The sequence below is a fragment of the Stenella coeruleoalba genome (genome assembly GCF_951394435.1).
Source record: "Stenella coeruleoalba genome assembly, chromosome: 3".
Lineage (NCBI taxonomy): Eukaryota > Metazoa > Chordata > Mammalia > Artiodactyla > Delphinidae > Stenella > Stenella coeruleoalba.
In genome coordinates this window covers 23939261-24083439 of record NC_137148.1, presented here as the reverse complement: position 1 = coordinate 24083439, position 144179 = coordinate 23939261, and the positions used below count along the sequence as shown (strand labels likewise).

At 34.2% G+C, this 144179-nt stretch overlaps 1 protein-coding gene across 1 annotated transcript; it reads left to right on the top strand.

The window, feature by feature from the left end:
* Positions 1-34381: 34381 nt before the first annotated feature.
* On the top strand, positions 34382-124758 carry LOC307184117 (CUGBP Elav-like family member 4; the record flags this gene model as incomplete). The annotated part of the gene is made up of 2 exons (XM_079917379.1): positions 34382-34488; positions 121310-124758. The coding sequence occupies 2 exons, from the start codon at positions 34382-34384 to the stop codon at positions 122058-122060; spliced, it is 858 nt and encodes a 285-aa protein (XP_079773505.1). The 3' UTR covers positions 122061-124758.
* Positions 124759-144179: the final 19421 nt, after the last annotated feature.

Below are 144179 nucleotides of genomic sequence, written 5' to 3'. Positions count from 1 at the left end.
CAACATAGTATTGGAAGTCCTAAGCACAGCAAACAGACAAGAAATAAACTGTATTCAAATTGGCAGGGAAGAGGTAAACTTGTCATTATATGCAGATGACCTGATACTTTATATAGAAAACCCTAAAGACTCAACACAAACTACTAGAATTGATAAATGAATTCAGCAAGGTAGCAGGATACAAGATTAACATACAGAAATAAGTTGCATTTCTTTACACTAACAATGAAATATCAGAAAGGGAACGTAAAATCACATAAAAAAAGAATATTTAGGAGTAAATCTCACCAAGGAGGTGAAAGACTTATATGCTGAGAACTACAAAACATTAATAAAGGAAACTGAAGATGGCACAAAGAAATGGAAAGATATCCCATGCTCTTGAATTGGAAGAATTAATATTGTTAAAATGGCCATACTACCCAAAGAAATCTACAGATTTAATGCAATACCTATCAAAATACTCATGACATTTTTCACAGAACTAGAACAAATAATCTTAATATTTATATGGAACCATAAAAGACCCAGAATTGTCAAAGCAATCCTGAGGAAAAAGAAAGCAGAAGGCATAACCTTCCCAGACTTCAGACAATACTACAAAACTATAGTAATCAAAACAACATGGTCCTGGCACAAAAACAGACATATGCATCAATGCAATAGAATAGAGTCCAGAGATAAACCCATACACCTATGGACAATTAATCTTCAACAAAGAAGGCAAGAATATACAAAGGAGAAAAGACAGTCTGTTCAGCAAGTGGTGTGGGGAATGTCAGACAGCTGCATGTACATCAATGAAGCTAGAACACACCCTCACACCATACACAAAGATAAACTCAACATGGCTTAAGGACTTAAATATAAGACACAACACCATAAATCTCCTAGAAGACATCACAGGCAAAACATTCTCTGAAATAAATCATACCAATGTTTTCTTAGGTCAGTCTCCCAAGGCAATAGAAATAAAATCATACATAAAGAAATGGGACCTAATCAAACTTACAAGCTTTTGCACAGCAAAGAAAACCATAAACAAAATGAAAATACAACCTATGGACTGGGAGAAAATATTTGCAAATGATGTGACCAACAAGGCTTTAATTTCCAAAATGTTCAAACAGCTCCTACAATTCAGTAACAAAAAAACCCAAACAACCCAGTCGAAAAATGGGCAGAAGACCTAAATAGACATTTCTCCAAAGAAGGCATACAGATGGCTTATAGGCACATGAAAAGATGTTCATCACTGCTAATTATTATAGAAATGCAAATCAAAACTACAATGAGGTACCACTTCACAACAATCAGAATGGCCATTACTAAAAAGTCTACAAATAATAAATGCTGGAGAGGGTGTGGAGAAAAGGTAAACCTCCTAGAGTGTTGGTAGGATGGTAAATTGGTGCATCCTCTATGGAGAACAGTATGGAGGTTCCTCAAAAAAGTAAAAATAGAGTTGCCACATGATCCAGAAATTCCACTCCTGGGCATATACCCAGACAAAAGTATAGTTTGAAAAGATACATGCACCCTTATGTTCATTGCAGCACTATTTACGATAGCCAAGACATGGAAACAAGCTAAATATCCATCAACAGATGAATGGATAAAGATGATGTGTTATATACTTACAAAGGAATATTACTCAGCCATTATAAAGAATGAAATAATGCCATTTGCAGCAACATGGATGGACCTAGAGATTATCATACTAAGCAAAGTCAGTCAGAAGAAGACAAATGCCATATCATATCACTTATATGTGGAATCTAAAATATGACACAAATGAACATATCTACGAAACAAAAACAGACTCATAGATATAGACAACAGACTTGTGATTGCCAAGATGGGGGTAGGGGAGGGAAGGATTGGGAGTTTGGAATTAGCAGATGCAAATTATTATATATAGGATGGAGAAACAACAAGGTCCTATTGTATAGCACAGGAAACTATATTCAATATCCTGTGATAAAACATAATGGAAAAGAATATAAAACAGAATATATATATATATGTATAACTGAGTCACTTTGTTCTACAGCAGAAATTAAACACAACATTGTAAATCAACTATACTTCAATAAAATTTTTTTAAAAAGTAGTTGTTCTATTCATAATTGACTGATTTTTAAAACTCATGAATATGTTTTCAGAAACTCATGAATAGGTTTTTAGTATTGCAAATGCTTTCTTTGCACCTATTGAGATGGCTTTGTGAGTTACTTTTCCTTTATTCTGTTAATGTGGTGAATCATGCTGCTTCTCAAATATTGAAGAAATATTGCATTCCTGGGTATACATTTAACTGAACAATGATTCATTGCCATATATGATGCTGTTTTGTGGTGGATCTTTGTATTTGTCTTCAAATGCGATATTGGTCTGTAATTTTCTTGCAACATCTATGTCAGACTTGGGTGTCAGAGATATGCTGTCCTCAAAAATGAGTTAAGTATTCTCTCATTTAGAATTAAATCTGTAAAGTCATTTTAATATACTCTTTATAGGAAGGTTTATGGATAAAAATTAAATGTCTAATAGGTATAAGTTTAATCAGAAATTCTAGTTTTTTGAATCAGTTTTGGGATATTGTTTTTCTAAAGTTTTTGAAATTATTTCTCAAATTTTATAAATTTATCCATTAAATATGTTATCTATTTTATTGATTTAATGTTGTTCAGAAATCCCCATTATTCTCCTTTTAATGTCTGAAGGATCTGTTTTAATGTCTGAACATCTGTCTAGTGATGTTCTCTCATTTATTCCTGCTATTGATAACTTGTGTGTGTCATCACTTGTTTACCCAGTAGTCTTGTAAAGAATTTACCAACTTTATTTCCCTTTCCAAATAACAACCATTTGCCTTTGTTTTCACTTAAAAATTTTTTTCCTTCTATTCTCTTTATGACTGCTTTTATCATTATTATTTCTTTCCTTGCATTTACTATGGGGTAAATTGCTCTTTTAAAAACTTTCTTAATGTAGAAACATCTATCATTGCTTTTAAACATTTTCTTTTTCCAATATGAGGATTTTGTAGTAAAAATTTTCATCTAAGCAATGCTTAATCTGGTCTCACAAATTCAGATAGGCTGTATTTTCATTATTCAACTTGAAATGTTTTAAAATTTCTCTGGTTTTATTTATTTATATTTTTTTCGGCACGCAGGCCTCTCACTGTTGTGGCCAATCCCATTGCGGAGCACAGGCTCTGGACACGCAGGCTCAGCGGCCATGGCTCATGGGCCCAGCCGCTCCATGGCATGTGGGATCTTCCCGGACCGGGGCATGAACCCGTGTACCTTGCATCGGCAGGCGGACTCTCAACCACTGCGCCACCAGGGAAGCCCTCTGATGTTTTATTTTTTGATTCACTGTTCGTATATGTGTGTTGATTAATTGAAAAATTCAATGATATACTAATATATTATCATTATTGATATGCGATTTAACTAAATAGTAATCAGAGCACGGACTGTTATATTTCAATCATTTAAAGTTTAATGGAGTTATTGATTTGTTATTTGATTGATTTATTATTTGGCCCAGCAGCTAGTCTATCTTGGTGAATATCAGTCTGTAGAAACAAAAAATGTACTCTTTAACAGTTGCTTATAGTGTTCCATGAATGTCAATTTGGCCAGTTTGGTTGACAGTTCTGCTCACATTGTCTATATTGTTACTGATATTCATTTATCAGTTTTATCAGTTACTGTAAGAATTACTTTTAAAACTTTCAACCATCGTCTTGATCTGCTTTACCTCTTAATTCTGCCAATTTTGCTTTCAAAAATGTTGAAACACTTTTATTTGTCACATAAATATTTAGGGATTTTCATGTTAAAATTGAGAAAAAAGATGCATACATTGTTCTATAAAATGTTGCTTTATAATGTGTGTAAAACACTTCAGATTTGTTGAATCTATTTGGCCTATGTCAGATTTCTAAACTAATAAAATTTGTAGATGTACATATTTTGAAAATTCTATAGTTAAAAACATGTTCATATTCAACTTTTTTCTTGCTTAATTAAGATTTTCTTGATAGTAGTAAACTGTTACTTACAATATTTTAATCAAGAAAAATGGTCTAGCCTTCATGGGTACTCTAAATTGATAGCAACAATCCTGCCTTGGAAAGTAATTTGCTGGGAGTAATCAGTTCCAACTCTTACCACTTTCTATGTGTATGACCGCATTTATTTGTACTTAGATCCCTGATCTATAAATTTGGCTTGTTGAGGTAATTGAATGAGTTCGTCCATGTAAATATATATCTTTTTAAATGGCAGCTACACATTAAGATCCCAAGTGTTGCCTAATGGAATGATCAGTAGCTTTATAAATGTAATGATTAATATCGCATAAGTTTAATTCAAATCATACAGATAAAGTTAGATAGAGGCAAGTATTTTTTAAAGATGGTATTAAGAAAAAACTTTCTATACCAAATATGAAAATAGAGCTGATACATATTTTAAGAAGGTGGATATTCTTTGATAATATTAAGCCTAATATTTTCCATGACAAACAGTGGTATTCAATTAGATCTACATGCTATCAATAGAAAACACATCTAGTAATACTACCCACTTAAAGCAGCAGCAGGTGGAAGCTTTGAAAATACACCTTTATATTTTAGCAACAAGTTTCTCTTCTGGACACCATGGATATATAAGTATTTATAGACTCTTAATTATTGATAATAGGTTTACAAATAGTACCTATATAATTTTATCTCCCTATTTACCCACCAATGTCAGTACCTATCTATATCTACCTACATATATAAAAACAGAGATCAATATATCCATACATAAATGTATATATATAGAGATCAAGATATAGAGATTATCTATGTAGATGTATAGAGAGATATCTGTATATCTGTATCTCTGGAGAGAGATAGCTATCTATCAATTTGGGGTGGGAGAGACAGAGAGAAAATGTATTATCAGTTACCAAACTTTATTTTCTCAATATCTTGATTAGATGGGGAAAATAAAATTATTATATCTACTCTGTAGAATAAACACTATTCATCGGGTTGCGGTGACCCAATTTACAATCCAAAGGTCATGACAAATATAGTCTCTGTTGAACTTTGTGGAAAATCTCATCCTTGTGAGTGAGAGCAAGGAAAAGAAAATATAGCCTTTACTATATTCTTTGAAAGCATTATTTAATTCTGTTACTGGCCAATCTTTATTTCCAGTAATAATTATAAATAAGTCAAAATAAATAAAATTAGCTATCTTAAAGTTTTGAGAGTCATTTCCCTCTTTACCCAATTTTTTTGTGATCATGTTACTAACCAAAAATAGAAAAAAGGAAAATGTAAACTAGAAAAAAGTTGAATTTGGAAGAGATTACAAAAACCTTTAAATCAAAAGAAGAAAATTAATGTTACCTTTATTTAAGCATGCCCCATAAAGAAACTATGGAAAGAGCTTTAAGAAAACAATTTTGACACCTTAACTGTGTAGAAGATCATGTAGACTGAATTCAAGCTTCATGTAAGTAATATGACCATAATAAGGAAAATATGTCCTATTGCAATTTGGTCTATAAATATTCTGCCCATGTCATTGTAAGATTATTGACAAAATTCTTCTGGGAAACATGGTTTACTGAGTTATAACAAGGTTAATACCACCTGTGTCCCTAATTAGAACGTTTCAATTTAGTTAATCCTTAAGTATCAGAGTCATGCTCATTACTTGTTACCAGGGCTAAGTTAATCACATAATAATGAGTAATATCAAGATGTCAAAATCACTAGGACTTCTGAGGCTAACTGCATATAAAAAGGATCAAATATACTTATCATGGTCCGCTAAAGCACAATTAAGTACATATTTCTATTTTTCCCCATAGTATATTGCCAGTTCCAGGCCCAATGCCTAGAACCCCCTGGGCACATAGCAGGCATTTAAAAATTAATGTATAAATAAATGACTGAATGTAGTATGAGGTTTCACCTATACAAGAAGCAATAAAGTCAGAGGATCAGTGAAGTGGACAGATGAAATTACAGAATATACTGATGAGATGATTCATATTTCAAAAACAAGAAGTGATTTTTTTTTTTTTACCCCTGCTCCTAGCTTTTCTGTAATTTGGTTGGAAAAAGCAAATCCAGTGAATCTAGTATACAGACTGAAAGCAATGAGTGACCCCTATGGAGCTGAGTAACGCCTAGGTCTATTTCAGTTTAGTTATACTAGTATTTTCCAACCCTGCACATATGAGAATCACCTAGAGAAAAGTAGAAATGAAAACACTAATACCAGTGCTTCATCCCTAAACAATTTGGTTATTTATTTTGGGGTGTGTCCCATGCATGGGTATTTTTAGAAGCACCTCACCTCAGATCATTTGGAAGTATAGCTTGGGTGAGAAATAAAATTTAGTCAGTTGAAGGAAATAAGAATTTCTAACCAGATGTGGGGAATAGTGTGAAGAAAAAAATACAAACATGAAACTTTACAATATAAGTATTGCAGCACCATGGTGGTGGAGGAAAGTGGAGAGTTCCTAGAGATGAAGCTGAGAATGAAGAGCACAGAGGAATTTGTTTTAAATATTTAGAGGCTAGGCTTTTACTGTAGACACCAGAAAGGAATATAAGGATTTCCATTAAAAGAATGGCAGAGTTATTAGGCTGAACTTTCTCGTAGATGTTGTGGCTGCATTTGGAAAGTTAGTACCCCACTTGGAGTTTTTATAATACTATAAATAAGAGACAATATGACCTGAATTCAGAATAAGGATAAAGACAGTGAGAAATGAATAAAACTATATATGTATGTGTACATATTTTTATCAAGTTAAATTGGTAAATTCAACTTAATTTATTTGGAAAGACTAGTTTCTAATTTGAATGAATGAGCATATAATATTATAATTAACTGAGTATTCCTACTAACATTAATGGTAATTTACTGATGTCAAGTTTCAGAGGTTATAAATGTTCGAGCTTCAGTCTTTATAAATCTGAAATGCAGGTTGTTAACCATTATCTTATTTACTTTTAAAAATTATCTCCTTTTGTCAGAGAAAGGGGGAATAATATATTGATAAAAGGACATGGAGATGCCAAGTATATTAGTTTTCTATCGCTGCACAGCAAATTAACTTAAACAGTGGCTTAAACAAATCTATTACCTCACAGCTAACCCATGAACAACAGGGGTTTGAACGGAGCTGGTCCACTTATATACTGATGTTTTTTGATAGTAAATACTGCAGTACTACACAATCCCTGGCTGATTAAATCTACTAATACAGAACTGTAGCTAGGGAGGAATCACATATATGGAGGGTCCACACTAAGTTAAACGTGGATTTAATTTAGAGTGGACCCTCTTTGCACCTCACTAACTCCTGCATTGTTCAAGTGCGTTGTTAAGTGGTTTAGAAGTCTAGGTCCAAGTGGCTGGATTGGGTCTTATATGTCCCCAAATTAAGGTGTACCCAGCTGGGCTCTTACCTGAAGGATCTGAGGAAGAATCAGATTACAAGCTCATTCCTCCTGCTGATTTAATTCTGTTTCTTGTGTCTGTAGTTCTTAGGTACCTGTCTCACTGCTATCGAGTGGGAGCTTCTCTATGCTCAGATGCTGCCTGTACTCCTTTTCATGTGTCATCCTCATATTCAAAGGCAGCAATATGTACCAAGTCCATCTCATGTTTCCAATCTCTTTAAGTTCTGCGGTTGCTACTGCATCTGATTTCCTTTTCTTCTACAAGCCAGAGAAAAGTCTCTGCTTTTATGGGCTCATGTTATTAGACCAGACCAACCCAGTTAATCTGTATTTTAAGATTGACTTTGGAATTTAATTATATCTGTAAAATCCCTTCACAGCGTACCTATATTAGTGTTTAACTGAATAACCAAGGGATAGGAATCTTGGAAGTGGTGGGGGCCATTTATTAAATTATGACTATAAGATACAATTATACACACAAGTATACACAGAGTTAAGATTCATCAGCTTTTAGTCAGTGATATAAATTTTTGGAGTAAATAAATTTGTACAAGATGACTATTCAGATGGTCAAAAGAGAGAGAATTGTGCCAGCCCAAGGAACACTAATTGCAGGTATAGCAACAGAGTTAGGAAAGAGTCTAAATAAAGATAGTTGATCAGGGAGGGCATGTTTATTTTCACCCTGGAAGCTAAGGTGGAGAACATTTTTTAAAGGTTAGATCAATTTCCTATGTCAAATGCTGAAAAAAGATTAAATAAGAATTCACAAGCAAATGCTGGATTTGGTAATTATTCCAGTGATAGCTGAGTAATAGACATAATGAAATTCAGAGGCTGAACATCAGGAGGTCAAGAATATAGATTTGATAGGATTTGAAGTGGACTAATTTTTGAGAAACTTATATAAGATGGGGAAGTCTTAAAGCAGTATTTAGATTCAATCCTGAATCTAATTCCAAGTGAGGGCCCGATAATATACCTGACATGTCTCCCTTTTGAAATAAAAGGTTTCTTAAGAAGTCAAAAGAATCTGCCCATCTACCCACTCACCTATCCACTCATCCACTCCCTATCTACCCTTTAACCATGCATGCATCAAGCTCTAAGTAATAGAGATAGATTCTTTTATTTCATTAAATATTTTAAAAATACAGTGACTGGTACTGAATTATGAGAATTCTTCAAAATTTATAATGGTAAATGATGGATCTAATCTAAATAAGATTTTAGTTAAACAATTTTTTTATACAGATAGACTTTGTAAAATTAAAATGATACTTTCTAGAAGCACTAGGAGGGGAGCTGAAGGTGACTATTTCTCACCAATAGTGTAAAGGGTACAGGAGAAAAGTTATCTTTCATACTGTGCTTCCATGTCACTCTTTTATAAAAATGTTTACATGCATTATTTCTATAAGTTGGAAAATAATCCACAAAGGGTAAAGTTGGGGAGAAAAGCATTAAATTATATACATTCCATTGAGTTGACTTAATTTTGTTTGAAAGAGTATTTTACTATTTTCTTACATTATAATTAACATAATCATTATCTCTGTGGTAAATTTGAGATATCTTGTTATTGTCAGCTCATGGTTGCAACTGTCCTTTTATGTTATCACTGGGCATGAAGCACCATGAGACACCCTGGTAAAAAGCTTTGAATTTTCATATAATTCTCCCTTTCTAGTGCAAATTAGTAGCGGCAAATATATTTTTTCATGATAATAAGAGTGTATTTTCTCATAAGGACAACAGCTCATCTACTGGTATGAGTACTTAAAATATGACCAGAAAGTAGGGGTAGCTAGAAGGTTAGAAGTAAATATTTCCTATTAGAAACATCTACTCTTGGGAATCAGAATCTCTAGTCCACCAGCACAGTAACAAGGATGGAAGTACAAATTTCCCATGTTACTCAATGGCGTGATGGTGGGATCAGCTACTCCTACTGTAGCCTTTAGTTCTTAAACTGTTTTTTTTTTTAAAAAGGTATTGTGGTCACAGAACCATGTAATGGCCAACAGTTAAAAGTTTATTCTTCATCTTGAGAACAGCAGTCAAACCTTTCAGGGTGTCTTCATAATACCTTGGTTGTGTCTTAGGGTAATTCCAGTGTTATATTAATTCCAGTGTCAGCTTCTAGGCAACAAAGTATACAATAGGACCAGAGTAACCCATGGACATGTGTCATTGTCATATCTCATGCACCCTTAGTCTGAGGTAATATTATGCAGGATGTCATGATGTTAGTTGGATGCTTTCTGAGTCCTAAGTTGGAAGTACTGGCTAAGGCTCTCTCTGATGCTATGAGGTCCAATATACTGCAGTAGTGATATAGACAGTCTATATGCTTGTTTTCTTCAATAGCCCATCTGACTCTAGTTAATGCTCTTTGGAACAACTTACTGATATCCCCTGGACCTTTTTCATGCCTATCCCAAATGTACCATTTCCATTTTATAATGGATTGGTACTATTTTTAATCAATCTCATGACTTGGGTCTGAATACACAGTTCATAATGGAACCTCTGGTCGTATAATAATTTTCAGTCATATTATCAAGTCTTTAGATTTTACTCAGGCCTTGTGGCAGGCTTAAAGCTGCTTTACAGAGAGTAATTATCAATTGCAGATGGCATGATCTCATTCCAGAACCCTAGGTAGCTTTTTTAAGGCTATGAGAGACTCTACACTACATTTTTATCTATCTTAGATACTTCCAGCACCATGGACTGTAGTGACTTAAGTAATCAAACGGTGAGGGTCATGTATACTGAGGCATTAACATGCTGCATACCCCTCTGTTGTTCTGGTTCCATTTAAAACTGAGAAGTAACCAAAGCACTTGCTGAATGGATCCAATCTATATTCCAAAATTTGCTATGAGCTCTCTCCAAAACTTAGTAGGCTTAAGTGTTGTTCTTTGTTTGTAGAGGGTACAAAGCACAATATGTTTACCTTGGATGTTTCAGCATGCCCTAAATAAACCCCTCCCCCAAATTACCCAAAATGATAGCCCTCTGAATCTTTGTAAGATTTATTTCCCATCTTCTCATGTACACGTATTGTATGAGGACATCCAGACAATTTGTCACTTCTTGCTTACCAGGTCCAATTCATATCATATCATCAATAGAGTGGATTAATGTGTTCATCTGTGGGATGTCTACAATGAAGGTCCATTTGTACTATACAGAGAAAATATGTCCATGGGGGCACTAACATAAACCTAAACTACCGATCATGGCAGATGAATGCAAAATACTCCTGCTTCTCCCTCTCAATAGGGATTGGAAGGAATGTATTTGCAAATCAATAGCAACATGCCATGTGCTAGAAGTTGCACTGAATTTTTCTAGTTAATCACACTACCTGCAGCAGAAAGCAAATCTTGTGATTAAGGTTTGATTACTCTTATGGTAGCCAGACAACTCCATGATCCATCTAAGAGCATTCCTTACATCTCTTAAGTGCTTACATTATTTATGAAGCTAGTTGATATCTTTCCACCAATATCATAAATCACACTGTTTATAAAGTCTTAGAAAGTGGAGTACTTCAGCAAGCCAGGGATTTTCAATACCTCATTTTACTATCAATAATGCAGTGTTTGCTTTCATCTGGCCAGCAAGTGATATGATTTCCCCCAACCCCATCCTCAGAGTTGACTTCCTAAGACCTCTTCTGTTTCCAACTCACTTGATTTGGGTTCTCCTGCAAGCAGACCCGAGACAACAAGGATCTGAGTATTGTTTCTTTAGAAAATGATACAATAAAATATCGGTAGGGTAGCAGGAAATAACAATGGGAAGGGAAAAAAATGGAGAAATAAAGTATGCATTATCGAACCAGTTACCACTGTGTGCACTGAAAGGTCAGCTTCTCTGTGGTAGTCTAGGGACAATCAAATATATGCCTCAGTTTTCCCAACTAAGGAGCAAGAATTATGTGGTATTTATCCACCAAATTACTAATGTCGTTGGATGAGGGTCTCTTCTGGGGGACTTATGCTCTATCACTCTGGTTTGCCTTGAATTTGGACCAGTGTACTTCTCAGCCCGTGTGTGTGGGGGGAAACACCTTTAGAAAAGGATTACAGGTATTTTTCAATAGGCTGTCTTCCTCCTATAAAGCATGGACCCAATACCGACAGTTTGTACTACTACCAGAGAATCTAGAAATTTGTACCAGGATAGCACACAGACTGATCAGGTTTAGGGTTTGCTAGCAATAAAATAATTGACTAATTTGTATCATAAAAGGAAATGAAGGCCAGAAAGAATTAGAAAATCAGGGGAAGAAGAGATCATGTGACTAGATGCTATGATGTGAATAAAAGGACAGGAGTAATGGGAGGAATACTACAAAAAGAAGGTTATTATCACCCTCCAAATCACACAGAAAAATAGATACTTTGGGACTTCAAGTATATGTGACATCAGTATTACATAGCTCTACAAATAACATTACAGAATTGATAGAAATACAGGCTTTGCCTCCACAACCCCAGTTACTTTTAATGTAACAATGTCAGCTATGAAACTCTATAAGACTGCTGGGGAAGCAGTATCCATCAGAGAGCACCAGGTTTATGCTTAGCAATCAGAGGCAGTTTTGTCAGGCAGAATTAATGAAGAGCAGATTTTGGAGAAAGAACACTTTTATGTGATTACTTGTCTAGATTTATTTTTTACATATTTTTTATTTGGTTTATTTTAAATCAACATTCCAGAAAGCACGATTAAATCCAGGAGGGAAGTGGTCAGATACTGGATTAATAGCTGGTAACTCTGTCAGAGAATACGTGAAATCACCTAAGAGAGGGCTGAATGAATCAAAAGGCACATGGTTATTCTTTTAATCTAAATCCCTAGGCAAGAGGCAATGTTGTAATTCCTCCTACAGCTGTTCCATCAAATATCTGTTCTACTCCTACATATTTCCAGTGAAAGGGAACAAATGACCTACCCATCACTGTAAGCATTTGATGTGTAGGTCCATAACAAAAACGATATAAAAATAGACTACATGAAATTGAAGAAATTGAATGTTAGGGTGACTTTTAAAAGTTCACAGACAAGCCATTGCATATGATATGGTTGTAGCATAGTAAATAGCATTTACTTTTACAGATTTAGTGAAGGCACTGCATGCCATTAGGAAGGAAAATAGAAATAGAACCATAGACCCAGAAAAGCATAGATTGGGCTAAAAGAATAGCTATTTGTTCAGTGCTATTGAGGAAGAAAGCTCCTAAGAGGGAATCAACTATATAGGCAGCCTGGGGTCAGAATGCAAATGGTTTTGAAAATCTAAGTGGTTTAGAATTCACTCTGTAGGAAATGAGGAGTCACTGATGGCTTTTAAATAGAGGGGTGAAAAAAAAAAGAAAAAAAAATAGAGGGGTGGCATGGTTAGAAGTAAGAGTGATGTTTAGGCTTAAGAGAAAGGAGAGAGAAGATGCAATGAGAGCATGTAATCACAAAATTATTTAGCGGTAGAATAAAGAGAGGAGGGCAGTCTGAATGAGACAAGGCAGAATCTTTTGGAATAATTGTTTTGAACTTGTTATTTTCATTATGATTTTTTAAATTATGAAATAAAGTCCACAAGGGACATTATGAATGTTATCCCATCATAGTCTACATACCATCTCTGACCTATGAAGATGGAATGATGGATGGTGGGGGGTTGGTACAGTGTAACTGAAAATTTCTTTCCCTGAAATCCATCACTGTATTCTACCTCTAAGGCATATTTTTAAACATTCATAAAGGGAATATATTAAATATATTTTATTTCCCATGAATATGTTCTTCAGTCCAAAGCCTATTTCAATGCAGTTACCTCAAAAAGAGGGATAAGAAGACAATAACACAAAGAGTAAGTGACTATCTGGAGTTAAACTACTAAAGGCAAAAATTTTTTGATTTAGAAAATGCTGTGTATAAGACTGTTTAATAAATGCTTTTCAAGGGTGACATCAGCATCAAGACAATGTGAGATGTTCCCTTTGTCTTTTCCCTTCTATTTACAAGTAGCCATAACTCAAATGTGTCTTTGTCCAACATGCATGGGCAGTAGAGAATTCCACATATCTGTACATCTAAAATGTGGGTGGACTAGAAGAGAGGAGGCAAAACCATGGAAACAACAGATGCAGTGCCTGTAATCTTGGACCCCCATTTGCAGCAGCTGAACCTACAGCTCCAGATAACCAGGAAGCATCAGGGGAGGGAGCATACACAACACTGGCCTCCTGGCTGCAGAGGTATTTGTGGTCACAGGGAACCAGATGGCAGTGGGACCTGCAATCTCATCCCTCCGGCCATGGAGGCACCTGTAAATCCAACCTCCCCCATTTGCAGTGTTGGTGCCCACAAACCTGACAACCCTGGTCAAAGCAGAGACACCCCTACCCTGGCTTTCCCTCCACATTCTCCCTTTTCTTGCAGTGTTGGAGCCTGTTACCCAGGAGACCCCAGATGGAGTGAAGGTGTCCACCATCCTGGTGCCCGAGGTGGCAACACCAGTAACACTAGCAGCAGCAAGACAATATGATTTCAGAAGTATAAGCAGTGACAAGGGTTCCAGACAACACCTCTGACAAAGATGGTAGAAAGTACCCATTCTGAAATATGGCCAGAGGCAACTCAGGTAAGACAAACTTAATTTGTGCTATACCGCCGCCTACTGAAAAACAAAAGAAAGACCTCTAATTACTAGCATGATAAATTCTTAGAATTAAAAAAAAAAAAAAAGGGCTTCCCTGGTGGCACAGTGGTTGAGAGTCCGCCTGCCGATGCAGGGGACACGGGTTTGTGCCCCGGTCCGGGAAGATCCCACATACCACGGAGCGGCTAGGACCGTGAGCCATGGCTGCTGAGCCTGCGCGTCCGGAGCCTGTGCTCTGCAACGGGAGAGGCCACAACAGTGAGGGGCCCGCGTACCGCAAAAAAAAAAAAAAAAAGTTTACCCTAAGAAGAAAGGTGATTGCTACTTCAAATGTGCCAGCAGAGGTACAACTCATCAAGCATGAAGAGCCACAATAAAATGGTATCACAAAAGGAAAATGACAATTCTCCAGAAACCAAACAAAGTCATGGAATATGATGATCTAACTAACCAAGAATTCAAAATAGCTCTCATATGGAAACTCAAAGAGCTACAAGAAAACTCAGAAAGGCACTTCAATGAGCTCAGGAATAAAATTAATGAACAGAAGAAATACTTTACTAAAGATATTGAAACTCTAAAAATGACCAAATAAATTCTGGAGCTGGAGAACTCAATGAGATGGAAGAATGCATTAAAAAGCACTGGAAATAAAGCAGACCATATAGAAGAGAAAATTCATGAGCTCTATGAAAACTATCCCACTCTGTTAGGAAGAGCAATATTAGAATAATGGATAACCAGAAGGAAAAGAGAGGGAGAAAGTAACAGTATATTTAAAGAAATAGTTTGATAATTTGATAAAACTATAAAGGAAGAGGAAAAACATGGGACTTGTTATGGCAAATGAAGATAAAATTGTCATTTTCTGCTGATACCATCTTGTCTATGAGAGGTTTTATACAAGTCTCATGGTAACCACAAAACATAAATCTAGAGAAGAGACATGAAACATAAGGAGAAACTGAGAAAAATCATATAAAACCATCAAACTAAATGGCAGACAAACACAAGGAAAAATGGACAATGCAGATATAGAGCAACCAGAAGATAAAATGAAGTACTACGACCTCACCTATCAATAATCACCTGAAATGTAAATGGATTGAATTAGCCAATCAAAAGACACAGAGCGACTGAATGGATTAAAAAAACAAGACCCAACTATATGTTGCTTCCAGGAGACTCATATCACCTCTAAAGAAAAACATAGGCTCACATTTAATGGATGAAAGATAGCACTCCAAGCAAATGGCAGTCAAAATAAAGTGAGTGTAGCCATACTCATTAGACTTTAAGCCAAAATAGACTTCAAGCCAAACAAAGTAACGAGACAAAGATGAACATTATATAACAATAAAGGAGACAATTCATCAAGAAGATATAACAGTTAATATATATACACCAAACATAAAAGCACTAAAATATATAAAGCAATTATTAACAGAAATAAAGGGAGAAATTGTCAGTGACACAATAATTGTAGGGGACTTTTTGCAACCCACTTACATCAATGGATGGAACATCCAGATGGAAAGTCCACAGAAAACAGTGGCCTTAAATGAAAGATTAGATCAGATAGTTTTAAGAGATTTATACAGAAAATTTCATCCAAATGCAATAGAATACATATTCTTCTCAAGTGCACATGGAACATTATCAAGGATAGATCATATGCTGGAACACAAAACAAAGACAAATTATATAAAGCATGTTTTCAGATCATAATGAAATGAAACTAAAAATCACCTACAGGAAGAAAACTGGAAAAGTCACAAATGGGTGGAGACTGAACAACTATTGGGTTAAGAAAAAAATCAAAGGAGAAATAAAAAAATACCTAAAGAGAAATGAAAATATGACATCAAAATCTATAGGATGCATCAAAAGCAGTACTAAGATGGAAGTTTATTGTAATACAGACCAACCTCAAGAAATAAGAAAAATCTCAGACAATCTTACCTTACACCTAAAGAAACTAGAGAGAAGAACAAATGAAGCCCAAAGTCAGTAGAAGGAAGGAAATAATAAAGATCAGAGTGCAATTAGAGACAACACACACACACACACACACACACACACAAATTGCAGGCCAATATCTTGTATGACATAGGTATAAACATCCTCAATAAAGTACATGAAAACAGAATTCAGCAATACATTAAAAGAATCATACACCACGATCAAATGGGATTTATCCCAGGGATGCATGGATAGTTCAACATCTGCAAAGTCAATCAACATGATACACCACATTAAGGAAATTAAGGATAAAGACAGTATCACTTCAACCGATGCAGAAAAAGCATTTGACCAGATTCAAATGCCCATTTATGATACTCAATAAAATGGGTATAAAAGGAACTTAACATAATAAAGGTCATATATGAAAAACACACAGGCAACATCACACTTAGTGCAAAACTGAAAGCTATCCATCCAAGATCAGGAAAAAGACAAGAATGCCCACTCTTGCCACTTTCATTAAACATAGTATTGGAAGTCCTAACCAAAGCAATTAGGCAAGAAAAATAAAGGGCATTTAAATCAGAAAGTTGAACTGTCACTATTGCAAGTGACATGATTTTATATATAGAAAACTTTAAAGACTCCACCAAAAATACTATCAGAAATAATAAACAAATACAGTAAAGTTTCAGGGTAAAGAAATCAATATACTAATACCTGTTTCATTTCTATACACTAATAAACCAGCAGAAAGAAGTTAACAATCCCATTTACAATTGCAACAAAAAGAATACCTTGGAGTAAATATAACCAAGGAGGTAAAAGATCTGTACACAGAAAACTATAAGACATTGCTGAAAGAAACTGAAGATGACACAGAGAAATGTAAAGATATATCATGCTCATGGATTAGAAGAATATTGTTAAAATGTTCATATTACCTAAAGCAATATATAGATTCAATGCAATCCCTATCAACTTTCAAAGACAATCTTCACAGAACCAGAACAAAAAAACTTAAAGTTTATATGGAACCACAAGAGAACCCAAATAGTCAAAGCAATCCTGAGGGAAAAAAAGCCAGAGGTATAACACACACTGATTTCAAATTATATTACAGAGTTATACTAATCAAAAGAGCATGGTATTGGCAGACACATAGATCAGTGAAACAGAATTGAGGGCCCAGAAATAAACCTAGATATATATATATGAACAATTTATAACAAAGGAGCAAAGTACACAAAAGGAGAAATGATAGTCTCTTTAATAAATGATTGGGAAAGCTGGACAGCCATGTTCAAAAGAATGGAACTGGACCACTATCCCATACTACGCAAAAAATTTAACTCAAAGTGAATTAGAGACTTGAATGTAAGACCTGTAACCATAAAGCTCCTAGAAGAAAACATAGGCAGTACACTCTGACATTGATCTAGCAATATCATTCTGGGTATGTCTTCTCTGGCAAGGAAAACAAAAGCAAAAATAAATAAATGGGACTACAAACTGAAAAGCTTGTGCACAGCAAAGAAAACCATCAACAAAATGAATCGACAACCTAATTAAAAGACATTTGGGAAAAGATATTTGCAAATCATATCTGAAAGGGACTTGATAGCCTAAATATATAAATAACACATACCAAAAACTTTTTTAATGGGTAGAGAAACCGAATAGATATTTTTCCGAAGAAGACATACAGGTGGCCAACCCTACAGATGGCTGGACATCACAAATTTTTAGGGAAACTCAAATCAAAACCACAATGAAATATCCCCTTACCCCCTTTAGAATGACTATTATCAAAAAGGCCAGAAATAACAAGTGTTGGAGAAGATGTGGAGAAAAGTTAATCCTCATACACTGCTGGTGGGAATGTAAATTGGTGCAGCCACTATAGAAAACACTGTGGAGTTTCCTCACAAAATTAAGAATAGAGCCACCATGTTACCCAGCTCTTTCACTTCTGGATATTTATCCAAAGAATACAAGAACACAAATTCAAAAAAAATATGCACTCTTACGTTCATTGCAGCACTATTTACAATAGCTAAGATGTGAAAACAACCTAAGTGGGTGACAGATGAATGGATAAAATAGATGTGGTATATATACACAATGTAACACTACTCAGCCATAAGAAAGATGAAATCTTGCCATTTGTGACAACATGGATGGGCCTCAGGCTAAATGAAGTAAGTCAGATGAAGAAAGATAAATACCACATGATATCACTCATGGGTGAAATTTGTTCTTAAAAAAAAGATGAACAAACCAAAATGAAAACAAATACCGAGAACAAAGTAGTGGTTACCAGAGGAAAAAGTGGTAGGGGGAAGGTGAAACGGGTAAAGGGGGTCAACTGTATGGGAAAGGATGGAGACTAAATCAGTGGTGAGCACACTGTAATTTATACAGAGGTCAAAATGTAATATTGTACACATGAAACTTATATAATGTTATAAACCAAAAAAATCTGAAAACAAAAATAAACTAATGCTTTTGACCATGTCAGATTGTGGTCATTGTGATTTTGCGTGTTTAGGCACATGGTTATTTAAGTCAATTAGTCAGTCAACTCATGGACTATGCCATGAGTATGCAGTAAGCTATTTTATCTGAGAATGATTTTTCATGTATTTATCATAACAGTAATTGCACATGCTATTTCAATATCTTAATGATTCTAATTTATGTATCCTGTAATATACTATATTACATATATATACTATATACTATATTATATAGTATACTATTATACCACTATATATACTATACTAATTGTTTTGATTTGTGATTAGATACTATGATAATCCTGTTTTTTGAAAATTGGGTCTGTTGGCATAGTATAATGTAAAAAAATTTTTATTCATGTTTTTCCCCAGAAACTAAAGAGTTTATGACCAAGAACAAAAAACTGCAAATAAAATACATGTTTTCAATAAATATAACTTGTACTTTATAATATAACCATAGAAGTTATATCAATTCAGCAGCCTATGTGTCTAATAAAGTAACTGTTTATCATTATCACTGTCTTAAAACATCGTATGTATGCCAGTAAACATTGTCAACTCTTTCATCAATGCAAAATGTTATATAACTGTAGCTTTAAACAGAATTTATGCAAGGAAACTACGAAAATCCTCTGATCCGACTCCTGGTTGATTTGTTCTCGGTACAAGATGCAGTCCCAATATCCTGGTTTTATTCCCACATTTTCTTTTAGTTCCTCTCCCCCTCTTCCCATCCATAATCTCTCTCAAGATAAAGATATTGCAAACATGGAAGAGTGAACACTAGTTATTAAATTTTCATCTACTAAGCAGGATAAGGTTATACAGAAGGGTATATTTTTAGGTGAGGTGATAAAGGGAAGATCTCTCTGAAGAGGTGAGGTTAAGAGACATGTAACTAAGGAGGAATACTATGGGAGTGTCCTAGAGTAGACTATTTTCAGCAGTCTGAAGAACAAATGCAAAGACTCTAATGACAGGGCATGCCTTGTCTGTTTACGGAGCTGCAAGATGGTTGGTGAGTCTGGAGAAAAGTAACCCAGTGGGAGAGTTAAAGGATGAGAAGCTAGATTATGTAGGGTGCAGTAGTCAATAGGAAGGACTTTTTATTCCCAGAGTGCTGGAAGTTTGGGAGGCAGGACTAAGGAGGAGAATAACATGATCTAATTGGCATTTGAAAAGATGCATTCTGGTTGTTGTGTGAAAAATTGACTGATTATAAAGAACTGAAGTGAGAGCATGGAGATCAATTAAAAGGTTATTGCTCAAGCCTGCATGAGATGCTTTGGGTGGCTAGGTTGGTAGGATATGACATGTGGAGAAAGAATTAGATTTAAGATTTATTGTAAAATTTAATGAAACAAGATTTGCTAATAGGTTATGCTAAGACATGAGAAAAAGATGACAAGAATAACTCCAAGTTTTGAGGTGTGAGTGGCTTGAAAAATGACAGTGCCATTTACTGAGTTAGGAAACACTGGGAAAGTACATACAGGTTAAGTTCATGATGTCTCTTCAACATCCAAGACAGTTAGATGTATGATTCTGGAGTGCAGGGAGGAGACTTCCACAATAGATGTTTGAGGGATAGCAACATATCTGGGGTAGACTGAGGAGATATTGCAACAAGGGCCTTAAATGGAGAAAGGAGAGAAGAGAAAGGAGGTGAGGACTGAATTTTGGGAGATGCTGAACTTAACAGGTGGGGGGTGTCTTAAAGATGGGAAGGGCTTATCAGGGAAGGATGAGAATAAAATCTCAGTGAGATATGAGAAAAATCAAGAGCATTTTGTATCCCAGTGTTTCAATATTCATTTCACCCTTACAGCCACTCTGGATGAGAGAATAGATAGCTATTTTATTTTTACCTATTGGGTAAATACTTGAGATTCACAAAGGTTAGACATATCCATTATTATAAAGTTAGTAAGTAGTAAAAACATGCCTAGAACAACGTCTTCTGAGGTCTAGACCAAAAACCTCAACTGAAAAGAAAAATGTCTTAAAATAAAATTTAAAATCTTATGAGTAGTTTTTTTTTTAAACAGAGAAAATTATTTTATCAGCAGACCTCAGTAAAAGCTTAAATTTATAGCCTTTGAAGAAAGTACTTAAATTTTATCGATGACAGATGCCTTTCCCAGAAGGGAGAAGGAAGCCTATAGCTCATCTTTTTATTCCAGGGCCAATGTGTCTGAAACATTCCAGTATAAAAAGTGGCTGTCCTATAATATAAACTAGCATAATTAATAGAGTAGACAAAAGCAGGATTACTTCTTTCATAGAGGAAATTCCACAGGGGCCTAGTAGAATAGTAATGTTAAATATTTCTTAAAATATGTGTAGGTCAATAGATTCCCCAACATATATATCCAGATTTGATAAAGATCAAAAGGAGAATTTAACTACCAAACAAAATCAACTAAAAAAAGAGTAAAATTAAGTAACATTTTTTTCTTGCCATTATTAGTCTCTTCTAAAATATCAAAATATGAAAAATAGAGTTCTCTTTTATTATGGTTTTGAATTATATTTAAAATTTAATCAGATACTTAATTCTTTAATATGAAAAATGGGACAATTAGAAATATAATAATTCACTACCACTTATCTCATCTGCAAATCTGTTAGTGTTGTTTCGTATTTTGTATTATTATGCCTATAATGTTTATATTTTTAAAATATAACTTTGATTTTTCTATAATTAAATGAATATGGTATTTACACCACTGTTTCAAAGTTTATGCATTCCTGACTTTATCTTAGATTGTCTGCATTTTGCTAAGGAGAACAAAAAATGCTGCTGTACTTAGTTTCTGCAGTTTTAGAATATCTAAACGTTGTGTCAGTATTTGAGCAAAAATGATTTGTTTTTCGTAGGCAACATATTTATTCTTTCAACAGCTGTAAAACTGGGTTCATTTTCTCTGTGCTTTGAATGGTATATATGAGAAGCCCAAATCTAGTGTTTGAGATTTTTTTTTCCTCCAGCTGGGATGTCTCTACAATTTCTTTTTCTTTAAAGGTCAAAAAATTAGCTCTATATGTCAGAGTTTTTAGACCTCAATTAATTTTTTTTGTTATAGAAAGTGCTATTTCCCACTGTAAATGAAAATGTTTCCTCATTAGAGGCAAATACTTCTAGCAGGTTAGGGTTTAATCCTTCTTGATTCCTAATATATTATTTCTACAATTTGTCAGTACCCCAAATCCTTATATTGTATTGGTATTTTCTGTCTTTGCTAGCTATCTTATTTAAGTTGTTATTTTATTCTGAATTCTTTGTAATTTTTATTAAGATGTCCTGGGTACCACTTCTGGAAATGTGTTGCAAGTACATAGTTCAGAGTGAATTAGGTTACTGCATACCCTTCTAAAATTAGATATTAAAAAGTCAGTAGGGTCATCATTGGACAAAGTGTGCACCAGTGGTCAATCAATAAATATCATGTTAAGCTTCAAAGTTAGTGAGCAAAGAAAAAAACAGGGTTTTCGTTCCTGGTTATTGTTGTATTATTTCCAAGAATAACTAATTTACATATCTAACATGCACATGGAAAACAATTGTGAATTTCTACAACATTCCCAATTTTGGAAAGGAAAGTAAATAATTATAATTCTCTTTTGCTGTCTTACAACAGTATGAGTTTAAGTTATGTATGTGTGCTAGCATGTGTGTGTGAACACTTACCTATGCATACTCAGTGAAAATGGGATATGGACAGTGGAACCTTGGGGAAAAAACTAAATTAAATTACTTCCAGAACCATCGGCTCCAGATCCCTAAACTGAATGAGTAAGCAGAGCAAGTTCATAACACAGGTGAAATTCTCACAGATACAGCTTCTACTGAAGTGTAAAAAAACTAGAATATAATATATAATCATAGTTTTTTATTACCTTTTCTCTATAAATTAATTGGTTCCTTTGGGATCATTTTGTGTATGTTTGTATTGTCTTCATTCTTCCTTTGTTCTTTTGTCCTTTGTTTAGGTAACCCTAAATATTTCTTCATCAGATTAGTCAATTATAATCGATGGCATCTCTTCTTTTTTTTGACTATAACTGAACTCTACCCTGGATGAGTGGGAAGGAGTATAAGCTTGAAGGCTTCCTCATAATGTTCAGACAGGCTGCCCACACATCAGATTCCAGACGAAGAAAAATCCTATAACCCTCGCTCACAGAACCTCAAGCTCCTAATGTTTAGGTTGATCATGTTCATGAGAAGGTATTTTTACAGATTCAACCATTATTGCTAGTATAGGTACCAGACACTATTGCTTTATGTAAAGGAGTTATGGAATTGATGAGACTGAACCTTACAACATATCTATAGGAAGTTCATTTATTCTCTTAATGCTATGGTGAATGAAACTGTTTTAATTTTCTTTTCAGGTTGCTTATTGCTAGCATGTAGAAACAATTTTGTATTGATTTTCACCATGAAACATTTCTCAAATTGTTTCAGTTCTTAGTTTTGTTGTGAATTCCTTTGGATTTCCTACATCAAGAATCATGCAGTTTGAAAATAAAGACAGGATTACTTATTTTCTAAAGCAGGTAACATTAATTTCTTTCTTAATTTCTCTTTTGATTTCCTTATTTCATTTGATCAAATTTCTAGGACACTGTAGAGTAGAAGTAGTGAAAAGTCTTCAAGAAAAAAGCATTCAAGTTTTCACCATTAAGTTTCATGTAAACTGTATGTTTATGGTAGGTTTTTTTCTTTATTGGGTTTAGGGAGTTGATTTCTAGCCTTCATTTGGTGAGAATGTTTATCATTAATGGATGTGGATTCTGTCAATTTCTTTTGTTGCATCTATTGAAATGATCGTGTGGTTTTTATGTTTATCCTATTAATGTGAAGTGTTGCATTAAGTTTCAGATGTTAATTTGCATTCCTGGACTAAACTGTTTGATCATGCTGTTTAACCTTTTATATATTGCTGAATTATTTGTTCTTACTTTGAGAATACTTGTGTCCATGCTCATGAGATACTGATCAATAATTTGTGTAATATCTTTGTCTAGTTTTTGGTATCAGATTAATACTGGCTTTGAGGAATGAATTGGAAAACATTTTCCTCCTCTATTTTCTAAAGAATATGTGAAGGATTCTGTTTGTGTTTTTGGTAGAACTCAACAGAAAGACCATCTGCTTTCAGCCCTTTGTAAAAAAACAAAACAAAAACAAAAAATTGATTCTTTTTACTTTTAATAGGTCTATTTAAGTTCTTTCATCAGTTTTATAATTTACATTGTTTTATATTTCTTTCATCTAATTTTTTGGCAAAATGTTATTGACAAAAATCCTCCAATTTATGTAACATTAGTACTGATGCCCCCCACCCCTCAATTCCTGATTTTGGCATTTGTTTCATTTGCCTTATTTACTTGGTAAGCAGATAATTTGTTGAATCTCTCACTACTTCATTATATAAATCAGCTTAACTATGTAACATTTTAAAAGTTTTATGATAGTGGTATAAGATTCAGTGAAAGAATGTAGGGCAGATGGCCATCTCAATGCTGGTAGTACATAGAGTAGGGGTAAATCTTAACCAGATGGGTATGTAGTATGAGGAGAAGTAAAGACCAGAGAAGAGGTCTCTAAAGTAGATTGAGAAAATACATATAACTTTAGCTAACATATTTATTTAAAACTAAGCAATTTTTTCCCAAAGTTCATTCCCACTGCTGGTGGGGGGAAATAGACTTAAAGTTAATTCACTATCATCCAACTAGAATAACACGGTATATTTATAAATAAATACCACTTTAATCAATTTAAAATCTAATCTGTCTCTATAAAAAGACTGTTCATCTGTTTCCTATGGTGTTCAGGCCATTTTTTATGCCGAGGATACAAGGATAAAATTACATATTCTCATTGCACTGGTCCTGGGTTCCTCTTGCATATATTGCCTCTTTATGCTATCTTTTAATTGAAAAATCTTTTGAGATATTAACTTTAGACATCAGCCCCTGTATCCAATACACCGATTTCTGAAGTATCCAGAGTTGGTGCACCTCATGAAAAGGTATCTTAGTCATTAAAAAAGAAACCACTAGGATCTGAACTTTATCTGACCTTAGATCCCATTAGCACTACTAATAATTTGAGTCTCTATTCTGGCCCTTGGCTTAGGCTTTCACTTGCCATTTATACTACTAGAGTATGTTACTCTTTCTCACATTTGTGCAACCAGGTTAGCTGACCTCCAGTCCAGATACCTGCTACAACATACACTGGGTTTATGCAAGTTTACTGAATTCTTTCTAAACCATATAACAAAGAGTGAGTTTCATCACTTCTATTCAACATAGTATTAAGAAGTGTTAGGCAGTGCAACTAGGCAAGTAAAAGGCATCCAAATTGGAAAGGAAGAAGTAAAACTCACTATTTGCAGATGATATTATATATAGAAAACTCTAAAGACTCCATCAAAAGACTCATAACTAATAAAATAATTCAGTAAAGACAGGTGGTAGCCAAAATGGTGGAGAAAGACCCTGAACTCATCTCCTCCCACAGACACATCAAAATTACAACTACTTACAAAGCAATTATCTATGATGATAACCTGAAGACTAACAGAAAAGACTTTCCACAATTAGACATGAAGAAGGAACCACAGTGATATGGGTAAGGGGCAGAGACACAATATAGTCAGGTCCTACAACCCCAGGGTAAGCAATCCACAGAGAGGAGGAATATCACAATTGTAGAGGTCCTCCTCAAAGAGTGAGGTGTCTGAGTTCCACATCAGGCTCACCCTGTTCTGGGAAGATGTGCTCTCAGAAAGTCTGGCTTTGAAAACCAGTGGAGCTTATGTTTGGGAGAGCAGGCAGGCAATAGGAAACAGAGACTCTGCTTTTAAAAGATATGCACAAAATGTCATACACTCTGTGTCCTGGCAGAGATGGAGTAGTTTAAAATGAGCCTAGGTTAGATTCAGTTGATCTTGGATAGCCTCCTGGAGAGGCAGGAGGCAACTGGGAATCCCTCTGGGAACAGAGATACTAGTGGCAGCCATTTTGAGAAACTCATTCTACTGCTATAACAGTGGTTCTGGTAAGTGTCATTCTGGAATCCTCCTTCTACTTTCTTAGCTCTGGAGGCTCACTCATCACTAGTGTTGGTATCAGCCCTAAAACTCCTGAGCCATGCAGAGAGCCACACAGGGACCTGACATCAGCAGGCTGGCACCAGCCTTGAGCCACCTGGGCTGTGTAGCCAGCTAAACAGGGATCTGGCTCTGCCCTCCAGTGGGCCAGCAGCCACCCCAGGACTCTCTGTAATGTACAGCCAGCCATGTGAGAAGCCTACCCTGCACCCCCAGAGGGCTCTCTGCCACCACACAAGGCACAGACTTACAGCCATCTGGGCTTGGAACCAGTTCTGCCTACCAGTTCACCCACAGTAGTCAGTCCACCACAACTGAGGGGTGCACAAGCCCACATATGGGGCATCCCTAGAGCAAACGGCTCTGGTGACCAGAGGGGAGTGTGCTGCTGGGCCCTTTGGACATCTCCTACATAAGGCCAATTCTCCAAGATTGGGAAATGTAACCAATGTAACCAATCTACTTAACATATACAAATAAATACAGAGAACTAGGCAAAATGAGGAAACAATGTTCCAAATTAAGGAAAAGATAAAACCTCAGGTAAAGAATTAAGTGGAGGAAAGCAATCTATCCAATAAAGAGTTCAAGGTAATCATCACAAAGATGCTCACTGAACTCAGGAGAAGAATGGATGAAAACAGTGAGAATTTTTAACAGAGTTAGAAAATATAAAGAACTGCCAAACAGAGCTGAAGAACTGAAATAAAAAATACACTAAGAGGAATCAGTAGTAGATTAGATGATACAGAGAAACTGGTTAGTGATCTGGAAGACACAAGCTGTTCACTCAAGCAGAACAGAAAAGAATTTTTAAAAATGAGGATGGTTTAAGAGACATCTGGGACAACATCAAGCCTAATAGCATTTGTATTATAGGAGGAAAGAGAAGAGAGAGAAAGGGTCAGAGAACTTATCTGAAGAAATAATAGCTGAAAAATTCCCAAACCTGAAGAAAAAGACATCCAAGCCCAAGAAGCAGAGAGTCCCAAACAACATGAACCCAAATTAGGCCACACCAAGACACATTGCAATTAAAATACCAAAAATTAGAATCTTAAAAGCAAGAGTAAAATAATGAGTTACATATAAGGGAACTCCCATAAGGCTACTAGCTGACTTTTCAGCAGAAAATTTGCAGGTCAGAAAGGGGTGGCACAATATGTTCAAAGTGATGAAAGGGAAAATCCTACAACCAAGAATATTCTACCCACCAAGGTTATCATTAAGATTTGAAGTAGAAATAAACAGTTTTATGGATAAGCAAAAGCTAAAAGTTTAGCACTACTAAAATGGCCTTACAAGAAATGATAAAAGGATTTCTCTAAGTGGAAGAAATTTACATCTAGAAATATGAAAGTTATAAAAAACAATCTCACTGGTAAAGAAAAACATGCAGGAAAGGTGGAAGACCAACTAATTATAAAACTAATAGGAAGGTTAAAGGACAAAAGTATTACAAATATCTATATTTCCAATGAGTACATAAGGAATGCACATACAGAAAAAGATGTAAAATATGACATCAAAAAACAGATTTGGGAGGAGTAAAAATGTAAGGTGGTTAGAATGTGTTCAAACTTGAAATCATTAACTTAAAATAATCATATCTATTTTTTTGTACACATACCTCACAGTAACCACCATCCAAAACCTATAATAGATACATACACGCAACAAGAGAAAGGAATCCAAATGTAACACTAAAGGTAGCCATTAAATCACAAGAACAAAAGAAGGAACAAAATAACCTACAAAAAGCCCTCAAAAAATAATGAACAAAATGGCAATAAGTATATACTCTCAATAAATAAACATAAATGGATTAAGTCTAATCAAAAGATAGTGACTGACTGAAAAAAACCCATATATATGCTGCCTTAAGAGAATCACTTCAGATCTAAAGACACGCAGACTGAAAGAGAGTGGATAAAAAGAGGTATTACATGTCAAAGGAAATGAAAACTGGGTAGCAAAACTTCTATAAAAATATTCTTTAAAACAAAGGCTAGGGCTTCCCTGGTGGCGCAGTGGTTGAGAGTCCACCTGCCAATGCAGGGGACATGGGTTCGTGCCCCGGTCTGGGAAGATCGCACATGCCGTGGAGCAGCTGGGCCTGTGAACCATGGCCGTTGAGCCTGTGCGTCCGGAGCCTGTGCTCCGCAACGGAAGAGGCCACAACAGTGAGAGGCCCACATACTGCAAAAAAAAACAAAAAAACAAAAAAAAAAAAAACAAAGAAAATAAAGGACAAAGGATATTACATAATGATAAAGGATCAATACAACAAGAAGATATGACAATTATAAATATGTAATGCGACCACATAGGAACATCTACATACATAAAGCAAATATGCACATAAAGGGAGAAATTGACAATATAGTGATAGTAAGGGACTTTAACATCTTACTTACATCAATGGACAGATCATGCAGACAAAAAAAATCAGTGAGGAAACATTGGCCTTAAATGATGTAGTAGGTCAGATATAAATATACAATTAATAGGTAAAATTAATAGATATATTTCACCAAAGACAGGAGAATACACATTATGTTCAAGTGCACATGGAACATTATTCAGGATAGATGTTAGGCTACAAAATATGTCTCAATAAATTTAATAAGATTGAAATGTCAAGCATATCTTCTAACCACAACAGTATTAGACTACATATTAACTACGTGGAAAAAAACTGCAAAAAACACAAACATATGGTATCTAAACAACATGCTACTAAACAACCAATGGGTCGCTGAAGAAACAAAAGTTAATAAATACCTGGAGACAAATGAAAAAAAAAACCACAACAATCCAAAACCTATGGGACACAGCAAAAGCAGTTCTAAGAGGGAAGTTTATAGTGATACAAGCATACCTCAGGAAACAAAAATCTCAAACTATTTTACCTCTAAAGAAACTAGAAAAAGGACAAATAAAACACAGTGTTAGAAGAAGGAAAGAAATAAAGATCAGAGGGGAAATAAGAGACTTAATAAAATAGAGAAAAAATTAAAACTGAGAACTGTTACTTTGGAAAAATTAATAAAGCTTTATCAAAACCCATTAAGAAAAAGGAGGTTCAACTAAAATCAGAAATAAGTTACAACAAACACTACAGAAAAACAAATGATAAGAGATTACTAAGAACAATTATATGCTAATTAAATGAACAACCTAGAAGAAATAGATACATTCCTAGAAACATAAAATCTCCCAAAAGTGAATCAGGAAGAAATAGTAAATATAAACAAATTTACCAGTAATGAAATTGAACCAGTTAAAACAAACAAAAAACCTCCCAAACCAAAGTCCAGGACCAGATGACTTCACAGGTGAATTCTACAAAACATCTAAAGAAAAGTTAATACCTGTCTCTCTCAAACTATTCCAAAATAATCTAAGAAGGAATCCTTCCAAACTCATTCTACTAGGCCAGCATAATGCTCATCCCAAACCCAGACACCACCCACCCACACAAATTACAGGCCAATATCCCTGATGAACAGAGATGCAAAAATCTTCAACAAAATATTAGTAAACTGAATTCAACAATACATTAAAAGGATCACCCACACCATGTTCAAGTAGAATTTATCCCAGAGAGACAAGGAATGTTCAATATGTGCAAATCAACCTGATATAGCACATTCACAAACTGAATAAAATGTATATGATCATCTCAATAGATGCAGAAAATGTTTGAAAAAATACTTCATTTATGGTAAAAACTCTCAACAATGTGGGTGTAGAGAAAACACACCTCAGCGTAACAAAAGCCACATACGTCATTCTCACAGCTCACATCACATTTGACAGTGAAAACCTGAAAGCATTTTCTCTAAGGTCAGGAACAAGACAAGGATGGCCATTCTTGCCACTTTTATTCAACATAGTATTGGAAGTCTTAGCCAGAGCAACTCAGCAAGGAAAAGACATAAAATGCATCCTAGGAAAAAGAAATAAAAATTGGAAAAGGGAAGTAAAACCGTAATCTGTGAACAACATGATTTTATATATATATAGAAAACCCTAAAGTCTCCATCCCAAAACTGCTAGAACTCAAATTCAGTAAAGTTGCAGAGTACAAAGTTAGTATATAAAATGCAACAGATTTTTCCATTATTAACAACAAACTATCAGAGAAATTGAGAAAACAATCCCATTTACAATTGCATCAAGAATAAAATACCTAGGAATAAATCTAACCAAAGAGGTAAAATATTTGTACTTGGAAAACTGATACTGATGAAAGAAATTAGAGATGACACAAACAAATGTAAAGATATACTGTACTCATGGATTAAAAGAATAGGGGTAAGATGAGCATACTCCTCAAGGCAATCTACAAATTCAATGCAATCCCTATCAAAATACCAAAGGCATTTCTCACAGAACTGGAATAATTCTAAGATTTATATGCAAACACAGAAGACCCCAAAAAGCGAAAGCAATCTTGAGAAGGAAGAAAAAATCTGCTCCCCAATTTCAAACACTGGAGATTTCAAGAATCTCCAGTAATCAAAACAGTAGGGTACTGACAAAAAAAGGAACAGAATAGACGGTTTAGAAATAAACCCATACTTTTATGGTCAATTAATTTACAACAAAGGAGGCAAGATTATACAATGGGGAAAAGACAGACATTTCAATTAATGGTGCTGGGAAAATGAACAGCTACATGCAAAATAATCAAACTAGTTTCTCACAGCGTTTACAAAAATAAACCCAAAATAGATTAAAAACATAAATGTAAGACCTGAAACCATAAAACTCCTACTAGAAAACCTAGGCAGTATGCTCTTTGCCATTGATCTTAGCAATAATTTTTTTGGATTTGTCTCCTCTGTCAAGGGACAAAAGCAAAAATAAAGACATGGGCCATGTCAAACTAGGAAGCTTTTGCACAGTAAAGGAAACTGAACAAAATTAAAAGGCCCCCTACTGAATAGGAGAAGATATTTGCGAAAGATATATTCTGTAAGGGGTTAATACCCGAAATATACAAAGAACTTGTACAAATAAAAGTAAGGATTAAAAAAACAGGCAGGAGACCTGAATAGACATTTTTCTAAAGATAACATACAGATGTCCAACAGCAACATGAAGAACATGCTCAACATCACTAATCATCAAGGAAATGTAAATCAAGGCGACAATGAGAGGGCTTCCCTGGTGGCGCAGTGGTTGAGAGTCCGCCTGCCAATGCAGGGGACACAGGTTCATGCCCTGGTCCGGGAAGATCCCACATGCCGCCACGGAGCAGCTGGGCCCGTGAGCAGTGGCCACTGAGCCTGCGCGTCCAACAAGTGCTGGCAAGGAGGTATAGAAAAAGGAACCATCACATACTGTTTGTGGTATTGTAAATTGGTGCAGCCACTATAAAAAACAGTAAGGTGTTCCTCAAAAAAACTAAAAATAGACCTAACATATAATCTAGTAATTTCACTTATGGGTATTTACCCCAAGAAAACAAAAACATGAATTCAAAAAGACATGCACATGCAAATGTTTATTGTGGCTTTATTTACAATAGCCAAGATATGGAAGCAACCTGTGTTCATCTACAGATGAATGGATAAAGAGGTAGTATATATATGCAATGGAATACATTCAGTCATAAAAAAAGAATGAAATCTTTCTATTTGTGATAACATGGATGGACCGCAAAGGTATTATGCTATGTAAAATAAGTCAGAAAGACAAATACCAAATGATCTCAGTTATATGTAGAATATAAACGAAAAACAAAACAACCAAGCTCATAGATACTGAGAACAGATTGGTGATTGGAAAAGGTAGAAGAAATGGGTGAAGGGGGTCAAAAGGTACAAACTTCCAGTCATAAAATGTCATGGGAATATAATGTACAATATGGTGACTACAGTTAATAATACCATAGTGCATATTTGAAAGTTGCTAAGAAAGTTGATCTTAAAGTTCTCATCACAAGAAAAAAAGTATAACTATGTAAGGTGATGTTAACTGGACTTAGTGATCACATCAAAGTGTATACAAATATTGAATCATGTTGTACACATAAAATGTAATGTTATGTCATTTATAACTCAATTAGAAATTAAAAAATTAAAATATAAAAAAAATAGGGTGAGTTTGGGGAGGGTAGAAGGTTCTTATTTCTGATTGCTTATCTTCCTAAACATACTAGGTCACTTTCTAAACATGACATACAGCCAGTTCAAGTGATTTACTTCTACACATGCTTTGCCATCATTTTTAGTTTTTATTATCAACATAACATACATATATTAGTTCATCATTTCCCTGAAGAGTTTTAAAGGTCTAGTAGGGGAAGCATTCACTCTTTTGAAATTTTACCTTAGTCTACATCATGTACTATGATCCCTCAATATCCAGGAGGGATTTGTTCTAGGACCCCCCCACCCAGATACCAAAATCCACAGATGCTCTAGTCCCTTGTATAAAATGGTTTCTCTAGGTTATTTATAATACCTAATACAATGTAAATGCTATGTAAATGGTCCAGTGTGCAGCAAATTCAAATTTTGCTTTTTGGAAATTTCTAGAATTTTAAAAAATATTTTCAATCAGTGGTTGCTTGAATTCATGGATACAGAGCCCACAGATACGAAGGGTTGACTGTATCTGTATTTGAACACTTCCTTCTCCCTGGGACTTATCCTTAGTAGGTGGGCATTAGTTTCCTCAAGGGAAATAAGATTTACCTTCTCCTCGGTTCTAAATTTCATTCCCTACTTTTAAAAAAAGGTTAATTTTCTTCCTTTTATTTGAGGTGCAACTGGCATAATTTTCCCTGGAACATTAAGATCAAAGTTCTAAATGAGGGCAAAGCTTTCAGAGAAATAAAAACAAAATATTCCCAGAGAAAAATATCAGTTTAGAGGTATTTCAAAATATTCTTATTTAAAAACAACCTAACCATTGTATGAAATAAAAAAATCACCATTTTTTGAGAGCTTATTCTTAGCCACACTCTAATAGAGGGATTTACATAAACTTTAATTTCCATTCTCGGGTAAAACATTAACTCTTAAACATTCTTAGTAAATTTGTAGCTATGCTATTATGGGATATACAATCAAAGTTTATGCACCTATTCACTATTAAAGATGAAAGCTACCGTGGTACACAACATACACGCACCCACCCCATGAGCAAGAACTGTTTTCCAGAAGTTAATGGTCAGATGTTTTAACAATAAAGTAGAATTCACAAGGGAGATTATATTATTTCACAAAGTGTTCTAAATATTTGGCAAAGGGTAATGCATTTTTTCCCTTAAGTCATTGCTTTTCTACTGTACTTTTGCAAGTAACTTCATCTTCATATATAATCTAGAGCTGATTGGAGCTGTTATAACCTTCTCTCATGTATTTTGAATCTACTGAGATTTGAGTTAGAAACAAAAAGATTGAATTGTATTTAATACATGGGACTTTATATGTAACCTAAATCCTAAAGATCAGTGCTCATTGACTGAGAAAATCATAGGGCATGGTTGCCTTAGTAAGAGTGACTTCCAGGGAGTGCTGGAGAAAAAAAGAGGTCCAATGAATTAGGCATTGAAGGTGTTCAGAGAATCAACAAGTCTGATGGTGGTTTGAAGGGAAGCAGGGAGATCGGGAAGTAACTAAAGAGCCATTTCTTTTCCTTTGAGGTAAATGAACGGTTTGCTTATGACATATTTGTATAGTGAAGAAATGGAACCATATATACAATGAAGATCAAATAAAGAAATGTGAAAAGTAAACTGGTAGAAAATATCCTGTGTGTTTCTATGGCAATTTTCACAAATGTAGTCAAAAGATTTTATTTTGATGTTGGTTTCCCCTACTAGAATATAGACTGCATTATATCTATCTTGTAAAGTTTTATATACTTGTTGTCTAACATGGTAGTGGCAACAAATACTTGAAGAAATTTATGTAAGCTTTGTAAAGAAATATAAACAAAGGGCTAAGGACCATAAAATAAATGGATATTAATACACTTCTTTCACTAAAAGTCAAGACCAGGATGGGGAGAGTTCAAATAATTAGGGATTGTGATTGGTCTTCTTATATGTTAGACATTTCAAAGCTGACTGCACTGTTTTCACTGTAACTTAGAATACATAAACCTGTTGAGGAAGGTTGAGAAGTTGCAAAGGTAATGTAATTTAATTTTTAAAGCAGATATAAGCAATGCAAAGTCGAGTCCAACAAGAATACATGTCTTTGAAATCAGATTAACTAATACTGTGCCAATATTAAGGGATTAGAGCACTGTTCTCTGCTTTTATAATTCACATTCATTTACTAAATCTGTTACACTGAATAATAACAATCTACTCATGTAACTCTCTTCCAGAATGGATTGGATTTCCCTCCAAAGCAGAGACCATTTTCTAGTCTTCTTTATAGAACGAAAACCAAGCATAGTAATAAACACTCTTAGGAAATGCTCACATAATAAACATTTTATGTTACTAAACCAATTTGATAGGTACTAGGTAGTATTCAAATTACCTTAAACTTTTTTTTTTTTTTGAGAAATGTGAAGACTTTATTCAGAGCTTGCTATAGCCAGGGTGTCAGCCATGATCACTTGTGTTTTGGCAGAGACTCAAGGACAGGTAGAGGAGTGGCAAAAGGAGAAGGTGTCAGGTATGCCGTGTTTATTAGAGGCTGTTGACAAACATTTAAGGTAAGATACGAGTATGCCATTTTCAGTTTTCTAATTAGTTATTCCCTTCAGCTTGAATAGTGGAATGCATTAAGTTCTTTAGGTAGTTAATATTTCCTAGTGACATCCTTGAGGCATAGGCAAGAATCTTAATATTAAATTTGTGAGGTATGCTGACTTCCCCCCACCCCCCAAGTAAAAAAATCACAGGTTATCCTTGTAGAAACTTAGATTCAAGTGTGACTTTGCAGTTGGCTTTTATCACAAACAAATGGAGAAAATTAAGTAAAAATATTTATAGAAGTGCATGTTTGAATCAGGTGGTAATAATTACAACTAGCACTTACTGAGTCTTTAAAGTCACTATGCTAATCCCATAGAGTCTTACTGCATATACCTCTCTTAAGACCCTGTGAATTGGGTCCAGGTATGCTCCCTGTGTCTCCTCATTCCCCTGGGAGCAGCATCTACCCAAGACATTGTCTTAGCATCATAGATAACAGAAGCACAAGAGAATAAGTAAACACACTAGAATGTTTAAAAGCTCTGGTTTTATCACAGCTGCTGATCCTTCTTGGCTTTATCTTGCTATGTGATTAAACCCAGATAGAGAGCTATACACTATGCATGGAGGTATACATTGTCCAAAGAGGTATTATTGCTGTGGGGAAGAAGAGTGACTATTTACTGAGTAATAATCCATTACACATTGGAATGCATGAAAGTATACAGTGATGGATAATACTGGACTAGAATATGGAATAGCTTTAAATGTTTTTCTGAAGGAAAGTCAAAGTGATTCCACAATTATTTTTAATTACAGTGTGGGTATCAGGTAGGGTTCCTACAGGAAACAGATGGCATGGGGAAATTTTGTAATTTAGAAGAGTTTAATAAAGGAAAAATTTACAAGATAAAGGCAGGGTGTAGAAAACCCACAGAAATAGTGCGGTAGTATGGAGCTGGCAAAAGCAGGGTTCTGTTAACACCCTTGGTTCTCAAGAGACAAGTAGGGGGGCCATGACTGGAACACAGTCACGAACTGTATCGAAACAACTGACTGACAGAAGCCGTGCTCTTGGATCCAGGCAGTAATCAGCCTGTGGTAAACCCATAGGTAGTAAGTCAAGTAGATAAATAACCAGACTTACCATTCTTGTTCCCTCCTATAGGCATCTGCTGCTTCCCATTGGTCAAACCTAGAAAAACTGCCATAGGATAACAGAGCCAGTCTCACTGATGAATTCCATATAGGGTGGGGAATTGTTTTTAGGGGCACTAAATATATCCTGTACAGTATGGCAAATAATTTATATTTCAATATAACTTTCAGGTGATGTATAGTTATCTCTATAATACTGCCTCCCTCATGTACTTCTAGTATACTACTATTACACTTTATATATACTACTTTATATATACTACTTCTTATTGAAGGAAACACAGAGTTACAACTAGTAAACTCATAATTACATTAGGACAGTTTTAGAGGCTGTTTTGTCACAGCCAGTAATGAGCTGATATAGTATTAAGAATGGTCAAGATTAAAAAATTTTGTACTACTGATCTACCTGCCTGAAATTTTGGGTGTTTTTCAAAATAAGTATATATATGTATATAATATATGTGTGTGTTATACTTGTGAACATTAAAACATCATAAGTTTAAGGATCTCTGACATAAGAAAACATAGATCACCTGGCTGTGAATCTTATGACATTTAACTACATATTTGACCTTGAGAAAGACATTCAAATTCTCCATGTGTCATTTTCCTCATTTGTGAGGATCTATATAAAATGGTAAGAATTAAACAAGGTAATACAGGGAAAATCTTCAGAGTGATGCTTTTTACATAATAAGCATTCAATAAAATTTGCTGTTATTATTGAGAATAAGTTATGTAAGACCACAACATTTAATGAAATTTCTAACATAATTTTTAGAATAAAAATGAGGGAAAGACAATGACAAAGGCATTATAAATATTAGATGTTTAAGAGTTCAGTACGTTAAGCAAAAATTTAAGTGTGGAGGTAATGAAAATGAGGTTTATATATTTACTTTAAATGTTACATGATTTCATTAGGCTTTCACTGATATCACGGTAATTTTCCCTCAATATCCTTTGTATTTTTTTTTTTTTTATCGTTTCATGGATTTCACTAGGTAATGCTCAATTTAAGGTAACATGCCTTTATTATAGAAAATGGTATGCTTATAACTTGGATTGTGTCTGCAATGCTATTTTATGCTTTGAAAGTCCAGGAAAAAATATGATTAACTTCCTGAGGCCTTAGGAGTGGTACAACTTTGCAAGCTTCTTGTTTTGCTTATTTCCTAGTTTTCAATACATCTCTATATGTCTATCTCCATCTTTTTACCTCCACAGTGGAACTAGCCTCCAAGAAATAAAACCACCCATTTCAAGAGATTATCTCATTGTTTCCAAGTTAGGGACCACCAACTCAAGTTCATTTTCTGAGCTGAGAGATATGGACCACCCCTTGGGTTTGACCCATGGAATGATCAACTTCAGAGGATTTTTTTATCTTCTACATATGCTCCAAAATAAGTCCACAAATATATGTGCCACAATTATAACAGCCATTAAACTAGAATTATGCACAGACATATGACATAAGTTATTACTCATACCTTCTGCTTCTATATATGGTAAAGCTGCCAGTTTCTAAATTATCTACCAAGCAATGCAGAAGACCATTTATAGGAAGAGGTGACAGTGTTTCGGCTTTAGTGTTTAACATATTTTAAGTACTTAATATTATACATGTGTTGGATGGAAACGATTATTCAGAAGTTACACTATTCAGTCCCAAAGACCATCATTCTTTAGAAAATCTCCTAATTTCCTACTGCATGAAATAGACATTTTTCAAATTTCCCAGCTAGCTTTAGCAATATTTGACATGAACAAGTTCATGATGTGTTTTGCATAAATAAACTTCTCCCAAAGTTGATCCATTTTCTTACCATTTAAAAATAGAATACTCCTTTTTCATTTTTTTTAAAGGACTATGGATTTTCTTTTGTCCAAAATTCCCTAATAATAATCCCATGGGATATGATTACATACAAATTACATACCTTCTACACATAACTTCTGAATTGGAATTTCTAAGGGGCAAAACCTGACCTTTTTAAAAATAATTTAGTTGATTTTTTTACAATTATACAAATATATGAAATACAATTTATGTTTGTTTTGCTTATATTTGTTCATCTTGAAAAGTTTGGCTAAGTTTATTGTAGAAGGATATTTTTATATTACTTTAATAAAACCCAACATTTTATGTTTTTCATAAATTGTTTTTATACAGTTTTTTGTCGTCTAAGTTATAATGGGTAAAACTTTACTCACCTGCCCTTATCTTACAGTTATTACTCCTTTCATAAAATTCCACTTATATACATTATAAGGCATCAAAAATAGCTTTCAGTTTTACAGAGGAATTTATACTCTATTATAAAACTTCTTCAGTTTGACCTATTAATATTTCAAGAATCAAAAATATTTTAGAAATATTTGTCTTCCTTTTCAGTTATTAGTGAGTTACACATCCATGTGTTTTGAGCTGAACTGTGTTCCCCCCAAATATGTTGAAGTTCTAACTTTAGTAACTCAGAATGTGAGGGTATTTGGAAAGAGGATCTTTATGTGGGGACTAAATTTAAAATGTTGTCTCTAGGGTGGGCTTTCACTTAAGAGGGACATAACAGTTCTGCTTAGCTTGACTAAACTTCAGACAGGTTTCTTCCTGACACTTGGCCCCTGACCTCTCTCTTTTTAGACATTAAAAAAGCTTGCAATTGTAAGTTCTTTCTCTGCTTCATTAAGATGTAAATCCTCTCTCAGCCACTTGCCAGGCTTTTTAACCTTGATATAACCTTGCTTTATAACCAAGAATGTCTTTCTCAAAGACCTGGGAGCCATCCCCTTGAAATGTAATCATTAAGAAAGACAGAGACCCTATCTCCTTAGTCTCTGTTGGGAGGGTAGGAACCTGACTTCAATAAGCCTCAATTAGCAAACACAGATGGCCTAATCACCGTAGCCAGTCTACTCCATTAACATCCCCTTCAGTACTTTTCCACTAGCTCACCCTAGAGCTTAAAAATTCTCTTGTCATTTGTCTCAGCAGAGTTGAGTTCAATCTCTTTATTATAATAGCCTAGACACCTCTTGCAATATCCTTGAATAAAATTTTCTTTGGCTGTTCATCTTGTCTGGTGCAGTTTTAATTTAACAGCTCTAATCCAATTTAATTAGAATCTTTAAAAAGGGGGAAAGTTGGGCACGGAGGCAGACATGCTCACCAAGAGATTGCCCCATGAAGATGAAGGTAGAGATCTGAATGATTCAGCAGAAGCCAAGGAATGTGAAGAATTCCCAGCATACTTCTCATACTAAGTTATGAGAGAGGCATGGAATAGGTTTCCCCTCACAGCCTTCAGAAGGAACCAACACTGTTTATAGCTTGATCTTGGACTTCTAGCCTCCAGAACTGTGAAAGAAAACATTTCTTTTGCTTAAGCCACACAGTTGGTAGTATATTGTTTCGGCAGCCCTAGGAAACTAATACATCATATCATGCAGTGACAAGATTACCGATTTGTAGCTGAGAAAGCTAGTCTTGGAGACCAACTCTGCTGCTTCCTAGGTTTGGGGGCTGGGGTAAGTCAATAAAGTTTCTAAGTTTCCATATCTTCACAGGCAACTGAATGACCTAACATTTTGAGAGGGGTTGGCTCATATTAGGGATAAATAAAATAAAATAAAAAACATTATTTCTCAAAAGAATTTCTAAAGTTAAGATAGCAATAGCAAAAAGTTTCTTAAAAACAAACAAAAAAATGCAACCAGAACTAAGCACTCAGCAGCAGTTTATCTTAAGAGAGAAAAATCTGGAATTTCAAACCCTTTACTTCTGAATTTACTACTTATTAGCATTTTCCATGGAAATCATATTGTGTTAAGTTTTACCCAAAGTACAGAACCTTAAAAGTGCCTCTGTATTTTCACTCCAAACTAGCTTATTTCACTGATATGTAACACCATCCCAACCTCAGCATAGATGTAGATGTCTTGTCATCTTCACAACCACCTCACAGAGAATGGAATCTCCAAATTCCCTAAGTAGAAACACTTTTCTCTTTCCCCTTTTTTAAAGGGAGCATATGCAGAGTGGCTTAGAAAACTTACATTTCCATTATAAACCTCAGCTTTTTTGTCATCAGCATGTGCCTTTTTAATACTACTTTATATTAATGTTGGTGCTTAGTAAAGTAATATGAAAGATAGTATAATACTTCTTGGGACAGTATAATTTATAAAAGGAGAGGTTTTATAACAACAAGTCAACAATTTTATAACACCATTGTGCTTTTCTAGCCCTCACAAAGAGCTGAGGGAAAATAAACAAGGATCCACTTAATGTCTGGGTGAGTGCCAGTTTGACCAAGTTCCATGCAAATGAAAAAAATAAAATAAAATTAAACTTAGACAAGAAAAAATAATGGCCTGTTGGAATAATCAGGTGTGGAACAATGTTTAAGGACAGAAACAAATGGTGAACTGCTTTGTTGTACTTTTCCTACTTTTTTACCCCAGGGAACACTCTTTTAAAGGTGAGTTAACGTCAGTTTAAGAATTTTGATAACGTTCTGATTAGTAGATCATATCAATATCTGTATTCACAGATTGGATGAACGTATTGCTTTCAATAAAAATACTAAAAATTATCTATTGGACTAAAGATATAGGGAAGTCGTTGGACAGTAGGTGTATTTTTTATGTACTAATTTCAATCTCCTTTGCCCTAGGTTAATTAACAACAGCCTCTTAAAGTAATTATCAGTCTTTTAATACATAGATCAAATTTGAATTTGTCAAAATGGCTTGGATGTAGTAACCAAGCAGGTGATGGTGATTAAAGCAATTTCAGCTGCAGGAGGAAAAGATTCCTTTCCTTTTCCTCCTCTGTCAGTGGAATACCAGCAAAGACCATATAATCTCTCTGATCCATTACTATTGCATAGGCTGGCTTCAACTATTTTGACCTTTATTTATTTACACATATTATTTGACACATGAAGTTTTCCAAGCTCTTTATTAGACATTACAGTAAGAACATGACTAGAACATGAGAAGATCACGACTATGTGACTTGTAGAGGAGGGGTGGCTGTGGCTTAGGGTCAATAGGGAGCAGAAATAAAGTGATGACTGCCAACAAATTAATAACAAAAACAGGATTTTGTAAGGGGAGCTTCACAAGAGCATGAAGATGTCTGGATGGGAAATAGAATGGTAACAGAGAGAGCAACTATAATGTTATTGCAATAGTCCAGGTGAGAAATGATGAGAATAAGATTGTGGCAAAGGTGAAGGAAAGAATAAAGCCAGATTCAAGAGACTTGTAGACCAGATGGACATGAAAGAAGAAAGTTATTAGTAAAGGATAACCTCAAGGTTTTAAATTCAACGGCTGTGTAAATAACAAAGACATTATTAACAAGGATTGGTGCCAAAACAGGTTGGAAGGGAATGCAATTTGCTCAGTATCAGAGATAATTAGTTTCAGAAACCAGTTGGATATCCCAGATCAGTAAGAAATTGCTTTTCACATTTAAAATTAAAAAAAAAAAAGCCTGGAGATAAAAGATAACAGGAGTAGAACTTATAGAGTGGGTAGATTTTGAAGGGAACAAGTGAAATATATCATTTTTTTAAAGTTATAAGAAAAAACTCAAATTACATTAGGCAGTTGAAAAGATTTATCAGGAAACATAAATTTGGTCATCTCTCCATCTTTGAGAACTGTTTGGCAGAGCTGCAAGTATACTCACACATTTCTTTCTAGTACTCTATAATTGAGTTGACTTCCCCCCCATAAACACCCCCTCATTGAATACAGAGAAAAAGAAGCAAAGAAATAAAAGCATAAAGCAAAAATTTGGTTTAATCTCACTGTTATAGTTTTCTAGGGCTGTTGTAACAAATTACCACATATTTAGTGGATTAAAAGAACACAAACTTTCTTACCTTTCTGTAGCTTGGACTTTTCCTGGGCTAAATCCAAGGTACTAGCGGGGCTGTGTTCCTTTCTGGAGATTCTAGGGGAGCGACCTTTTAGGGTTGGTGGAGATCTCACCTCACATCACTCTGATCTTTCTTCTGCCGCCCACATCGACTTTTAAAACACTTGTAATTACATTAGGCACACCTGGCTCATTCAAGCCATTCTCCCTAATTCCAGCTACAAATTAAATTCCTCTTTACCATGTAATGTAACATTTCCACCTGTACTGGGAATTGAGACATGGATATCCTTGGGGGGGGGGCTATTAGTTTGCTTTTGACATTGATAAATCTAGCTCAATGAAATTATTTTGTCTTTCTGATTAGATAAATATCATCTCTAACAATGTTCCAAATATAAGTGGGATTGCGGCTCTGTGGCTTACATAAATTTACATTTTGTGGGTGGAGGGCAGGACGCCTCAGATCCCAGCTGTACCCGCTAAATTCTCTCTGCTTTCTGACGCAAATCTGTGCTTTGTCTTCCCTTGATTGGAGAGCTTTCTGGTATGATTAATCCCATCTGTTTTAAACTGTGCCGTGCTATCACCAAAACCGCTTTAATCTAGCTCACTGTGTTAGATTAAAGACTTCATTGCTAGTGACAGTTTTGTCCTGATATTTTAGCCTTTGCCTTTCAATGGTGCACTGGGACTTTGTCCACAAACAGGAATTAAAGAAAATGCTAGATCCACTAAATAATGTACAGATCACATGATGTAATAGTGCTGTTTCAAGGTCAACTGGCTATTCATTCCCTTTGCCTTTCAATGGTGCACTGGTACCTTGTCCACAAACAGGAATTAAAGAAAATGCTAGATCCACTAAATAATGTACAGATCACATGGATGTAATAGTGCTGTTTCAAGGTCAACTGGCTATTCTTTCCCTTTGCCAAACCTAACATCTCTCTGCACCGAATCTATCCTCCTGGACACTGTTTTTCAGGCTCTTGATTGTGTAGCTTCAGGTTTCTCCATTTGTTTGAGGCCTCTCCTAGAAATCCAAACCCCACCTTATGGTTTCATTGTGAGGAAGCAGAAATAGGAGTAATGGGCTCTCTTTACTCTCTTTCTCCTTCAATTTCTCACTTTTCTCCTTGCTATATCCTCCATCTTAAGGTGGCAAACATATTAAAGAGTTATTGGAAACATTACGTAAGGGGTATTGAAAAATTCTGCCTTATGTACAAAACTCTATAATCTCGGTTTCTCCATGGTATAATTTTTACTGGGGGTCAATGTACATTTTTTAAATAAGGATTGCAGATGATAAAATATTTATTTAATACATTAAAATATTCACCCTATTGCATATGAATGTCAAGTAAATAGCTCTCTCTACCATTTCAAAGCAATTCAATCTTTACTCTCTCATCACTATTCTACTAATATTTTTTAAAATTTCAAGACATTCATACTTTCCTGAAGAAGCAAATGATTTCCTGAATTCATTAATACACCACAGCATATTACTTATTATCATTCAGTAACTACTTCCTGCAAGTATACTTATAAAATCCTAATTCAGAGAAATGGAAATGATATGCCTCTTCTTCAAAAGGGATTCAAAATTTTACTGCAACGTGCATAATATAAAAACACTGTTAAAAAAAGGTTATATGTACTGGTATAATATTTATTACTATTAAATTTGGGATGAAATGACTTGCTTTATAATAAGCATAACATTTTCCATTAGTAAACATTACACTTTCCACCACCATGATGAGTTTCTACTGCTTCAAGGAATGCTGATTAATAAATATCTCCCTTTTATCATAATATCTTAGAAAAATAAGGGTAGGCTTTGAGATGGAGGTACCACTCTAAAACAAAACCGTGTAAAAATATTTTCACCTACCATAGCAAAAGACTGTTCACTGTCTTAAACGAAATCTTTAATTTTTACTATCTATTTATATCTCAATTTTTAGAAGGATGAACTTTTTGTTTATGAAATTACATCATTCATAACAGGAGACATAGTTTATAATTACTTAATATTTTTGGTTTATTTTGTTTAAATGTGAAACTGTGATCATTAAAATATTTATTTTCCAGCCTTTTTTCTTTTTATATCTATTGGTTTGAGTAATTTTAAATACCTGCAGCTTTTTCATTATTTTAAAATGATATATTGACTTAGGAGTGCTTGTGTTATGTTTGAGATAAATAGACAAACTTTGGCAAGATAAATAAAGATAAAGAGAATATACAAATGAACTGTAACAGGAATAAAGATGTAAATAAAAGTACAAAAGTAGGATATTAAAACTTAAATATTAGGTGCTAAAATTGAATATTTGTATGCTAGTAGTTTTGAAAACTAATTAAGTGGATAAATTCCCTGAATAATTTAATTTGACTAAGATGTAAAGAACTAGAAAATTTAAATGGAAATTTAACTGCAGAGAATCTGAACCAGTAATAAATTCTGAATTTTCCACACAATAGTCAAATAGCTTTAGAATAGATTTTTTTTTTTGCGATACGCGGGCCTCTCACCGCTGTGGCCTCTCCCACTGCGGAGCACAGGCTCCGGACGCGCAGGCTCAGCGGCCATGGGTCATGGGCCTAGCCGCTCCGCGGCATGTGGGATCTTCCCGGACCGGGGCACGAACCCGCGTCCCCTGCATCGGCAGGCGGACTCTGAACCACTGCGCCACCAGGGAAGCCCCTAGAATAGATTTTTTTCCTAAACATTCATCTAGAGATAAGTCGTATCTCACACATATACCTGCAGAGTTGAAGAAACAAAAAAAAATGTTAAGCTCCTAAAAATGAAAGTAGTAAAAGCAAAAATATAAAGACAATAAAAGAATATATATTAAAAGATAATATATAATGAACCATTTGTTTGTTTCCCAGAAATTCTAGATTAATTTTTTTAAATTAATTAATTTATTTTTTATTTTTGGCTGTGTTGAGTCTTCGTTGCTGCGCACGGGCGTTCTCTAGTTACAGTGAGCAGGGGCTACTCCCCATTGCAGTGCCTGGGCTTCCAACTGGGTGGCCTCTTGTTCCAGAGCATGGGCTCTAGGCACATGGGCTTCAGTAGTTGTGGCTGGCGGGCTTCAGCAGTTGTGGCTCCCGGGCTCCAGAGCACAGACTCAGCAGTTGTGGTGCACGGGCTTAGCTGCTCTGTGGCATGTGGGATCTTCCCTGAGCAGGGCCCGAACCTGTATCCCCTGCATTGGCAGGTGGATTCTCAACCTCTGCGCCACCAGGGTAGCCCCTAGATTAATTTAACAATAGCAAACTGATCAATATGTTTTTAAACATTAACAAATTAAAGAAAGGAAGCTATATGGTTGTGAAAATACCTGCAGAAAAAGGGGCAATACAATTATATATCATCTTATGATTAGAAAGTCTTAGCAAATTAGGAAAATAAACTGTTAGCTTAATATTGAGACTGTGCAAAAAAATTTAATGACATATACCAGAAGTAATATATAAAGTACATTTTATCAAATGTAACAAAATGGTCTTTACTGGAAAAATAAAACCTTAAAACCTTAGAGAAGACCTATAAAATTGATAGAAATATTATTTTTATAGACTGACTAAAGGTTGCAAATTTCTGGGGAAAAAAACAAATGGTTCATCATATATTATCTTTTAATATATATTCTTGCATTGTCTTTGTTTTTTTTTTTTTTTTTTCGGTACGCGGGCCTCTCACCGCTGCGGCCTCTCCCGTTGCGGAGCACAGGCTCCGGACGCGCAGGCCCAGCGGCTATGGCCCACGGGCCCAGCCGCTCTGCGGCACGCGGGATCTTCCCGGACCGGGGCACAAACCCGCGTCCCCCGCATCTACAGGCGGACCCCCAACCACTGTGCCACCAGGGAAGCCCTGTCTTTGTAGTTTTGCTTTACTATTTTTCATTTTTAGGAGCTTAACATTTTTTGTGTGTTTCTTCAGTTATACTTTCCAAACTGATCTATATATTTATATAATTGAAATCTCAACCCAAATAGAAATATAGTCATGTATATGGGGTAATCAAATTTATCACAGAGCTTATACATTCTTGGGGGATAAGGTGGACTAATAAATGGGTATACAAAAATAGTTATCATTATGTAAAAAGGAGATGAATGCTTATCTCACAACACAAACAACAGTTGATTCCAGATATATCATTGGCTTAAATGCATAAGTGAAATTTATATATAGTTTTTGAAGATGATATAAGAGAATAACTTTATGGCTTTGGGTAGGGAATACTTTCTTAAGATTCACAAATTATAAAAAAGAAGAACGTTATAAATTTAAGAACTTCTGTTGGTCTAGAGAAAAGAAATGATAAGCCAAAGTGGAAAATACTTTCCACAAATATAACTCACAAAGAATTAGTGTTCTAAGAGAATATTTATGATATATAAGTGAGTGAGTAAATTGTGTGTGTGTGTGTGTGTGTGTGTAAGAGAAAGACCACTAACAAAATTTTAAAATGGTAAAAATATATGAACAAAGATTTCACAGATAAAACATGAATAATAAAGGGACATTAGAGAGCAGAGAAATGTGAATCAAAACCACAGTGACCAATTTGGTAAACATTCCAAAGTTGGACAAAACCAATTACTGGCAAAGATATGAGCAAGGGGCACATTCATTAACTACCTAGCAACTGCTCGTCTTACAGCAAATTGCTGCAGCCACTTTGGAAAATAATTTGGCGTTATTTAATACAGTTGACAAGTGCATGTTTTATGATCCAGCAATCCCACTACTCGGTATACATCCTAGAGACAATCCTACACATATGCTTCTGCAGACATGAAACCAGAATTTTCCTTGCAGCCCTGTTCATAAGAGTAAAACACTGAAAACTACCCAGATGTCCATCAACCATGGAATAGACTGCAGCTGCATGAATCAAATTGGGTGAATCTCAAAAGCATAACATTAACTGAGAATAGCAAGCTGCAAAAGAATATATACTAATTTCATTTATATAAATTGACAAATGCACTAGAAGTGAATGAACGAACTAACTAAATATATATACATACGTATTACATATCTTACATGGATAGTAAAACTCTAAAGAAAAGAGAGAGATTTAATAACACATAACTTGGAATAAGTGGTTATTACTCCCGAGGGAATGAAGTTGACAGGGAAAAAACAGGGGCTTTTAAGGTATTACCCTGACTTCTGAATATACTGTTTGGTTTATCATGATGATTTAATTGTACATCTAAGTTATATGCAGCAGTTGTATGTATATTTAATGACTTAAAAACATTTTTTAAATGCAATGCTAATAATACATTATGTGCACAAACACTAGAGATGCAGCCCATTCAAAGGGCAGAGAGTTTGGAATCAGAGAAAATCAAGGTTGAATAGCTATTGCACCACTTACTACATTTGTGACCTGGACATTTTTTTAAAAGGGAGGCAATAATATCCATTCCATAGGGCTGCCATGAGAACTAAATGAAATAATGAATGCAAACTGCAGGCGGAATGCCTGGCACATAGATGCTCAAATTGAGAATCAGCAAGAAGGAAATTAACTCTCCTTTACTGACAGCAGTTACAAGAGAAAAGATGTGTTCGCTGCAGCAACTACATTGTAGGAGGAAGTGTCAAATTGTGAGTGAAAAATGCAATGGAGTAACAGCTTCCAATAAATAACACTGTAAGAAAGCAGAGTTTCGTCCTACTCAGGCATGCATATACATAGGCAGAGGGGAGGTGTGATAGAAATGGCTCTCTTCTCACTGAGACTCTTTCACCCTCAGATGATCTGTCATTGTATGCAGAACACAGTGGCAGATTTATCCCCACATTTCAGGTTGCTCAGTAATGGTTCAGGTGAAAGCATTCAGGAGTGACAAAGTGGGAACTCATAAATGACAGAGTCTATTACTGGGTGACAAGCTCCAGCCTAGTGACTTTGTGACTTTGTATAGACTCTGCAGAAATGCTTTCTTTGTCATGAGATTTAGGAGGAAAGGAAAATTCAATGATAACACTGGTCAGCACATTTAATGGCCTGATACTATTAGAAAAACAAAACCCTCCTATGGACAGAAGGCTAAACAGTTTAAAGTAATTGCTGTAATACAGAGCAATTACATTTACTGATGCAAATTGTAATTGTGGTGAAACCTAGGTGTACTTTATATTTTCCTTAATATTTCAAGGAATATTGCTGTTTCCATATTCTGAATAAAGATATTAGATTTTCATTCTGCTTTTATTTTATATTATAATCAGAATGATGATTAATGGTGTCCTTCTCTACAATTAAATGATCGGTCAAAAGAAAAATATGTATCAATAGCTTATACGTGTAACTAGTATTCCCTGTAAAAATTGCTTTGAGGGAAGCAGTGGGAGTAAGCTGGCACTTGGGCTCATGTAATTGTGCCTCATGCAATCTACCCTTCAGTGGTCAGTCATAATGGGACCTGGTTACTTCATAAGTTACTGTATTTAAATTTTGAGTCATTTAAAAAATTTTAATGTTGGGGAAGTAATAATGCTGATGTCTATCCAATTATTAGTTTTACAGGGAACATTAGAATCTTTAAAAATTACCTATACATACTTTAATTCTGTTCCTGTTAATATTTCATAGGATTCCTCTTTGATGTTAACCTAAAATGTACAGATGACATCCTTCATCTCATGTTTTCTGTGATATGCAAGCAAACAGCTGCATTATCACTTCAACTAATTGAAAAATTAATTTTAAAAATTATTTCATATTTTTGCAATAAATATATCATTATTTTACTTTTTTTCTGTCAAAGTGTTAATCAGTTTAGGTAAAAGCAGGAGTCAAAACCATAGGTCCAAGTACCTATAAATTACTAGCAATTTGCCTTGATAACCTAGAAATAATGATCACCATTTATACAGGCATTTTTACACACATTAAATCATATTTAAATGATGAGGCATAAATACAACAACACAGAAAAAAACTAATTGTGGAGAATTTTAAAGGAATTGGATAAAAAAGGATTTCTTAGGATTAACCCTGGATATAGCTCTACTTTATTGCTCTTTCAATTTTGTCACATTCAGATCTAAACAAGATAAGCAGCTTTTGAGTAGGGTATCTCAGTAAATTGAAAAGCCTTAAAAAAAAAGCAACATACAACTCATTAAAAGTGATTAAAAAAAAAGAACAGAGGTTTTATATAGTCCTATAACCAATGAATAAATTGAATATCTGATTAAATTTCCACAGGAAGACCAATGAATTTCTCTGATGAATTCTTTGACACTTACAGTGAAAAACAGAACATAAATCTTACACAAACTCTGCCAAGATCAGAAAAAGAAGAAATACTTGCTAAAGTCAGGTCAATCTCTCACTTAAATGAGTATGCCTAAATCCTAAATAAAATATTTTGAACAATATATATGAACAACAATTCATCATGAACACATTGAGTTTTGTCCAAGAATGAGGAGTCCTTTGCAATTCAAAACTCTGTCAGTATAATTCCATTATGACTGAATCAGGAGAAAACATATGTGATTGTAACATTAAATAACAATGAAAGCATCAGGTAAAATTAGTTACCAATCTTAATAAACTAGTAATAGAAAAGAATTTCTATAACCTAATAAAGTATATTTACGAACTCCAGCAAAAAAATTACAATAAAATTGAAAAAAAGTTTTTAAAGTTTTCTCTCTGAACAAAGGAAGAAGGCAAGGAAGCCTGTTGTTATCTCTAGTAGACTTATTTTTTAGAACTCTTGGAATAAGGCAAACATTAGAAGAAAGCATAAAGCTATTATTATTGAGAAATATAATATTGATGAATAATTCAGTAAGTTGCTGATATACCATTATATTTATAAAATAAACTTATCAAGTTTTCTGAATATAAGACAAATGTGCAACAATTGATTGAATATCTATATACCAGATATAAGCCATATGGAAAGAAAATGGTAGCATCGACAGTGAAATCAAAAAGCATGAAATATATCCATATTAAATGTACAAGTCCTTTGCATTAAAGACTTTAAAACTTATTGATGTACATTTGAAAAGAACTAAATAAATGCAGGATGATATCCTATTCCTGCAATCAATGATTCAGTATTGTTAAATGTTAATCTGCTCAGATCATTCTAAACATGCAACACAATCACAAACAAAATTACAATTGGGTTCTTTTTGTGGATATTGTAAAATATATATTAAAATATGAAGTATAAGTAATGCAAAAGCAATTTAATTAAAAAGAATTAAAGAGTTGGTGATTATTCTAATGACGATCACATTTATTGGAAAATAAATTAGGAAGCTATGTTTTGGATTAAGGATAAGCAAAAAAATCAATGGTACAGATTTGGGAGTCCAGAAACACACTCACACATATATGGACACTTGATATATGACAACAGGGAAAGGATGGTCTGTTCAATAAATAGTGTTTTGTCAATTTGTTAAACATACACACAGACACATATATAATAATGTACTAGTTAATATAATACTATATATATTAAATATTCAAGTCACAAGCTGAGAAACAATATTTGCAAAACATATAACTGACAAAAACTCATTTCTAGAAAAATATATAAAGTCCCACAAATCAATAAGAAAATACAGAGAATCTCATAAGCAATTGGCAGGATGGTTGATGAGGCACTTAAATAAAAAGGACATCCGAATGGCCAATTACTATATGAAAATGTTCCCATTAATCACAAGGGCAATACAAGACATAGTTACCATGAGGAAAAATAAATAAACAAGATAACACTACACACCCACCAGGTCGCTACAATTAACAGGATTGACAATAAAATATATCACTGATGGAGCTACAATGTGGCAGGTAAAAATGGAAAACTGGCACTATCTATTGTTGACACCCATGCACCAACAATTTTATCCAATTATATGTACCAAATAGAAATGCAAAATATCAATATGTTCATCAAGAGACAAAACAAAAATACATGTGGGAGCTTTATCTGTACTTGCTCTAAACTGGAAGCAAATCAAATATCCATATACAAACAGCTCATGGAGCTCAATATCATAAAAACAATCAATCCAGTTAAAAAATGGCCAGAAGACCTAAATAGACATTCCTTCCTTTTCTTAAAAGCAGGAGATGAAATTCCCACGTAAAACATGTCCTCCCTCATACCAGAAGAAAAATAACATTCTTAACATCATGGATAAAAAGTTGAAACCCAGAGAATGTTACACAAAGAATTCTATACAAACAGACCTTTTAAAAATCGCTTTTCTTCCTTCTTCCTTCTGATTATTCAGACTGGTATGTGCATGAGAGCTCTCTCTTCCGAACTTCCTGATAATGTTTTAAATGAAGTTGTCTTTTATTTATTTTCACACCTTATAAAATTTAGTATAGTATAGAGTAGATTAAAATATTAGAATAAGGGAATGTAAAATAAATAATTCCTTTCCCTGTTTTTTTCACAATGTCTATTTTAGACTGTTTCTAGTCTAGTCTTGCTTTTATTCAAGACAGAGTCAGCTTTAGATAATTCCACTGACATACCACATATTTGTTTTCTTCTTGAAAGTAGAAGAAAGCATATTTTACTTAAACCTCCCACTTATAAAATTAAAAGGGATTTTCAACTGAGTCTAAGATATTTTGCTTTAACTTTGTTTTTATTTAAATAAAAACCTGTTATAATTCTGAGAGAACTGTAAAAGTCTGCTCAGAAACATTCTAATGTAAAATGGACAGAGAAGGACAATGAGATATTTAATTTACCATGGTAAAGCCACTGCTGTGAAGAATGGATAGTATATATCAATAGCAATATATGGAGAAATAACACAGGTGAATGGCACAGACAATAAATCTGTTTTTACCACAGGACTTGTCTAAGGCATTCCTTTTAGTAATAAATAAAATAATTTTAGGCCACATGGAGCTAGCTTGAAAAATCCCTTGTTTATGGCAATATACATCAGTTATGATTCAAACAGTATAGTCCATTGTTCCAAAAACCTGCAACAAAGGAATAAATCCTCAGGTGAATATTTAGATCATTATTCATTACAAAGGGTCATTTTTGTCTTTACTGATTCTCATTATTGGAAATCATGTATTTGATCTCATCTTCCACTCTAAAGATAGTATTGAGATTAGTAGAGATTAGAAAGTGTCTCTCTACCCCTATAGACCTGCTAATTTATTTCTCCAGCTTGAAGTTTTCCATGTGTTGTAAAATAAGAAAACAAACAAAAATGACACATAATCTATTTTTTGGTCTGATTTCATTCTTCAGTAACAGAAATAGAGCAGAAGTGAGGAGTCGGAAATAGGAACTTTTTCTGAGCTGTTCTGTTTCTCTCTCTCTCTCTCTCTCTCTCTGTCTCTCACACACACACACACACACACACACACACACACACACACACACACCCCAATCTCTCTCTCCCTCTTTCCCCTATCTCTCTCTTCTTCCCAGTACTAAATGATAAACTGCTCAGGACATTCTGAACAAGGAAAGGCACTTTGTAGCTGCTGCATACTTAACTTGAGGTACACATTACTACAAAATGTAGAGGGAGAAATTTGAACTTATGTTCCTGGGTGATTCTATACCAAAGTGATTTTCCTTAGTATTTTTATTTGCATCTTCTTTAGTTACATTTCTGACATTCGTTAAGACGGCCTTGTGATTTTCTGTCATTTGTTAAGTTCTTCTTGCCCAAAACTAAGATATGCAATATTATTTTAACTGCAACAATACTTACATGTACAACAATGCTATTATGTTTGGTCACTTTCCAAGTCAAGCTCCAATATAGGTAAACAAACCTACTAACATGAGTAAGAAATAACTCTGTTCTGATGAATCGTACAATCTACTAGGGAGAAAAAGAAAAAGAATTTTTAAAACAAAATTCCAATTTCATGTGGCAAAAGTACAATTCAGAAGAATAAAGTATATTGGAGGTCATTTCCATTTTTTGACAGTTAATCACTGATGTATATATACATATTAGTACTACTGTATGAATTAGTACTAATATCTATCTTAGTGAGCTTAAAGAATTAGTGGATGTATGCACAATTGGCTCTCCATATGTAACTAATACTCTCAGAGTATCTTCACAAAAAGTGAATTTTTATATGCAAATAAAACATCTTAGTGAACTATGGTTATTCTTTGTATATTCATATTCCTACAACACATACAGATTCCTGATTTAATTAAATTTTGACTTGAAAACTTGGAATGTATTACGGAGGGAGTAGGATTTTCCTGTTGTTATGTATAAATCCACTCTATAGCTGACATAGATTTTCTACCTTCTACCATGGGCAATGGTAATTTGCTTTAGTAAAAAAAAAAAAAAAATCAGAACTGATTAATCCTGAAGCTTTTAAAATATTTTTTTCTGAATACAACAGCTGTATATGGCTTAAAATGAATATATGCATGTATATATAATATATATACATATATTTCCATTTGTTAATGAGTTTCCTACATATTTCATATTGGCATTCTATTTCAATGAAATTCCACAAAGTCTTTTCTTAGATGAGTTATACACTGAATTTCAATCTTATCTGCAATCATTATAGTTTATTTTCCCTTTTTGAAGATTTCATTGCAATTTTATTAGGCATTTATGATTCTGTGTTTTTATTTTAAAATAGATATTTCACTCTCTCTTAAAATTTTAAGGCATATTTTTAACAGAGTATCTTTCAATGAATTAAGGCAACAGCTTTCCATATGAACTCTTGCTTGAATTGTGAACTCACTAAGATGGCTGCTCATATTCAGCAACGAAATGAAAAACAAATGAAAATTATATATACACAAAAAGTGAGCAAAAGAGGCATTATGTCACCAACATATATAATTCCATGCCTTCCTCAAATAAAGAGTAGTAAACAGAACAGGAATACGGGGGATATAGAAATCTCAGTCACTCAACTGACTTTATTTTTTAGTGATACGAAATTTGAATTATTCAAGCTGAAGCTATTAAATATTCATAGTGCTTCATCTTATAAAGTTATTGATTAATGTCTTTGGTCAAGAACACTATTATCTTTGATTACATCAAGGTCATTCCAAGGAACAGGACCAAGGCACAAAGTTTTATATATGGAAATATGAGAAGCTAATACATAATTCATATTTAACAGATAACATAAAGGTTAACCCCTTGGAGAATCTGAAAATAATACTCATGTTCTTCTGATAATTCTTTATACTGGCAATTTGGAAAATGCCACTGTTTTATTACTACCTATTCTTGTACAATGACATGAATTAATGCATACCTGCCTCACTATTCCTATGGGCAAAAAAAGGAATTTGAATTATGTACAAGAGAGAGATTTTACAAAATTAAATGAGCCAAACTACTTTTCCTCCGTATACTCATTGCAAATACTCCGAGAGCAGTGCCTTTCACTTTTAGGGAAATTTGGTACTTCATTGTAACATTATACCAGATATCTGATAAACTTTCTAGCCCCGCTGAAAGAATGAAGATATTTGGGATCAATTCACATTTTGGAATTATATACATGCTAAGCATCTGTGAAATATTTCAACTTAACTTGATGTAGGCCTGTACTCTCAATTTAAAAAAATCAGAGACTGTAATTTCAGTAAGTTTAAATGGCTTGTCCAAGGTTTCTACACTGTGCATGTTGGCTGTCTCATGAAAAATGTTACTTAACCTCTCGGTGTCATGTATTTTCCCATATATACAAATGAAAACAATGTCTACTCTGTAAGGTTTGCTGAGAGAATGAGATGATGCAAGTAAGAGCATTTGGCACATTTTATCACTTTATAAATATTAGCTATCCTTTTTAGGGGGGAATAAGTCTAAGGTCTTGGCTTCCAGAATTTCTTTCTCTTTCACTTTCCACTTCACTGCCCTGTCACATTTAAATTAATGAATCTGTCAATGAGACTGAATTGTGGATAACTGTCTCCCAAACCTATATGTTTTTTTCTCTGTCCATGGTACCATCTCAAAGCAATGGAAGAGAGATCTGGTTACAGAATGAGAGTTATTTTTTTCCCTTGAGCCATATTTTTATTGACATTCATATAAAATTTAAAATTATGACTTAATTTTAAATATCAAATCAGTAAGATTGCTTAATCCCAAAGTCATGGAATCCTTTTTCTCTCACATCTTAGAACCTATCCATCAACACCTAACATTGACTGTAACTTCAAACTACAGCTAGATCCTGACCACTTTTTGCTTCTTCCACTACTAGCATCCTGCCATTGTTTATCGTTTGGATTATTACAGTGGCCTGCAAACAGATGTCTTTGATACTGAATCAGGGACCCTTCAGCATACTCTCAATACGGCACTTTAAAACATAAATCAGTTTATGACCCACTTTTATGTAAAACTCTCCAATTTATTCTCATCTCACTCACTGTAAAAGCCAGATTTTGTACTAATGTTTTATAGATCCTACATTGTATGAACTCTCCAATTTCTCTATGAACTTCTTTCCTTCTTCTGGTCATTTTTGCGTTCAGTTTCAGGTGCAGTAGCCTCTTGGTTATTACTGAACATGGTAACAGATATGGTTTGCTCTGTATCTTTTTGATGTCTTTGGTCAGATACCATCTTCTCTGTGAGGCTTTCCATGGACATTTTATTAAAATATTCAAATCCTCTGTGCTCTGTAGATACTTAGCATGTTTGGCTTTTACCATAACATTACTATCATTTTACACACTATAAATTTTACATTTTTGCTTATTATACTGTTTCCTTACTAGAATGTTAGTTCAATGAGGACAGAGATTTCTATTGACTTTTTTTGGTGCTGTATTTCAAAAGCCTAGAACATTACTCAATAAATAGTTGATTAAGAAGTGAACTAGGAGTGGGTGGACTTAGATCAGAGAGGCAGCATAGTATAGTGGTTTTAAAAAAAGCATGAATTTTAGAATCACAGATATCAGAATTGGCATCCTGTCTTCAACATTTACAATTATGCTACTCTAAACAAATAGTTTACACTTTCCATTCCCCAGTTTCCCCATGACTCATGTATTGGAAATATTGTCTACTTCAGAATACTGTCAAGAGCAATGCCGAGATAAAATATAAACAATGTTAACACATTGTCAAACAGTCAATAAATTATTTCCATTAAGTGTAAAAAATTTCACAGATTTTTCGCTAGAACTAGAAGATGGAATAGGAATGAAGATCATAAAACATACTGGAAATAAATGAAGGGAAATCTAGATGATATCCTTAAAACACTCTTTAACCCAAGGAGTAAAACCTTTTCTTAACCCGAGGACTTGAATTTATTACAAAATTATTCTCCAAGTTTGTGTTTCTGCTATGACCATGTGTTTTCATCTACCACTAACTTTGCAATATATTATGGACTGAAGCCAGAATAACTTGTGAAAAACAAACGAACAAAACCAAATATGGTCTCATTCTAGCCCAAAGGTATTCATCTTCTAAATGCAATCAAAATTAAATGCACAATTATAAGGTTTATTCTAAAACCTATGTGATTTTGATCCCCGCTTATCTGTCTACTTTATCCCAAGCTGTGTCACCCATGGTTCACTTTCGTCTAGCAACACAGGTTGAATTCAAAACTGGCTAAGGCCTACCCTGCCTACAGTCTTTACAGATGTTGATTCCTCAGCCTGAAACTTTTTTTTTAACATGTTTATTGGAGTATAATTGCTTTACAATGGTGTGTTAGTTTCTGCTGTATAACAAAGTGAATCAGTTATACATATACATATGTCCCCATATCTCTTCCCTCTTGCATCTCCCTCCCACCCTCCCTATCCCACGCCTCTAGGTGGTCACAAAGCACAGAGCTGATCGGCCTTTTCAAAATGGTTGACTCCTTCTCATTCTTTCAGTTTCTGCTTAAGTGTTGCCTCTCAGAGAAACCCTTATTTGAATTAGTTCTTCTTGCCTTTAACCCATTATTCCCTAATATAATTTCCTCTTTGTGTGTTTACAGTCCTTATCAAAATTTGAATGCTTATTTACCTTCTTGGGTTATTTCAATTGCCTCCTCTCCACTAGATTTTATAAAAACATGGCCCATGCCTACTCTCTTTATTGTTCCTCTAAGGCCTTGCTGATGGGAATATTCTTAGTAAACATGTGAATAAATGAGTTAGTCACATACCCTATCTCAGTGTCTGTTTTAGGTAACCTCACAGTGTGATGCATAATGACCTACTTAGGGTCTTCCAGTGAGGGGTGATTTTATTTATTTATACCGTGTATAAGGAGAGACCCAACAACTTTTATATATTGTCCCATTTCCAGGAGATGATTTACTTGAAATAAACTACGAGGTATACTTATCTAAGAGATCAAAATCCTTTTGTTGATTCTGCCATATATTTGTACTCTATCATTTCTATTTTGTCTAAAAATCTCCCCTTAAAAAAAAGTTTGAAATGCATATTTACTTTTTAAGCACCAAGACAAAAGAGTCTAGGAATTATTGGAAGGTATTAGAGAGATGCTCCAAATTTCAGAGCTAAGGGCTGACATCCCAAGAACTTTTATTACTGTAGTTCTGCATATCAAAGAAACATAAGTTCCAGATACAAGGCTAGTTATTTATTTTGTCAGTTTCAATACATATGAAAATCATAAAGCAAAACAAAAAACCTTTATGTATCAACGACTCAGCTAGGTATAAAATAGTATCAATTCAGTTGGAGGCCCCTGGGAACTTTTATCAAATTCCCTTCTCTATTCATAGAAGAAACAATGACTTTAGATTTGGTAATGAACATATTTCTGTAATTGTTTATAATTATGTTCCAGTATATATACATACGATTGAATGATGATCATGTATTTTTAAAAGTTAAAAACGTATATGTTGGGGCTTTCCTGGTGGCGCAGTGGTTGAGAGTCCGCCTGCCGATGCAGGGGACATGGGTTCGTGCCCCGGTCTGGGAAGATCCCACATGTCGCGGAGCGGCTGGGCCCGTGAGCCATGGCCGCTGAGCCAGTGCATCCGGAGCCTGTGCTCCTCAACGGGAGAGGCCACAACAGTGAGAGGCCCATGTACCTCAAACAAAACAAAACAAAACAAAAAACGTATATGTTTACCTTCACCTTGCTTTGTTTTGTTCCATGTTACATTAGTGAGATCCATCTGTTTTAACATGCCTTATCCAGTATTTTAAATGTTTAGGATTACATTATATGAATATATCACAATAAAGTTATCCATTGTTCAATATATTGTCATTCAGCTTTCCTTAGCGTTTTGCTATTTTTAAAAAATAGGTTCTATGAACATGTATTGTTATATAAATGGGTCAGAATTTCTCTAGGATATTGTCATAGTCAGTTCAGGCTGCTATAACAAACTACCATAGACTGAGTGGCTTATAAACAACAGAAATTTATTTCTCACTGTTCTAGAGGCTAGAAATATGAGATCAGGGTGCCAGTATGGTTGACTTCTTGTGACAGCTGTCTTCCAGGTTGCAAACTTCCAACTTCTTGTATCTTCATGTGACTGGGAGCAGAGGTTCTCTCCGGCATCCCTTTTATAGGGTACTAATTCCATTCCTAATCAATCGCCTCCCAAAGGCCCCACCTCCTATACCATCATCTTGGGAGTTAAGATTTCAATATATGAGTTTGGGGATGACATAAACATTCAGTGCATTAAAGATATACACAGAGGAATGTAATTTCAATATCATAGGATGATTTGGATACCTATTACACCACTGCAAATCCTCTCAGTCTCAACTCTTGTTCGTCCATGGCCTTATCTACCAGTGTAGACTTTGTTCAGCTTCATAACAATGCAACTGATAGTACCAGTCTTCAGGCCCTGGAAAGACTTCACTTTCTGCCTTGGAACTTCTTGAACAATGTTGTGTGGACTGCTGGAGGAGATTGGTTTGATGCACATGTACGCTCCATCTAGACATATCATGAGTTAACACCCACGTGGTAATCCTTGAATAATGGAACCCCTAGAGCTAAGGGATAAATATTTCCCCTTTGTTTTACTTCCGTGAATGGTCCTAGAGAATCCAGTTCCCAAACTTGATAATGTATTCTAGATTTGACTCTCTTTTTCCGTGGTTCATTCATCTGTTCCTCATTCCTCCTCCACAATCACCTTCCCAAATAAATTTCTCACGCTGTCTGCGCTCTGGGTGGAATGGAGGAGGTGATCCCAGGGTGACAGAGTACACATATATGTTTTTTATCCTCTAAATTGATTGTGCTGATTTAAACTCTTCCCAGAAGTTCGTAAAATCCTCCCTTGCAGCTAATATGTGGGCACATGACTCCCAGTTTATATCTCTAACTGATACCTCCTCTCTGAACACTCAACTTTACAACTGCCTTGAATGTCAAATAGGCATCTCCAATTTAACGAGTGAAACAGAATTCTTAATCTGCATCCTCCCGATTCTGGGAGGATTTTTACTTTGTAATTTGTGCCATCATTACCCCATTACACTGTCATATACACCACTCCAATCAGAAGATGTGTTTTATGTCACCTTTAGATTGATTGCAAATCTGATTATTCTCTCTTATGTGAACTACTAAAATAACTTTTTTATACATCTGTCTGCCGCCATTATCCATTCTTCCTTCAGTCTCTTCTCCAGAAAGCAACCAAAGTTATTTTTTGTAGTATAACTCAGATCATGACATTGTAGTCTCACTTCTCCAAAGTATTCCTGTCACACTTTTACAAAAGCCAAAGATCTTATCTGGCCCCTAGCTGCTTCACTGTCCTTGTCTCTTACCAACTTGATTACTCTGCCTTATGTCACCATCTTGCTTTCACCGATTCAGGACCTGTATACTTAGTGCTCCATTTTTGGGAAACACACTTCTATAAGATAATTCTTCTTTAGAGTGACTTGCTAATCAACCAGTCACCATTTCATTGTCATTTCAACCTGATTAGACTACGTAACAATTGCCACTAACCTGCTATCATATACTACACTTTTAACTTATTTTTCTAATTGTTTATTTTCTAACTACAAACTTTCAGAGAGAATAAAGGTTCTTTGTCTATTCTGGTTAAGAGCGTAGGCCCAGAATTAGCAAAAGGTCAGGGACATGCATGGTACCTAATTAATAGTTGTTTGAGGACTGAGTGAAAAGAAGTCTGTAACTTTGGGATCCATTCTCGTTATGACAATGATGATGCTAGGAATGCCAGGCCAACAGCTCCCACTGGGTCAGCCAAGTTATCCAGTTTGGCTGGGGACAGGGCACAGTTACTTAAATGTGTGTATTGGGGAGAGTTGCTGTCTCACTTAGAAATGAATAAAAATGCAAGGTGTTAATAAAAATATTTTCTGTAGTTTTATCATCAGAATAAAACTTCCACTTGGTTTCTGATTAACCATCAGAAATTAGGCAGAAACCAAGTGGCAGTTTTGCTATTTGAACAGCTCCAGTGACTTCTCCAGCTCCTTCAGTTCCAAAAAGCCCATCCAAGTCAGAGTCAGAGTGTGAGTGAGTCTGGGTCTGCAGGTAATGGGACAATGCACCAAAGGAAGAGGAAGACGTACAGAGTGATGGGAACTAGAGATACTATCTCCCAGGATGACTGTGTAAGGCAAGAGCACAGCTCCTGCAGGTCATGAAGCACAGTTGTTATCTGTGTAGAAGGACTTGCCTGCAGAGAGGGGAAAGAGTAGGGCAATCTGTCAGATCCTGCAGACAAAAGAAGGGCTGGAGAAAGCCATAGAATGAGGATGCTTTTGGAATATGAGTCCATTCACTTAGCATTTACTATAGTAGCTTTTTTCTCTGCTACAGATGCAAATTAATGTGGCTTGTTTTATGCATAAAGGCAAGAATCTATGGGGATGGTGCCAAGGAAACCCTTTATATGTTTTAATATAAATTAAATTCATTTCAAAATCATCAGGCACATACACATAACCTCATACCTACAGACACATGACTGTGGTAATTAGTGAGGTATTTATATTTATTGAGAAATAATAAGATCTGTTGTATAACACATGCATTGCATCATTTATAAGTGGTGACAATGGACACATTTTTTGTTTTCTAAATGCCTCAACTTGTTTCTATTTTTCTACTACTGCAAACTCAATTTTCAGAATAGAGAAATAGAGAATCATCAGTGAGTGGCACCCAAATCTTCAACACAGGTGTGACCACTGTAAGCAAATCTTAATTACCAAAAATCTATATGAATTATCAATGAAGTTACATTTGGTAAGGAATTTGCATTAAAAATTAATTTAAAAGTGATAAGTAGTACAAGTCCTTGTTGAACTTAAAATTTAAATATTTGGACGGCATATTTTAAAATATTCACCTACTATATGTAATAAAGTGCATACTATAGAAAATATTTCTATATATATACATATATATATAATTTAGGTGAGTGCTGCAGCATTTTGCTATTAATAAAAATGGATATTTATTGATTTAATTACTTCTTAATTGCCTTTTTCTCATTTCACATTTATGAATCTTTTGATATCTTTTTTTATAAGCAGAAGAGTTTTCCTTACTTATTTAATTTATATTTGAATCATATCTGATTCAGACCAAATGGTGAGGATATATATCTCACAGTATGTACAGCCAATAAATACTCAATATATTCTTTTTCAAGAATACATAGACTATTTATAAAAGCAGAACTGTGTTGGGCCAAAAAAGCAAGTATCATCATATTTTATTAGTTTGACAAACACTAAAATATCTGACAGTACCAGATACTGATGAGGATGTGGAATGTCATCCCTGTGAATCAATACAACCACTTTATTTAATAGGCATAAAGCTAAAAATATACCTACTCTCCAAGAGAGTAATTTCATCCCTTAGCTATACATCTGCCTGAATACATGTATAATAATATGCATCACAGACTACTAATAATAACAAAATTTGGGAATAAATATAGCTATAACAATAAAATCGTTAACTGAAGACAGTTCACACAACTGGATAATATACAACAAGAGAAAATGTAAACAAATGTAAAGTCCAATACCAAACAAAACTAAATCATATTCTGTATGGAAACTATAAATAATCGCAAGAAAAAAATTATCACAAACGTTGGGGTAAAAGTTACATAAATGAGGAGTACAAAGGATTTGTGGCAGGGAAGGACACAACTAGAGTTTGTTAGGTTACTGAAAACGTTCTACTTGTCATCATGCACAGTAACTACATGAATTTTTCCTGCATCACTTATTTCAACTTAAACATATTGAAAAACTCCGATGATATCTTCAAGAGATATTTAGTGTAATCAATAATCACATATTCTCATCCTGAAGAAGACAAAATAATTTTAAATAGCTGTTGAAATCCAATCCAGGTCTCAAGGCCCGGTTGATACATTACTTAATGAATACCACTCCATCTTTCATCTCATAAAAAATTGTGCTCTCCTCAGCAAACTCCTCATACTAAGTGTAATTTGCCCAATTACACTCTTCACACATATTTTTGAATTGTGTTGTATTTATTACAGTTCTGGTAAGAGATAGAAGACACAATCACCTTGGATCATCAGGAAATTTGAAGGAACAGAATTTTACCAAGGCATGGGTAGGAGTTAGGGGACACACAAAGGATGATGAAGCACCCAATAAGGAGCAGTGAAAGGAAGACTCCATAGATATGACAGGGCAAGGAAAGGAAAGGGTGTTAGGAAAATCCAGTGAAAGTTGAAAGGCATTGAGGACAACAGCAGGAAGGAAAGGATAATTGTGGAAGAATGCAACAAATAGCAGATCTTTGTCTTTGAAGTGGGGAAAAATGGGGAAGGAATATTTCAATCTCTCTCTCTTTCCCCCACTAGCAAAACCCAATGAGAAGGCTGATGGCAGGAGAAACTGGATGATGAGTCCACTAAGACAGAATAGATCAGATGCGCACAAAGCTCATGGGTCTTCACCTTTTATAGAATATATAATATATTCAATCTTAAGGCTTAATATGGTGCCTCACAAAGAGTAGGTGTTGAATAATATTTATTGAATATTACTAAAATTCTACATATTTTATTCACTGTAGCTTTTTTCCCCTGAGCTGTTTATGGTATAAATGTTTTAGAAGATTTTGAGACCTTTCCTTATACGTCTGAGATTATTAATACTTGCTTTTCCTGGGGGCATTGTTTAGCCATTTATTTTTCCTAATTTTTATTTTTCATATCCAGTGCTCACCTGTCCATCAATATGATGAACTGTTCGTTGCCACATAGTTTTAAGGATGATGAGCCATTCTTGGGAATAATTATTTCTAAGAAACTAATTCTCCTCAGGTAACTGGTATTGAAAAACATCATCGGAGAATGATAAATTGACAAGAACAACTCACTACTTCCTTAAAATTTTATGGAAATAGTCTATGACTTAATTGAGTTTGAGAACTGTTCAGCATCTCCAAAAAAATGCATCACTTAATGCAGGGTTCATATTTATTTATTACAGGCCTGCATAAGGTTTTTAGGTTATTTTCTAGTAAAGGAGTATACCCTGTTTTACCAGCTCCTCCAGATTATTTTTGGAGACATTGGGAGCAAATGTGTGCTCTGACCTTATTCACCTTATACCTACTCCTTATTCAGTCTTAAAGAGATGAACTGATGCTAGAGATAAAGATCAAAACAATATGTACAAGGAATGAAGAATCCTGTACATTTGCTTATTGAGATTATTCTTTTGTTATCAAAGATATTAAACCATTTTGCCAGCTTTTCTTTTTTTCTTTATGAAATGTGGACGCACAGGTAACTCTTGGATTTTACTCAACCTTTTTTATTTTTATTTTTTCAATATTCAAGGTTTGGATTTTGAGAAATATAAATTCAGTGTTTTTTCTTCGTGAATACTGTTTCACCACATACAGTTGAAGTGATCCATTTAACATACTCTTTCCTATCTTCTCTCATTCAGGCTAATATCAGTTCCTTGAATCAACGGACCAACCTGCAGACCTTCAGAGTGCACTGGAGATCTTTGACACATGGATTATGAATTAAGAAATGTTAAGTAATTTGTTGAAAATATTGTGCTGTATGTCTTTAAGTCTTTTTCGAATTATGATTTCATTGAACTAAAAGAGGAAACTGAGCCGTAATATTTAGGAAATTTCCCTATCCTACTAACTACAATCATTAAATATAACGGCAGTGAAAGTGATAGGTTTTTTTTGTTGTGGTTGTTTTGTTTTTTTGTGATACACGGGCCTCTCACTGTTGTGGCCTCTCCCGTTGCGGAGCACAGGCTCGGGACGCGCAGGCTCAGCGTCCATGGCTCACGGGCGCAGCCGCTCCGCGGCATGTGGGATCTTCCCAGACCGGGGCACGAACCCGTGTCCCCTGCATTGGCAGGCGGACTCTCAACCACTGCACCACCAGGGAAGCCCGATAGTTCTTACATTGTTATTTTAGCTAGAATTTTAGAAAATATCAATAAATAGTCATAACTACTTTTGAGTACTTCATGGTTAAAATAAAATTTAAACAATTGCTTATCTTGAGATTCTATAAATAAAATGTGATTTTATAAATAATAACTAATTTGGCTAGTAACTTTCCACTTTGTCTGAAATATTAAGCTTATTGTTTTCTAGAAGGAATAAAGTATTTAAGGAAAAGAGATTTCTTTGGTGCAAAAGTAAAATCTGAATATCATAAATTCAGACAGAAACTTAAACTTTACCACAATTCACCTTGCTATGATTCTTACTCTGCACTCTTGGAGAATGCCAACTTTGATATTTAGAGTTCTTCTACAGACATTCTGCACATTGTGCTGTACAGTTGGTCTGATTTCTCTCATACCAGTCTCTATTCTCCTTACTTGAACCCTTATTTATTCTATGTCTAAAGTTTTTTTCAGCTTTTTTTTCACTATATACTGTCCTAGATTTTACAGCTTCTCCCGTATTTTTATCCCCCTCCCATTTTAAAAGATTGTCTAGATTCCAGTTTCAAGCTTGAATCTAATTTCAATCCTAAATTCCACATATATATTCCACATATATATAAATTATATATAATTTAATTTAATTTAATTTAATATGAAAATGCAACCTAGAAGAATTTTAGAAATTCCATAGATCAACAGCTTCAATTTACAAATGACAAAACTGAAAAAGAAGTTATAGTGTCAGACTATGAGTTAGTGTACGCCAACTCTATTAGAGAGGACTTGTGTAATGTTACAGTGCATTACATTTTGTTCCAAACTTTTTTAGCATTTTTAATTTTTAAAAAATGGACATCAAAACTTCTACCACTTGTGTAATTTCATATTAAAGAATTTTGTGTGAAAAATAGGCTTAATATAGAGTTTATTTTTAAGAATATAATAATAAAAACTAATATTAAAAACTTTCAAAATGTACTAATTTCCCTTACATACTTTTGATTATAATACTCACTCTTTAAAGGAAAAAGGCCCAACATTTCTACTATAATAATTAGGAATTAGAAGGAAACTAAAACAATGAATGGCTAAGTAACTTATGAGAATTGTAAATATATTTGTAAGTAATTTTGTAAGAATTAGAATCAAATTCCATTTCCAAACTTCAAGTCAAAGTTAATGATGAATCTATTATAATATGCTGCCTAACTTTATATGTTTGAAGAATGTGTGTGAGTGTGTGTGTTTGCACATTTTTAATTTTGAGTTTTCTCATTCTGGGTTATTATGCAGCAAAACTGTACTATAATTATGCTTAAAACCTTACTGGTATTTTAAAATAAATTACAGGATTAGTCATGATAACAGGAAAATAATACTTAGTTGCTGAATATAAACAAAGTGTAGAGTAGCATAAATCTTGTAAGCACAAAAGTGGTAAAAACAGCAAGATTTAGAGGCTCTAATACAAAAGAGATATATAGTACCAACTGCAGTAATCTCAAAAATTTACATCCCCAAATGTACAGACTTGATCTTATTTTCAGTCAGTGTGTTCTGTATGGAAGATGAACATGCTCATGACAATGGAGTATGATTCAGAAAACTAGATCCTGCACAGAGAAATATAAAATGTGATTATATACCGTACTGATGTGTAAAATTTTAAACAGAATTTAATCAATCATCTTGAAACCTAGATATATTTGTGGAACAATGACATCACTTTTAAATTACGCGTAGTTTGTAAATGCACAAAATTAATAATGTCTTTTGTGTACGTGTATTACTTTGAGAAGAAACTGCTAGGAACTATATTATCAGATCAGGCAGCCTTTGAAAATCTGTGTGCTACAGGGCAATTTGTCACTTCATTTTAATGGAATGTTCCATACTGAAAATGTCTAGCTGCTCAGAAGAGGAATAGAAGTGTAAATTTATTATCTGAGAAAAGAAAATTAATTGACATGGGCCAAAAATGTAATGGAATTAGACCCATGTGGAATAACTGAGAACTTCAGGAACTCAATCTAGACTCTATGGGATGATAAAATTACATGCAGAAAAACTGAAATATAGCATTTTTGAACAAAGCTCAGGATTTCTCAAAGGAATGTCATATGAAATAAGGCTTCTTTATCTCCAACAAAGTCTAGTCTTAGAATAGAAAATGTCACTTGAGATACAAAACGAATTTTGTTATTCTGTTGGATTTGTTATTGTTGTTGTTTTAAGTAAATATTTACCATTCCAGAGAGAATTGATAAAGTGAAAAAAAAATATTTAGAGATCAGGGAAAGATGTAGAAATGTAATTCAGTCTAAAATGATTTACTGAATAACTACTATTTGGTAGGTTATGTTCATAGAACTGAGGATACAGACATCTAAATGAAATGGAAAATTTGATGAGACTGATATCAGGGTAGTAATTTGATACAAAGATAAATCATTTTCAATAGCTGCATGTGCTATGGATATGGTAAGAAGAAAACAGCAATAGCAAAACCATGGTGTGGTAGTGAGTTTGCCAGGTTTCAGTAAGCAGAATATAGTCCAATGTGACTGAAGTTCAATGAGAGTCAGAGGAAATGTGCTGTGGATTATGGTTTAGAGAAATATTCAGTGGTTTTCAATCACAGTATTGCTTACACACAAGTAGACTGAATTTTAGCCCTAAAATATTACCTATGTTGTGACAAATTAGATTACTGGTTTTGAAAGAAATACCTCAACTTATCTGTGATTTTTATAGCCTTTAATTTAATGATGATGATTTGTAAATTTGTGACTTTAATTTGACCATTTCGGAAAGTATGTCTGAATATTGAGAAAGGTTTTCCTCACTGAGCCAAAATTACTGCCTCCAGATGAACGTAAAGTGTTATGACATGGCATTATTTTGTTTTCTAGGATATATAGTAAATGCTGTTTAGAACATTAAATAGGAACTTTGTTAGTATAAATGATAATTTATTTAGGTTTCTTAAACAAGATCAAAGTCTAAATTTGTGAAATAAAGCCATCTTGATTTAAATATAGTTATTTGTCCACTCTGTTCAATTTTTAGTTCACTCCAAAACATGAAAACAATGAAAATAAAGCAGAAATATCTCAAAACCTATTAAATTATAGTTCCTTAAAAGGCTTTATTTTTCCAAAATTAGTTTTATAAATATCTAGTTTATAGGTAAAAGAAACAGCTGGTAGTGAAATTTCTCACTTAAAGGTTTAGCCAGTTCAGTCAGATCCAAACCAGCTATCATTAAATAAAGAAGAGGTTGATTTGTCTGTAGCACAATACGTGTTTCTCCCAGAGACTGGAAATTTAAATGATGTAAAAACTGTTACTTTTTCACTGTGGAGTTAGCCACACAGTTTTAGTCACCACTGTGGAGAGGTAGCATTCTGGTATATCCAGAGAATTATGAAATGAAATGAAGGAGACATAGGTCCTAAAACATGGTGAAGCAACTGCATAGCACAGGGAGGTCAGCTCGGTGCTTTGTGACCACCTAGAGGGGTGGGATAGGGAGGGTGGGAGGGAGGGAGACGTGAGGGGGAAGGGATATGGGAACATATGTGTGTGTGTGACTGATTCACTTTGTTATGAAGCAGAAACTAGCACAACACTGTAAAGCAATTATACTCCAATAAAGATGTTAAAAAACAAAACAAAACATGGTGAGTCTGTATCAATAATGGGCCAATTGGAGAACTCGTTTGTGAATGCTGGGTTCATATTTACAAGAATTCTGAGCAATACAGGAATAAAGTTCAATCCTATCAACACTTCAATGGGTAACAGTAATGAGAACCTGAGGGCAAAACTTAACCCATCAGATTAGATATTACTAATATGCAAAACAGATTGAATTGTAGGTTAAAGATGGATCCAGAAGTGGCTCAACTAGTGAGGAGCAATTATTACTCCCATCTAATACAGGATAATATGAGCTCATGTAATTTATGTTACTTACAGTCATAAATTGAGAGTGCTAAAATTGGGCTGGGAAACCTGGTCTTTGATTCCAAAAACTCTCTTTTCCCACTACATTATATGTTGTCTCCAAATAATAATGAAAAATAAAGCACTGCTACTTTTTACAAAGGACTTGAAGTAATTAATCACTGTGTTGAGCACTTTAAATAAATACTCATATAAATACTATACGTATAATACATATAGTGAATCCATTTGCAACTGGTGCTTTAAGTTTCAAATTCTTTAATATAGGGAGGCCTATTCAGATTATCTATATCTCCTGTGTGAGTTTTGTTCTACTGGAGTTTTCAAGGAATTGCTCCATTTTATCTAGGTTTTCAAATTTGGAGCCACAGCATTGCTCAAAATATTCCTTTATTATCTTTTCAATATCCATGATATCAGTAGTTCTGGCTCCTCTTTCATTTCCAGTATTATTTGTATCTTTTTTCTTCTTTACTTAATTTACCTGGCTGGAGGTTTCTCAGTTTTCATCTTGTCAAAGAATGTTCTTTTGGTTTTGTTGATTTTCTCTGGTGACATCCTGTTTAAATTTCATTGATAATTTTTAAAATTATTTCTTTACTTCTTCTTATGTTGGTTTTAATTTGCTTTTCTTTTTCTAGTTTTCTAAGGTAGAAGGTTGGGTTTTTAATTTTAGGTCTATCTTCTTTCTAACACATTTTTTATGATTTCTACTCTTTTAAATTTGTAAAGGTTGTGTTTTATGGCCAAGAACATGATCTATCTTGGTGGGTGTTCCATGTGAGCTTGAAAACAATGTATTCTGTGTTGTTGGATGAAGAATTCTATAAGTATCAACTAGATCCAATTGATTAATGGTACTCTTCAGTTCAATTACATCTTTACTGATTTTCTGTCTGCCGGATCTTTTAATTACTGGCAAAGTATGTTTGAAATCTCTAAAAATAATAGTGGGTTCATCTATTTCTCCTTTCAGTTCTATTAGTTTTTGTCTTACATATTTTGACACTCTGTTGTTAGGCACATACATATTAAGGGTGCTTCTTTTTTTTTTTTTAGAATTATCCTTTCATTATTATGTAATGCTTCCCTTTGCCACTGATAATTTTCCTTGCTCTTAAGTCAGCTTTATGCATAATTCATATAATTACTCCTACTTTCTTTTTTTAAATTAATTAATGAATTTATTTATTTATTTATTTTTGGCTGCATTGTGTCTTCGTTGCTGCACGCGGGCTTTCTCTAGTTGTGGCGAGTGGGGGCTACTTTTCATTGCAGTGTGCGGTTTTCTCATTGTGATGGCTTGTCTTGTGGAGCATCAGCTGTAGGTTCAGGGACCTAAGTAGTTGTGGCACGTGGGCTCTAGAGCATAGGCTCAGTAGGTGTAGCGCACAGGCTTAGTTGATCCGCGGCATGTGGGATCCTCCTGGACCAGGGCTCAAACCCGTGTCCCCTGCATTGACAGGCAGCTTCTTAACCACTGCACCACCAGGGAAGCCCCCTCCTACTTTCTTTTGATTAGTTTTGACTTGGCATACCTATCTTCATCCTTTTACTTTTTAAAAAAAATTTTAAAAAAATGATTACTTTCTACAAATGAATGAAGCATCCTATGTTAGACAACTGTAAAGCAATTTATAAGATTTATATTGCTTTTACTGTCATTTTACACGGGCACATGTTTAAAATGTTATAAGGTATGTAAGGTATGGATGACAGGAGAATATAATGTATAGAGATATTGTACACAGTTAAGGAACTTGCTATATTCATCATATGGAGTGAAATACTTTTAATTTATGTGTGCTTTTATGTTTAAAGTGGGTCTTTTGCAGACAACATACACTTGGATCTTGCTTCTTATCTACTCTACAGTTTCTGTCTTTTAATTGATGCATTTAGATCACTGATGTTTGTTATTATTGATCTAGTTGTAATAATATCTACTATGTTTCTTACTGTTGACCTTGTTTTTATTTTTTTCCCCACTTTTTTTTGCCTTCCCTCATTTTAATTGAGCATTTTATATAATTCTATTTTTTCTCCTCTATTACCATATCAATTATACTTCTTTTTACTTTTTAATATTTTTAACCTTTTCTTTTAGTGGTTGTCCTTGAGTTTGCAATATACATTTTCAACTAATCCAGATACACTTGCAAATAACTTTCTACCACTTCACGAGTAGCACAAGTTCCTTGTAACAAAGTATTAAGCAATCCCTCCCTCCCATGAATTATAACAGTGATGCCATTCTTCATTCATTTACCCATAAGCTATAATCACTGAATACATAGCTGCTGTGATTATTTTGGACAAACTGTTATCTGTTAGATCAATTAAGAATAAAAATATAAGAAATTTTAGGTAATCTTTATTTATTCACTAAGTAATCCTCTTTTTTTTAATGTAGCTCTAAACTCTGACCTATATCATTTTTCTTCTTTCTGAAGAACGTTTCTTCAATATTTCTTACAAGGCAGATCTACTGGTGAAAGTTTCCTTCAATTTTTCTTTGAGAAATTTTTTATTTGTCGTTCACTTTTGAAGGATAATTCACTTGATACAGAATTCTAGCTTAGTGTGTATGTGTTTTTTTCCTCTTAACATTTTAAATATATTATTCTACTCTATTTTTTTGGTTTCCGAGAAGTAGTCCAACTAATTCTGATCCTTGCTACAGTGCAGGTAATTTATCCCCTCCTTCCCTAGCTTCTTTCAAAATTTCCTCTTTGTCTTTGATTTTTTTGCAGTTTAGGTATGATATGCATATATATATATATATATATATATATCTCCCACTTGGTATTCGCTAACATTCCTGGATTTATGGTTTGGTGTCTATCATGAATTGTGAAAAATTCCCATTCATTATTCCTTCAAATATTTCTTCTGTTTTTTCTTTCTAATACTTCCGTTACACATATGTTACATGTTTTATAATTGTCCTACATTTCTACAGTATTCCATTCTGTCTTTTTTGTTCTTTTTCCTCTTTGAATTTCAGTTTTGGAAATTTCTATTGACATTTCTATATGCTCACTTATTCTTTCCTTGGTCATATCTTGGCCAATATTTGAGCCCATCAAAGGCTTTCTTCATTTGTGTTACAGTGGTTTTGATTTCTAGAATTTTTCTTTATTGTTTCTTAGAGTTTCTCTTTGTTTACATTACCTCTCTGTTCTTGCATATTTTATACTTTTTCCATCAGAAGCCCTTAGTATATTGATCATTTTTTTAACTGCCACTCTGATAATTCCAACCTCTCTGTCATATTTGAATCTGGTTGTGAGGCTTGCTCTCTCTTCAAATTGTTCTTTTTGTCTTCTAGAATGCCTTGCAATTTTTTTTTGAACAAAGAACTGAGGTAAATAGGCTTTTAGTGTGAGGATTTATCTGTCTAGGAGTTAGGCTGGGTTTATTTTTGGTTATACCTGAAGGTGTCAGAGGTTAACTTTTCCTCCTGTGTTCTTGTTTTAATTTCCCCTATTGTCTTGTCTTTGGTTTGCCTAGAGGCTCCTTCTTAAATAAGGTCTAAAATGAGTAGTTCCTTCAGGCATATTCTTTTGTTATCATACAGTTGCCCTACTGATGTGGTGGTAAGCTCTGGGGGAAGGGGAGCATACTCTAGTTCTATTATTAGGTTTCAGTCTTTTATTGATCCTGTGCTCCTGGGCTGTGACCTGCAAAATTGCTTCTCAGTTTGCCCTTCCCTTTCTTAGGTGAGAAAGGAAGTCTAGAGGGGCTGGAGTTAGATATTTCTTTTCTCCCATGTGGAAAGGTACAGTGGGCTGCAGTTGGGTATTTTGCCTTCCCCAGGTTGCTAAGACTGTGGTAAAATAGTTTCCTTTTAGGACAAGCCCTGTTAAGAAGAATAGAATGTTAGCAGCATTTTGAAACACTATTTCAGAATGGCTGCTTTGCGTATGCCCCTGCTGGAACCATGTGTGTGGAGGGGGATGGGTTCTCCAATCTCCACTGGATGAACCTGGTAGAACTCATAGAGGTAAAACTAACAAAAGTTTGAGTATACCACTAAAGCAGGCGCCTTCTGGAGTTTTTAACTCTCCAGCTAGTTCATATTGAAACTCGAGCAATTTGTCAACTGCAGCTTAAATTTTCCAATCCCATTACTGGTTCCAGCTGAGATTTCAGCTTCTGGGCTACTGTGTATTTCTGTATCTACATGTCTGTCTCCAGTTTTGGGTGCAGCAGTTTGTGACTTCAATTTTCTGATGGATGTTAAGAAGAATGACTGATTTTCAGTTCATTTAGTCTTTTTCATTGTTAAGATGGGAGTGGCAACTTTGCTCGTTACATGTTGGACCAGTAACTGGATATTTTATAGTCCATAATGCTAGGCTTAAACCCCTGAATACTTTGTTCATTATGTCTAGGATAAGGACCATAAATTTGTATTTTAACAAGTTTCCAATGAAATGTTGATGATACTAGTCAGAGTACCACATTTTTAGAACCACTGGATTGGAACATCTTTTTTACTGAAGTACATTCTCCAGTAAAAATAAATAATAGTAAGCAAATTTCTTCAGTTAGTCTTTTCATAAATCATTCTTCATTTTGCTACGTATAGATATCTAAGTATATATTTCTCTGCTCTGTATTTTAGCAAGTCTTACTGTATTATGGTCTTTCTTCAAAGTGTGCTGAATTTTCAGAAGATACATTCACATTTTCAATATGGAAACTTGAGTCCTTAATTTCTGAAGAATTTACTTAATTTGTTTTTTATTTCCCCTCATCCATATTCTTGGTTGCCTCTTCCTGGCCTTTTTCTTTGTTGGTATCTGCCCTTCCCCTGTTGATTACTGTAATTTATTTTTTAGTTTTCCTCTTTCACATCTCTTTACCTTTGAGGTCTATTTTTTCTAAGATTTTCTTGACTTTACCTTAAATATTTTATGTATGTATGTATGTATGTATATATGTATGTATGTATTTAGGTTTGGCTATCATGTTTCTTCTCGCTGTCTCTCTCTGAACTCTGTCACACTCTCCAGTTATTACATGGCTTTGATATCTTACATTTTCCCAAGAATGCAGCAACAGAAATTAAAATTATCATAGGACTTATCTGAATTGGAATAGACTTGTTGAAGAGGAGAAGAAAAGACTATTATCAGACTGCTTTCTATAGGGTGTTAGATCCCATACATGTGTAGAAAGACTGAAATTGTGAAGAACTAAGGAAGGAAAGATGGTTAAATAACATATCATTGCTTCTTATTCCTACTGAGGAATAATTAACCAGAATGTGTACTATGGTTTCAAAAAGATAAATCAATATTTTAAGCTTTTTTAAGGAATCAAATCTTTTCCATTTTTTAAAAATGATGAAGAAAAATAATGCACTTGTCAAAAGAGAAGATGGGGCAAGATAAAACTTGAGAAAGAGGTAAAACATAGATAACTTTCTGATTTTCTTTTCTCTTAAGTTTGACTTTCCATAGTTTATATGGTCAACCTGATTCTTATTGGTCCACTAACTGGCATAGGTATGTGAGGAAATGTATCTGAGTTCACCTTATTAAGTGGGGGCATTCATTTGGAGATTTACAGCAGGCAAGAACTGGATTTCTCTAAGTTGAATATCATGAATTAAGTGTAAGTCCAGGTTGGAAATACAGATATTTAAGACATAAGCTTTTGGGAGTCAATCTACATATATAGAATCTGTTCCTCTGAAGGAATATATATAACGAGAGAAGAGATGAAAGAACAGAAATATGAAAACATTTTTCATATAAAAACTTTTGAACTTTTTTTCATAGATCCTTTTTTGAGGAACTAAGGAATCTGATAGGAAATATTCCATAACAGGAGTAAACTTTAGTTTAAAGAATATAATAGCATCACAGGGAAGAGATAATTTTATATTCAATATGAATTCTGTAATTCATATTGTCCCTATGTGCTCATGCTTAGGACCTAGGTTTATAGATACCATGGGAAATATGGGATTATCTTTTCAATAATGAATTATCTGTTCAACAGTGAATATGTGATTATCTGTTCAACAAGTGAGTCAGTTCAACTGACATGCTTGATCCAACTTAGCCATAATTCACTAAAGCAGAACTGGGAAGTTGGTTCAAATGTGCCATTTAGTACCTCTTCTAACATTTTAATTTGGAAAACAATTAACATGGAAAAAGCTTGAGAATCTCCATACAGTGGCTAGAGCTTGAACACACACATTTCAAGAAGTATCTGCAGGGATATTCCACTACATGAAGAAAATATGACTGTCATGGAAAATGAGGAGGCCATAACCTATGGAAAATGTAAAACCTGAGACAAAGCCTAATGACTTTTGGATTTCTGTTTCTTATTGTACTTGCTAGCACCTGCATCCTTGCCCTTCCCACAGCTTTACTACTCAACCTATCCTCCATGTGCATGATAAATGAATTTCTTTTGCTTAGGCATGTGAGTTGTATTCTCTCTCTTGCATTTAAATGATTTCTAACTAAAATGGGATTGCAGCAAAATAAGCATGCTAAGAAACAAAACCAGATTATGGCAATGGTAATAAAAGCATCAATTGCATTGCTTGCAAAAACATTGATATTGACGACAATTTGTAGTCTCTCCCCTTCCCTAAATCATCTACTTCCTTGCAATTTACATTAGCAAGAAATATCGACAGTGGCAATACTACCTTTCGGGAGGTAACTATACTGGTAAAAATATCTTTATTAGGGCTTCCCTGGTGGCACAGTGGTTGGAAGTCCGCCCGCCGATGCAGGGGACATGGGTTCGTGCCCCGGTCCAGGAAGATCCCACATGCCGCAGAGCGGCTGGGCCCGTGAGCCATGGCCGCCGGGCCTGCGCGTCTGGAGCCTATGCTCCGCAATGGGAGAGGCCACAACAGTGAGAGGCCCGCGTACCGCAAAAAAAAAAAATCTTTATTAGATAAATACACTGGGGGTAGATTCTCTCAGGAGAAACACTAATATTGCAGAGATCAGGAATTCACATTGTAGAAAGCCTTGGGTGTTGGTTAATATTCACTAGTTCATTTGGGAATAGTAGCAGCAACCACATCAGCAATAACACCTTTAGCAATATTGGTGGTGGAGCATCAGCGATTAGGGCTTTGCAATTAGGAGAGGAACTTTTAAAAAGATATTATGTCAACTCCCTTAGCAGAAGAAGAAAACAAAATTTCGAATTTCAAGTCTTTATCAGGAGGATTATTTGAAGATTCTTATCATTACCCAATTACCCCCAGGATATTGTGACACAATAAATATGCCTTACAATGAGGTGGTTAAAAATATTTTAGGTAACAAATGTAAATTAATGATTCATCATCTTAACCAATGTAAATGGATACTTGAAAGTGTATAAGCATCATATAGATTGAGATTCAAGTTTGCCAAAATAAAATAGAATGCATTTTATTTAGGATGGCTAAGGACATATTTTCCTAAACTGAATTTTTAGAGTACAAAATATTTTCAGGTGAATAATTCCTAGTAGTTCAAATCAAACTTGCTAAATAATATTTTCCAAAAGAAATATCACAACATATTTTCAAAACTTATCCTTAATTATGCAGATCTCTAAACATGCTAATTTCTGAGTTTAGTAAATAAATGTAAAGTTTTAATAATTTTTGGTTTTTTTTAATATATAGAGAAAGAAAGAAAGAGTTGAATTTTTGGCAGTTATCAAAGTTTCTCCTTGACCAAAGTTACAAACTAGCTGCTTGATTTATTGCACTTCTGTTAAAAATTCTCTGGCATTAAATCTTGATATTACCGACAGCCTGGAAGCAGTATCTTGTTTGTCTGGAAGGTGGAGATTTTTTTCTTTAAATATATATTTGCTTCATAATTTTTATTGTTTATTTTTCAAGGTTATGAAGAATGCCCTTAAAAGGAAATGGCATATTGACTTTCATCTGCATTAGGTATATCTACTGTGACATGAATAAACCAAACTTAATTTCATGCCTTATTGTTACACACTATTACCATACATTGTTGTATGCATTATATTTATATCCAATGGAATACATACTCCTTTTGAAAAGGCTGATATAGTTATGTATATGTCAATATAGAATCATCATTAAGTTATATTAAGTGAAAAAACCCTCAAAATGCAAGATACTATTGTGCTGTTGTAAAAATATAAAAATATGCATGTAGGCATATGTGGAGAATATCTGAAGGAGAATTCAGAGTCTCTTGACAGTGATTACCTTGGAGTAGAGAAAAAGTTTATTTTTATCCTTTATGTTTGAGATGTTACGTACATACAAAGATCAAACAAATACTGTATAGCATGACAACATATTACAAGCTATTATCTGTATAATCAGTATTCAAGTCAGAAAATAGAACTTGCTAGTACGCAGGCCTCAGGTGAGTTTTCCTGCTCATTCATCACCTCTTGCCTTCACTCCAAAGTTAACTACTGCCCTGAATTTTACAGTACTCTGCTTCTTGAATTTTATAACTACACATGTATTTCTATACATGATGCTTCATTTCATCTGATTTTTTTAACTTTCCATAAATAAAATCATATTGAACATATGGTTAATTTTATTGGTTAATAACAAATAATTTGCTAATGAGATTCCCACCAACACCAGAATGTTTTTGGCAATATTTGACATGAGAAGCATAGTTCATTTTAGACATTTTGGTGTTTTTTGGTAATATCACATTGTGCTTATTTTTGTATTTTATTTGATAATAGCTATTTTGATTTTTATTGGACAATTAGATTTCCCCTCTGTGAAGTCTCTTCTAGTCCTTTTTGCTACTGTGTTTTTTAATTCCCTATTCATTTAAAAATATATTTTGGATAAAATCCTTTATACTTATACATGTTGAGAATAGCTCCTCTATTAATTTCCATTTTGCTCACTTTATGGTGTTTTAATAAATATTAATGACTAATTTTAATGTAGTTTAAATCAATGGTTCTCAACTGGGGATGGTTCTGTCACCTAGCGGATATTTGACAATGACTGGAGTCATTTATGGTAATTGTAAATGGTGCAATGTTAGTGGCATCAAGTGGGTAGAGACCATGGATGCTGCTAAACATGCTATAATACTTGGGTAGCCCAACCACAACAAAGACTTAGTCCAAAATGTGAAGTACTTAGTCCAAAATGTGAAGTGTGCATTGTTTAGTACATACCTCTACTCACATTTCTTGAAAATATCCTCCAATATGAATTTATAGAAGATTTTATGATTTATCTTATTCATATCTACAGCCTACTGGCACTGATTTCTATACAAGGACTTGATATCACTATGTGGATATCAAAATAGGACATGATCGTTTATGGGAAATGCTATCATTTCAGTTGCGCTGTGCAGCATTTGTTGTGTATCAAGCATCCTTATATGCATGATTCTGTTTTATTACAAGTTGTGTACAAACTAGAAATTATTTGGATTGTTCTGGAGGCAGGTGTTATTAAATAAATGTAGATATGTTTGCTGCAATAAGAATATATCCTTTTCTGTGGCAATTCTGCACTGTTAAACATCTTATATTCTATAATATTTTAAGATACATAGGCTCCTTATGCCCAAACCTCTGGTGTCTGGTGTCACATCATCAACTTACATACCTCTTCTCTTGGATCCTAGCAAGTGCTAACTTTCTTGATAACTATGAATTCCTATTTTTCATTTTCCTTCCAAATACACTGTTAAAAAATCTATATCTCTGTCTTAGTCTGTTGGGGTTGCTATATCAAAATACCATTGTCTGGATGAGTTTATTTCTCACAGATACTTATTTCTCGTGCTTCTGGAGGTTGGGGGATCTGATATCAGGATGTCTATGTGGTCGGGTTCTTGGCATGCGCCCCTTTCTTGGCTTGCAGATGTCTGCCTTCTCACTATGTCCTCACACGACAGAGAAAGAGCTCTGGTTTCTTCTTATAAGAACACTAATCCCTTCATTGGGGTCCCAAACTTATGACTTCATATAAACCTAATTATTGGGTTGGCCAAAAGTTTCATTCAGTTTTTTTCATAAGATGGCTCCAGTAGCTCTTAGCTGTCTTTAATTTCATTCAAAACAATTTTGTTGGATTGTATGTGACAGCTGTCATATCACCGTGCATTTAAAGAAAGACATCAAAATTGGTGAATTTTGGGGTAGCCATTTTAATATTGAGGATGGAAGAATAAAAGCAACATTTTCGGCACTTTATTATTTCAAGAAAGGTAAAAACGCAACTGAAATGCAAAAAAAGATTTGTGCAGTGTATGGAGAAGGTGCTGTGACTGATCAAACATGTCAAAAGTGGTTTGCAAAGTTTTGTGCTAGAGATTTCTCACTGGATGATGCGCCACAGTTGGGTAGACCACTTGAAGTTGATAGCGATCAAATCGAGACATCAGTTGAGAACAATCAATGTTATACCACTTGGGAGATAGCCGTCATACTCAAAATATCCAAATCAAGTGTTGAAAATCATTTGCACCAGCTTGCTTATGTTAATTGCTTTGATGTTTGAGTTCCACATAACTTAAGTGAAAAAAACCTTCTTGATCGTATTTCTGCATGCAATTCTCTACTTAAAAGTAATGAAAATGTTCTGTTTTTAAAACAAATTGTGATGGGTGATGAAAAGTGGATACTGTACAATAATGTGTAATGGAAGAGATCGTGGGGCAAGTGAAATGAAACTCCACCAACCTCACCAAAGGCTGGTCTTCATCCAAAGAAGGTGATGTTGTGTATATGGTGGGATTAGAAGGGAGTCCTCTATTATGAGCTCCTTCTGGACAACCAAACGATTAATGCCAACAAATCTGCTCCCAATTAGACCAACTGAAAGCAGCACTCGACGAAAAGCATCCAGAATTAGTCAACAGAAAACGCATAATCTTCCATCAGGATAATGCAAGACAACATGTTTCTTTGATGACCAGGCAAAAACTATTACAGCTTGGCTTGGAGGTTCTGATTCATCCACCGTATTCACCAGACATTGCAACTTTGGATTTCCATTTATTTAGGTCTTTGCAAAATTCTCTTAACAGAAAAAATTTCAGTTCCCTGAAGACTGTTAAAGGCACCTGGAACAGTTCTTTGCTCAAAAAGATAAAAGGTTTTGGGAAGATGGAATTATGAAGTTGCCTGAAAATGGCAGAAGGTGGTGGAACAAATGGGTGAAAATGTTGTTCAATAATGTTCTTGGTGAAAATGAAAAATGTGCCTTTTATTTTTACTTAAAAACTGAAGGCACTTTTTGGCCAACTCAATACATCCTAAAAGCCCCACCTCCCAATATTATCACATTGGGGTTAGGACTTCAACAAAATCTGTGGGAGACACAAACGTTTAGATCATAATAGTCTCTGTCCTTTGTTCTGCTAATATATCCCAAAATTGGAATTGGCAAATACCCTAGGTGATAAAAGTGATTGCCAATGAAAAGTTAGAAAGAAAGCTAGTTTCTTTCTCTGCTCTCTTGCCACCTGACACAAAAAATCTTGGTTGTCTTTGTTATTCTCCCATAGCCTCATCTATTGTTTTGTGTTTGAAGGTTTGTTTCTTTTGATGTGAAACTGAGCTTTCCTAATTATTTTCAGTGGGACAGTTAATTTAATACAAGCTATTCTATCAAAGCAAGAAGTGGAAATCTTATTACGGTGTGAATTTGCCTTTCTTTTGTTAATAATAAAGTTTAAATCTTTTTATGTACTTATTGGCCATATGGATTCCTTCTTTTATACAATTGGATGTTCAATTATCTTGCTTATTTTTCTATTGGATTGTTTATCTTTTTCCTTAATAATCTGTAGGAAGTTTTGTCCCCCCTCTCTCTCTCGTGTTATTTTTTCTTGTTTACAAGACTCATCAGTGGCTTTTTTAAAATCCATATTTTGCTCTCTTTCCTCTTTTTTGATAAACAGTCATTTGTACTTATTGCAGTACTTATTATTAATAAATATTTTGCTACTCAAACACCAATGAGATATTTTCTTATACTTTCATTCAATTTTTTGTTTCTCTCTCTCTCTCTGTATATATATATGTGTATATATATATATATACATATATATATGTACATATATATTTATAAAGGAAACTAGAAAGGAAATACTACATACATAAAATGATATACTGATATATAATACATTGTTTTCCACATGTGTGCCCACTTGTCTGAACACATTTATTTTGAAAATAGAATTCTTTTCCTATTGTTCTGCAGTATTCTCTTTATTATAAACCACACTTTCATACATGTATAGGTCTATTTTAGTGATAATTATTTCAGTTCATTGGTCTGTCTATCCTTTATTTAGTATCATACATTTTGTTTTGTAAATGTATAAATCTTATTATTTGTTAAGTTATCCCATGCTGTTTTTTTAAATAGAGCATATTGGCTATTGATTGATTTTTCATAAATATTTGAGAATTCATTTCATATAATTATGAAAACTATATCTAATGAGATTTTTAACTGTTAGCATGATTGACATCTTTAGAATATTGAGTTTTCCAAAATGTGAACATCACATATACCTCCATTTATTATCTATTTTTAAAAATCAATAATATTTTACTGCAGAAGTCTTTGCAGAAGTCTTACACATCATTACTTAATGTTTATTTGTAGGCCCTTAACATTTCTTGATATTGGTAAAGGTAATTAAAAAACTATTTTCTACACACTTATTGTTGCTATTTAGAAACATGATTTTTAAAAAGTTTTAGTCAAATTTACTCAGGTATTATTTACATACAGTATATTTTATCTTTTAAAGTGTATAGTTCTACTATAGAACTATAGTACATACATAAAACTGCCACTACAATCAAGATAAGAATCTTTCCATCACCTCTAAAACAATTCCTTCATGCCAACTGTAGTCAGTTTCCTCTCCCACTCCACAGTCTGTGACAATCGCTGTTCTTATTTCTGTTTCTATAATTTTGTTTTTTTCCAGAATGTCATATAAATGAAATTATAAAGTATGTGACTTTTTGAATCTGGCTTCTTTTACTTAGGAAACACTTTTGGGTCTTCTCCCTGTTACATATATTGATTGACATCTTTAATAATAATCTGTACCTTTTTTACTGGTGATTAGTATTCCACTGTGTGGGTATATCACAAAATATTTATACATGTAATGGGGCACTTATTTCTATTTTTGTACTATCAAAAAGTTCTTAAGGGGCTTCCCTGGTGGCACAATGGTTGAGAGTCCGCCTGCTGATGCAGGGGACACGGGTTCGTGCCCCGGTCCAGGAAGATCCCACGTGCCGCGGAGCGGCTGGGTCCGTGAGCCATGGCCGCTGAGCCTGCACGTCCGGAGCCTGTGCTCCGCAACGGGAGAGGCCACAACAGTGAGAAGCCCGCATGCCGCAGGAAAAAAAAAAAAAAGTTCTTAAAACTGGAACTGAAACATCAAAGTTTGGGGAAGGTGTATTCAGTTACAGAGGGACAAATAAGGAGCACAATAAACTAGAACTATGGTTATTGAAATGAGGAGATGCACAACAGTTCAAGAAACTGAAGCCAGTATTTATCTTAGGTATACATTTTAAACAAATTTATTTTGGTATACTTCTATATCAAAAAACTTACCAAAAGTGACTGAACAATGCTATGAATTCAGTAATTTACTATATTCCAACCATCACCATAATTATGACTTTGGACATGAAAATTTTCTTAGCTATGACACCAAAACTACAGTTCATAAAATAAAGAGAAAAATAATGATTTGGACTTCATCAAAATTAAAAACTGTTATGCTTCAAAAGACACCATTAACAAAATGAAAAAATAAGCCATAGACTGGAAGGAAATATTTACAAACCATATGTCTCATAAAGAACTAGTGTCCAGAATATGTAGAGAACTCTTAGAAGCCACTAATAAAATGACAAATAAGACTATTAAAATTTTGGCAAAAGATTTGAATAGAGCAAATTGAATTCCACCCAAAAGATGTAAGAATAATTAATAAGAACATTAAGAATTGCTCAAGATCATTAGTCATTAGGAAATACAAATTAAGACCACAATGACATACCATTTCATACCCAGTAGAATATTTATATTAAAAAAACATACGATACCAACAACACCAAGCATCAGCTGGGATATGGAGAAAATAAAATGTGAGTCAGAAATTAAAGTGATAGAGCCACTATTAGTCTGGCTGTTATTTTAAATAAATAAATCATAAGTTTATCAAATGTTCAAGTGATTTTATAATTAAAACCACAGTAAAATAACATTATATACCAATTAAATAGCTAAATTTAAAATAACTATCCATACCAATGTTGCTGAAAATGTTAAGAAACTGCAACTCTTGAACACTGTTGGCCTGAATGTAAAATGGTATAAATAAGAAAACAGTTTCTTATACACAGTAAAACAGTTGAGAATTTCCTTAAAAATTAAACAAAATTATACCAATATATGTAGATAAATGGTTTCCAATGTCAGAGATGGCTATGTGTGTCTATTAAAGGACAAAATAAAGTATACTTGTAGTGATTGAAATGTTTTGTATCTTGACTGTATCAGTGTCAATATCCTGGTTCTGATACTGTAATAGTTTTGCAAGAAACTAAGTAATGGATATGCAGGACCTCCTGGCATTATTGCTTTCAACTACATGGGAAACTACAATTAACTCAAAATTGAAAGTTTGTTTAAAAAAAGAGATAAACATGCACTTATGCATTTACAATATGATTCGTCCATTCCACATCTGGTTATTTATCAATACATAAGAGAAAATAATACCTATGTTACATGATAAATTGTACATAAATACTTTTATTATAATATCTCAAAACTTCAAGTTACTGAAATGTCCATAAATAGGTGAATATATAAATAAGCTGTTGTACATACAAAAATTGGAATGCTATTAAGCAATAAAAATGAATAAACTATTAATACACACAATGACACTGATGAGTTTCAAAATAATTACATTGGGTTAAAAACAGACAAAAACAGTACATACTGTATGATTCTGTTTATATTAAATTCTAGAAAAGCAAAAATAATCTATAGTGATAGCAGACCTATGATTGCCTTAGTTGATGGAAGAAGGGTGTTGGGGAAGTGTACGAAGGAGGGTTTCAAAGGGGCATAAGGAAACTCTGGGTTGTGGGGTAGATATGTTTACCTTCTTGATTATGGTTATAATTTCACAGGTGTAAGCATATGACAAATATTTGAAATGGAACGTTGAAATTGTAATATTCATACAATTGAATATTATTTAGCACTAAAAGGAATGAAGCACTGATACATGGTGCAATATTGATGTACCTGGAAAACATGCTAAGTGATAGAAGCAAGACAAAATATGCCACATACTGTATGATTCCACTTATATAAAAGCTCAGAATAGGCAAATCTATAAAGACAGAAAGTATATTAGTAGTTCTCAGAAGATGGGTGACAGGGGGAATGAAGAATGAATGCTGTTTCTTTATGTAGTGATAAAAGTTTTCTAAAATTAGATACTTGTGATAGTTGCACAACTCTGCACATATTCTCCAAACCACTGTACTGCATAAGAGTGAAGCTTATGATATATGAATTATATCTCAAAAAATCTGTTATTTAAAAAATACAGGAATAGATTGTTGGAACAATTTGTAAATGCAGAAAAATAATGTGTGAGCCAGCTGCTGGAATGAAAATTACCTTCATTTAGGACGGTAAATAAATAAATAAACCTGTTATTAATGTGCAAACACTAATGTTTTATTGGAACAGAGAAGGATTATCTCAAAGGCTGAAATTTAATAGATGGGAAAGCTACTTATTAAAGATCATGAAAAATTAAGAAGAGTCAATAACAGTGATCTACTTTTTGATAAATTACATCTATATCGAATATCAAACAAAGATTAAACAAAAAATCTGAGATACCAGATTCAAGCTGAAATTCTATCCTGACTTTAAATTTTTTAACAACAAACAGAATATAATATTATTTGTATGTACGTGCAAGCATTTGCCTACGTACACATATATGGAGAAACTATACCAACAAACTTTTCATAAACAGGGTAACTACTTTTATAAGAGAATCAGAAATCACTATATTACTTCCACTCTAATTACAGAAAAGTATTGGGGGGATGCCTTGTCATGGCCAGAATGTAATCTCACCTAAGGCACAGAATTGTCATTGTTTCACATCTTTCTTGGGTCATCATGTGATCCTCTGTGGATTACTGAATATTTGTGTAGATAGGCATCTGGGTACAACTTAAACCAAGATGATAATTAGAAGGGAGACTGACACTGCTCACTTGAATAATGCAAAGTACTATTGACATTGTGGGTAGAGTTAGGCCAGGATTTTTAGTGTGTGATCCAGATTACTTGCATCACAACTACTTAGAGGGCTTACTTAAAAAACAAAATATTGGATCTTGATACAGAAAAAGTAAGAGTATCTGAAAGCAGGATTTGAGCATCTACTTTTAAAGCATCCACAAATAATATTATGCACATTAATAATACTTATCTAAACACTGTCTATAATTCACTATTTGTCTGTGGGACTTGTGCATTTAGAAATGTGTGCTTCTAGGTTTGGTTCAATATTTTCTCACTAAAATGTCATAAAATTTACTTGTTTCTATTTTTACGGTAACATTTATTAAGAATCTCAAAAGGGACTATGTATTAGTGTTCCTGAAAGCAAGTATATTCATGCATTCATGCACACACACACACATGCTTTAAATTAGTTTTTGAATATAATTTGTGATAGAAGAGTTTATACTCTCCCTAATTGTATGTCCTTTTTCTGTCTTTCTGTTAGTAGAAAAGAAAGGGAGGAAGTCCTGAACGTAGTATTCTAAATCTGTGTACTTCCTTTGAAGTTGACAACTTTGCTAAGTTTCCTAACTCAATGCCAAGATTTTATTATTGGTGTTTTTATTCTCACACTCTTATGTATAACCCTGGCTTTAATGAATTAGGCTAAGTCACATGTAAGCATTAATGTCCTTTTATCCAAAAGATGCAAAATTATGTAGACTAGAGAAAAGCAGGTAAAGTGGCTTTCTTGCCCCCTGCTCTAGGTCAGACTTCTGATTTTGCTTTTCTGTATCTTCTTACTAGAACAATAAAAGCATTAAAGAACAGATCGAAAGAACACAGCTAAGGAAAGAATGTGTTTTTCGGAGATTTTCCCAAGCTACCCTCCAAGACTTTTTCTGGGTGGAGTCATTTCCAAATAATAGCAATCTCAGAATCATTTTATAGCACCAACTACAAGAGGGACATGAATTCACAAACACACACACACACTCATACACACAAACACTACAGAGACATATATAAGAAGATGACCCAGAGAGGAGATTTTGAGAAACAAAGACAAAGGAACCAAAGAATTTTTTTAAAAAAATAGTCCAAAAACACTCCCAATAAGGCATAGCTTCTACAAGCTTTCAAAACCTTGTAAACCTACATGTTTCTCCTCCTGGAACCATGTGAACCAACTGTGAACCTATCTTGACCCTACTGAAGATCAATAAAACTCTGCCTGGGAGGAGAAAGAGAAGAATCTTTAAGTTTCTTATAGAGGTTGGAATGTGCTACTAAGATTGAACAAACTCAGTCAATGTGTATTCAACTATTTATTCATCTATTGAAAACTATCAATGTAATGTCTCATGTCTGTTATACTCTTTAAAAGCATATATTCACTGATCAAATATATAGTATATAAGTTGAACTAAGGACCAGAAAGAGAAGATATGTTCAAGTAGTATGGGTTGAGCTCATAAATAGATGAAGCAAGTTAGTAGAATAAGTTAGAAAGGTATTAGTAATTCAGAAGTTCACAGGGATATTACAGATGAGTAGACTTACTGCCCAAATATATTTATAAATAAATGTTGCCGGTTGTGTGTCTGATCATAAATGCAATTGAAATAACCAAGGTAATTTTGAGTGTTTTGAAAAAGTTCAAAAAAGAAGACTTTTTTTTCCCCACCAAGGTTTCGGATCAAATTGAGAAACAGTAGCAGAGACAGAACATGAAGCACAAAATATATAAACATGGTTATGATAAAGCCATGTGGGACACCTCATGTCAGCTACTGTAACATCAGACTGGGTCTATTCACTCTCTAACTAACTTCCCTGAAGTCCAGGCCTTCTGGCAGCACACCTGAGGAAAGTGTTGAATTTAGAGAAGACTGCACTTGACTAGGTTGCCCCTCCCACTGGATCGTGCAGAAGGAAGAAGTGAAGGAGCAGAGGTACACAATGTCCTATCTCAAGACTTTAGATGTTTCCAGTTTAGAACAAATACCACTGTCAGTTCCTCCCCAAGCAGTAAACCTACCTAGCTGAAATGGAGAGGAGTAAGATTTGCAGTAAGAGTGCAGAAGTTTACATGGAAACCTGTACTCATGAAAACTGGAAGGTGGAAAATGGCATTTCCCTCTGAAAACAAGAGTAGAAGAAAGCAAGACTTCACAAGCAAATATGATCACTGAAAACAAAACTCTTAGCAATCAGTGATACCACAATTTTCCTTTTTAATTCATTTCTTCCTGAAACCCTAAATATGTAAAGCTGTGATAAGGTTTGAATAATTACAGGGAGTACAGGAGAAGAAGTAGGGGTTTCTTGCATTTGAAGAAGTAGAGTTCATTCTGCCATAATACAGTGAATAAAAATAACAATAAAAATGGTTATACTGAAAGAGTGGTGTATAAGGATTTAATACTTATATATGCAGATCAGATGATTCCTGAATAACATAGGTTTAAACTGAATGTGTCCACTTATAAGCAGATGAGAATTTTTTTCAGTATATGTAGTACCTGTATTTTCATTTTACAGATCTTTAAATTAACAATGTATGAGGAAAAGTTTGTGTTCATCTGAGAACGCAATATGTGGAATCAAAAGAACTAGGGCTTGAATCTTGATTCTATCCAAAGTGTTTCAGCTTCCTGCCCTTAAATGAGACATTTATCAATTCCATTGTTTTTGAGGAAGAGATAGCAGTACTTTGAATTTCAACTGCATGGGGGAGCATTCAACTGCATGGGGGAGCATAACCCCTACATTGTTCAAGGATCATGTGTATGTATATAAAAAATGTTCATATATATATATATATATGCTTACTCTTACTCAAAAATAAAATAAATTAAAATTTATCAGAGATAAAAAGTCAAACTAATCTTTAGCAGAATAAACTGGATTTAGTGGAAAATAGATTATTAGTAAACATTTTATTGAAGAAAAGTACTTCAGACCGTGGGAAAGCTGTAGATAAGGTGCATACAGTTATTTATGCTACACTTGAAAAGTGGCATTTTTTACCTTCAATGTAAGCAGACCTTAGACTTTCTTTACCTCAAAGAAAAAAAACAGTAAAACTTAAAGGGAGAAAAGAACTCTGGAAAATGCAACATTACTTGTTTGTTGAATATGTTCCAGTAAGCACAAAATAGTTCATATATATAACTAATTTTAAAAAAGACACAATGTTACTAAGCTTGGAATGCCTATTTACTTTCCCTGTATAAATAAAAGGGATTGAAGCAAGTGAAAAATCATCCATGATCAAATGAAAATGTTTGGTGTGGAGAAAATGTTCCCCTAACTATAAATAGTCTAAATTCACCAGCTATACTTATTTCAACAATCATCTTATTCTGCTTTCTGAACACATGGTTATGCTGCTTAATAGAAAATAAGTATTTCATCTTGAAGATTGAAATCTAGGTTTTTAGTTTAATCATTCACCACAGAAACATAGTAAATTATTACAAAGGCATAACTACTTCTGATGGTAAAGAATAGAAAGAATTGAATTTTTGTCCGTTGCTGTTCTGCCTACAGTAACATGAAATGGTTCATATTTTCAAACTCTGTTATGGACAGAGAACGGTTTCTTACAGGTTAGCATTTATTAGGTACAACCCCTAAATTTAATATAAATTATGAATTAAGAATTGGTGGGAAATTGCTCTTTCAAATTTTAGTTCAGTTTTTTGTCTATCTAGACATATGTCCAACCATGGGTCCCATTTTAATTTTATGAAAGTTTACTGAGATATAATCCACATATCAAAAAATTAACTTTTAAAATGTACTTATCAGCAGTTTCTAGTATATTCATGATGTTGTGTGACCATCACCACTATCTTAACTCCAGAATATTTTCAACCCTTCATGGAGAAGTGTCATACCCATGAGCAGTCACTATGCATCCCCCGCCTCTCTCTAGCTCCTGGCAAACACTAACACATTTCTGTCTCTATGAATTTGTATATTTTGACCCTTCATAAAAATGGATACATAAAATATGTTTCCTTTGTGTCTGACTTCTTTCATTTAGCATATTTTTTCATCATTCATCCATGTTGCAGAATGTGCTGAATTGTATTTCATTTCATGGATAGGTCACATTTTCTAATGCATTTAACAGCTGATGGATTTTGGGGTTATTTACACTCTGGGATACTATTCGTGTGCAATTTTTAGTGTGGACATGTGTTTTCAATTCTCTTGGGTATATAACTAAGAGTAGAATTGCTGGATCAGATAGGAACATGCTTAACTTTTTCAGAAATATTCAAATTATTTTCCAAAGTGGCTACACCATTTCAAATTCCTATCAGCACTGTATGAGAGTCTTAATTTCATACATTTTTGCCAAAACTCACTCTGCCTTTTTGCTTCTAGCCATACTAGCAGATGTGAAGTCATATTTCACAGTGAAATGGTTTGTACTTCTTTAATGTTATTGAGCATGATGATGTTGAGCATCTTTCTATATGTGTATTGTTCATTCATATATATATTTTATAAAAATATATGTCCATATTCTTTATCCATTTTTTAAAAGATGGGGTCATTTACCTTTTTATTGTTAGGTTTTAAGAGTTCTTTACATATACTGGATATAGGTCTCTTGGCATATATATGATCTGGAAATATTTACCCCAATTCTATGAGTTATCATTTCAATTTCTTGATGGTGTCCTTAAAGCAAAAAAGTTTTTTTTGAAACTTTGACAACATACAGTTTGCCTAGTATTTTGTTCTGTCATTTTTCCTTGGATATCATATCTAAAAAAAAATGGCTTGATTCAAGACCATGAAGATTTAGTCTTATGTTTTCTTCTAAGAGTTTTATTATTTTAGTGCTTACATTTATCTACCTATGTGAGTTAATTTTTCCACATAGGATGAGGTAATTCTTTTATGTATTCTTTCTTCATTCTTTTATTTATTTATTTAGGTATTTATTTATTTTTCTTCATTCTTTTATGGAGATCCAGTGGTACCAGTACTATTTGTTTTCCCATTGAATTGACATGGCATTCTTCCTTGTCAAAAATCAACTGACCATAAATATAATGACTTGTTTTGAACTGTAAATGGTATTCAACTGATATATAATTTTATCCTTACTGAAATATTACACTGTTAAATCTGATGACAGCAAGATGGTGGACTAGGAGGTCCTCATCCCCCTCAAAAACAATGATTTAACAACTACTCATGGATACAGATAGCTCTTGGAGAACTCTGGTGTACAATTAAGAATATGCAGCAATCCAAAGGAGAACTAAAGATGAGAATGGCCTTATAGAAGAATTTAGAAAGCAATTAACCTGAATCATCTAATCACTAGGCCAGCAGAGCTTGGCACCAAGATGAATTCCCTTGGCCATGACTTCCCCCATTGGGGAAAAGAGGAACAAGACAATATCCACAGCCTTTGCCACCAAACACCCCTGCAGTCTTTGCTAACTTAACATCAGTAGACAGAGTTTCCTGAAGTTCATGCTGCTGTGCACTGCTGGAGACTGAGTCACTGCTGCACCAACACCTGAGCCAAAGCCATGATTGTAACACAATACCTAGTATTGGTACTGCTCCTCCAAACTGTCAGTCCTGAAACCAGTGTCCCTGGACCTGACAGCAGATCTGGCACTATCACACACACCCCATCCAGCTGGTACCTTCATGCCTACTCAAAGATATTTTCCCACTAAAAGCGGTCTGTAAATCTAGAAGAGGTGACTGCTCCTTCAAATGCACAGACACCAATGCAAGGCACCAAGGAACATGAAAAATCAAGGAACTATGACATCACCAAAGGAATACGATAAATTTTCAGTAACTGTCTGTAGAAATTACCTGGCAAAAATTCAAAATAACTCCTTAAAAAAGCTCAGTGAGCTACAAGAGATTACAGATAGAATATTTACTAAAATCAGAAAAACAGTATGCGAACAAAAATAGAAATTCAATGAAGAGATAAAAATCACAGACACATACACATAAAACAAATAAAAATTCTGGAGCTGAAGAAGACAATGAATAAATTGAAGAATGCAATAAAGAACTTCAACAGAAAATTCAAGGAAACAGAAGAAAGAACAGCAAACTTGAAGAAAAGTCATTTGAAATTATCCAATTAGAGGAGCAAAAGAAAAAAAAAAGAATGAAAAAGAGTGAAGAAAGCCAACAAGATTTATTGAACATTATTAGATGAATCAACATACATATTATAGGAGTCTCAGAAAGAGACAGAAAGAGGAAGGGACAGAATGCTTATTTAAAGAAATAATGACTGAAAACTTCCAAAATCTTAGGAGGGAATTATAAATTCAGGTACAGGAAGTTCAAAAGACCCAAAATAAGATCAATTCAAAATGACTACATCACAGTATATTATAATGCTATGGTCAAACATCAAAGGAAAAAAGATAATTTTAAAAGTTGCACTAACAAAAGCAACCCATCTTATAAGGGTACCTCCATAAGACTATCAGTGGATTTCTCAGCAGAAACACTGCAGGCCAGGAGAGAGTGAAATGATACATTCAAAGTAATAAAAGAAAAAAAAAACACACACACACAACCCTGCCAACCAAAAATGCTATACCTGACAAAACTGTTCTGTAAAAATTAATGAGAGACAAAAGTCTATCCCAGACAAAACAAACAAACAAAAAAACAAAAGAAAACTGACCTACTTCATAGATAAAGCTTAAGGAAGTTCATCAAATTGAAATGAAAACACACTAAGAAAAAACAACATGAAAGCATCCGAAAGCATAAATCTTGCCTGTGAAGGTAAATATATAGACACATACAGAAAAATGTAACACTGTGATGTTGATGCATAAATTAATTTTAACACTAATATAAAAATTATAAGAAAAATTTGTTAGTGGTTATATAACACAAAAATTATCAAATTGTGACTACAAAAACAAAAAGCACTAGGAGGGGCTTCCCTGGTGGCGCAGTGGTTGGGGGTCCGCCTGCTGATGCAGGGGACACAGGTTCGTGCCCTGGTCTGGGAAGATCCCACATGCTGCGGAGCGGCTGGGCCCCTGAGCCATGGCTGCTGAGCCTGCGCGTCCGGAGCCTGTGCTCCGCAGCGGGAGAGGCCACAACAGTGAGAGGCCCGCGTACCGCCAAAAAAAAAAAAAAAAAGCACTAGGAGCAGAGACTAAAAGTGAATGAAAGTGAAAACAAAAACACAACACACTAAAACTTACATGATGTAGCAAAACTGCAGTAAGAGCAAAGTTTATAACAATAAATGCCTACATTAAAGGAAGATCTCAAATAACCAGTGTAATTTTATACTTCAAGGAATTAGAAAATGAAGAAAATAAGCCCAAAGTTAGCAGAAGAAAGGAAGTAATAAAGATTAGAACATAAATAATCAACAAAAGAAAACCATAGAAATAAAACAAGAATCTGAGAGCTGTTTTTTGAAAAGATTAACAAAATTAGCAACCTCTTAGCTAGACTAGCCAAGAAAAAAAGAGAGAATATTCAAATAAATAAAATCAGAAATGAATGAGGACACATTAAAACAAATACCATAGAAATAAAAAGGATCATAAAGGACTATTATACACAAGTATATAAATCTCAACAAATTGAATAACCCAGAGGAAACGGATATATTTCCAGAAACATACAATTTATCAAACCTGAATCAAGAAGAAATTAAAAAAAAAAACTGAACAGAACAATAATAAATAATTAAATTGAATAATTAATAAAGAACTCCTGAAAAGAAAAGCCCAGGACCAGATGGCTTGATGGGTGAATTCAACTAAACATTCAAAGAAGAATTAATAACAATAATTCTTAAACTCTTCCAAAAGAATAGAAAAGGAGGGAATACAGTCAAACTCATTTTATGAGGCCAGCATCACCCTGATACCAAGGCCATACAAAGACACTACAAGAAAATAAAATTCAGGTCAATATCCCTGATGAACATAGAGGCAAAAATCCCCAATAAAATTCTATCAGTTTGAATTCAGCAGCACAGTAAAAGTATCATATATTTTGAACAAGTGGGATTTATCCTTGGGATGCAAGAATGGTCAACATATGCAAATCAATCAGTATGATATACCACATTAACAGAATGAAAGAGAAAGCCACATTATCATCTCAGTAGTGGCAGAAAAAACATTTGACAAGATTCAACACACTTTCATAATAAAAAATACTCTCAACAAAATAGGTTTAAAAGACTTACCTCAACACAATGAAGATCATAAATGACAAGCCCACAGCTAACATCATACTCAATGGTAAAAAACTGAAAGATTCTCTTCAAAGATCAAGAGCAAGACAAAGATGCCCACTCTTGCCACGTCTATCCAACATATTACTAGCTATCCATGTCAGAGCAATTAGACAAGAATAAGAAATAAAAGGCATAAAATTACAAAGGAAAAAGTAAGATTATCTATATTTGCAGATGACATGATCTTATATAGAGAAAACCTAAAAGATTCAACAACAGCAAAATAACTGTTAAAACTAATAAATAAATTCAGTAAAGTTGCAGGATAGAAATCAACATAAAAAATCAGTTGCGGGCTTCCCTGGTGGTGCAGTGGTTGAGAGTCCGCCTGCCAATACAGGGGACACGGGTTCATGCCCCGGTCCGGGAAGATCCCACATGCTGCGGAGCGGCTGGGCCCGTGAGCCATGGCCGCTAAGCCTGCATGTCCGGAGCCTGTGCTCCGCAATGGGAGAGGCCACAACAGTGAGAGGGGCCCACGTACCAAAAAAAAAAAAAAAAAAAAAAAAATCAGTTGCACTTCTATATGCAAATAATGGACTTTCTAAAAATGAAATTAAGAAAATACCCCATTCAAATAGCAACAAAAATAATAAAATACTTAGGGAAAACTTAACAAATTAGTGAAAGTCTGGTACACTGAAAATTACATAAGATTGATGAAATAAATTAAATAAGACACAGACAAGTAGTAAGAAATCCGTGTTCATGAATTGGAAAGATTAATAATGTTAAAATGTCTATACTATCCAAAATGATATTCATATTCAATTAAACACCTATCAAAATCTCAAGGACATTCTTTACATATATAGAAAAAATAATCCTAAAATTTATGGAACCATGAAAGACCCTGATAGCCAAAGCAATGTTTAGCAAGAAAAACAAAGCTGGAGGTAACACATTTTCTGATTTCATAATGTATTACAAAGCAACAGTAAATGAAACAGTATGGTACAGGCATAAAAACAGACATATAGACCAATGGATAGAGCCCAGAAATAAATCCACACATCTATGGACAATTGATCTTCAACATGGGTGTCAAAACACACAATGAGGAAATGATAGCTTCTTCAATAAGTGGTGTTTAAAAAATAAGGAATACATTTGCAGAAGAATAAGATTGGAATCTCACACAATATAAAAAACTCAACTCAAAATGGTTAAAGACTTAAGGGTTAAAACCAAAAATCTGAAAACCATAAATCTACTAGAAGAAAACATGAAGAAAAGCTTCTTGGCATTATTCTGGGCAAACATTTTTGGCTACAACACCAAAAGCTCAGGCAACAAAAGTAGAAATAGAAAAGTAAGATGGCATAAGAGTAAAAAACTTCTACATTGCAAAGGAAACCACAAACTGTATTAAAAGACAAACTATAGTGTTACAGAAAGTATTTTCAAATTCTATATCAGATAACGGGTTACTATCATATAATTTTAATATATGAACTTCATATGGAACTTCTACAACTTAATGACAAAACAACAAACTATCTGATTAATAAAAAATGACAAATGAATAGAAATTTCTCAAAAAAGACATACAAATGGTCAGCAGTTATATGAAAAAGTGCTCAACATCACTAATCAGTCAAATGCAAATCAAAATCTTGCTTTTGTTAGGATGTCCATTACCAAAAAGACAAATGATAAGTGTTGGTGAGGATGTGAAGAAAAGGAAAATCCCTGTACACTGTTGATGGGAATGTAAATTGATATAGCCACTTATGGAAAACAGTATGTAGTTTTCTCAAAAAATGAAATAAACAAAACAAAACTATCTTATGACCCAGCAACCCCAATACTGGTTACATGTACAAAGGAAATGAAATCTGAATCTCAATTTGCTATCTGAATTCTCATATTCATTGTAGCATTATTCACAATAGCCAAGATATGGAAACAATCTAAGTGTCTCTTGATGGATAAATAAAATGTAAAATGTGATACACACACACACACACACACACACACACACACACACACAATGGAATATTATACAGCCTTTAAAAAGAACAAAATTCTTCCATATGCAACAATATGGATGAACCTGTGAGGATATTATGCTTGGGGAAATAAATCAGACATAGAAAAACAAACACTGTATAATCTCACTTATATGGGAATCTAAAATAGTCAAACTGGCTGAAGCACAGAGTAGAATGGTGGTTGCCAGAGGCTACGGAAAGGAGGAAATGAGAAATATGGGTCAAGGGGTACAAGGTGTCAATCATGAAAGATGAATAAGTTCTGGTGATCTAAAGTATGGCAAATCAATATTAAAAATACTGTATTAAGTACTTAAATTCATTAAGAGGATAGATATTAAGTGTTCTTAGCATAAAAAAAGAATATGATAATTATGTGAGGTGAGTGATATATTAACTAGCTTGATTGTGATGATTATTTAAAAATGTATATCTATATCAAAACATCACATTACACATTTTAAATATATACAATTTCTACTGATCACCTCAATGATGCTGGAAAAATAATAAATTACCACACTGTCTTGATTACTGTAGCTTGCATTAACTTTTGAATTTTAGAAGTGTGAGTATTCCTACTTTGCTCTTCTTTGGGGACTTGTTTTAGCTATTCTGGGTCCAAATTTCCACAAGATTTGAGGATCAGTTTGTCAATTACTGGAAAAATATGCAGTTGGAATTTTGACAGAAATTGTGTTAAACCTGTACATCAACTTGAGAAATATTTTTCTTAACAACAATAATTTTTCTGATCTTAAACATTGTATTGCTTTTCATTTATTTAGATATTATTTAATTTCTTTCAATTTCTTTTGTATTTTCAGTGTACCAGCCTTGCACGTCTTTTATTATTTAAATTTATTCCTAAATATTTTGTTCTGTTGATGCTATTGTAATGAACTTTTCCATATGGTTTAATTTTAGAAATATTCATTGTTAGAATATAGAAATGCAATTGAACTTTACATACTTATAATCTTTGCAAACTGGCTGAGATCATTCATTAGTTCTAAAAGTTTTTTAAAAATATATTCTTCAGGATTTTCTATATACAAGATCATGACAGTTGTGAAGAAATAATTTGAAAATTTCCCTTCCAATCTTGATAACTTTAACCTCATTTTCTTGACTAATTTCACTAGCTAGCACTTCCAGTATAATGATTAATAGAAGTGCCAAAAGCACATATCTCTGTATTGTTACTGATCTTATGAAGGAAGGATCAAGTCTTTCACAGTTAAATATAACATAAACTGTATTTCTGTAGATGACCTTTATCAGGTTGAGGAAATTTCTTCTACTCTTAGTTTCTTGAGCACTTTTTATCATGAAAGAGAGCTAGATTTTGTCAAATATTTTTCAGCATCTATTCAGAGGTTCATGTTGTTTATTTTATTTATTCAATTAATATGGTATATTATATTGATAGATTTTCACAAGTTGAACCAAGCATGAACTCCTGTAGTAAATAATTCCTGGTGTATAAATCATCTTTATGTGTGTTTGCCTTTGGTTTGCAAGCATTTTGTATAGGGTTTTTGTTTTTATATTCCTAAGCGATATCAATTTTTAGTTTCCTTTTCTTGTAATGCCCTTATCTTTTTTGATTATCAAGGTAATGCATGCCTTAGAATGATTTGGGAAGTGTTTCCTCTTTGCTATTATGAGGAATAGTTTGAGTGATTGGTGTTAATTTTTCTTTAGACATTTGTTAGAACTCACAAGTCATGTACACCAGGGCTTTTCTTATTGGAATTTTTTTAAAGTATAATTTAATCTCTTTATTGTAATACTTAGGTCTATTAAGATATTCTGTTTTCTTCTTTTGCATAAATTTGAGTAGTTTATATCTCTGTAGGAATTTTTGTCATCTAGGTTATCTAAATTGTTGTCATGTGAATAACTGTTGACAATGCTCCCCTACAATCCTTTTTATTTTTCTAATGTCATTAATGGTGCACTTTCTTTCATTACTGATTTTAGAAATTAGCTCTCTCTGTCTCGTCAGTCCAGCCAATTTAGCTGATCTTTCCAAAAAACCAAGTTTTGATTTCATTGAGTTTTCTCGATTGTGATTCTACCTCTAGTTCATTAATTTTCTTACTATACTTTATTATTTCTTTCCTTCTGCTTACTTTGAGTATAGCTTTTCTTTTTTTCATGGTGTGTTAATGTGAGTGGTTATGCTTATTATTTACAATTATTTTTCTTTTGTAATATAGATATTTATAGCTACAAATTTCCACTAGGCACTGCTCTAGATGTATCCCATAGTTACAATATGTTGTGTTTTTATTTTACCCATTTTTAAGGTTTTTTTCCTTCTTAAACCACCTGTTATTTTAGAGCATGGTTTAATTTCTGTATATTTGTGAGTTTTGCAAGTTTCTACATGTTATTGATTTCTAGCTTCAATCCATTTTGTTCAGACAACATAATTTGTTCCATTTCAATCCCCATACATTTATTGTGTCTTATTTTATATCTCAAAATATGGTCTTTATTGGAGAATGTTTTATGTGCACTTGAGAAGAAAGTTTATTCCCGTTTTACATCAAAGTGTTCTATTAACATTTTTTAGGTCTAGAGGATTTGCAGTGTTGTCCAAATCTTCCATTTCTTATTTTTATTTATTTATTTATTTTTTTGCGGTACGCGGGCCTCTCACTGTTGTGGCCTCTCTGGTTGCGGAGCACAGGTTCCGGACGCGCAGGCTCAGCGTCCATGGCTCACGGGCCCAGCCACTCCACGGCATGTGGGATCTTCCTGGACCGGGGCACGAACCTGGGTCCCCTCCATCGGCAGGCGGACTCTCAACCATTGCACCACCAGGGAAGCCCTTAACCTGTTTTTAATTTTTTATTTATTTTAATTTTTTTCAAATCTTCTATTTCTTGATCTACTGCTGAGATGTTATATTCATTATTAAAAGTTGGGTACAAAGTCTCACATTATTCTTTTTAAATTCTCTATTTTTCATATATTTTGGTCCAGTGTTGTTGGGTGCACAATATTTTTCATTGTGTCCTCTTGACCATTTCATCAATATAAAATATTTGACCCCTATAGCAATTTTATCTTAACATCTATTTTGTCTGATACAATTATAGTCTCTCTACCATTTATCTTTTGGGTAGTGTTTATATGGTATATCTTATTCCATCATTTTATTTTCAACCTGTTTGTAACTTTGAATCTAAAGTGTAACTCTTGAAGATGGTACTGTAGTTGGATTGTGGATTTTTTTCATCTTTTCTGTCAATCTTTACCTTTTACTGTAGCTTTTATTCTATTTACATTTAATATAATTACTAATTAGATGATTTATATCTGAAATTTTGCTATTTGTTTTCTGTAAATTTTATGTGCTTTTTGTTTCTCTGTTGCTCCATTACTGTATTATTTTGTGTTAAATAGATATACTGGAGTATTCAATTTTAATTTATTGTTGCTTGTTTTACTAAATTTTTCTGAGTTTTTTTCCTTAATGGTTACCACGAGGGTTATGAATAACCTAGAACAATCTATTTCAGAATAATATCAATGTAATTTCAGTAATATAAAAAGTCATAAATATACCAAAAAATACAGTGCCATTTTCTTTTCCTCTTAATACTATTATCATACAAACTACATCTTTATATACCATAAGTCCATCAACACAGTTTTATAATTATTATTGGTGCAATTTTCTTTTGAATAAAATAGGAAAATAAGAGTTTTACAAAGAAAAGTATGTATTATTTAGCCTCAAAAGGAATGAAATATGGGTATATACTTCAACATGGATGAATCTTGAAAACATTATACTAACTGAAAGAATCCAGAAACAAAATGCTATACATTACATGAAAACATTGATATGAAATATTCAGAATAGGCAAATACACAGAGACAGAAAACAGATTAGTGTTTGTCCAGGGCTAGGGAAGAAAGAAGTGGGGAGTAAAAGCTTAATGGATACAGGGTTTCCTTTGGAGGTAATAAAAATGATTTGGAACTATATGGTGATGATGACCGTATAACACTATCACTATATTAAATATTTACCACTGAACTGTACACTTTAAAATAGTAAAAATGGTGTATTTTATGTTATGTGTACAAAATATGCATTTATACTGTCTTTTATATTTACCTAAATAGTTAACTTTATCACTTTTCTTTATTTCTTTTTTTTTTTTTTTTTTTTGTGGTATGCGGGCCTCTCACTGTTGTGGCCTCTCCCGTTGTGGAGCACAGGCTCCGGACACGCAGGTTCAGCGGCCATGGCTCACGGGCCTAGTCGCTCCGCAGCATGTGGGATCTTCCCAGACCAGGGCACGAAGCCGTGGCCCCTGCATCAGCAGGCGGACTCTAAACCACTGCGCCACCAGGGAAGCCCACTTTTCTTTATTTCTTTTTGTGGATTTAAATGACACTCTAGTGTCTTTTTTATTTCAGCCATAATGACTCCTTTTACTTTTTCTTATAATTCAAGTTTACTAGCAACAAATTTTCTCAATTTTGTTTTCCAGTAATGCCTTAAATTCTCCTTAATTTTTGAAGTATAATTTTGCTAAATATAGAATACTTGCTTTACATTATTTTTTTCTTTAAATACCTGAATGTGTCATCCATTTGCCTTCAGGTTTCCATGATACAAAGTCAGCTGTTAATCTTCTTGAGAATTTCTTTCGTCCACTGAAGAAAAACCCATAACCTAAAAGTTGAAAGTTACACTTTATTCGGGGACTTTACTGAGGAATATAGCCAAGGAAACAACCTCTCAGATGGCTCTGAGGAGCTGCTCTGAAGAGATAAGGGAGGAGCCTGGAAATATAGGAGTTTTTGCTGAAAAAAAAATGCAGTTGAAGATTGCAAGATTACTGCTAATCACAAAAAACAGGCATCTCAAGTTAATGATTTTAGTGATTTTCCATGTATGGGAAGATGCAAGAGTTTGGGCTCATTGAAATTATTTCTTAGGTATGTATCTTTAATATCTAGGGTGAGTGTCCTGTTTTTCTTCATCCTGAATTCCCCTCAGGGTGCAGCATCTGCACAGCTGGAGTGGCCGATGACTTGATGGCAGGCAACATTAGTTGTCTATTGGAATGTCATTGCAAAATTCTGTTTACTGAAATGACAGGCAACGGTTCTTGTCCACACTTTCATGTGATAATATATTTTCTCATTCTGTTTTCAAGATTTTCTTTTTTTTTCCTCTTTGGATTTTGACAATTTTACCATGATGAGTGTAGGTGTGGCTTTCTTTGAGTTTATTTTGCTTGGAGTTTGTTAAAAAACTCGGGTGTGTTTTTCAATCAAATTGCTTCAATGGTTGAAAATCAGACCAATGTTTTTCATCAGTTTTGGGAAGTTTTGGAAATTATGTCCTTAAATATTCTCTCTGTCCCTTTCTCTTCTCTTTTTCTGGGACTCCCATTATGAAAATTTTGGTATATTTGATAGTGTCACACACATCTCTGAGGCTCTGTTCATCTTTCTTTATTTTTTTTCTGTTCTGTTGCTCATATGGGATAGTCTCAATTGCCGTATTCAAGTTTGATAATGATTTATTTTGTATGTGCAAATATGTTGTTAAGACACTACAGTGAATTTTTCCTTTCAGTTTTCGTATTTTCAACTCCAGAGTTTCTATTTGGTTCATTTAAAAAATAATAATATATCTATTCATTGACATTCTAGACTTCCTCAGGTATAGTTTCTATTGGCTGCACCTTGTTTTCCCCTGGGTATGGACTATACTTTTGTCTTTTTGCATTTCTCTCAAGTTTTTTGAAAACTGAACTTTAAAAATAATAAAATGTAGGGCTTTCCTGGTGGCACAGTGGTTGAGAGTCTGCCTGCCGATGCAGGGGACGCGGGTTCGTGTCCCGGTCCGGGAAGATCCCACATGCCACGGAGCGGCTGGGCCCGTGAGCCATGGCCACTGAGCCTGCGCGTCCGGAGCCTGTGCTCCGCAACGGGAGAGGCCACAGCAGTGAGAGGCCCGCGTACTGCAAAAAAAAAAAAAATAAATAAATAAATAAAATGTAGCCACTCTGGGAATTATTTGTTTCCCTCTCCTCAGGATTTGTTGTTCTATCACTTTGCATATGTAGTTAATATTTTAAATGTGGCAACTTTGAAATAATCCCTCCTTACTCTCAATCTCATGGTTCCCTATTGTTGTTGCTTGTTGTTGTTTTTATGCTTGCTACATATTCATTTAGTAATTTCTTTGGACTAATTCTTAAAAATCTCTTTCTTTGTTACATGAGATCTCTGTTTTAAAGCCACTAAAGGCTCTTCAGTCCACTTAATGATCACTTAAGAGATTCCTGTAAATTATTTGAACCAATTCATCTTCTAGTTTTTACCAAAGTAATCTGTGTTTGTGTATGTGTCTTTTAATGCTCTGCCAGGCAATTTTCAAGTCTAGCTTCATTTTTACTTCCTGTTTGCCTACAGTCTTAAGTCAGCCAGAGTTCAGAGTTTAGGACCTTCTCAGGTCTCTCATGGGCTTGTGCAAATCCTGGGTATGCACACAGCTCTGTACATGTATGTGGTCTTCCAGAATGTCAGGGTATGTCAGAGGTTTTCTAAATGCCCTTTGAATATTGCATTCTCCATTTTTTCCTTTTAAGTTTCTTGGTCACACTTCTGTTGGCTCCAACTGTTATCACCACCTCAGGCAGTTGTGTTATTAAACAATTGCCACTGTTTGTTTTGAAAAATGCCTGGAGGATAGGGCTGTTTGCAAAGAACAAGCTCCTTGTCACATCAAATATAGAAAAGCCCAGAGAATCAAGTATTTCAGGTAGCTGTCCAGACAGGTCAAATAATAGTTCACTAAACTTTGGGCTTTTTATTTTAGATATCCAAACCTGGTAGGCCTCTCCAGTGGCTGTCAGTTTGCTGTTTTTTACCACTATTATAATTATGAGGCTGTTGGTTGTCAGGCTAACGTAAATTGAGGGACAAAGGATGGGAATAGAGCAAGTTAAAGTGCTACAAACCTTGCTATTATTACTAAGATTAAACAAATTTTCTTGAATAAACACTCAGGACTGCTGCAAGCTTTTAATTTAATTTCCTGTGTTCTGAAGATATTGATTTTGACAGATTTTCCCCCCTCTGTGTTCTCATTGTTTTTATGGTGGAGAGGATTTTTGGTTGTCTTTACCATTTAAAAATGGGTCATTTTTAAGGAACTTTCTTTTCAGTTAACATGATTTTTATCTTTTTTCATTCTAAAGTGTATTAAGTGGCAGTGTTTTAAGATATTTGGATAGATAACAAAGCATATGGACTATTCTATTTTCTCATCTACTCTCAGTTCCCTTGCAAAGCCATGTGGCTGATCTGGTCAATAAAATTTAAGCAGAAGTCACATGTCACCATCAGTTGTTATGGTAGGTTATGGGGGAGATAATTTTGCGGCAGAACTTGAGCTACCAAGTCTTTTTCAAGTCACTTTTAAAGGTAGAAATCTGTGCCATGGATTGCCTAAGCCTGACTCTGGCAGTGTGTTTTGCAGAAAAATGCCTTATTTCCCCCATTCTTAACTAGTTATGAAGGATTTGCCTTTATATTCTGTTGTTCAGGGGTTAAAAATACAAATGATTTTACACACCTATAAAGAAGGGGTGGTGATTCTTAGAATTGGTTAGATATGAGTGCCTTTCCCCATAATCTTCACTACTTAGTTTTCTTAGCTGTAAAATGGAGATTCACAGAAGCATCTCTCAATATCTAACCACTGGAGACTCCCTGAATTCAAGGCAGTCTTCAAGGCAGTCTTACACTGAGTTACATGTTATGAATTATAAAGTGTTATAAGTTGTAAAATAGTTATAAGGTGTATTAATTGTACCCTACCCAATACAATAGAATGTATTCTAAAGTTTCTTTAAATGATGGCTAGCTCACTTATAATTAAACATACTCAGTGATAACCAATTTACTACATGGTGAAGTAGTCTTTGTAGTTGTGACCTGTAATTCTCAAAGAGAGCCTTTCTGTGGTTTGTAAATGTATCCATCTCCCCTCTCATCCAGCTCCCTAGTCATGGGCAAATTCCCTACAGTGGACCTGGGAATAGATCAAACATTCTTTTCAGCATAATGTGATCATTCCTAAATTTGTATTTAATAGCAAAACATAAATGTTAATTAAGAAAAGAGTTTATATTTAGTGTTGACATTATTAATAGGAATATTAAAAAAAAAAGTTATTATTCCTCTAGAGAATTCCAATAACCTCACAATCCCAGAAAAGTTTTATACATTTTTGGAAGAATTTCTTCTAAGAATTTCCAAATATTTCCAAAAACATGTATATCCAGAGGAAATAATGAGAATATGGAACAATAGCATGCTTAATTTTATTAAATGTCTTCTGCTGGAATACTGAATGCCGAATAACAAGATCTCTGAATTTTTATAACAAAAGCTTCTGTGATACTGCTAGAATATATTAAATAGATGATGCCAATGAGTGGAATACAAATAAACAAAAAATATTAAGATGGCTCTCATATGATTATATTTGCAATAACAAAGAGCAGGAACAGTGAAGGGAAAATGAGGTAAATAAAATATCAAATATTTACCAATACACAGAAATATATTTAACTAGCATATATGGATACCTTCCCATAGTTAAGTGAATAGAAATATTAAATGCTAAACCATCCTAGTTCTCACATCCAGAAAGGTAGAAGGATGGCCATTAAGATAAGTACTTATAAGACATTAATTATGTAGTTACCCTGGAGTGTATTTGTTTTCTATTGCTTCATAAAAAATTAGCATGAATATAACAGCTCAAAACAACTTCAGATCACCACCTTACAGTGATTCACAGCATTTTTACCTGTGAATCTCTTATTGTTCTCCTAGAGATCATCAGTACAGTGAACAAAGATCTGTAACTATCAGTAACAAGGAACAAATGTACTCACACCCAACCTCAGGAAAAGCATATTCCTGACTACAAAACAAAGGCCCTGGAAAACTAATCTCAAATATTGGGTTGCAAACATTTCCAGATGGAGATGTTCACTTATATGATGAGAATTCTATTCCCATTCTCACCATTTTGAGCTACAGCAGGGTCACAGAGATCAACATTCTCATACTCAAGATATGTGTTAATCATTCTTTGACTGTTGTCATGTTTGTCAGTTGTACTTGTTGAGTCCTTCAGTAAGGAGATGCTGAAATGAAGTATATCATCGTTAGAGGGCATATTGGCAGTGTATTAGAGTAGTATGTTAGAGGGTATATTGTCAGTGTATTAGAGCAGTATGTTAGAGGGTAAAGCCTTTGAGAAAAAGGAGTGGAGGGAAGCAGAATTAGGCAGTGAATGCCTTTATATCTTGAAAACACATTAATCTGCTCTAGCAAATGTGCCATCTCCTGCCCAGCAACTGCACTCCAGAATGCTACTTAGCTAATCTAGTGTTAGCCTTTGAGTCATTTTTCAGGATATTTTTCTTCAGTGGCCAGAATGGTGAATAAAACTTGAGACATAACAGGCATCTCTCTTCCTGAATTCTTAAGATCCCTAAGCCTAGCATCACTTCACTACTCAACCCAGGTTGTAATACTGTTTGTGATTTGCTATACTGATTGTTGATTGAGATGGGGAAGTGAGTTTCAGAGGCTTCCACTTTATCTTTTCCACTATAATAGCTTTTACCCCACAATCTAAGGACAAATGTGAGAAGTTATACAAATGTCAAGTGTCACTCTGAGTTATACACTTGGAAACCCAGAAGATCCACATTAATGATGACTTTAGCCAAGACTCTATTCATTACCTTGTCTCCATGTGGTTTCCTTCTAACAAGGGAAGGACACTAGTCGGGGAGATCATGGCACTTTTGGTCTCCAAGGGTATCAATTTATATGTCCCTGGCATAAAAGTTCCAGGTTTTCCAACAAGGGCACTGAATTTGCAGACCTGCCTGGAGTAAAGATTAAACAGTCTTTAAAGCTAAGGGACCCCAACTAATGGATCCTGGATTTGATCTTCAGATTTTCTTTTTCTTTTTCATTTCAGAAGATAGGGGCCCTATGAGAGTTACCACAGAGACCCTTTTGCACTTCACATTTAGTTGCCATTTGGGGTTAACTCTCCACACTTGTTCACTATCTCTCGATAGCACATCAGTGAAATTTAATAACAACCAGTAAATCCATGGTTCTTACGTATTTTATTCTCTACCCTTTACTTTTCAAATGACTGAATCATTGTAACAGCCTGGGTATTCCTTTCCGTTGGAACATAATCAAATCAACACAGGTGAAAGTTTAAATAACTAGACTACAATCTGGTATCAAGGACTATGCATGTTCCACCTACCTTACAGATCAGTCTTCACTACCAGCCAAGCCTTGAGAGATCCAGTCCTAAACCGTCATTTTACCGGCTTGAACCATTCCTCATACAAGCTGTATTAGTTTGGCTCTCTGAGAAGCAGAAAATGAGAATTAGGAATGTCAGCATTTTATTATGATGGATAAGAAAGAAAGAAGGAATAATTATGAAGAAAAGGCTTTCAGACTAAGCTTCAGACTAAATCTGAAACTTTGAAGGAAAGTGGGGAGGCAATGAAATTGGTCCTGGAGACCCACCAAATGTGGAAAAAATTTGACAGTCTTCATAAAACCAATGGGGAATTCTAGAGTAAATATGACTCTTGAGAAGTTCCACATTCAGCTGAGGTAGACAGGCACTGAAACTCTTATACTAGTCAATCATCAACTGGGAGCCGTCCTAGAAAACTGAGGTAGATCATGAAAATGCTGCAGCCAGAGATAATTTACTATTTTCATTCTTTGCAGCTGAACAAATTCTTTCTTAAAACAAGATGTGAGTAGCACACTTTTATGGTTATCGCAGCAATACACAATCCATACACAGTTATCATAAACTTTGCTGCTCAAATAGTTTTTTGTTTTGTTTTGGTATCATTTTCAAGGAGAACACTTTTCAAAATCCAAAGATTAGATTATTTTCTAAATATTAATACACATGGTACAAAAGCCACAAGGTAAGAAAGGATGTACTATTAAAAAAAGCAAAAAACAAAAATTTCTCCTACATGTCAACAGCCAGTTCACAACTTTTCTCTGCAGAAGTTACCACAATTATTATTTTTCATGGACCCTTCCAGAGAAATTCCATGTATATAAAATTATTAGTATGTATGTATATATGTATGTATGCATGTATGTATGAAGAAACCAAAGCAACTGGCTTCTGATTCACTCCTTACTCAACTACTGGAGTTTGTTCCTGGGAAAGAAAGAAGGCAGGGAGTCTGATCAATATCCATGTAAGTATGTTGATCATTGATCTACCAGTAAAGGCAATAATGGTAATTGCTAGGAGAAGAGTACATATCTAGGAAATTCTTATAGCATCAGACCCTGTTTTATAACTGCTGATGGTAAGTAAATCTTCAATATATAGATTTATGAAGAATATATCCTCATTGAATGTGAAGTGAGCTACATAACTTTCTGGGAGTATTAACTATAGATATCTTATGACCTAGATGCTTCTCAATATGTGAGATGATTTGTATACTTCATTAGAGATCTCATCTACGCTAGGCAAAGACTCCATGTCCAATGATGAAAGGAAGGACATGGGGAGACCTAAGCCTAATTTGCAATTATTTATTGACATCTTTTAATCTTAAAATTATTAGTAATATGGGTAATTCACAAGAGTTTCATTTGACAACCCAGTTGTTTATTTTAGCTCAATATGCATTTTGTGAATATTTGTATTGTTTGGATTCTTTCATAAAATCGTTTAGAGAAATATCCAAATAGTGTGCCATAACAGTACCTAAATTCATTTTTATTATTCTACGGTATATGACACTATGATTGCAGGAAACTTCAAAGGGTAGGCAGATTTTTAGAGTCTTTAATTTCTTCTATTAACATATTTTATATACCACTCAACCAATATTTCTTGGTCATATTAATGATTAATTCTAGTAAGTAAGTGTTGATTTCTGATTGTGTAAGTACACGAACTTTGTTATTCAAAATCATCATAACTATTATCAATATTTTGTATTTCAATATAAATTTTAGAATCAACTTGTCATTTTCCACACAAAAAATTTGCTGTTAGTTTGAGATATTCTCTTGAATCTATAATTTAATTTGGAGTGAATTGGCATCTTTATAATACTGAGTGCTGTAATCAATTAACATCATATATCTCAACTGATTGAATTTTTTCAAGAGTGCTCTTAATATTTTACTGAGAGGTTTTGTACATATTTCTTTAGATATATTGCTGATTTTTTTGTTTTCTTCTTCTAGATTACATGTAAATTCACTTCCACATCATTGGTACTGTTTAGAAGGACAAGGTTTTTGTTTTGTTTTGTTTTTGTATATTAACTTTGTGTATTATATTATTTACTCATTATTTCCAATAATTTGATGAATTTATTCAAATATATTGTCTACAAACAATGAGTTTTAATTTTCCTTCCAACCTTTATATCTTTTATTTATCTTTGATGCCTTATTTCACTAGATAAGGCCTACAATAAATTGTTGAAAACAAAATATTGAATAATACTCTAGAATATTTACCTATAATCCTAAAAGATTAATCCTAATCATACTGTTCAGGTGAAAGTAGTGCTCTTGTCATTTTATAGGTGTGAAAATGAGGCTCACTGAAGTACTTTCACTTCCTCAAAGTCCAACTCTTCCTATGTGGGCAAACTAGCACTAGAAGCTCAGTTAACTCCTTGTAATTTTTGTGATTTTCTTTTTCTACTTGTATCACATCATTTAATTTCAAATTTAGTTGGAAATATATTTTCTTCTAACATTTTTAATATGTTTCCTTTTAAAATTCTCATTGAGCATCCCTACACTAATAAGGTTAATGGAAAAATCAGTTTCTCCTGCTAAAGGCTACAGCTAAAGTAGCTCCTTTTGAATATTTACTTCTCAAAATTCACATGTGCTCAGGATTTACCTCAATGATAGCTTCATATGTGTATATATAATGATTACCTTACTGAAATTTTATGGACTATTATTAATGCTTCTATCCAGAGGGTCTCTAATTGTAGTATTAACAACTATTTGTCACAAGATTAGGTATTGCCAGTCCTAAGTCTAATGTGTATAAATTGTCTAAGTATTCCTTTCATCCCTCTATTTCAATGTTTCTATGTCCAACCCTAAAAAACTTAAATACTAAATGTCAAATAGCCCATCTAGTTTTTACTATATACAAAAAGAATAATAAAACATAATTTAAATAAAGTTGCTATACTTGTATATGATCTGAGCGTATTTTTAACTACCTGCATGAGCCCAGTTAAGCCATTTTTGATGCTTTATATGGAAATGATTATAGAGGCCATTTGATGTTATTAAATTGCATGAAAAAACCCCTACATTTCTCTAGTTGATGAATCTCACCCTTGAGTTTCATTTTATTAAAGATTCTCTAATATTCATACAGGAAGAGCCTGTATCAAATTTTGAGCTCAAAACTAAGCAGTAAGAAGATGAAGTGTAATGGGACAGAGAACTAAAATAGCTATAGGAGTTCCTTTTCAAAAGTATCAATCCTTTTAATATCCAAAGCTACTAGCATAAAAATGAAGTTGGAATATAGATGTTTTATCATGCACATTGAGGTTGACTTTATAAAAAGATCCTCAATTTTAAACTTTCAAAATATTCTTTCTATTTTATACATTAAAATTTACCTTAAAATGCCATATATTCTTTTCTTTGTAGCAGTCAAAGTGGTTGGTATTTGATGCTGCTTCATGTTATTCCTAATTTAGAACTGAACCCCTTATACACCATTTTGGTAGCCTCAATAGGCCCAGAATCATAAGGCATGTTTTCATTGTTGGGCACAGCTAAGTTATAATCAATTGGCTGTTCAGGTTCCAAGATAAACAGCACACAGGTCCATCTAGAGCTGTCAACAATTCATAGACTGTAAAAGCTCAGAAAGAATATAAAGAAATGAAAAGACTGCAAACTAGAAAACTCTCACTTGTTCATCAGTTAACGTATATTAACATATGGCAAATGAATATTATTTATCAAACTTTATTCTGTATACAGAAGATATAGGGGTGAAAAAGAAAATTAGAGTTTTAACCTCTAAAAATTTGCATAAAAAGAGACAGATATTAAACATTCATACATAAACAAACAAGATACTTTTAAAAAGAGACAGATATTAAACATTCATACATAAACAAACAAGATACTTTCTTGTTCTTAGGAGTGCTAAGAATGAAAATATAAGGTGATATGAGGAAGGGTGACTGATGAGAGATTTTTCCTTTAGCTAGTATTGTCAGGAAAGTAAAGCCATAAGTGATGGGGAGGCAGCAGTAAAAGTACCTTGAAGAAGAACATTCCAAGCAGAAGAAACACAACAGGAAAGGACCCTACTTAAGTACAGACCTGAAATCCTAAAGGATTATAAAGACCACAAGGTCACCAATGTGACCTTTTACCCTAGGTTCATTTCAGAGTTGTAACAGTTTCCAGGTTACATTCAATCATTGAGAACTGAATTTTAAAATATTCAAACTAAACTTACTTATAGCTGAATGATAACCCAAGAAAGCTCCCTATAATCAGGTACTTTATGTTATGCCCATTTTTGAAACAATTGATACACTTTCCTTTTTTTAAGAAATTCTTATATTTTACAGAGATACAGGTCATTTTGCCATTCTTGCTAAAAAGCATACACAAAATGTAAAGAAAAAAAACGCATGTAATGAACACCAAATGTGCATATCCATATCACCTCATGGGTCTAATTTTGTCTGTTTATCAGAACAAGTGTGTAACTGATACTGTTTTGCTGGTTTTATATCAAGGAAGTTGGTTTACATAGGGAATATGACCAAGCTAACAGCTTGGTCTAATTCAAAGTATGGGGTCTCTAATTTACATTATTCAAAAGATGGAGGATGTGGAGGGAGAATAGTCACTCTTATCCTATTACCCTAATAATGTTCTCTTGTCTGTTAATAATGGTGAATTGATTGCTCTTATACTTTTGTGATTGGCCCTTTCTTTTTCAAGATTTTCCTTTGTAGGAATGTAGAAGCAACACAATGAATATGACAGTTACCAGAAAGAAAAAGTATCAAGGCAGTTGAGAATAATGTTTCAACTCTTTGAGCAAAACTCTTTGGCTTTTGAAATATACCAATATTTGAAGAGTGAGACATCTTTGCTTTATGTGTGAATGTAGATCTTTTAAATTTATGACAAATTCAATATTTCACTGAGTTATTTAAAAGTAATAAAACAAAACAAAAATAGATCTTTTGTCTTAATTCAGGTTCAGAGATGTTCAGAATCTCAACTATATTGTTATTATAAAAAGACAGGCTAATCTAATATACTATAAACATTGACTGCTTAAATATAACACAGAACATGTCAAATAAGTGTTTAAAATACTCAATGGATAAACAAACATAACTGAATAAACAGCTATAGGGATATAATAAAATATATCTGTTCATAGTTAATGCCAAACACTGGAATTTGAAATTGCTAATTAAAAACATTAGTAAATGTCAATAAAGCAATATTTTAATGACTCCAAGATAATCCCATAGCAATCAGTTTAGATCAGAATGAGTTTATTGTAAAGTGCCAAATGTGGAAAAAGTGCTTCCTTTGCACTATTAAGCGACAATTTCTCAAATGAATAATGCTTAGTCAAAATTTAACTAATTATTTAATTTGCATTTATTAAGGAAAAATAATAATGGGGAAGAAAGCTCTTTGGGAAATGACCTGAGAGTTAACAGTTGACTTAGATAAACACAGTTTTACCTTAACTTCTGAATACAGAAACACGATACTCATAAATCAAAATAACAACAGCAAAACCCAAGAACGACAATAAAGTAACATGAAATTTATTTGACAGAAAGCAGGTGCCAATTTTATACTTGGCATATGTTGAAAAATTACCAACCTCTGGTAGAGTGATTTTGTCTAGTGAATTCAGTAAGAATATGAACTTCAGTTCCCATATTTTAAAGTCTAGTTTTACTAGAAGCAGGGGAAGTGTGGCTGTTCAATTTTACAGTTATATAAGTGTGGATAAAAATAAATAAATCCATGAAATGTGTTTGTTCCCATATTATTCAAAAAGATCTGAACATTGTGCACATCCTTCATTATACTGCAAGTAAAAAGGCCTGAAAAATCACACTTAAATTCAAATATTCCTCTTTCATATGACTGGTCTAATCAAACTGATGGGACTCTTTTGGACCATGGTGCTGGCAGCAGGAGATTCTTACTAGCAACAAAGGAGGGAACTATAACAATGTCTGAGTTGGGTTTAGAGGTGATTTAATGTTCAAATATGTCAAACCTATCTAATATTTTGTGACAATAAAGGGGACCAGAGAAAATATTAAAGTTGATGAAGAGAATCAGGAATTAGAAAAATACAGAGATAAAATATAATAGCTTTCAAAAAAGATGACAAACTTTGCATCTCTCCCATTAAGAAGTAATATCTATTTTCCCACCCTTTGAATCAAGACTGGCTTTGTTACTTGGTTTGACCAATAGATACAGCATAAATTACCCTATTCTATATCAAAGCATACAATTCAAAAGGACTTGCAGATTTTGCTTTCATGCCTTATAATTCTACAGATATGTGAACTGGTACCAAATGGTGTGTGATACATTCCAGTTACCTCCATCACGTCAGTAGAATGCCATTGCCCAGAATGTGAAAGTGACCATCTGTAACAGGCCAGACACCAGTAAAACTTTCAAGTTTCTGCAGATATATGAGTGAATAGGCTGATATCTACCAAGCCCAGCACAGACTAGAATAAGCAGAATTATTAGCTAATTAAAAAGATTTTTAAGACACAAAAGAATCATGAATAAATAGAAAATCTGAACAGTCCAAAAACAAGTAAGCAGATTGAACCAGCAACTAAAAATCTCCCAAAAAAGAAATACTCAGGACTAGATAGTTTCTGTGGTGAGTTCTATCAAACACTTAAAGAATTTATGCCAATCCTCCTTAGACTCTTCCAAAAATTTGAAGAGGGAGGAACACTTCCAAACTCATTTTATGAAGCCAGAATTACCCTGATACCCAATAAAGACACTATGAGAAAATATCCCTGATGGATATAGATGCAAATATTAAAATAAATCTTAGCAGACTGAATTCAACAGCACATTAAAAGGACCATGAACAAGTAGGACTTATCCCTGGGATATAAGTATGATTCAACATACACCAATCAATAAAGGTGATACACCACATGAATAGAATGAAAGAAAAACTCATATGATGATCTCAATAGATGTAAAAAAATCATTTGACAAAATTCAAATCCTTTCATGGTAACATGCTCAACAAATTGGGTATAGAAGGATACCTCAATGTGATTAAGGACATATATGTCAAGCCCACAGCTAACATCATACTCAGTGGTGAATGCTTGACAGCTTCTCCTCTAAGATCAGGAATAAAACAAAGGTGCCTGCTCTCACCACACTAATATAACATGATATATAATATAATATATCCTATTATTATAATTATAATAGGATATATTACATATAGCAATATATCATGTTATTCATTTTATACATATAATATTTTATTAATATATAATGTACACAATATAAAATAAGTAATATATATTATATAATAATATAAAATATATTATTTGTGCATATACATTAATATATACACATATATGCATAGATATATGGATATGCATATACACATGCATAATACACAAATACACATGCATACATGTATACATTTTTCAACTGGGATTGGAAAGAGAAGAAAAGCAACAAAACTCTATCCATTAGTCTATTGGGGATATTCATAATAAACATTTCTTAACCTTAACTTTATAAACTAACACATTTAAATAAATATATGAGTACAGACTTGTATCTAAAGTAATTTAGAATATCTCCTCTCAATAGCTCACTTAGGGAAAGAATTGCTTAACAAAATATTAGTGTTTCTTCTGGTATTAATTTTATAAAACCGAATGCTTTACATTTAATATGCAATAATTCATAATAACTGTTTCAGGTAAAATGCAACTATGTGAACAACATTGGTACATTCTTTAGAAAAGAACAAATAGTGTAAATGACTTGAGGCAATTTTATTTATTCATTCACAGATTCTTTCATTAAAATTTTCTCCCTGCCTCATGTGGTTTAAGTATCATATGAGAACCCTGCTCTGAAGGAGCTTTTGATATAAAGGGTCAGGGACACATGTCTTTGTAATATGAGAATAAGTGGGATAAGGATAAAAACAAAAAGAACTAGTATTTTTAATCTGGGCTTGATGTTAAAATATATTTCATAGAGGAAATGACACTTGAGTGTAAAACTGCATTATTTTTTCATATCAATAGGTTAAGAGAGAACTTGTGAGACAGAAGAAACAGTATTGTAAGGTCTTGCTCCTGTAGAAAACCTTTAAATATAACTTTGGTAAGGAGTGTCCCAAATCATCTATACAAATTTTCCCATGTTTAAAATATGTTATTTAAAATACAGATTGGTAAATATACAAAGTAAAAATTTCTAATTTGAAGTGGTTGCATGAACATAAGCTAGAAAACCTCTGTATATTAATTCTGAGAGAGAAAATTAAGAGCACAGAAAAAGGGAATGAATCATGGACATCCACAAGTACAAAAGACAGCTGCAGTTCAGTAGATCAAGATATAGTCACAATTCTATTATATGTCACTAAAACATATATAAGCCACTTTTTTAAAAAATGGAACAACACAGAGACACAAACACACAAAAATACTCTTATGTCCCAGTTGAACAGGATAAATTTTAAGTATTTTCTTGCTTTAGCATTGATTTTTAAAAAATTATTTTTTATAAATCTGAAAATAACAGACATCTACAAACAAAAGGGTAGGACTAAAAGCAGTACTATATAGAGAAAAATCTGAAAATTTTAATGTTTAAAATATAACCTTTTTCTCTGTCTGATGATTAGATGTTAAATCTCCCAAAATTTAAGTTAAATGCAAACTTGCTGTTTGCCAAATAGAGACATAAGGAATGGAAAATATTTGTGGCTTACAGGGAAAATAATTACAGTTATAATCCACATGCCTGCAGTGTGATAACAAAACATGGCTTTAAAAATGTTTAGCTCTAGAATCCCAGTGGGCACCAAAGGAAGGCTCAGACATATTTCTATTATTTTCTTATTTGCATTACATTAATAAGGCATTGTGTGTTTGTCAGATTCTGTGCATTTCTTTTCTTTATGAAGCTGTATATTATTGTGTTTGTGTATATGAACTCATATAATTGTGTTTGCATTTGTGAGTCTAGCTCTTACTTTCCATTCATTTTTTACTATTATAATCATAGCTCTTTCTCCTCCCCTTTAAACTATTTTTCTTTCTGCTTTAATAGCTTTCTAAACCATGTTATTTCCACATAATTAGCCATAGTCTTCAATTGAAATAAACCTTTATTTTTTTCTCTATTTGATAAAAAAAGATATTTGTTGATTTTGTTATTAAAGAATAAGTGAGTCATATATTTTTATATATCTCTGTGAAATATATTTACATTTTATAAATATAGATATTTACTCTTGAAAGTTCACTTGTCCTCAGTAGAAAATAAAATCTACAACATGGTAAAATAAATATTTCTCACAAAGAACTGGCAAAATCAAAGTATTTAATTATAAAACATCTATAGAATTTTCAGATATTAGACTTTATTCCTAAAATCAGCATTTAGAAGCTCAATATTGAATACCAACAGTACAGATACTTTTATTTCCTACCATATTTACTGAAATACAATTAACATACAAAAGAGTTCATGTATTTTGTGTTCATTTTGATCACATAGGTATATACTTGAGAAACTATAACCACAATCAAAACAATCAACATAACTACCATACCAAAATATTTCCTAGTATCCTTTTGTAATCTCTTCCACTCATATCCTTAGAATTTTGTAAATTTATATAATTAGGAACTTACAGCATGTACTGTTTTTTGCCTAGCTATTTTCATCCAACATAATTATTTTAAAAGTGATCCATATTGTATCCTGTATCAGTACTGCATTCCTAGTCCTGAGAGTGGCCAAGATGGTGGAGTAGAAGGACCCTAAGCTCTGACAAGCACACCAAAATCACAACAAACTGCAGGAAAACCATTGATGAAAAAGACTGGAACCTACCAGAAAAGATCTTCTACTAATAAAGCCATAAAGAAGGAACCACAAGATGTATAGGAGTGGCAGGCTCATGAAATCAAATCCCATACCCCCTGGGTGGGCAACCCACAAACTGGAGAATAATTATATTACAGAGGTTCTCAGACAGGAATGAGAATTCTGAGCCCCACTTCAGGCCCCCTGGCCCAGGGGTCCAGCACTAGGAAGAGGAACCCCCAGAGCATTTGGATGTAAAGGCCAGTGGGGCTTGATTGCAGGAACTCCACACAATTGCAGGAAATAGAGACTTCACTACTAAAGGGCTCACAAAAAATCTCACATGCACTGAGACCAAGGGCAAAAGCAGTAATTTGATAAGAGCCTCGGCCACACCACTTGCTGGTCTTGGAGGGTCTCCTAGGGAGGTAGGGGGCAACTGTGGCTCACCCTGGGAACATAGACACTTGTGGTAGACATATTGGGGAGGATTCATCTGTGTGAGCTCCCCAGGAGGCTGACATCTTTGGCACCAAGACCTGGCCCAACCTAACAGCCAGTGATGTGAAGCCACAGGCTAAACAACAAACTGGGCAGGGACACAGCCCCAAACATCAGCTGACAGGCTGCCTAAAGACTTCTTGAGCCCGCAGCTGTCACTATACATGCTCTGAGACATGGCCCTGCCTACCAGAGGGCCAAGACCCAGCTTCACTCAGCAGTGGGCAGGCACCCCCCACCCGCCAGGTAGCCAACACAAGTCTCTATACCAGCCTCACCTATGAGGGAGTAGACACTAGAAGGAAGAAAACTACAGTCCTGCAGCCTGAAGACCAAGTCCAAAAATACAGGACAGACACTACCCTGGGACCAGCTGGCCCCTGGCCCTTAGGTGATGGGAAGAGAGCTGGGTCACATAGGACATCACCTATAGAGGGCCACTTCTCCAAGGTCATACAAGGTTTATACACATAAAAATACAAACAGAAATTTATAACAAATGAGGTGATAGAGGAATGTTTCACATGAAGCAATGAGATAAAACCCCAGAAGAAGAACTAAGTGATGTGGGGATACATAATCTACCCAAGAAAGAGTTGGGTAGAAAACTCTGAACTCAAGAAAGAGTTCAGAGTAATGATCATAGAAATGATCATAGAAAACTCTGAACTCAAGAAAGAGTTCAGAGTAATGATCATAAAGATGATCAGAGAACTCGAGAGGAAAATGGATACACAGAGTGAGAAATTAGAAGTTTTTAACAAAGAATTAGATTACACAAAGAATAACCACACAGAATTAAAGAATACAATAACTGAGATGAAAAGTACACTAGAAGGAATCAAGAGTACACTAAATGTGGCAAAAGAACAGATCAGTGTGCTGGAAGATAGAGTAGAGGAAATCACTGCTACCGAACAGAAAAAGTATAATGAAAAGAATTCAGCACAGTTTAAGAGACCTCTGGAACAACATCAAGTGCACTAATATTTATGTTATAGGGGTCCCAGAAGGAGAAGAGAGAGAAAGGGCCTAATAAAATATGTAAAGAGATAATAGTTGAAAACTTCCCTAACCTATAAAAGGAAAGAGTCACCCAAGTCCAGGAAGCACGGAGACCCATATAGGATTAACCCACAGAGGAACACACTAAGACACACTGTAATCAAAATGACAAAAATTACAAAGAGAGAATGTTAAAAGCAACAAGGGAAAACCAAAAAATAACATACAGGGGAATTCCCATAAGGCTATCAGCCGATTTTTTAGCAGAAACTCTGCAGGCTAGAAGGGACTGGCACAATATACTTAAAGTGATGAAAGAGAAAAACCTACAAACAAGAATACTCTACCTAGCAAGGCTTTCATTCAGACCTGATGGAGAAATCAAACCCTTTACACACAAGCAAAAGCTAAAAGAATTTACAATCACCAAAGCAGCATTAAAACAAAGGCTAAAGGAACTTCGCTAGGTGGAAGAGAAGAGGCCACATATAGAAACAATAAAATTATGAAAAAGAAAACCTCACTGGTAAAGTCACATATACAATAAAGGTACGAAATCATCCATACACAAAGCTAGCAAGTATATTAAAAGACAAAAGTAGTAAAATCATCTGTATCTACAAAAAGCAGTTAAGGGATACACAAAACAATTAGATGTAAAATATAATTTCAAAAAGAATAATCATTAGGGGAGGAGAGTATAAACTCAGGGTATCTAAAATACATTTGAAATTAAGAGATCAGCAACTTATAACAAGCGCACACACACATTATATGTATACATATGGGTATATATATATACATATATATGTGTGTGTATATATATATATATATATATATATATATATATATATATATATATATACAGAGAGAGAGAGAGAGAGAGTGCTATACAAAAAATTTATGCCAAGAAGGAAACTAAAATCTATGACAAGTATACATATAAAAAAGAAAAAGGAGTCCAAACATAACACTAAAAATAGTCACTGAATCACAAGAGAAGAGAACAAAAGAAGAATGGAGGAAAAAAAGACCTACAAAAATAAATCTATAGAAAATATAAACAGACCAATCACAAGCACTGAAATTGAAACTGTGATTAAAAATCTTCCAACAAACAAAAGCCCAGGACCAGATGGCTTCACAGGTGAATTCTATTAAACATTTAGAGAAGAGTTAACACCTATCCTCCTCAAAATCTTCCAAAATATAGCAGAGGGAGGAACACTTCCAAACTCATTGTACAAGGCCACCATCACCCTGCTACCAAAATCAGACAAAGATGTCACAAAATAAGAAAACTACAGGCCAATATCACTGATGAATATAGATGCAAAAATCCTCAACAAAATACTGGCAAACAGAATCCAACAGCCCATTAAAAGGATCATACACCATGATCAAGTGGGGTTTATCCCAGGAATGCAAGGATTCTTCAATACACAAATATCAGTCAAGGTGATAAACCATATTAACAAATTGAAGGAGAAAAAACATATGATCATTACAATAGGTGCAGAAAAAGCTTTCAACAAAATTCAACACCCATTTATGATAAAAATCCTCGAGAATGTAGGCATAGAGGGAACTTACCTCAATATAATAAAGGCCATATATGACAAACCAAAAGCCAACATCATTCGCAATGGTGAAAAACTGAAAGCATTTCCACTAAGATCAGGAACAAGACAAGGTTGCCCACTCTCACCACTATTATTCAACATAATTTTGGAAGTTTTAGCCATGGCAATCAGAGAAGAAAAAATATTAAAGGAATCTAAACCAGAAAAAAAGAAGTAAAATTGTCACTGTTTGCAGATGACATGATACTATACATAGAAAATACTAAAGATGCTACCAGAAAACTACTAGAACTAATCAATGAATTTGGTAAAGTAGCAGGATACAAAATTAATGCACAGAAATCTCTTGCATTCCTATATACTAATGATAGAAAATCTGAAAGTGAAATTAAGGAAACACTCCCATTTACCATTGCAACAAAAGGAATAAAATACCTAGGAAAAACCTACGTAAGGAGACAAAAGATCTGTATGCAGAAAACTATAACACACTGATGAAAGAAATTAAAGATGATACGAACAGTTGGAGAGATATACCATGTTCTTAGATTGAAAGAATCAACATTGTGAAAATGACTATACTACCCAAAGCAATCTACAAATTCAATGCAATCCCTATCAAACTACCAATGACATTTTTCACAGAATTAGAACAAAAAATTTCACAAACTGTATGGAAACACAAAAGACCCCAAATAACCAAGCAATCCTGAGAAAGAAAAACAGAGCTGGAGGAATCAGGTTCCCTGACTTCAGGCTATAATATAAAGCTACAGTAATCAAGACTGTATGGTACTGGTACAAAAACAGATATATAGATCAATGGAACAGGACAAAAAGCCCAGAGATAAACCCACACACATATGGTCACCTTATTTTTGATAAAGGAGGCAAGAATATACAATGGAAAAGACAGCCTCTTCAATAAGTGGTGTTGGGAAAACTGGACAGCTACATGTAAAAGAATGAAATGAGAACACTCCCTCATACCATACACAAAAATAAACTCCAAATGGATTAAAGACCTAACTGTAAGGCCAGACACTATAAAACTCTTAGAGGAAAACCTAGGCACAACACTCTATGACAGGAATCACAGCCAGATTCTTTTTGACCCACTTCCTAGAGAAATGGAAATAAAAACAAAAATAAACAAATGGGACCTACTGAAACTTCAAAGCTTTTGCACCACAAAGGAAACCATAAACAAGACGAAAAAAACAACCCTCAGAATGGTAGAAAATATTTGCAAATGAAGCAACTGACAAAGGATTAATCTCCAAACTATACACGCAGCTCATGCAGCTCAATATCAAAAAAACAAACAATCCAATCCAAAAATGGGCAGAAGACCTAAATAGACATTTCTTCAAAGAAGATATACAGTTTGCCAACACATGAAAGGATACTCAACATCCCTAATCATTAGAGAAATGCAAATCAAAACTACAGTGAGGTATCACCTCACACTGGTCAGAATGGCCATCACCAAAAAATCTACAAACAATAAATGCTGGAGAAGGTGTGGAGAAAAGGGAACCCTCTTGCACTGTTGGTGGGAATGTAAACTGATACAGGCACTATGGAGAACAGTATGGAGGCTCCTTTAAAAACTAAAAACATAACTACCATACGACCCAGCAATCCCACTACTGGGCATATACCCTGAGAAAACCAAGATTCAAAAAGAATCATGTACCAAAATGTTCATTGCAGCACTATTTACAATAGCCAGGACATGGAAGCAACCTAAGTGTCCATCATTGGATGAATGGATAAAGAAGATGTGGCACATATATACAATGGAAGATTACTCAGCCATAAAAAGAAACAAAATTGAGTTATTTGTAGTGAGGTGGAAGGACCCAGAGTTTGTCATACAGAGTGAAAAAGTCAGAAAGAAAAAAAGTAATACCGTATGCTAACACACATATTTGGAATCTCAAAAAAAAAAAAAAGTTCTGAGGAACCTAGGGTCAGGACAGGAATAGAGATGCAGATGTAGAGAATGGACTTGAGGACACAGGGAGGGGGAAGGGTAAGCTGGGACGAAGTGAGATAGTGGCATGGACATATATACACTACCAAATGTAAAATAGATAGCTAGTGGGAAGCAGCCGCATGGCACAGGGAGATCAGCTGGGTGCTTTGTGACCACCTAGGGAGATGGGACACCGAGGTTGGGAGGGAGACGCAAGAGGAAGGGGATATGGGGAAATATGTACACATGTAGCCGATTCATTTTGTTATACAGCAGAAACTAACACACCATTGTAAAGCAATTATACTCCAATAATGATATTTAAAAAATAAAAAACAAATCCAAAACAATTAACAAAATTGCAGTAGGAACATATATATTGATAGTACCTTAAATGTAAGTGGACTGAGTGCTTCAACCAGGAAACACAGACTGGATGAATGGATACAAAAATAGAACCTGTATATATGCTGCCTACAAGAGACTCACTTCAGATCTAAAGACACATACAGAAAATGAGGGGATGGAAAAAGTTATTTGATGCACATGGAAAGCAAAAAAAAGCCAGAGTAGCAATACTTTTATTAGACAAAATAGACTTTAAAATAAAGAATGTTATAAGAGACAAAGAAGGATACGACATAATGATCAAAGGATCAATCCAAGAAGAAGAGATAACAATTATAAATATATATGCAACAATCATAGAAGCACCTGAATATATAAGGCAAATGTTAACAGACATAAGAGGGGAAACTGACAGTAACACAATAAATAGTGGAGGATTTTAACACTCCATTTACATCAATGGACAGATCATCCAGACAGAAAATCAATAAGGAAACACAGGCCTTAAATGACACATTTGCCCAGATGGATTTAATTGATATTTATAAAGCAGTTCATCTGAATGCCGCAGAATACACATTCTTTTCAAGTGTACATGGAACATTCTCCACGATAGATCTCATGCTGGGCCACAAAATAAGGCTCTGGAAATTTAGGAAAACTAAAATCATATCAAGCATCTTTTCCGACCACAATGCCGTGAGATTAGAAATCAACTACAAGAAAAAAAAAACTGCAAAATAATACAAATATGTGGAGGCTAAACAATATGCCACCAATGGATCACTGAAGAAATCAAAAAGAATGGTGAAAAGATGAAAGCATTTCCTCTAAGATCAGGGACAGGACAAGGATGTCTGCTTTTGCCAGTTTTACTCAACATAGTTTTGAAAGCCTAGCCACAACAATCAGAGCAGAAAAAGAAATAAAAGAAGACTGGAATAGACATTTTTCCAAAGAAGATATACAGATGGCCAACAGGCACATGAAAAGATGCTCAACATCGGCCTGACGGCAGAGTCCCGAGCCGTCTGGGGCTGGCCCCGTCGGGCAAGCGGGGGTGCGCCTTTGTGAAGTACTCCTCCCACGCCGAGGCGCAAGCCGCCATCAACGCTCTGCACGGCAGCCAGACCATGCCGGGAGCCTCATCCAGTCTGGTGGTCAAGTTCGCCGACACCGACAAGGAGCGCACAATGCGGCGAATGCAGCAGATGGCTGGCCAAATGGGCATGTTCAACCCCATGGCCATCCCGTTCGGGGCCTACGGTGCCTACGCACAGGCAATGCAGCAGCAAGCGGCACTAATGGCGTCAGTCGCACAGGGTGGTTACCTGAACCCCATGGCTGCCTTCGCCGCCGCCCAGATGCAGCAGATGGCGGCCCTCAACATGAATGGCCTGGCGGCCGCACCCATGACCCCAACCTCAGGTGGCAGCACCCCTCCGGGCATCACTGCACCAGCCGTGCCTAGCATCCCGTCCCCCATTGGGGTGAACGGCTTCACTGGCCTCCCCCCACAGGCCAATGGGCAACCTGCTGCAGAAGCTGTGTTTGCCAATGGCATTCACCCCTACCCAGCGCAGAGCCCCACCGCCGCGGACCCCCTGCAGCAGGCCTACGCCGGAGTGCAGCAGTATGCAGGCTTCGTGAGCTTCGACAACCCGGCCAGCGCGCAGACCGCCATCCAGGCCATGAACGGCTTCCAGATCGGCATGAAGAGGCTCAAGGTGCAGCTGAAGCGGCCCAAAGACGCCAATCGCCCGTACTGAGTGCAGGCGGGAGCGTCCCCCGGGGGAGACCAGGACTCGCACAGGGCAGGATGCTGAACGGGCTACATTAAAAAACAAACCTCTCTCTATATATATTTATAAATGAGAACTGTTGGATGACACCTTTGACATATCAGCCAATATCAATCAAGCTGAAGACTCCAGACACTCTGTGACTGTCACATTTCTTCAAGGAAAGTATAGCGTCTATGGAGTTCAGAGGGCACGTGTTTGGGGGAAAAATATATGTGACATAAAGAAGAAGAAGATGAAGAAAAATGAGAAAAAAAAAAGGCAACTTTAAAACAAAATAACTTGAGACAAGGTGGGGAGGCTGCAGGGCTGGGAACCGGGAAGGGCCGCTGCTTCCCGATCCCTGGGGCTTTTCCAGCCCATGGGCGCCTGAGGCAGGCTGGGGCAAGCGGTGTGTCTGGTGGGGCCTGGTCCCCAGGGGGGCGGCTGGGAGGCCGCCGCTGATCATCTCTATCTGTCATTCCTTTAGCTATTTAGGGACCAAAGGACCAAACTTTTTATTGCAGATGTGTAGCTCTAGGTCAAATAGAGGGGGAACGGAGGAGAACCTCCTTCCTGCCTCATGGCTGTTCTTGAAACAGCTTAGAGCGATTCTATGAAAAAATGTAATTAAAAAAAAAAAACACAAAAAAACAAAAAAAAGAAAAATAATGCTTCAATGCTTTTAAAACAGCAAGATAATAGTTCTTTGATACTTTGAGAGGCGCTTTGATTACTGTCATTCAAGTCTATGACACTTTCCTATGGTTTTCTGTATTATATGTCTGGATGGAGCTGTTAAGACGAACAAATTGGTGGATATTCGGGGAAAGTAACAAAATATGAAAACTCGTTAACCGTGAAGTGTGAGAAAAGGAGGGGAAAACAAGGGACTGACGAGGCAAGATAATTGTTGTGAAAAGTCTGTAAATGCTTCTAACTCTTCCCCCTCTTAAAATCATAATAGTTGTACAGAATTTTAAAAAGGAGAAGTTTAAAATACCTATATAATAGAAGAAAAATTAGAGGAAAGCAAAAAAAAAAAAAAAAAAAACCTATAGAAGTTAGCGTTACTGCTAAAATCCCAGATGTTGTAGGACTGTACTTTTGTAGAGTTTAGACTGAGCATCAATCCCTTCTCCCCGCGAGTGCTGTTGGATGCCATTGACCCCGAGGGCCAGGCCGGACCCGCCCACACCTGTGGGCCCCTGGCTGCCCACCTCCGGTGGAGGCCGCGCCTCTGGCAGGAAGGCCCACCGCCGCCTCCGCCCTCGCCTCGCTTCGCTCCGGGAGCTGCGCGCGCTCGCCCGCTCTCCGCAAGTCCTCGACACCTCTGCTTCACTCGCCTTCCATGCTTGCTCCAGAGACTTTCCGGGCAAGGGAGACCTGGGAACTTTCATCTTAAAACAACTAAACAACACACACACACACAAAAACCTTAAACAAGAGAGAGAAAAAAAAAAAAAAAACAATCTTTGAAGAATTTCTGAAACTGTTTACAAGGAATTTTGAAAAACAGGGATGTTTAAATGATGCCGGCTCTGTTTTTCTGTAAATAAATTTGCATATTTTGTAGGACTTTTAATTGTAATGATAGAGAAAAAAAAACAAGGAAAACTATTTAATGAAAGCACGATATTTATCTTTGGTAAATGACTTTAGAGCAGTTAAAAAAGACATTGCTTAAAAAAACTCAGAATCAGAAAAAAACACTGAATTATTTAAGAACACATATATTTTAAAGTATAACATATTTATTATAATTTATTTGCACCGTTGGGAGGACTTGCTTTGGCTTTCCACCTTGACGCCCTCCTCACTGATGTCCTGTTCATCTGGAGGCTGGGGGGCCCTCGGACCTACCATGTTTTTTTCTTTTTTGCTTTAGAAGAACATCTATCTGGTTCCTCTCAGGCCTTCTGCCTTTCCTTTCTTTCTATTTTGTTGGTTAATTATTATTTTTAAAATTTTCTTTTTCTTGGCTCCTTTTAGGATGTCCAGATGTTGTAAAAAAAAAAAAAATGAAAAAAACAAAACAGCTGCAGTTCAGTACAACTGCTCTTTTCACACTCAACTCCCTAAAACTCCTTGTAACCTTCTGTAACTATTGGATGACGCTTTCTCCAGCTTAGCCCTAAATAAAGCACAGTTTAAAAAAAAAAAAAAAAAAAAAAAAAAGAAAAGATGCTCAACATCATTAATCATCAAAGAAATGCAAATCAAAACCATAGTGAGGTATCAGCTCACACCTGTCAGAATGTCTATCAATAAAAGGACCACAAATAACAAATGTTGGCGAGGATATGGAGAAAAGGGAATCCTTGACACTGTTGGTGGGAATGTAAATTGGTGCAGCCACTATTGAAGACAGTATGGAAATTTCTCAGAAAACTCAAAATATAACTACCATATGACTCAGCAATTCCACTACTGGGTATTTATAAAAAAAAACCCAAAAAACAAAAAACCTTGAAAACATTAATTCAAAAAGATACTTATATATATATATATATAACCTCTTCCACTTATACACACACACACACACACACACACACACACACACACACACACACACACACACACATAATGGAATACTACCTTCCAGGCCATGAGTGATACAACTTGGCCAGTATTCTTTAACAAAGAGAAACTCTAATCTGAGATAAATTTCCAGAGATAATTTAGACAAAAGTGACCTTCACCAGACATTATCAGAAAACTACTAGAGCTCATCAAAGAATTCAGTGAAGTTGCTGTATCCAAAACTAATATACTGAAATCTGTTGCATTCCTGTACACTAACAACAAAAGATCAGAAAGAGAAATTAAGGAAACAGTCCATTTACCATAACATCAAAAAAATAAAGTACCTTGGAATAAACCTACCTAAGGAGACAAAAGACCTGTACTCTAAAAACTATAAGATGCTGATTAAAGAAATTGAAGAGGACACAAACAGATGGAAATATATACTCTGTTCTTGGATTGGAAGAATAATATTGTTAAAATGACCATGCTACCTAAGGCAATCTACAGATTCAATGCAATACCTATCATATTACTAATAGCATTTTCCACAGAATTAAAACAAATTTTTTTTTAATTTTTCAATTGTAAATCTTATGAAATTTGGATGTAGACCAAGTGTTCCCAATAAAAATTTAGCATACAAATTGAGATGTATTATAAGTGTACAATACACTTAAAAGATTTGGATTTGAAAGATTTGATAAGATAAATTTGTATGAAGACACAAAAGACCCTGAATAACCAAAACAATTTTGAGAAAGAAGAATGGAACTGGAGGTATCACACTCCCTAACTTCAGAGCATACTACAAAGCTACAGATATCCTAACAGTATGGTACTGGCACAAAGACAGAAATATAGATCAATGGGATAGGATAGAAATCCCAGAAATAAACCCACACTTATGGTCAATTAATCTATGAAAATGAAGGCAAGAATATACCATGGAGAAAAGACAGTGTCTTCAATAAGTGGTGATTGGAAAACTGGACAGCTACACGTAAAAAATGAAATTAGAACATTCTCTAACACCATATACAAAAATAAACTGCAAATGGATTAAAGACCTAGATGTAAGACCAGATGCTATAAAACTCTTAGAGGAAAACATAGGCAGAACACTCTTTGACATATATCACAGCAATATTTTTTTTGAATCCATCTCCTAGAGTAATGGAAATAAAAAAAAATAAACATATGGGACCTAATTAAACTAAAAAGCTTTTGCACAACAAAGGAAACCATAAGCAAAATGAAAACACAACATACAGATTGGGAGAAAATATTTGCAAACAATGTTACCAATAAGGTATTAATTTCCAAAATATGCAAACAGCTCATAGAGCTCAATACCAAACAAAACAAAACAACCCAATCAAGAAATGGGAATAAAACCTAAATAGACATTTCTCCAAAGAAGACATACAGATAGCCAACAGGCACATGAAAGAAAAGAAGCTCAACATTGTTAATTATTAAAGAAATGCAAACCAAAACTACAATGAGGTATCACCTCACACCAGCCAGAATGGCCATCATAAAAATGTCTACAAATAATACATGCTGTAGAGGATGTGGAGAAAAGGAACCCTCCTGCACTGTTGGTGGTAATGTAAATTGGTGCAGTCACTACAGTGAACAGTATAGAGGTTCCTTAAAAAACTAAAAATAGAGTTACCATATGATCCAACTATCCCACTCTTGGGCATATATCTGGAAAAAACTCTAACTCAAAAAGATACGTGCATCCCAATGATCACAGCAGCACTATTTACAATAGCCGAGACGTGGAAGCAATCTAAATACCCATCAACAGATGAATGGATAAAGAAGAGGTGGTATGATATTGCTTACATGTGGAATCTGAAAAATGACACAAATTAACTTATTTACAAAAGAGAAATAAACTCACAGACATAGAAAACAAACTTATGGTTACCAAAGGGGAAAGGGCAGTGAGGGATAAATCAGAAGTTTGGGATTAACATATACATGCTACTATATATAAAATAGATATCCAAAAGGATCTACTGAATATAGCACAGGTAACTCTACTCAATACTCTGTAATGACCTATACGGGAAAATAATATTTTTAAAAATGTGGTTATATGTATATGTATAACTGAATCACTTTGCTGTACACCTGAAACTAACACAACATTGTAAATCAACTATATTCCAATTAAAAAAATAATCTGAAAAGAACATATATATAAGAACACACACATATATATGTAAAACTGAACCACTTTGCTGTACACCTGAAATTAACACATTGTAAATCAACTATACTTTAAAAAACATATGTAAAATTTGTGAACTTTTCCTATATTTTAGGAGCTATGCATTCTATTGAACCTATTAGTAAGGAAGCTTTGAAAGTGAAGATTTGTATGCATGCATGCATGCATACATTTACATGCTTCTTTACTGAAGAGTTCTTTTGTGCAAGTTACTTCCTCTCTATAGGTAGAAACAGCAACTCACCATGGCTCAGATACCTCTTATTTTATTAAGAATCAGTTGACATATATACACTGATATGTATAAAATGGATAGCTAATAAGAACCTGCTGTATAAAAAAATAAATGAAATAAAATTCAAAAATTTAAAAAAATGACAAAAAAAGAATCAATTGAAAAAACTACTAAATCATCTACATATGATGAAAGCTTGGCACTCATTCAAAAGGGGAATTTTTTTGCTATTTATTTATTTGTATTGAGATATAATTGACATATTATACTGGTTTCAGGTGTACAACATAATAATTCAATATTTTTATTTATTGCAAAATGATCACCACAACAAGTCTAGTTAACGGGGAAACTTTTTGTCTTAACATTCTTTTCAGTTGTCATTCTTTGTTTTACTTTTTTTTCCCCTAAGACATTATTTTTTGTTTTGGCAAAATGTCATTCTCCTCAAACACCTTGATTTTTATAGCTCCAGGAGACTATGAAAGGAAAGTTTCATTTATTAGGTTCTTGTGAGCCTTGTTTTAAATTTGACAGTGTCTTAGAAAAACAGAAATGATGATGGTAGAAACATGGCCCAGGATTATTTGGAAGCAAGAAGAAACACATTGAGAGATTGATTTTGGCTAGAGTTTACAGCTTCAAGAAAGAAAATATAGATTTCACCACAAGCTTGGCATATGGAATTTTAAGCAAAGGTACTTAATATTAAGCAATTTGCTACATTATTTGTATCCCAAACTAGATTTATAGATATTGGGAGGAATATAAGCTTTTAGAGGACACAAACTATGAAATATACATTATTAAGTCAACAAATGAGTATGTTGAATTAAAAGCTAACATAGTCTAGGAAAAGACAAGATTCTATAAAGATTAGATGTAGAAATAAACACAAGGGAATTAATATTGTTATCTGGTCAGAGGAAGATGCAAAATGTACTTAGATATCACTTTAGTGTGAGTTATTTTATTGTTTCTAATTGCCTCAACGAGGTATTAAAGTGGAAGAGAAGAAATTGCTCCACTTCTAGGAACACAGGTAATGCCATTGCAGAGATGAATGAATACCAACCCCCTTTCCCTTTTGTTTATTATTCCAGGTCCCTCCGTTATTCCAATGGTTCTATTTTTTATCAGTATTTCCTTCTTATAATACCCAGGTTGGTCTCAATGGAGTTAATATTTACAACATAATTGCACAAAAATGGCTTATTTTCTTTTCCTGTGCAAGTGACTGGCATATTAACAAAATATATTTTATTTTATGTTCTCTATTCAAGATTTTAATAATAGAACATTTGTGAATTTATTTTTCTACTAGCAGGATAATTAGTATAAAATACTACTTTTATCTTTTAAATTAATTTTATAATCTCATTTCTTAAACTTAGGTCTTTTAAGAATTTATGTCTCTGAAAAATCATTTATTTGAAATGTTGCTTATTTCAGGAAGTGGTAATATAGTTAGAAATGGTAATAGAAGGCATAGGCAGTAGACATGAAATGAAGTGGACATATTTAAGAGAGAAGAAATCAAATTACTAGAGCTTGATAATTGGTTGGAAGGGAATGGGAAATTACAGAGGGACAATTTAAAGATGATACTCCAGTAAGGCTGCTGTAATATAAATCAGGATAAGAAAAACAAAAATAAATATAGATTTATGAGATAATATGATAAGCTGAGATGTGAACATGTTAAATATGAGATACCTGGGGGACATTCATGTGACCATTTGAACTATGATGTCAAGGACTGGATTTCACAAGACAGCTGGCTCAACTACAGCATTGGGCTTCATCATCATACAGTTATATAGCCAAGTAACTGGATGGGATCATCCAAGGAAGCTGAGTTAGAAAAAGACAGGAAGAACTAATGCACAAAACCTCTGGGACACAAATACATCATTGATGGGCAGAGATTGAGGCTTGTGCTGAAAAGAAGCCAGGAGAAGAGATCTCCATGGAAGGCCTGGTAATGAGGGACATGTAGCATATTTGAAAAATGGAAAGAATTTCACTATGGCTAAAGGTGAAATCCAAAATTCATATCTAAAATAGAAAACTGAACTCCAAATGACTTATGGTTTCTAACCTCAGAGCAACTGATAGCCTGAACACCTTGGGTTAATGAGTTATTTTGTAGAAAGGAGAATATTGGGCTGAGAAATTATTGTCCATAAATCCTAGTTAGAGGAAACTAAAATGCTATTGCTATATTCTGTAAAAGAGTGACATGAGGGACTCACTTGGAAAACTGGCCACGTAAGATACTGAAATATATTAAAATTGTGACATAAGCATTTTTTAAAAAAAAATGTTTAATTCTGAGGAGAGTTTCATTATTTTCTATTATTGTTTTGAATTTTGTTTTTTGTTTCCTTCTGTTTATATCCAGTACTTTTAATTTTAAGATATTTAATATAGACATCATAGGGTATAGTTACTCTCTATTGTGTTTCATAATTACCTATGTTGTACTGAATTTTAAAAAAAATTGGAGACATATGTATGTTACATCATTTTTTTCTATACATCATTTTTTTAAAAAATCAGGCCATTCTTTCCTAAATTCTGATATTGGGCATTGTGGAAAAATCCACATTTTTTTGGCTGTTACATTTTATTTTTTCCTTCTACTCTATTTTACACATGTAATCTATTTTATCTCTCAATAGTTTAAATGTGGTTTAACTTTTTAAATTAATGTTTCAGAAAATGAAAATCAGGAAATAAATTAAGAGAGGTCAGCTTTTGAATTAAATAAAATTAACTTTCAGAAAAAATCATAAATCTTTCATGGTGGCTGAATACAGAGTGCTTAACTCTGTATTAATTTGTAGACATAATTGAAAATAATGAATACTGCTTTCTCCAGACCTGGATATTCATTTTGAAAGAAAGTAAGACTTTTCCTTAATTTAAACACAGATCTTAAAATTTCCCACAGTTCTGTGTGTTTTTTTGTGGAAAAAGTTATTTTTCATGTGCTTTGTTACAACTTTTAGGCTACATTTAGAATAAACTATCTAAAGTAAAGTAGTCCAGTATGCAGTAGGCCTGAGGAAAATATAGTGAGTAGGTACCCAAAAGTCTTCAAAACTTATCATCTCTTCTTTCCCTTTCTTTGTTTACCCTTATATGCTCTTTCATAATGCAAATATTTTCCTTTCTGAATTCATGTAAACAAAAAGAAGATCTCAGAGACTGACATATTTTTCCACTTCAAATTTCTAGTAAAGAGAAAATGTAAACATCTTAGTTTGGGTATGCTAGACACCTCTATTTCCCTCAAATAAGCCAGGGACCAGTGATATGCAGTATAAATCCAGCTATTGGAGAACCTGAATACGTACCCCTGAGAGACAGTCCTCAGAGATAGGAGAATACTTTTGAGCTGAGCAGGTGCCACTAAAGTTGACTAATATTCATGCAACAAAAGGATCTTCAGGTAAGGATTCTCCACCCTGTCTTCTCTGAATTGGTCCAGTTCTTTATATTAGAAATTAAAATAACAGTGATTTCTTATAATTCACTAATTTGTACATACTTCTCTCTCCTCCTATAATGTTATCCTACAGTTCCTTAAACTTCATTTCATCAGCTGCTTCCCTGTCATCTCCTGATCCCCATCAGTCTAAGTCAGGTGTTGGCTCTGTCCCAACATCTCACATTCTCCCTATTCCTGTGTAGTACTGTGTGTTTCTCTTTAACATGGCATACAGTTTATATTGTAAATTATTGACATTTCTTTATTCACCATCCTTGGTGCTTCATAAAACAAGGCCTATTTCTTTCATTTTTCTATTTTTTGCATAAAAAGACTACTAGAATAAATATTAAACAGATGAATGAATGAACACTTATTGAATTATATTTTTACACATTAAATGTGTTGTTGGATCAAAAATTCACCAACACTTAACATAAATTATTTTTTAAAATAAAAGAAAATAAAAGGAATTTGAGTTAAAAAATGAGCTGAAATAATTATAGTAAATATACAAATATATTGTGACTTACCAGATTAAATTAGTTTTCCTGTATTATAGATTGATTTGAAAATATTCTGCAAGAGATTTTTCCATCTATTTTAATACAGTTTTTTCATTCTTTTAAAAAATGAAAGTGTGACTAATAAAATGTCCCTGTATATGATTTTAAGTTATAGACCAATGATTTGTTTAAATAGGCTTATGCCATATGTTTTTTCCTTAAAATTTCTTATTAATCAACATGATGGCATTTGTAATATATATGGAAAAATCACGGCAGAAAAATATATATACTCTAAATACTAAATCAAAATATGTAAAAAATTGAACTTCTGTAATACAATTTCAACTACGTATAACAGGATGATTTTTATAAAAAACATAATAACTTCTGTTGCCTTCCTCATAATTATAATTCAGAAAACCTATCCCCTCAAAACAATCATTATTATTTTGGATATTATATAAAACTTATAACCAAGTATAATATTTTAAAATGTTTAAGCAAAAGTAGTTAATAGTGGTTACTCCATAAACTCTATCAACTAATATTGTAAAACATGATACCAAAATTCAATAAATACGACATAATTAACTACCTTTTGTGTATGTTCTAATTTACTATATGTAATATTTCATATCTGTCATTTATCCAGCTAATATATAACAGCTTGTCTTAAACAAATCCTTCTAGTCCTTGTACTTATTTCTTATTACCTTAAAAATGATAAGGTATACTCTTTAAAATATATTATACTATTGATGCAGTGGTCTTCTTCTTCCCAACTCTTATTTAGAAACAACTGATACATTTAATTGATGTAGTAACATATGATAAAATCTCATTTCACAATAAATGTTACTAATCAGAAAAAAGTTAATGTAAAAATAATGACATGGTTCTGAATTCATTTTTTAAAATATAAATAGGTTAGTGTATTCAAGTTTGAAAATATATTTTGTAGTTAGCGTTAGCACTGACCCACTAGTGGTCTGATTCTTCTCCCTTTGGGCACATGACAGGATGACACTTCCCTAACAACCTGAGGTCAGATATGGCCACATTACTTACTCTGGCAATGACTAGTAAATGTTAATAGTCTGTGGCATGTTCTGCCATAAGCTTTAAGATGGATTACATCCCTCTCTAATTCCCTCTTCCCTCTGCCAAGGTGACCATCAATGGTTCAGAGAGCAACTGCTTCATTTTTATGTGTTTCTGGTAAGCATAATGATGAACATGTAACAAGAATGAAAACTATGTTTAATCCTATTATCTATCTTTATCAAAGGAGAAGAAAATGTGTTGCAATATTACTCATTCCATTCATTTATATTCATACTGAAATACATTTTTATACTGAAATAAAACATTCCTACCAATTGTTGTAACAAAGTACTTGTGTCAGGACTAATGATTAAAGTGATATATTTGTACGTTCATGAAACAAAATCTCATTTATATTTATAACATGAAGGATAATAGATGACTTCAGTTACCCAGACCTTATAATTTGATTAAAGCTTAAAATGCACAAAATATTTATTCATTGATTCACTGGTTCAAAATATCATTAATTTTAAATACACTAATATACGTGAAGTACTTACAACAGGACCTAGTACATATTAAAAACTATGAAAATGTTAGCTGTTATTATTATTTTTTATTTGACAAATACTTGTTGAGCTCAATTTAATGTCAAATATTATTCTAGGCAACAGAAATATAGCACAGAACAAAAAAATAGAAAAAAAATGTTTTCCCTCATACAAGTTATATTCCTTGAGAACCAGACAGACAATTCAGACAGAAATGCCTTAGTTAAAATTATTATGAATCAAAATGAAGCAGGTAGGAGGACTGAGGAGTCTATAGTATAAAAGATGGTGTTCAGTTTTAAGTAGTATAAAAGAAATGGCTTCACTGAGAAAGTAAAATTTGTACAGAATCTTAGAGAGTGGTCAAGTTAAGTAGGTCTCTGAGGAAAGAGCTTTCTAAGCATGTGAGCTCATAAGACCGAAGTCCATTATGTCGGAACATACCCAGTGATGCTGGGACAAACAAGGTGCCCAGCACAACTGGCTTCTAGTGAGCAAGAGAGAAAATAGTGGTACAAGAATTAAAGATGAAACCCGAGGATACTGTGGGTCAGTGCCTAGAGGGAATCCTAGGTTGTTTTAAAAATTTAGATGAGACAGGAAGTCTTTAGGGGGTTGGAGCTGGGGAGTATACCTCCGTGTCTTACATTTTGAAAATATCACTCTAATTGTTTGTGTTGAGTAGAAGAGAATGGGGTAAAGACCTAAGAGGAAGATGGGATTGAAGATTATTACAGTAGCCTGGACAAGGTGGTAACTATGGAGGTGGTGAGAAGTGGTCAAGTTTTGGTATATTTTGAAGATACATCCAACAGTAATTGCTGATGGGTTAAATGTAGAACGTGAAAAAAAACAAAAGGAATCAAAGATAAAGTATCATTGGCTAAACAGACTATGAGAGGAAAACATTTGACAGAGAAATATCAGCTTGTCCTAACTGCTCTGTTTGATACCTTAATTATAGATGCGGTTTCACTGCCTGGATGAACAGAGCACGTTGTCTTGGCTAAAATGAACTTAGGCAAGATCAGAAACAGGAAGCTACCGTGAACAATCTTCCTGATATGACACTCCCCTATCTCTCCAAGGTATCACCAGCCACCCAGGACAAGGCCATATCTGCTTGATCTCATTGCTAATCATCCACTTTTTATGTTGATTCATCTCCTGCTGACATTAGATACCACTTCCAAGTAGGAAACTTTCTTGAAGAGTTCTTTTTAAATTCATCTTCCACCTGGTTATTCAACTATAGTCTATTTTCCCCCCTCCTTATAATAAAATAAATCCCAGATACATCAAATATTTAACATAGGTGAATAAAACTACAGTTATTTTGAAAATAAATATAAAAGAATATTTTTATTAGCTCTGAATGTGGAAAGTATAGCAACATATAAAGGAAAGGAGAGGTAACATTGCATACAAAATTTCCTTAAAAAAAAAAAATCTTTGTAACCTAAATGTCTGCTAGCCCAGGAGTCCCTCCAGCATAAGAACAGGTCTCTGCTCACTTCTGTGCTTAGTTATGGGATCTCCAAAGGGTCAAAACTGTACTCTGTGAACTGCAGTTTTATTTCATAGCTATTTATCCCTATCTACTTTCTAAAACACACTGAATGGATTATTTGACTGCCAAAACCCATTATGAGAATGATATTTATGCAATGGTTAGAATTTCTGATTGATCCCAAGTTTCTTTGAATCCTAGAGAATGTAGTATTTGCCACACTCTCAGCCACACATCTCTAATGCCCCTCTGGACATTTCTTATGCCCAGTTTTACTAAGAATCTTTGGAACTGTTCTGTCATATTTGATTCTAATTCCTCTATCTTTAGATGCTTCACTTCATTTTAAGGGAATTTGTGGGTGAGAAGAGTCATTTAAGACACTTCATTATTATTTTAGGTTGATGTTATTGAATAAAGTTGATTTACAATATTATACTAGTTTCAGGTGTACAGCATAGTGATTCAATATTGTTATAGACTATACATCTCTATCCTAATACATTCCAAAACACTTCCCATCTTCCAATGCTAAATATAAACAGATAAATAAGCTTCCTTGTTTATTAATTGAGGCAAACATATTTGCATGTGCAGTTTGCTTTTATACTGTAAGAGACATCCATAACTACCTGGATATAATGTCTTAGTGATTATTGTTAGTACTCTTATTTTGTACCTATCAATCCTATTGTATTATTATGGAAGTGGCATGTGTTATATTCAAAACTACATATTAACTAACTGAGCTGGGATTTGAACTGATAACTCTCTAATACCAAAACATATGCACTTCAATTATAGCATGCTGCCAAACACAAACAAAAAGAAACAATGAAATATCAACCTATTAATGAAATTGTAGAAGCAATTCACATACACAAAGGAGAAACTACAGAAGTTCAATAAATATAAACAAAGGGTGTAGTTCTGTAGAATCCAAATGAATAGCTATGAAGATGCTCATAGAGGATATTTGCCCATTATCAAATTAGCTAATATTAACACCAAATTTTAGCAATATTGTGATGGAACAGGAGTTCCAATACAGTGCAGAACAGAATGCAAAATAGTATTGATGTTTTAAGACAACTTAGTAATTTTTATTAAAAGCCTTAAAATATTTTATGTTATTTGATCCAACAGTTCTACAGTTCCTGTTTTAGGAGTTTGATCTGTGGAAATAATTAGAAAGATATCTACATAGGTATGTAAAGACATGCCAATAACCACTTTGCAATAATATAAAAATAGGATTGATCAATGAAATGAAATCTAATTATATATATGATTTTTTTTAATGGGAAGCCAAAAATGCTTAGTCATGCACATGTGATATTATGGTAACTGAGTCCCATAGGTATAACATCTACTTTTGTTTTAAATCTGAGCCACAGCAGCTCTCCAAGTTGCCCGGCTTGCTGTATATTTGAGCAAAATTCTTTTGAGTTAAGGAGATAATACTGCTTTCTTTTTGGCTGCCAAGAAAATCACCAAACTTCAGTATTTTGGGGACTCATATGTATGTATTACATATTTTAGAAATAAATCCTTACTGGATATTGTCTTGAACAAGAAAATTATTCCACATTCCAAAAGAACTTAGGAAAAATTGACTTGCTCTTCATGAGGAGATCAACTACTTCTTGACTTTTTTTTAAAACTCTGCTCTCTATAATAAATTGTTTCTAAAATAAGACAAAAACCAAGGTTAAGTGCATTCCTTTTTCTCCTGATATGAATTAGAGAAATCTCCTGAAAACTATTTTTAGCAATCTTTAATTGCTTTTGCTCTTCTTTGCTGCCTGCAAGGTATCTAGTGATAACTTTTTACTGAATTAGCAGTTGCATTTTTAGCACTGTCATTGACACTGCTGATTAAAACCACAAAGAATAGCCGTCACTTATTTCTGTAACTCACAGACACTTGCCTCTGATGATTTTAACTTACAATGGACTGGTAGTTTTTTTTTTTTTAATTTATTTTTTTGCGGTATGTGGGCCTCTCATCGTTGTGGCCTCTCCCGTTGCGTAGCACAGGCTCCGGATGTGCAGGCTCAGCGGTCATGGCTCACGGGTCCAGCCGCTCCCCGGCATGTGGGATCTTCCTGGACCGGGGCACGAACTCGTGTCTCCTGCATCGACAGGCGGACTCTCAACCACTGCCCCACCAGGGAAGCCCCCCGGACTGGTAGTTTTAAATTGAAGACATGCTGTTTAAGGAATCCAATATTTGTAAAAAGAGTAGCATTTTTTACTGATAATGGTTTCTGAAAATATATTGAATAATCAATGAGCAAAAGATAAACTAGCAAGATAGCGAATATTGTTTCTGAAGAATAAAAGTGCATTTAAATAAAAAGATAAACTTTTAAATTAAATATTGCAAAATTCATAGACTACACAGATGTCCGTGTGTGTGTCTATACATCTTAACAATTCCTATGTTAATTTACTTTGTAGATAACATAGGAGAAGTTTTCAGAATACTTGTTCTGGTATCACATTCACCTAGATTTCAGTGTTGGCTTCTCTACTATCTAGCTGATCTTGGATGACTTACTTAAACACTCAAAGCTTCGGTTTTCTGATCTAAAATGTTCATATAATAAGACAACCTACATCAAATAGAGTTTCTCAGGAACAAATTAGATAATTCCTATGCAGAGTATAGCAAACTTCCAAAAAATTTGCAGTGACTCATATGATCCAGCAATCTCACTCCTGGACATATATCAGAACAAAACTATAATTCAAAAAGATACAGGTGCCCCTATGTTCATAGCAGCACTATTCACAATAGCCAAGACATGGAAACAACCTAAATTGCCATTGATAGATGAAAGGATAAAGAAGATAGGTACATACATGCAATGGACTACTCAGCCATAAAAAGAATGAAATAATGCCATTTACAGCAACATGGATTCAACTAGAGATTATCATACTAAGTGAAATAAGTCAAAAAGAAAGAAAAATACCATATGATATCACTTATATGTGAAGTCTAAAACATGGCACAAATGAACTTATCTACAAAACAGAAACAGACTCACAGACACAGAGAACAGACTTGTTGTTACCAAGGGGGAGGGGAGTAAGGGAGGGGTGGACAGGGAGTTTGGGGTTAGAAGATGAAAACTATTACATTTAGAATGGATAAACAGCAAGGTCCTACTGTATAGCACAGGGTACTATATCCAATCTCCACTATAGAAAAGAATGTATGCATGTGTATAACTGAGTCACTTTGTTGTACAGAAGAAATTAACACAACACTGTTAAACAACTATACTTCAATAAAAAAAACTTTGCAATGGCTCAACACTTTGGAGCTATGATGATGAAGATCAGTGATGATCATAAAGACTGGGAGGGGAAGAAGAAACATCAGGGGTTTACACAAGTATAAAAATCCTAACCTGCGCTGAATACACACAAAGGTCCTAGAAAAAGGCCTTTCATAACAAAGCCTCTGTTAGAGATCTTTTATTCACATGTTTTTAAACACATAATTTGTTGCAAAAACATTATGTAGTAATTGGTGGAATAGGAAAGAAATAAGATAATTTTTTTTCAAGGGAATTTCAAGAGTACACATAAAATTAATTATTAAAAAACAGCTTTATTGAGATATAATTCATATACCATAAAGTCCATCTTTTAAAGTGAGCAATTTAGTGTTTTCTCGTATACTCACAAGGTTATACGTCCATCACCATTGTCTAATTCCAAGATATTTTGCTTACCACAGAAAGACTAGATATGAACCGTTATAATGTCCCACCCATTGTAAGTCACTCCCAATATCTGCCTCCTGTCCCCTCAAGCCCCTCACAAACATTAACCTACTTCTGTCTCTACAGATTTGTCTATTCTGGACACTTCATGTAAATGGTATTATACAATACATGACATCTTGTGTCTGGCTTCTTTTGTTTGACACAATGTTTTCAAGATTCATCCTTATCGTATCAATATCAGTACTATATTTTCTATTGTGGCTTAATAATATTCCATTGTTGGGCTTCCCTGGTGGCACAGTTGTTAAGAATCTGCCTGCCAGTGCAGAGGACATGGGTTTGAGCCCTGGTCCAGGAAGATCCCACATGCCACGGAGCAACTAAGCCCATGCACCACAACTACTGAGCCTGCTCTCTAGAGCCCATGAGCCACAACTACTGAGCCTGCGTGCCACAACTACTGAAGCCCGTGCACCTAGAGCCCATGCTCCACAACAAGAGAAGCCACCACAATGAGAAGCTCATGCGCTGCAAAGAAGAGTAGCCCCCACTCGCTGCAACTAGAGAAAGCCCATGAACAGCAACGAAGACCCAGCACAGCCAAAAATAAAATAAATAAACTTACAAAACAAATATTCCATTGTATAGTTATACCACCTATTGTTTATCCATTCATTAGTTGATGGACAACTGAATTGTGTCTATTATTTGTCTATTATGAATAATGCTTCTATAAACATTTGTGTACATGTTTTCCTGTGGACATACATTTTCATTTCTCTTGGGTGTGTACCTAGCAGTGGAATTGCTTGTTTATAGAGCAAATGTACATTGTAAGACATACTACCAATTCTAATTCAAATATCTAACCCCATATCTACTAATATTTTCTGAATTAATTTACTTAATAAATAAAAAAAATATAGCCTATAATATCAACTACTACAATAACAGGAATCAAAACTACTACTATGAATGGGAAAAGATATGTGTTCTTGAGGAGCTTGAAGTCCTATGTGTTATAGAAGGACAGATGGTGAGGAGAAAAGTCCTTCAATAAAATAGTTTCTCTTTCCATAAAACAAAAATATTTCCTGTTCTAAAAATACCTTCAGATCTCTAAAAAATGCATATTAATTTAGAGAATTTTTCCTTAGATTACAGAAGAAAAATGGATATATATTCATGATTCATATAAAAGTTACCACCATCACCATTGCTTTACAATTTGAAAAATGTTATTCATAAAAATCAAATAATGCAAAAGAAGTACAGAATTTCATAACATATATTGGAGAAACAAAGTTAAAGATGCTTTGGAATATCAAACCCTTCATATGGGGGTTCCACATGGCCTCAAATTCAAGAATATTCTACATGTAGTCTCTCTATTCTTTTTTTTTTTTTCCTCTGAGGTGGTGGTCATCTATTCCCAGATATTTCCTGACTTATCAGTCTTCATCACCCAATTCTGAAGGATACTTAAGGATTTTCTTACTTGCTGGTCACTTAAACCTTTCTTTAACCTTAGATGTGGAGTGCTGATGGACATAATCATAGTTAATAGCTCTGGGCACAGTATTATCTATGGTCCTACAGGACCCTTCTCTGATCTGTCTCTCTGCTTTTTATTTTATTTATTCTCTTTGCCCTCATTTTTAAAAAATATTTATTTATTTATTTTGGCTGTGCCAGGTCTTAGTTGCAGCGTGCAGGATCTTTAGTTGAGGCATGCGGGCTTCTTAGTTGCGGCATGCACGCAGGATCTAATTCCCCAGCCAGAGATCGAACCTGGGCCCCCTGCATTGGGAGCATGGAGTCTTACTCACTGGACCACCAGGGAAGTCCCTTTGTCCTCATTTATTACCTCATTAACTCCTCCCCATGGGTGATTATTTTGATATGTTTAATGTTCATCTTTTTGACTGTATTTTTCTTGACATTGTTTTTTGCTTTTTTGTGTATGTGTATTCTTAACTTTGCAGAAACGGTTTCTCTTACATATTTTATTCTGTTTCTTACTTTCTTTTCAATAAGCATTACGACTTATAAAGAATTCATGTTGCTATTGTACATTTAGCCCATTGCTTCTAATTACTGCATAGCACTTACATAGATGACATACATCTACCATCTCTTACCTGCTAATTTTCTTCTTTTTTGCAGATACACTAACTCTTCATCAACACAATATACACACACAACAGTATACACACACAACAGTAATGGCAACATACATTTCACCTTCCAGACAAGTGTGACAATTTCTCTGGGATGTATAGCTAGTCATGGAATATCCTGATTATGGCTTATACAGATATTTAATTTACCTGAGCAGTGCCAGATTACAAATGAAAATGGCTACACATCAGTCTAGCCTCAACCAGCAATCCATGAAAGATACTAGATAACCCAAACCCCATTCCCCACCAATTGACCTCATTCAGTTTTCTAATTTTTTTTTCAGTCTAAGTGGTGTAAAGGGAAATCTCATTGTTTTTATGTGTATTTTTCTGGTAATTGGTACATATTTGCATTTGTTTATTGCCTTTTGGGTTTTCTGCTACCTAAAATGCCTATTCATATTCTTATCAACAATAGTTTCTATATTCTTAAAAAGAAAAAGTTATACTACAAAGTCAGAACTGTTTATTCTTGTTTGTATTGATATCCAGAGGGATCCCTATACCACACTAGGATTGACCGTATTCCTTAGAAGTATTTAAGCCCGAGTCAGTTTAGTTCTGGCTCTGACTTTTCAAATAAAATTTATATTAACATAATCAGAAGATAGTACCATAATCTATTAAGTGATCACAGCTAGATACCTCAGTTTGGATTAAAATGAGCTTGGAGATTTTTACTGAGGAATTGAATTGAGTCCATTTTCCCCTTATCATTTTATATGGAAACCTTGCTGAAAATAGTTATTAAAAACTGATTCTGGAGACTGAAGTATATTAAAAATATTAGTATCAGAAAAAAGAAAAACATACTTCATCTGTTCTCCATTACTATAATTTTAACTTACTCCATGTATAGGACTATATTAATTTTAAAACTGTTTGTAATACAGTCCTGTATGCTATAGCCAATTTTGTTTAAAATGCAGATAAATGTTAAAGGGAATAATGAGCTTCTCTCATCTAATCCAATTCCCTTGCCCTCTATTACCAAAGAAATTTGTATTGTTTTGTAATAATCTTTAAAAAATATAGAAATAAAAAAGTTTATCACTCATACACGTACAATGAGTTATCATAAATGGAAGACATTTTGAAGTCAGAAGTCTGAAATCAAGATGTTCTCAGGGCTGTAATCCCTCAGAAGTCTAGGAGAGATTATTCCTTGCCTCTCCCAGCTTGGTGGCCCCTGGCATTCCTTTACTTGTGGCTGCTAACTCCAATCTCTGCCTTCCTCTTCACATGTCTTTTCCTCTGTGTTTCTTCTCAGTGTGTCGCTTATATGGATGCTTGTCTTTGGATTTAGGACCCATATGGATCATTGAGGATGATCTCATCTTGAGATCTTAATTTAACTATATCTTAAAGATCATTTTTCACATTAAAGTTGCATTCACAGATTGCAAGCATTAGGTAGTGGATATATATATACATATATGTATATATATATATGTATATATATAGAGAGAGAGAGAGAGAGAGAGAGACACCATGTCACTCACTACAATCACTATATTAATCTCTAAGACTATGGATTTGTTTTATCTTTTAAAAAATGTTATGTAAATGGAATCACACTTTAGGTACTCTTTTGTGAATGACTTTTTTCACTAGATTTTATATGCACAAGTTTTTATCATGTTGCTTCATAGAGAATAAGCATATTTGTTTTCATTGTTATGCAATGTTCAATTTTATGAAAATATCACAAATAATATATATACTGTTTTCTTAACAGACACTTGAGTTGTGTCCAGATTTAGGGATATTATAAACATTATAGAAATGACCATTATCATTTTCTGAAACATATAATCACAGTTGTTTTTTTCTTCCAAAACCATATACGTCAATTCTTAAATTTTGGAATACTATGAGTTTGTTTATATTATCTACTGTTTCATTTGGCTTTCACTCATTTGTTACTGCTTGATACTATGTTTAGTAGTTTTTGATTGAAAGACAGATATATTATAGGTAAAGTTTTAAACGTAACTTGAGGCTACGTAATCTTTTTCCAGAGTTGGTTACATTTGATTCTTGATGGTAGGTAGGATAAATTATTCCAATGAGATATTGAGCTAATTCAAGTCTAAGAATTTTTTGTTTCTTTTCTTTACTGTAAGTTTTAATATTTAGGTGTACCAGCTTTAAGTTGAGGTGTTTACCAGACCATGTCTCCTTAGTGGACCTCGAAGACTAATATTAATTCTGCAATACACAAAATAACTCTGGGAATCTGCTCAGCTTCTCAATCTCTTGTCTGCTGTATTCTTCACAGCTGCACTGTCTCCCTAGTGCTTCATAGGGAAAGAAATGCATAATGTCCCATTCACTCGTATTTCTCACTTCTCTAAAATCTTGTCTCCTCAATTTAGTCCTGCCTTAGTAGGCCTTCAGTGAATTTATATATGTCTGATTTTCAAGTTTTTTGTAAGTGGTTTGGTGGTTGACATTTTCATAACTAGAAGTCAGAAAACTTCCAGCAACTTTAAATCATAAAGCCGTCCCAATTCAGTAATTAGAATGTTCAAACCAAGATATTATTCAAAACTCTGAACTTGATTTATCGTAAACTATTCTCCTTCTGAACAGCTTAGACCTGCTTCAGGCTGGAAGCCTGCTATGATTCGATGAGCTTGATCTCTCTGCTCTCCTCTTTCTTCCTGCTTGTGGTACCCTTTGCTTGCTTGCTGCTGTTTAGATTCTGGCCAGAGAAGGGAGAGGTCATAAAGGTAAATGTACACAGTTTGTTTATTTTCCATCGAGGAGTGGAGATGATGATTGTATTCCTTGACAACAAGAAATAACATAAAAATGAAGAAGAAAATAAGAAATACAAATCCCAAACTACTGGGAAATAATAATTAGAAAAAAAAGCCATCTTTAAAAACACAATTTATACTATTAGTGATATTAATATCTTAGCAAACATGATATTTAAGAAAAATTTTACCCAATTCTTTTTTTTCCAGTGTTAGAGAAATAAGCGACATATATCACCATATAAATTTATGGTGTACAGAATGAGGGTTTGATTTACATATATTGTGAAGTGATTACAATAGGTTGAGTTAACATCCATCATCTCATATAGATACAAGAAAAAAAATTCTCCTTGTGATGAGAACTCTCAGGATCTACTCTCTTAACAACTTTCTTATATATCATAGAGCAGTGTTAATAGTCATCATATTGTACATTACATCCCTCATACTTATTTATCTTATAACTGGAACTTTGTCCCTTTTGACAAAAGCACGCTATTGATGTATCCATATGCAATGCTCAATTCTAAGTGCATACTGCTTTCCTAAGGGACCTTGTAAAATCTGCAACTGTGGCATCCAAAAGAGAGGTTTCCTGGAATCTTGTAGAGATAGATTTACAAAGTAGCCAAAGGACCTTCGATTAGAGGGGAGAGAGAGAGAGAGAGAGAGAGAGAGAGAGAGAGAGAGAGAGAGAGAGAGAGAGAGAGAGAGGGAACAAGGAGAAACATTACTTGTCATTGTTATCTCTTTGAGATGGGAAGAAAAATGCTACTTTTCTCATTTTTTTAAACAACCAACAATACACATACAACCACCACAACAAAGAATATTCTTAAATTTCATAGCTTGTGGAACACAACTTAGATGTGAATTAAAATAGAAAATAGAAAAAATTAAGTAGTTGAATGCATAATTTAACAGAACCTGTGGAAGAGACTTTTTTCTATCCACCAAAAATCTGTGCTCACTCTTTCATAATAGAGACATGTTTCTTAAAAGGGGCTGTACAATCACAGGCTGTATTCCCATCCCTCTAGCGTATAGTGTGGTGCTGCAGTTACTTCTCAGCCTTAGAAGACAAGACACATTGATGAGCATGATTTCTAGGAGAAAGCTTTAGGAAAGCAGTGTTCCTACTCCATACACTTCACTCCATTGCACCAGCTGGTAATCAAAAGAACTAAGGGTTGACCAATCCACAGCAAGAAACCTGGACTCCAGAAGCCTAATACGACAGAAAGGTGACTGCTTAGTTACAGCAGCCTTGAAACGTTATGTTGACAGAGAT